This window comes from Colossoma macropomum, unplaced genomic scaffold (assembly GCF_904425465.1).
Source record: "Colossoma macropomum unplaced genomic scaffold, Colossoma_macropomum, whole genome shotgun sequence".
Classification (NCBI taxonomy): domain Eukaryota; kingdom Metazoa; phylum Chordata; class Actinopteri; order Characiformes; family Serrasalmidae; genus Colossoma; species Colossoma macropomum.
In genome coordinates, this window is record NW_023494792.1 from 39,567,673 (window position 1) to 39,711,851 (window position 144,179).

The 144,179-nt window shown below is 37.7% G+C and overlaps 1 protein-coding gene across 1 annotated transcript; it reads right to left on the reverse strand.

The window, feature by feature from the left end:
• Window positions 1-4,385: 4,385 nt before the first annotated feature.
• On the reverse strand, window positions 4,386-104,585 carry LOC118811195 (glutamate receptor ionotropic, kainate 2). The gene is made up of 17 exons (XM_036575359.1): window positions 104,525-104,585; window positions 77,023-77,190; window positions 72,781-73,038; window positions 66,273-66,278; window positions 55,272-55,453; window positions 53,381-53,434; window positions 49,304-49,477; window positions 32,121-32,264; window positions 31,029-31,136; window positions 29,215-29,328; window positions 27,079-27,285; window positions 21,874-22,097; window positions 16,254-16,372; window positions 12,480-12,697; window positions 9,516-9,741; window positions 5,896-6,146; window positions 4,386-4,683 (listed from the first exon to the last, which is right to left on the reverse strand). The coding sequence occupies exons 1-17, from the start codon at window positions 104,583-104,585 to the stop codon at window positions 4,519-4,521; spliced, it is 2,679 nt and encodes an 892-aa protein (XP_036431252.1). The 3' UTR covers window positions 4,386-4,518.
• Between the last annotated feature and the right edge of the window lie 39,594 nt (window positions 104,586-144,179).

The following is a 144,179-nucleotide window of genomic DNA, read 5'->3' on the forward strand; positions in this document are numbered from 1 at the left end:
TGTTTCCCTGAAACCATATTGAGCCACTCCTGCCTGTGTGTGCACTGTGTGGAGAGAGCGAAAGACACTGCTGCCAGAGGAGCTGCTGACTGAGATTGACGTTAATTTTACTGTGAGCAGCATGCATGGGAATAAATTACAATATTTCTTGCTTTCCCCCCTTCATCGCTTTTTAGAAATAGTCACTGAGTAAAAGAGGTCTCAAAAGCCACTAAGTCTAGCAACTCAGGCTGAGGCGGGGTATGTTTACCACAAACGATTTAGTGGTTGTATGAACCTATAATTCATATTAAATATTTTTGCAGTAAAAAGACTCGTGGCCCAATAGCCAGACCCAAGGTTTATACTTGACCCACTGTACACAGCGCGAGGCGGTGTGCTAAAAATGCGCTAAAAATGTGGCCGTACACCTCTGAATTTAAGTTGCCGTTCAATGTGTGTGGCGCTTCATTCATAATTAAAAAGTTAAAAATGGGGTCATTTCTGGGGACAGCTCCAGCTCATAGTATAAGGTGACCAGACATACCTGTTTTCTGTCTGGTCAGCCAATTCATTGTGTTTCAGGCTGGGGTTTGAAGCGTCCTCATTCTTTTGGTTTCTTAGATAAGAGGTCAGCACATCTCGTTCAGGCCCTTTGGGGATGCATCTGAGTGTTTAGTACACACTTGGGTGCATTAGGGTGTATTAATCATTCTCAGTTTCTCTTGATATTGTGCATTATAACTATCATATACAAAGGGTAATGACATCAAGAAAGTCAATGGGAAATAAGGAATGTACAGGAACATTTGTTTTCTTTAAAATGCTAGGGTTTTGGCAGTGTTTGTCATCCTAGGTCTTAAGATATTTAAGTGCAGTAAACAAAATATGCTCCAATTAGACTAAACACAACCAAATTCTCTGCTTTACTTTTTTAAATAAAAAATAAATGGTCATTAGCATCAATTAACCTGATGGATTTTGTCCCTTCCCAAAATGGCAATCACTCTGGCAGATGATTTAAACCCACTTTGAAAATATTTAATGGTTATCCGACAACAAATTCATGTTCTTGAGTTTTTTTTTTATGTTGCCACTTCAAAAAGTGATTCCATCTGCCTAAGACACATACATCCACAAAATACACTGGTAAAACAATAAAAATGATGATCAACGACTGAGAAACAGAGAATACCAGTCTCACTAGGCATTTAAACCACAGGCTTTAACGTGCATCATTGAGGCGTTAAAAAGAATACGTTACACATACAGTAGGCTACATCGGTCATCCGCACCAATAGAAATTACTACAAAATTGTCTCTGTACAAAAAATGCTATATTTTGTTAGAAATTATTTCTGTGAACACAGCCAAAATAATCAAGATGTTTCCTGCTACCCTTCTCAAACACATAAGGTAGATGCTAGTACAAAATGCTTTCTTGCGTTCTTACAATGACTTAACTTGATAAAGGCATTGGTAAACTACATGGTGAAAACAAACGAACAAAAAAAAAAAAACATGAAAAGTTGAATGAATTTAGCTAATGGGAGAGGACTTAAAGCCATTCAAAAGCAATGTACAATCTGGCACTTAAACCTTCACTTAGAGCCCAGAATGTGTAAATAAAATTATGTTTTTTTTTTTATTACAATCTGGTGGACTATGTCTCATTTGACCAACGGATGGTACACAGGAGCCTGCAGTGTAATGTAGTGATGTTGAGTAATGGTATGGCTGGCACCCAGACAGTATTAACTAAAAAGTTGATGGAAATAGCATGCTTTCACTTGAATTTGAGTGTGCACTATAGAAACATGATGTTTTTATGATTTATAGATTAGGGGCTGAATAATTGTAATGGTTCATTATACTATGTGTCAATGACTCATAATCTATTGTGATTATGGATGTGGAGAATACTATCACCAGAGCTGGAGGCTTAGCTAGCAAAGCAGTGAGCATGTTATTTGTGCCACCCCTAAACTAAACATTTCAGATCATTCTCCACTAACTCAGTGTTATCTTTATCCAAGTACAACATGTATTATATTGATATATGCAATTTTGCATTGATATATGCCATCTCACATAATATACCAAAAGAATAAAAAAAAACTGAATTACATAAACTGTCCAGGGCTGGGTTGCCCAACAGCATATTAGCACCAGGCTGATTCTTAAATGGTAGAGCATTCATTATACTGAACACTCTCTCTGCCAAATAAATGTTTTGGGGAAACAAGCAAAACGCAGGCTTGTCTTATTAAAATCTTACCAAGTAGCAAAAAAGAGTCACCCAAACTAACATGTTCACTAAGACTCAGACCCAAAAGAGAGGTTACTTAAAATCAACATAACTCAGAAATCATAACCAACTTCTACACTGTGATGTATTTCCAAAAAAGGTTAGCTTAGGGTAGGTTAATAATATTTTTCCCTGTCCACTGGTGCATGGATTTCACAAGATGTTTTAGAGGCAGCCAAAAGTCATCACATTACAATCAAAGATCACAGGGAAACAAGAATTTTGTTTTTTGAATGATAAAATGCTGAATATGTGGGACATGAATGATTAAGGTAAAAAAGGGCCATTTTGATTTAAGTTTGACTTAACTTATCTGAACTGATCATTCCATAAGGAGTAGTAGTAGGGTGGGGTAACCTTTTGTACTTTGACCTACATGTCACATCGTTTCATTCACTGTATTCCAGTTGTGAGGTATGGTGACAAAAATGAAAAGCACAAGCAGGATTGCTGGTAATGCAATGTCAACTTCTGATTATCTTCACACTTATACACTATATGGACAAAAGTATTGGAGTCTACAGGAGCTTTTATGACATCCCATTCTAAATCCATAGGCATTAATATGGAGCTGGTTTCCCCTTTGCAGTTAGAACGGATTCCACTCTTCTGGGAAGCCTTTCTACAAGATTTTGAATTGTGTCTATGGGAATTATTGCCCACTCATCCAGAAGAGCATTTATGAGGTCAGACACTGATGTTGGATGAAAGGGCCTAGCTCGCAATCTCTGTTCTAGTTCTTCCCAAGGGTGTGGGATGGGGTTGAGGTCAGGACTCTGTGTCAGACAGGTCACGTTCTCCAGGCATTCGCCAAACCCACATTCATCCATCAGACTGCCAGAGAAGTGTGATTAGTCACTCCACAGAATACATTTCTACTGCTCCAGAGTTCAGTGGCATATGTCCATGTAAGGTTTGGCCATGGAAACCCATGGTGTGCCTCAGCACTCGGCGACACCAATGTGATGTGGAATATAAGGGACAAAATTTCTGACTTGTTGCGATGGTGGCATCCAATTACAGAAAGACCCATTCTTTCACAAATGTTTGTAAAGGCAGAATGCATAGCTACACCTGTGGCAATGGGACTGAATGAAACACCTGAATTCAATGATTAAGAGGTGTGTCTCCATACTTTTGTCCATATTGTGTACTTGTCTAGCCATGACAATACCAAGGCATATTCACAAAGCTAGCCAGCAAAAGCCTTCGATGCCTTGGTGTAGCAACATCTGTTGGAACATTTTGGCCTTTTTGAAAAGTTTTAGACATAAACTTGAAAATGAGCTTGAACCTGCAAACTGTACTGTGCGGTAACTTGGCTAATGCATTAGTGGGTCACAGTATGAATGTGTGGACCTAATGTTTGTAGATGCAGTTTGCCAGACGGACATCGCTAAAATCAGTGTTTAGAGGTGGTGGTGATGTTTGGTGAAATGGCATTGGTCTAGGGCCAGAGGTTTCTATACACCAAATACCAAAAAATTGAAAAGTGTTTCTGTTTATGTTGCGGAAACAAACAATCTGATTCACTGAAATTTAGCCAAACTTTGCAGAAATCAGTTTAATTGAACTAGAATACAATATTTACTGTCATGATGTTTTATGTTAATAAAATTGTTAATAAAACATGCCTACTGCCTTTTGAAATTTTCATTTTGCACAGTTCTGGGGATGAATCTGGCATTAGATTAAGTTTAGCCAAGCAGTCAAATCTGATTTTTTTCACTTTTTTTTGTTTTTGTTTCACACCTAACTTGATTGGTTGTGGTTAAAAACTGACCCAAAACGTAATGAATTTGATCATTACAGGCTGCTTTCTAAATATTCCTGTTACACTGAATAAAGCAACTATGAAAAATTAAACAAGTGGTGACTTATGGCACTAATCTTCACCCTGTGAAGCTCTCTGTCCAGTTATGTGTTGACCGTCTGCTGGAATGGAGAAATGCATGATAAAAACGAGTAGTATAATCTCATTCTGTGTGAAAGAAACTCCATACATTGCTGAAGAAGCTTGATTGGCAAAAGAGCCTATGCACTTCAGTAAAGGTTTGCAGATCTATTATGCCCAGGTATCTGGATTTCCACAGGAAACATCTCTGGGACGAAAGCTGGAGCGTTCCAGGGTGGACCCAAAGGCATTGTGGGATGCACTTCTGTCCTAGACTCTCTTGCGCCCCTAACGGACTTATCCCATGAGGGAGAGAGAGGTGGGAAGGTGATGACCCTTAGGCCATTGTCTCTTTCCCTGGCAGTCTTCTGTCATTGAAGGTGTGCATGTTTATCACCTCCTCTGTTTTGACGATGGCGGGAGGCTGTGGTTTTTGTTTGAGGCGTCGCTGACACTTCAGAGACACAGTGAGCTCATCCACCATGGCGCTGCAGAATGACCGCTGCAGAGGAGGAGAGGGAAGAGGATGAAAAGGAAAGAAGAGGTGAGCGAGTGTGTGAATAACAATTTACCACAATAATAACCAGCCACCTAAGTTTCCATATAACTTTAGGCATTTTTAAAATGCCAAGGGACAGGTGATTGTTAGTTAATATCTGTTTAGAAATAAATGTTGATTAATTAATACCAAGAAAGTGGGTTCATTAGAAATTGATACTTAAAGTATTATAAAAAAGGGGTCCTAACAAAGTGTAATTTGAATGCCTATACTTATTATGATTGCTAAACCTCTATGTGGCTAAAAGCTTAACAACTATCTTTAGTTAGATGTAATCCCCTACTTTGTTCTGAAATGCAATTCTCTATCTCTTACCTCTCTAGATGACACTAGCTAGGTTTTCATCCAGCTGTCCAATTTAACTTGATCAAATAATAATAATAAATAAAATGTTGCAAAAACAAACAAACAAACAAATAAAACAGAAAAACACTACATTACACTACATTAGTTCTGTACCAGTGGCATAGCAAGTATTTTATTGTACGGATGCCTGGTTAGCCAAAATAACTGAAGATGGGTTTCTTGTGTAAAATATGTGTTAAACAAATCAAAAAAGGATTTTTTTTAGATTCCTTTAGACATTAGCCCCTCTTTGTCTTGATGTAGTTTTACACACTCTTGATCATTGTGTAAATCAGCTTCATGAGGAGCAACTCAAGAAGATACACATGCTGAGACCCTATTGTTGCCGAAAACCACTTGTTATAGGTTATTTTCAAAAAAAAAAATTCATTTTTTTGAATTTAAATTTTGGAAACAATTTTGTAGAGTTCCTTTTTACTTATTCCACATGTGCTTAAAGAACTGAAAAATGCCGGACACTGATTGATTTCCAACTCACAGGTACAGGATGTAGAGAGGAATCGAAGACACATCAGTTAAAGTTTGGAGATTCAGCTCATATTCAGGCATTAAGTATTCCTATTCACTGATTGCATATAGGGTCGCTGTGCAGCACTGTGTAGCACTATTATAAAGTTGGAATTATTTTCCTCTTTTTTAGTCTCTTCAGCTTTTGCTGATGTGCTCTGTTTCTGAGTGGTCTCTCTTCTCTTAGGAAGAATATACTTTACTAAACCAAATTCAAAACCCAATCAGTGCAGAGTCAATGCAGATTCAGTGCACAGACCTTCTTCAAGCATTCACTCTTACCTTCTCAATCTGTGCGTTCTGTTTGGACTTGTACAGCACTTCCCCTACAGCCACAAAAACAGAGAGGACCAGGCCCGCAGCCAGCACGATGAAGATGCCCCCAATGTTTTGCACTCCCAGTGCACTCGCCTCTTTGCTCTCCTCCTCTGGGCAGCCATTTCCTCTCCACCACTTCTCCTTCATCATATGCAGCTTCCCTTCCTCCTGCAACTGCAGAATCGCTATGGTGATCTTGTCTCGGTATGGAGAGCCTACAGGGACATGCAGAGATTTATTTATCACTTTCACATAGTAATATTACTCCTTTCTTCCCTATAATCATATTTCTTTTATTGGTCTGTTTCTGTTGTAGGACTTAAGGAGAATTTTTTTAGGATTTTTAAAAAAAAATGACTTCTGAAGGAGTGTAAGTTTCTGAAATTAGTAAACAGCTGTTGTACTGCAATGGCAGCAGCATTTTTTGGTTTGCATACATACACAGGGTGGGATATATGCAGAATTAGTGTTTGCAAACATACATTTTTAAGACTCTGCTGGTGCGGGTACATGTCACATTCACACAAAAGCACTCAAGTAGCTAATAGTTTTCCTTTGTGGAGAGTGAGTGAGTAAGAAGACAGGTTAACGAGGACCTTTGCATCTAAAAATGTACAGTGTATCTGAAAAAAATGGTAAGACCATGTTATATCCAATGATCGAAAAATTAACGTGTGCTTGTATGTTTGATTTTACATGAAACAGATGTTTCATATACAGTCAAAGCCAGTCATTTACTGAAGTGACTTAAATATAGAGTTACGGTGCTGAAAAATGAACTGAAGCTAACCATGACTTTTTTTCAAACAGATTTATCCATTCCATTCTACAATGATGTTATTCCTTCACAATGCCTGAAATGGAGATGTACATGAATCTAGAGTACATAGGCAACCATCAACAACAACAACAAAAAAACAACTATATGGCAAACTGAGCTCAAATGTCAGAAAAAATGATGTATGTTATGTTCTATTGTTATATTAAATGTCGATTATGGAGATGATTATGGAAACTTTTCATCCTCAAGTAAGTAATGGGACGTTTTTATGTATAGTAAAAGCAGTAGTAACTAGTTTAGATGTTGAGCTTATCAGATTTCAAACAGATTTTTTCAGATACAAAAAATAAGTTTTGTGCTCTTGTGCTTAAAATTTCATAGCAATAAAGTGAACCTCTTTGCCCTGCAGTACTGTTGATAATAATATGATGGTTGCCTGCCTGAGTTCTCCTCACATGGCTCACCTGAGATCTGAACCTGAATCCCAGCTGCTTAGTGCACCTTTATACTGCCAGGTAATGCTTTCATTGGGCACATCCAGTGATTTTTTTAAAGTAGTAAAGCAATAAATAGCAAACATTTAGGTAGATTGTGTATAAGACAATCCAAGATACCTATGATTGATCAAGACTCATTGAATATAAAAAAGTGCTCCTCCAAGACACACAGAAGACAGCTAATGTCTAATGTCAAAACTGTATGAAAATAATGATTTTAACTTGCAACTGCTACTCTGGATTCCACTATTTACTCTTTCTGGTCTGGAATACGAGTAAAACAAGACAAATTCACGTTAGTCATGGACTGGAATCCCACACTGCTAAGCAATGCTTTTATGGGTGCATCCTTGGTAAATCAATGTGCTAGATTTGCAATGCAAATATCCTTGAAGACAGCATAAGTCCTGTCAACCCACACAAAGTTATTAGTTTGAATACAATGTGTGTATGCCTGCTCACGTTATAACTTCTGATATCGCTAATATAGCATCTCTTCTTGGAGGTTTTTAAAGACCTTTTTAGCTTCTAAATAAAAAAAAAAATGTCTATGTGCATTACTTCTCTGTGTGTCTGTGAATTCATGGGCTGCTCTGTTCAGGCACAAGAGAGCCATAACTTAAAGAAACTGCTGTGTTGGCAGGTTTATGGTGTTGGTTATGGCCACCTGACTCATGAGGGTTGCCTGCTCTCCCACAGTAGTTTGGACTCTGGGCCCATCAAACACATGGTAGCTCAGATGTGCAGAAATGTATGTATTAGTTGAAGCAAATATTCAAACATTATGGCATAGAAATTTACTGGGGCTTTTCCTTTCCAATTTCCAAGAAAATATGAAAACGGTGTGATTATATAAATATATCTACCAGGGTGGTCTATGTGAGGGGTTCTCAACCTTTTCCACCCCAAGGCCCACCTGTGTATAACTATAAAGCATAGCGGTCCACAGGAAAACTAAAATCAACTTTTTTAAATACAACTTTATTTTTCTTAAATGCTTACACTGAAAATCTAACAATTATGTCCTGAAAAAGATCAGATTGGCCATTCTGGATGCCAGTAGGTTTGCAAAATTTGCAGGTATGTTAAAAAGCATGAAACGTTTAAAAAAACATGGTTGTAGTGGTATCCGAAAAGGGGAAAAAAGAAAAAAAAAAGAATAGAAATGTACAAGGTAGCTGTGATTTGGAGCTGCAGTCCATTGTCTTTTCACTGAAAATACACTGGCTTTTCCAAAAGAGGAATTGTTTGGTCTCAAGATATCTCATTTGAAATAAACCACACTTCATTCACTGGGCTTTTCAATTAGTGTCGTCCCAATCAACAATAATGATAAATCTTAGCTGATATTTGCTTCTTTGTCATTGGTTTATCAGTCTGAGTTTAACTACTCAGGTCGCTGACGCTCGACCAAACATACGCTCCGCAATCCATGAGTTGAAATCAAATGCTTATCTTCTCTATTATTTTATGGCTCGTCTATTGTTTTTAACAGTTGCTTGTGCTCGGTGTCTAAAGAGTCAGTCATTAAAACAGTCGTTATGCTGACTGTACGGCACCGACGTGCCTCTAGAAGAGAAGGAAAGCGAACTTTATTAATGAATTCCCTCGTTTGATCACAGAGCGTGTTTCCATCAGCAGGACTGAGTCCTGCACTTTCTGCGGGACCAGTTCACCTCTTTGCTGCAGACCCGAATACGAGTGAAGTGTCTCCTTGTTAAAAAGGAGTAAATTAAAGAAAGTGTGAAGTCCTCACCAAACAAAGCACCCTGAGAAACTTCATCTCTGGTTCGCTGTCTGCATTGCACGTCCGCAGCTGCGCTGTCTCAGACTGACGACATTTAATTAATAACATATAACTATATACACCGATCAGGCATAAATTATGACCACCTCCTTGTTTCTACACTCATTGTCCATTTTATCAGCTCCACTTACTGCATAGGTGCACTCTGTAGTTCTACAATTACAGACTGTAGTCCATCTGTTTCACTGCATACTTTGTTAGCCCCCTTTTACCCTGTTCTTCAGTGATCAGGACCCCCATAGATCCTACAGAACTACATAGAACTACAAAGTGCACCTATACAGTAAGTGGAGCTGATCAAATGGACAATGAGCTTGGTGGACCACAGCCAACAGGTTGAGAAACCCTTGTCTATGTTGATTAATTTGCCACTCTAAGATATAATGGAGGATGTTATGAGCCTGATTCTTATCAGTTGTACCCCACAATAAAAAGAAATAACACAATGTTTTACTTGCTTCAGTCAGATAGGAAAAACTCAGGCAAAATGAGTACTTACCCATTGGTGTTCCCACTCCATATGCCTTGGAGTCTATGAGTCCTCCAATCTGAGTGAGGTTGCAGTTGCGCTGGGTGACAAACTCAATGGTGGTGGACTCCATGAGGAATGCATAGTCCGACGTAAGCACTCTCTGGATTCCCTCCTCCACGCTCTTCACCATCACTGATTGCCTCCTGCTATTCATGAACTCCCACATCTTATCATAAGTGGAGATCTTTGTCTTCTACAGGGGTCAATACAAAAGAAGAATGAAGAAGATAGGTTTATTGTTTAATCATTTCTGGACAATTTTTCAGCCAGTGTTTTGGGCAGGCTTCAAATCCTGATCTGGGTTCTTGGTTTCACTACCATTCGCACAGGCACACGGCAATTAAGGTAATAGAGGCAGAACTAATATAAACAGCTTTCATTAAATAAAGCTATAGAAAATATGCCAAATATTTGCTCACATGATAGTAGACTGCAGTAAGTACTCCCTGGCCCTAACTGATCTATCCATGCACTGCTAACAAATGCATCCTTTCAGCTGTTGCAAGATGAGATGAATTTTGCAGTGTTTGCTAAAACAGCCTAACCAAACCTAAATTTAGAGTGCCTAATTTTATTTTTCAATGATTATTTTGTACTATGCAAAGTCACACTTTTAGAATACACTTTTTTATATACAGTATTTTTTATATACAGTACAGTACTGCTTAAAAGCCAGAGCCCACCTTTCATTTATTTAATGATAATTATTAATAATTATTTTAGTCTAAAAAGCCAGAAAAAGCAGAATTCATTTTTAACAGAAAATTACACAGAAGCCTCAACAACTCTACATAATATTACATTTTCAGTATTTAGTGTCCATCTTTTCCTTTGTGACAGCTTCCATTATTTTTGTGAGGCCTAATTTCAGTCTTTTTCAAATAAATCTGCAGGGATATTTTTCCACTTCTCCAAAGTTCAGTCTCAAAAGTTGGTTTGGAGACTCCTGTTTTTTAAAATCATTTCCTTTTACTTTTCCTCCCTTATGCAAATGAATTCTTGTATTTCATCTCCTCAAAATTTGCACAGCAGTTAAGAGTTTGAGTGGTTGCTTGTGTGAATGTTAGTGTTGGTCAAACTTTGAATCTGAAGGAAACCTCTGAAAATGAAGATAAGATAAGATAAGCATTCTAAGGAAATCAGAAATACAGTTACACACATGCACAATATAGGAAAAGGCTACAAAATAATATCCTCAAGTGTTTGGATATACCAGTGCGCACTGTTAGATTCATTGTGAGGAATTGTAAGCTGCATCACACCACCCAGGCACTTTTTCTGCAAATGTAGACAAGGCCATCTCTCAAAACTGAGCATCAGAGCAAGTAAGCCCAGATAGGCCAACAATCAATTTGAAGGAGCTACAGAGTTCAGTGGCTTGGACTGAAGTGAAAAAAAAACCACATAAAAGCAAGTCTGGAGTTTGCAAGAAAGCATCGGAGTGACCCAGCTGGGGATGTGGGAAGGATGTGGGTCATTAGATAAGACGGGTGACACAAAAATGGAGACTTTTGGCCAAAATTCAACATGTGACGCACACCTAACACTGCTCGTTCCTCAACAATTGCCATCCCATCAGTGAAGTATGGAGGTGCCAGCATCATGTTGTGGGGACGCTTTTCCTCAGCGGGCATTGGGCATCTTGTTAAAACTGATGGACAGATGGACGGTGCAAAATGCAGGGAGATACTGGATGATAGCCTGCTTCAGTCTGTTAAAAAAGTAAAACTTCTGGAAACTTCACCTTTCAGCAGGACAATGATTCAAAGCACAAAGCTATAGCAACACTAAAAGATGACTGTTCTACAATGCCTAAGTTAATGGCTGTATCTCAATCCAGTTGAGTTTATGGCACTGTTTGAAATGTGTAGTGCACAAGCGTCATCTAAACAATCTGGAGCAAATCTGTCAAGAAGAATGGCTGAAAATCACTCCTAAACAGTATACAAAGTAGGCAGAAGCTTACCCCTACAGACTTAAAGCTGTTATTGCAGTCAAAGGCAGTTCTACTAAGTACTAGTCTAAAGGGGTTGAATGCTTATGCAAGCAGCGTTTTTAAGTTTTTAATATATTGTTTAAAGATTTGCTGACAAATAATGAATTTAGACAAATTTTAAGAGCATTTATTGCAATAAAAATATTGGCATGAACAATGTATGTCATTTGTAATTCAGATGAATCTTATGACTTTTCAAGAGGTTTTAATACTTTTGCAAGGCACTATTCAGCCTGAATCTGGCTTGATCATCTCCTCACTTTGTAAACACTTTCTGTTGGTTATCATTTTTTTTCACTGGGATCCATAGATTTTCTGCTGGGCTCTTGTCACTGCTATCATCACGTTTTGGCAAACACAATGTTGTCAGCTATTCCTGACATTTAGCCATGCTACAGTTGCTAATGATGTAGAGCACATGTGTCAAGCTCCAGTCCTCCCAGGCCAAAATACTGCAGACTTCAGCACGCTGCCTCATTAAACACACCTGATTCAGCTCATCAGCCAATTTGCAAGGCCCTTACGAACTGAATTCAGAGCATTAGATGAGCGTAAATGCTAATCTCCACAGCACTTTGGCCCAGAAGGCCGCCAGTTTGACATGCCTGGTGTAGGGTAAAAATGTTAACTTAGCTGCCAGTGAACCTTCTGTTTAGCCTATTAATCAGATGTTAATTCTTGACAACTTTGATTACATACCAAGAACAACAAAAAATACACCCAAGTCATCCTAAGACTATGTCTTTCACATGCATACAAAATAAAATAAAATCTCATTTGAAATGAATAACACTAAATTTAGTTACTTTTACAGAACTGAGTTGTATTCCACAAATTCTCACTGAATGGGAAAACTTGTCCAACCTTGAAACAGTAGTATACGAAAGAATGCATTGGTAGGCAGAGTATGGAAAGATCAATTCTAGCTGTAGCACCTTGAAAAATGCCATAGTAGATCCATCCTCCACTACACCATAAGGAATCTTGGTCTGCTTGGCTAGGTCATCAGCTGAGTCAATGGGAGACTCCATCCTCTCCACAGTGAGGAAGGCAGCCAGGTTGGCCGTGTAAGAGGAGATGATGATCAGAGTGAAAAACCACCAGATACCTCCAACTATCCTGGTGGACAGAGCCTTGGGCATCAGCTCAGACCCTGTCAATAAGAGTAAAGTGCAGAGGAGAGCAGAAGATTGATACATAAAGAAAAGGGACAGGAAGGGGGGTTATTTCACCTGGTGAGCTCCACACAGGTCCCACATCATACACCACTTAAGACTGTACATCAGCCTTACCCAGTTGCTGTATGAAAGCAGTGGCAGTGGTTCTCAGCTTTTCTGATCAACGACCATGAAGGTTGGGGTTCTTGACCTTTCCTGTAGCATTCTAATTTCAATTTGCTCTGCAGTGTACTTCAGTTGTAAACTCAAACTACTTTGCTAGCTCTGCGTTAAATGGTGAGATTAAAGTGATCTACAAGTTTGCTGCATGTCACATTGCATGACATGCCACAAATAAAATCTTGGCCAAACTCAGACTGTTAGAAGCTGCAAATTTAGTTATGCTGCACATCAGATCATAAAATTAAGATTTTCTAGCGGCGATTATATGATGCAAGAAAATGACATTTTTTATGTGCCTTATTTTTTTGCTGAAAAAGACAGCCATACATGCATTACAGTGGCAATGCTTTGTCTGAAAAATAATTGAATAGAAATGACTAAGAACATAAGAGGAAAGTGGGGAAATGGCAACATACAATGCTCATTCTCCAAAGTGAAAGAGGTCAGTAGGCCAATTTTTCTGTCCACTTTGCAGTAGCTAGCTCTGCTATTTCACTGCAGGTTACTCTGTATGTGAACTGAGGGCTGGGCCACACTGATAAATAAGCTAGTATTCTTAAACTTGTGAGCAATAAAGTTTTTGGCTTAATTTATCATCTATCACGCACACATTCACATTATTCCATGCTGCTCTTTATTGGTTGCTTTTATACGTGTATCGCATAGATTTTCAACCACAATTTCTGACATTGCATACTTAATGTTCACTTATGTTAATTTTCACAAAAATGTAGCAAAATTAACTGCTAGGTTAGCAGCTTGGCCAATGGCTGCTGCCAAACATGCCAGTTAGAGGCTTCACTTATGTAGCCACTCTTTTAGGGTATAATGATAATGAATGAAAAAATCATCCACCAAAATATATCACAAAATATTGGTCTATACATTCCAACAAACATAATGTGCAGAGGTGGGTAGTATCTAGTTACATTTACTCAAGCGTATATTCTTAAGTAACTGATGTGTACTCCTGAGCATTTTCAACTCATAATACTTTTCCTTCAACTCATGTACATTAAGTAAGTAAAATGATCTGTTTATTTTTTCAGTTAAATTTTAGCCATTTATATTTAGTTACTAATTCATTTTTGTGTTTAATTGCATTATGTTTTGTTGGTGACCTCTGTACTGCTTTGTGATTGACTGACTTTGGAGCATTAGCATTTTATTTTAGACCAAAAGAATCTCAAAAAGAGAAGTTGTCATGCTTCCATAAGTATGAGAACTTAAGTAGTTTTGACATAATACTTCTGTATTTCTACTCCAGTACTTTTCATTTTATCATTATACTATTGATTTAGGCTACTCTACCCACCTCTGACCACGCAAACACCCAAGTTGAGAACTAGAGCACAGTGCACATTTTAGTGTTTTACTTAGTCCAACACACCTTAAGTAGCTGATGAACTCAGTAAGGTGTTTTGAGCACCAAAATGTGTTCTGCAGCAGTACTCTAAGAACATAAATGAGAAACACTGATGTACATAAACCCTTTACTGCTCTACATGAACATTTTACTGTCCATGCTCAAATACTCAAGCCTAATTCATGCTTCTGGAGAAAAATGTTCAGTTGGAAAAAGGAAACCAAAAGGAAAGTTATGAGGCAGGGCTGGCACCAAGCAGAGTAGGTGCCATCCTAATTTTCTTTTTGGTTCATTCCATTTCTAATAAAACATAAGCTTAAAATCACAGTCAGCATATCAACTATTTGGCTTTTATTTTCCAAGCCTTTAGCCATGCATTCTTGATATGGCATTTCGCAACCTATGATTGCTGTGCAGATGGCACACAATTTGAAAAACCATAATGTTACACTTGCCTGGCTCACAGCAGGGGAAACATGAAAGGGAGCCCACATGTGAACAACAATTAAGCAAAGATATTACATTCAAAAAAATGGCAGGGCCATGACAATAAGTACCAAAATGTCTGATATCTATATATCAGTACTATTTACTCAATAGTTAGTCACTTAAATACCTACACATCGCTCAACATTTTTCTCCAAAAGCAAAATTAGGCTTAGTAGAATAAAACAGAATAGAATTGAATAGAATAGAATTGGATTGTACTATCATGTACCCAAGGTAACTTCATACCCTGTCACCACCACCCACTGACCTCTATGGGGCAAACCACAGAGGCAAGGGACTCTGAAGAAGTGTTCACTCCCTATGGTACAGTGTGTTGTAAAGCAACATATCGCTGTTGTCGAAAGAAAACCTCGTATCTCCAAAATGGTAACTTTACAGGAGAAGGAAAAAACCTACTTTACTTTTAATGAAAGTCAATGGAACCAGACTTTTTTCTAAGTCATTTTGGGTCATTTCCTTTAGTCCATTCATCATGAAATTTACTTGCAACGTAAAGGGTAACAGGTATTTTCAAATTATGTCAAAAGCTCAAAAATGACAAAAATGGTGATATGAGTTTTTCTTCCGACAACAGCGATATATCTGTTAATTAAAACAACACTACTGCACTGTGATACAACCAAATGTCATATAGGAAGGATATCTTAACTGAAGTCTACTGACAGCATTATAGACCTTTCTAATCACATCTTATTCATTGCTTTATCAGAAAATTTCTGGTTTTGTTATTTTTCATTCCAGAATGTTCATTGTTTGTCAGGAATTTACTTTTATGTGGCTCAGCTGAAAACAAGCACACAGAGGTGCAACTATAATTCTGAAATGAGTGGCTAAACTTTGTCTTTTAGGCATTTAGTAAAATTAATTATCCTCAAGATCAAAGACAACTTTTAGAGTACATTTTAATATTAAAATATATTACACACTATTATTATATTATATGTACTATTATATTCAATTAATAATAGCTCTAATTGTTGCACTCTGGAATTTTAAGTTTATAGAGTACATTCACTGCCTGTGGTGCAACTTCTCAGTATTGTTCAGTCTGGATGGCCACAACAGTATGTTGTTCTTTGAACTGAGCTCTAAACTGAAACAGCTGTCTTTAAGAATGGAAAACTCTTAGGGTGTAGTGCTCCAGAGGAGGAAGTAAAGAATTCTGTGGAGTAAATAAGCACAAAATTATAGTATATAGTGCTAGTAAGTAAACAATTCTTCACTCTGTTCACACTGAACACTGGTGTTTTAACTTTTTAGATAACCTGGTGTTATGGATTTCATTCTGAGTATCACTCTGCCACAAGTGCTGTCAGATTTGTGGTATCAGTAAAGTAAGGTAATGTAAAGTAAACTGGTCTCAGTAACTTGTGCAGTACATAAACAGTCCCTTGTAGCCTGCAGTACCAGCACTAAAACAGAAGGGGGCCCCAAAAAGGCCTAGTGCGTGGTGGAGAGCCATTAAAGCGGGGCAGCCAGGCTGAAGTCTCTACCTTGTTGCATGAGAGCTCCAACTCCGAACCAGAAACTATTTAGTAGAGTGAAGTTATTCTCCACCATATCAGAATCTGGGTTACAGGGGTGAGGATTATACCACTCATACGGGCTGAACCTGATACAGAGAAAAAGAGAGATACATGAAGATTAAAGATTAGAGAAAGCGGAAAATTGCTATATATATATAGCAAATAATCACGTGGAGTGACACACATATACACACACACATGTGGACATATAAACACACTGTGTTGTCAACTTATACACCTACTTTGTAGCTTCCTTCTAGGCTATTGGGCCTAGCAGGCCTAGACCCACCCATTTTTATCATTGGCACACCCAAAATGATTGCTTAAGTTTACTTTCAGTATTAAAATATCTAAATATAAAACATAAATATGTGACATATTTCAAATAAATATTCAATTAATATTACAAATTAAATATCAATATTATTCCCTTAATTATTTCAATGACCAAAAGTTTAAGTAATAGCTGTAACTGTGAGGTTTTTGCTAAGCATTGCTCTCTCTTAAGCAAACACACTCCTAAACACTACAGTATAAATCAATCAGTTTCTCATCACACTGGCATGATGAGAAGTAAGAGCTCATAAAGTGGGATGCTGTCAGTCATTTTGGAGACAGATTAGGAAGAACTGTTACATAACTTTAAGGATTAGAAGCATATAAACACAAAACACAAAAATATTCAGATCATACCACATAGCATTAGACAAACAGCAACTGCAAACAGTTATGCAACTCTGAATGTGATACAATAATCATCCATTTGACTGAACACTAAATGTCAGAAATCACTGTATTAAAGTTATGTTGGTCTGCAAAGCATATTTAAAACATACATAAGCATACTGAGTTTTGCTTCCCTAAGAAAGAAATTTGTCTGCTCGTGAATTTGTTGTATCCTCCAAAACTGCAGTTCTTGGGCTGCCACTGATAGGGTGTTTACAGTTGCTGACTGTAGCCCACTGTAGAAACACTGATAGGTGTTTCTAATAAAATGGTCAATGGGTTTAAGTACAAGGTACAGGACCTAATAAACTACCATCTCAGTGTACGCTTTAGAATATTCTTGCATTACACAAAATATAAAGAGAAAGGGCTCTTAAAGTGTTGTCAGGGTCTTAAAAAAAAGATTTTATGTCTAGAGGGCATTACACTTCCAGTCATGATGAAAAGATCTATAAATTTCCATACTGCTTTGTAGAAGTTAACAGATTTGTTATACATGAGCAAAGATTCTATATTCTATATTCAAGATGTCCCTTGGAAATTCATGAGCTCAGTGGAAGCCCCCAAGGAGGCATATGATCTAAGCCAAATACCTTAAATGGCACAGCCAACAAGTCACTTGCTGCAATTAAGTATTTGAAAAAAATTAATTGTGTAAAGTTCCAACATACATTCACAGTAAAATGATCAGTGTAATAATCAGGGTAAAATCTGAGATATAAACTGAATAACATTCAGCGAATTCGTTAGCAGTGCAGATAAGTCAGTTCTAATGCACACGCTGCAAATATTGCATCTGCTTGGTAACTCTGTTCTGAGAGTGTCACAGAAGCAATTAGGTGCACATTACTCAGAGAGAGGGCACCAAGGACATTGTCTTTTAACTACTTCAGATGTTTTGAGGAGAGTCAATACAACATGATATTTATTCATCCATTTATTCAAATACGTTTATGTACATTTATTCATTAGTACAATGATTTGGAGAATTAATTAATGCTCATAATTGCACAATTTTAAGTCTGATGCATTAAGTCATGATTTTTTGTTATTTTTCTATTCTGATTTTTGTTTGTCTGTGTGTTTTCGTAATCATAATCTCAAAAAATCAAAATATGTCAGACCAATGTTCAGGCTACCGAGTTCAGTACATCTGAGCAATATATGCTAACTTTGGTAGCTAGGTTATCAGCTTGCCCACATCCTGCTTTTCTTGCTACACCACAGGCCCATATCTGTAAAAAATCTCAGTGCAGTCACAAATGGCAAGCCATTGTTAAATGTCTAAAAATATGGGGAAAAATTGGACTGGGCACCTTATTATGTACACTTCCATTGTATCAGTCATTGTGCACTATCAGGTCCATTTACATTTTAGGTGTATTTTATAATTCTACGATTACACATTGAATTTCTCTGTATAATGTGTTGTGATTTGGTGGCCAGGACCACCACAGTACCACTACAGAGCAGGTATTTTTTGGATTGTGGATCCTTCTCTGCACTGCAATGACACTGACATGGTGGTGACATGTTAGTGTTCGCTACATAAATTGGATCACACACAGCAGGGTTACTGACATTTCTAAACAGCTCAGTGACAACTGCCAACTGCAAAAGCTTCTGTGATCCACAAGAATATTTAACTGGCCCTATTGTTGGAAATGCAAAAAATTATAACAGAATAATATATGTAGCAAACTTCAGACTTTTTTTCAGACTTTTTTCAGATTCATCAGACTTTTTAATCACAAAACATAAATACCAAAAATCTGAAAATGTTCTGTATGTCAAAGACAACTTATCAAATGTTGAAATTGAGAAATTTTATTGTTTTTTGAAAAATATATGCCCATTTTGAATTTGATGCCAACAACGTGTACCAAAAAAGCTGGGATGGGGGAATGTTTACCACCATGTTTCATCACCTCTTCTTTTAACAAATCTCTGTAAGTGTTTGGGACCTGAGGAGACCGACTGCTGTAGTTTTAAAAGTGAAATGTTCTCACTCTTGTTTGATATAGGATTTCAGCTGCTCAACAGTTTGGGGTCTCCTTTGTCGTATTTTTCATTTCATACTGCGCCAAATGTTGTCAGTGGGTGACAGGTCTGGACCGCAGGCAGGTCAGTTTAGTGCCCGGACTCTTTTAATATGGAGCCATGCTGTTGAAATACATGCAGAATGTGGTTAGGCATAGTCTTGCTGAAATAAGCAAGGCCTTCCCTGAAAAAGACGTCGTCTGGATGGCAGCATATGTTGCCAAAACATGTATATATCATTCAGCATTAATGATGCCTTTACAAATGTGCATGTCAACAATGCCATGTGCACTAATGCACCCCTATACCATCATGGATGCTGGCTTTTGAACTGTGCACTGATATCAGGCTGAGTGGTCTTTAGCCCGGAGGACACAATGTCCATGATTTCCAAAAATAATTTCAAATGTTGATTTGTCGGGCCCAGAGAAGCTGGCAGCATTCCTGGATCCTGTTTATGTACAGTTTCTTCTTTGTGTTTTAGAGTTTTAACTTGCATTTGTGGATGCAGCGACGAACTGTTTTTACAGACAGTAGTTTTCAGAAGTGTTTCTGAGCCTTTGCAGTGATTTCCGCTACAGAATCATGTCTTTTTTGGCCTTGTCCCTTGCATACAGAGTTTTCTCCAGATTTTCTGAATATTTTAATGTTATTATGTGTCGTAGATGATGAAAAACAAAAAGTTCTTTGCTATTTTACGTTGGGAAACGTTATTCTTGAATTGTTGCAACTATTTGATCGGGCAGTCTTTTACAGAGTGGTGAACCCCTCCCCATCTTTACTTCTGAAAGCCTCTCTGTAATGCTTTTTTATACCCAATCATGTTACTTACCTGTTGCCAATCAACCACCAGGTCTTTTTTTTAGCACTACACAACTTTACCAACCTTTTGTTGACCCCGTCCCAACTTTTTTGGAACTTTATACTGTTTTCAATTAAAAATAAGGGGTTAAATGAAATGCACATCATTGCGTTTTGTTTTTATTTATATTTTTTACGACGTCCCAACTTTTTTGGAAATGGGGTTGCATATTAATAATATTTTAAAATAAAAATGGATCGCCAAAGGCCCCCTAACAGTACCATCATGGCCCACTGGAGGGCCACTACACATAGTTAGAAAAACGCTACATAGTTAGAATAACACAAACTGTGCTGCAACAAATAAGCTATTGTCTCTGACTTCACATCTACAAGGTGGAACAAAGTAGATGTTTCACATTAAGTGGACATTAAATGGAGTACACAAAAAGTGTACAGTACACAAAAAGTAGGTATGCCTTATAAGGTGGCCAGTGAGTGCACTGTATATTACACCACAAAAAAGATTATAATACAGTTTTATCCTTCAGTTTACTTACCTTTTTACCTTTTTAATAGATTCAGTACACAAAGCTACACAGAAAGTCTGATAACTACTGTATGCTATGATGGCCACAAATGTGCAAATATTGTCAGTTGCATCCTTATTGGCTATCTGCATGTCAAACTGGGTTTAATCAGTCTGATGGGAAACTTTTTCAAAAGATGGTGGCATTGCACACTGTGGCAACAATTACTCTGTACGAGCAAGATGACTGAAAAATGTCAAAGCATCCTGTGTTTAGAACTTCCTCAGTGCCAAATAGCTTGAAAAAGACACAACATCCTTTTGTGTTTGCTGATTTCACTTTTTTCTGTTTTTGTTGTAGCACAGTTTTAACACCTGCCTGCCCTCTACTAGTTATGTAAAAAGTGCTGTCTGTTATGGGTCATTTTTCATATCAAATAGCCCCCTTGTGTCAATGTGTTAAACACTGTATGAAAAGCTCATGTTCAATTAGAAGTAGATCAACCAAACAGAATATACCAATTTACATAATTTATCATAATAAAAGTAAAATATAACTAAAATATCATATACATAATATATTGTTAATGAACTCTTACTGTGAATGAAAAAAGTGTTAAAAGTGTTAAAAAAGTGTTTGATTTGGTTGGGTGATTTGGAAAAACAACTCCAGAAATCCCCAGAAAAAATGTGAAATGGAAAAATGGTTGTATGGGCTTATATATTTTCTAATTAATATAATCTGTTTAATATGAATGAAATCAGCAAAATGCAGAAGGTTCTGCTCTATGAGTTGAACAGCAAACTTACCCATCATTCCTCATCAGAATAAAGTACTTTTCTATGCATATTCTGAACCAACTTAGGTGACAATTGTGGCTTTTCTGTTTAAAGATCATAGTGCCAGTAACACTGAGAGTCAAACAGCTTTAACCACAATTCTTCTGAGGGTCTAAGAAACGACACACCACTCAAAAGTCTTGAGGTTAATGTGTGCTGTATTGATTACAATTCTTTCATTTGTGTGGTACTATGAAATGAGTGACATATACATAGACTAATATGCGATTCTGATTATTATTATCATTATTATTATTACTATTATTATTAGTAATAGTAGTAGTAGTATTATAAGTAGTATCAGTAGTAGTGGTAGTAACAGTAGTAACTGGAATAACTTGAAGGTAGGTAAGAATCACAGCAGACTCATTCCAGTTATTCCAGTTAAAGCGACAACGGAAGAATTTTAGAGGATCATGGAAGAAAGACTTGTGAAAAATAAAAAAGCAGAAAATGTAAATAAATAAATTTCAAATAAATAAGGTTCTGTGCTAAAGGAAGTGAAATAAATGGCTTTATATGCAGTATGTTGTAATCAGAGGTGATTTTCCTAGCAATTATATTGAAAACTGTAACACATCTTCACAACTCCAGAGCTTCATCTTGACAGTATATACAATACTTTTTGCTTTGCTAAACTTGTCATGTTACCTGGCTATGACAAACAGCACACAACTGACACCCAAGTAAGCCAGCAGAATATACATCCAGATATCGGGAGAGAGGGGGTTGAGGAATGAGAACACGCCAGGGTTGGTGCCGTTGGGCTTGCGGTACAGGATGCTGATGCCCAATGTCATGAAGGGCTTCGAGAAATCAATCACCTTCTCCCTCACGTATGTTATGGTCAAGGGAGCCACTGCCAAGTCTGCTTTCTGTCAAACACATCAAACAACAGTATAGGGAAAGCATTACTCAAAAGATGGATTCATGGATTCATCCGCTCTATACACTACAAAAAATGCTGGGTTTTGGCTGTTGCATCATTTTGTGTATTTTGGGTTTGGGTTATTTGCACTGTGCTGGGTAGTTTGTGTAGCCTAGCTGCTGAGGATTAGTGGCAGGGTCAATCTCAGCAACAGTACAGACAATGCAAACATCACAATGGTCCTTCCACCTTCCAGTACTGCCAGGTGTAGCTACCCAGCCGCTGAGTCACTTTAACCCAGCTGCTGATTTATCTGTGCAAGAAAAAGTTTGGTTCAGTTTGTTATGCTTTTTCCGCTTCGCTACAAGAAAGCAGACCTCAACCTGATCCAACAAAGGGGCAGATATAAAAGGTCAGCAACCACTTTTGTACCTAACTGTAACTTTATAAGTAACGTTAGTCACTTTATGCTGCATTCTTTGTATGTTTTTTTTTTATTTCACAATGTTTTTTATTGTACACTGACAAATGAAGCTGACTTTCAATGCCATACCCCACAATGATTAAAATGAATTACTGCTATTTATTTATTTTATATTTGAACCCAAAATAAAATAAATTGAGGGTTGAACACTTAATCTAGCTTGCTATTATAAATTACGAACCAATCTTAGATTAACCCGATAAGTGCTCTGTTTAATAATGACCCAACTATCAATTTTTAAAAAATAATCTCTGTAATTCAATTGTTGATATGTAACCAGTCTTTCAGAGAGGACTGATGTTAAACAGTAAATTGTAGGCAATTTTACCAACTCAGATTTCTTTACAGTGGTGCTGACAAGAGCCAGGAGTAAAGATATCTTCACAACCAGTGAACCTATACGTCTCCTGAGTTAAAATAAATAAATAGTTTGTGGACTATTTTGCCCAACAATGCCCTGCATGTACCTCTCCCCCATGAAAGCATTTAAAAATATATTTTTAAATAATATATTATAATATATATTAAATAATATATTTTTAGGCCCAAACCTTAAAAACTATCTCAAAAACACAGTGTCAAACTATTGCATTTTGTGAGATACCTTTTAACAACTTCAGATGTCTGGTTCCTATTACCACCACTGTGAACAACTCTGTCTCAATATGTTTCACTAGAACAGAGCATTTCACATGAAACCACTCTGAATTACTTTTTTGGAACTTAACAAGTTAACCCCTTTAAATCCTAGGCTTATTACATACTAAGGCTTATTATTCAGTAACTATAGTAACTGCAAACTGGTTAAGCTACTCTTAGGTTGTAGAAGTGTGAAATAAAACTTTAGTAACTGTAGTAATGGCACACTACAAATGTGTCAGCTAGACACTGAAAAATGATAGAGTATTCCTTTAATATCAGCACCACGTTTGTGATAATATCAGTTTATTGTGTACTTTATCAATTAGTTTACTGATTCTTGAAATTCACCGATTATCATGCTGGGATTGTTGAAATGTGTTTATAAAAATTACAAAATCTACACAGCATTAAACAACTAATAGTTTGATTAAAGCAATTTAAATCCCACACTAAGATGAAGAGTAAGTAATAGTGATCCTATATTATGAGGTATTTAACCAAGCCAATGAGATCAAAAAGAAATCGGCTGCTCTAACTAATCAACATTCAAATGATCACATACAGCTAATTTAAGGATTATATCATTCATTTGTGTAGTGGACCTCCCCAGCGTCGGGTTAGAGCTGCTCTTACACATGGACATGCTCTGACTGCAGTGTCTGTTAATAAGATCTCTGGAGAAAACCATGTTCCTATAACCCACCCTGCACTAATCCACCTCACACTGACATGAGCTCTCAGGTCAAAGACGATGTGCTGGTAATGAAATGAACATCAGTTTTTAGGATTATGCAGGGATGGATCATATGTTATCAGAATTATTCATTAATTTATGCATTTATTATCTGCTCTGATGTTATAATTTACATCTAATTTGTTATTACTTCTATTATAAATGTGTTTTGAGTTGGATTTTATGTTTTTTTTTTCTTCTGGATTTTCTGGCTTCTGCTCTTTTCTGTTCTGCATTAAACTCTTTACCACTGGTAATTCACTACACAACTATGCTACAAATGTGGCACATAGACATTAGGTTGAAAAATGCTTGGCATTGGTGTGTGATAAGACTCAGGCATGCATTTTGTGACAATGCCATTAACTGAAAATGACATTGACAATTGTTGATTTAGTTCTTGAGATGACAGTGGAATTATGGAAAGGAGCAGTGGACTGAAGCAGGTGATGAGAGCCAAAATAATGTTGAGGATTTTGGAACTTTATTTAAATAAGTGAACTGTTCACGAAACATAGTAACAGATGAACTGCATGAAGCAAACTGCTGACCCCTTGCAGCACAGAAAACTGTGAATTTTCCCATGTGCCTTATCGGGATGTACAGTGCCTTGCACAAATATTGACACCCCTGGTAAACATGCTGTAACAGGCTGTAAAAAATATTCTTTATTGCTTACACTTTTGATCCTTCATTCAAAATATTAATAACAAAAATCTAACCTTTACTTTAAGTATGTTAATTGGCAAAAAACTAAATGATATGAGGAAATAAACATTTTTCTCAAACTATGTGTGCCACAACTGTTGCCACCCCTTAATTTAATACCTTGAACACCCTCCCTTTGCAAAGATAACAGCTCCGTAATGCTTAATGAGACTGGAGAACACATGATCTGAGACCATTCCTCCATACAGAACCTCTTCAGATCCTTCAGATTCTGAGGTCCACACTGTGGACTCTCCTCTTCAGCTCATCCCACAGGTTTTCTATGGGGTTTAGGCCAGGGGACTGGGGTGGCCATGGCAAAACCTTAATTATGTGGTTAGTAAACCATTTTTGTGTTGTTTTTTGAGCCATGCTTTGGATCATTGTCCTGCTGAAAGATCCAAACTATGGCCCAGTTTAAGCTTTCTGGTTGAGGCTGTCAGCTTTTGAATTTATTTTTTATTGCTGGCACTAGGAGTGGATGGGGTCCTTCTCAATCCTTCTCAATGTGCATGGGGTCAGTATAGGCATACGTCCTCTTCCCGGCAAATTTTAACATCTCCAGTTGTTTTAAACTTCTTAATTATTGACCTGATGGTGGAAATGTGTATTTTCGATAACCTTTTATTGTACATCACTGCTGTATTCTCTGGTCGTTCTAATGTTCCCTAGTGAAACAGAAAAGCATGGCTGACCATTTAATTGTTCCTAATCGCTCTGGTGGACTTAACAACATAAAATATGAATGGGTACATTCTTGTGGCATACATAAATTTAAGAAAAATATTTATTTCATGACAAGATTCAGTTTTTTCCTTCAATCAATATGTCATTCATAGAATTTAGATTTTTGCTAATATTTTGATTTTTTTTTTTTTAAAGATCAACAGAATAAGTACTTGAGAATATTTTTTACATCTCATTTTGCTCATGATTAGCAGGAGTGCCAATATTTGTGGAAGGCACTGTATTCTAAATATACTGTAAGAGTACTCTGAATATGTTACCTTTTTATTTATTGTACTGGAATACAATACTGAATGCATTTAGAATGGTGTTTTCAGTATTCATCCATCATTACTTTTAAAGTATTTTGCCCAACACTGATAGTAGGTATAAGAGAAAAAAAAAAACACAATATTTTATAATACCGGAATATTCCGGGTTTACCAATGGTACTGATACGTGCAGGCCTAAGTATCAATATTTACTTTTTTAACATTTATAACATGTACTAATCCCATTAATTAAATCTACTAATTGATTAACCAACCAATTGAACCAACTAATTGACTAAACCAAAATTATTTTCTGTCTTAATGGTACTGCTCCTTTTATGGTGAGACCAAGGTTCCTGTTGGTGGAAATATTGTTAGAGGTGGTTGGGTTGCATAGTGAATATCATGACAATGTCATATAATGGGGCCTGTTGCAAACCATTAATTTCTAGGTCAGTTGTCACCAAGTCTGGGTCTGAAGATCTACCTTCCTGAGGAGACTAGTTCCATCCCCAACTACCATGCCAGCTAATGAACATCTTCAGAAGTTTCTGATGGGCTGTATCAGGTACATTAGTGTTAGCTAAGGTTGGGGCAGGTTGGAACTAAACTCTGCAGGAAAGCAGATCCTGGTGACCACTGATCTTCTCGCATAGTGTTTCAGTGTTTCAACAGCCAGTAGGCTCATATGTATTTATATCAACTATGTTACAAAGCATCTGCCCCAGTCCTTGACTGTAGAAGCTGCTGCCTACAAAAATAACTGGAAAATCTTCCTTAATTTTGCATAAAACGCATTTATACCAGAATTTTTCACGAGCCACTTACCAGTATAGCACATATTGCCAGAATGGGTCTGTGTTATGCTGATAAGAGACCACTGGAACAGACAAATTGTGCTGGATAAATGTAATATATTCAGAAATCATCAATATTTCCAGCAGCTTTCAAAGCTGCCAGTTCTTTCACAAGATGAAGAAGGAAACAGATGCCTTCACAACAGGCTAGGTCTAGTTATAGAGAAGCTATTTTAATAAAGACAGACAGAAGGAGCTCAGTGTGCTCAAACAGAAATATTGTTTTGTACAGATATGGCACAACACCACAACAGATATTCAATAAAACACCCACAACACAGCCCATATGAAACTAACACTAACTCACTGGTCCATGAATTCTCTGACCATGAAAAAGCATCAGTACATTAAAGCTTTTTTGTTTGCATCTCTATCTAAAGCCTCAGGTAGTGGATCATCTTGTAACAACTGTCATCTGCCCCTTTACAAGATTTAGATTTTTTCTTATAACAGTAAAAAATTGGCTGCCAGTCCTGATTTCCCATGACTGTCTGTTGGTTTATGCTTCATTTTCTCATCTTATATGATCTTACATCAACCCATATGAAACTGAGATGAACACTCACATGGTCCATTAGTTCTCGGACCATGCCATTCCACTGGCCTGTGCTTTCCTCTAGCGCGCCATACTTTCCATCCTCCACCAACTGGATCTCATAGCGGAATCCCAAAATGGCGGCCAGCTCTCGCAGCAAATCCACACAGTAGCCCTCGAAACGGTCATTTCCACACAGAGGCTTGTCTGACTTCTTGAACATCACATATGGTTCTTCCTGCAGACATGAGAGAGAAGACTGAAACCCTGAGAGAAACCAAATACAATACAAAGAGAGATAGTGAGGAATGAGCCTAGCTGCTGGTGGTGCTATAGTGTCATTACTTTTACAAATATGTACAATCTAGGGATGTAACAGTACATGGTACGTTATCGAACATTTGGTACGCCCGCAATGGTTCAATACTCACACATGAAAAGCAGTATTATGATATGCCTGTTATTTTCCTATAAATTCCAAAACTTTTCTATTGTGCTGCAGGCTACACACATTGTACATTCAGATCCACAAAGCATCTATGGAGGTTATCAGAATTTCCCTGGAGCCTATCAGTGCCTACAAGCTGAAGAAGAGTGGGAAAATGAAATAACTAATATTTTCTGAGCCCGACTGTGACAATGGTGAGCGCTAGCATCATAGAGAGAAGTCCACTGCACACCAGACACTCTGTGTCCCCAAATTCAAATCCTTTGTTTATAATGGAGGTACACATACCAGAGTCAAAAATCGAATTGACGTGCAGCGGTGCTTGTGACTCCAGCAGCCAGTCTTTTAGGTAAACAGACAAATGCTAAAGGTATGTTACCTCACCTAATCTTACTAGACTGCTGCACCATTTAAGGTGGAATGGGAAAATTTAAAAAAGAAGCTGTTGAATAAGAAATCGACTTCAGCTTCATAGTTTTAAAGCTGGGACTATTTTTTGATAAGGAGATTTAAGCTATCGACAAATCCTACCTGTAGGTTTATTGCTAGTAGCATTTTCTGACATGGTGATTTAGACACAGCTGATGTTTTGGAAAATATGAGCAAGAAGCTGGCGAATAAAAAGCTGACTTCGGTTTCATGTGATTCAGGCTCTCAAAAAATCCTACCTACAATTTTATGTAGAACTCTCCCTATATATGCTACAGTAGGCCATGTTGACAAAGTCGCACAATTCACTAGCAGCTATAGCAGCTCTGTGCCATGTGATGTTGCCTGTCCGGTGTGCAGGGGCCTTTACAATGTCCCTTCCTGCACACATTTCAGCAGTAAGGTAATTCCTGAACTCTATGAAACATCACAGGGAGAAACTAAAAAGAAATTGACAGACATCCTATCGAGCTTTCTTTAATCATTTAAAATAGTGAAGGCAAAGGACCTACAGGTTGTCAAAGCTAAACACTTTTAATTTTAATGTTTTTCTTCCCTTGATTTCATACAGTACAGAGAAAAAAACGTTTTTTCTGAATGGAAAGTTTTATTTGTCTATAATGTTACTGTGGCCCAAAAACCATGGTACTGTGAGCCTATTGTACTGTTGATTAGATGATTAGATTAGATGAAAAAGTAAAAGTTTAAAAACACTAGTTTCCAAAACTGGGGTTCAAGAAATTATTAAAAGATACAGAACCCACTATCCAAAAAGGATACAACAATACAACAATGTGCATATCATTTAAACCCTATACTTAATTGAAAATAGTACAAAGACAACATATCAAATGTTGAAACTGAGATATTTTCCATTTGATGCCAGCAGCATGTTTTTAAAAAAGCAGGGACAGGGGCAATAAAAGACTGGTAAAGTTGTTTAATGCTAAAAAAACAAAACAAAAAGTGGAACATCTCACAACTAATTAGGATAGAAGTAAAGATGGGGGGGTCACCACTCTGTGAAAGACTGAGAGGGTAAGTAGTGAGGGTAAATAGTGCAACAATTCAAGAATAATGTTTCTCAACACACGAATAGCAAAGAATGTCATCTACAGTGCATAATATCATTAAAGATTCAGAGAATACAGAGAAAACTCCAAAACCAATATTGGATGGCTGTAATCTCAATATTTGTGGCACTATTGTGTAGTGGAAATCACTGCATGGGCTCTGAAAACCTTTGTCTGTGAACACAGTTCGTCGCTGCATCCAGAAATGTATGTTTACCAGAATAGTGGCCACCCTTAGTGATTTGTTGGACAAGGAGTTTGTAACATTGGTCATTTTACTCTTGTGATGTTCCGTCATATTTAGACCATTCACAGGTTCCCATGTGCCAATCTAGGGATGAAAATAACAAGAAACATGTCTGAAACATGTGAATACAATACACATGCACACATAAAAAACATAAACATATATCTGTGTTACTGTTTTGATGGTACTGGCTCTCTTAGCACTGAACTATGTGTACTGCCACAAATCTTAGAAGCTGCTGACATAAGCATTGCGTAATTCGATATTAATTCATTCTCAAATGGTGAATTTAAATGATTAAAATGTTTTAATGATACATTGCATTAAATAAACAAAAATCAATGTAATGCTCATGGATAAAATATGCTATGACACAATTGCCATCATCTAGTTTACTTCATAAAGACAAAATTCTGCTGAGGTAACATATTATTCATGTGAAACTGTTTGAATCGTCATTTTTCAGTGTAGTCAATTGAAACAAGCAAAAAAATTCTGTATGGATTTTAAATGTTTAATTGATATCGTATTTGTGTTAGAGAGTACAAGAGGAGATATTTATTATTATTTGAATTTGATGAAAAGTTGTATGTATAGCCTTTAATTATATTTTTGCCATTTTTCTGTCATTTCTTGATGTCAAAACAGAAAAGGTGCTGATTCAAACATGCTAGTACAGAATGTAAATTTAATGAAATCATACTTCAATGTATAACTCATTGTGTAACTCATTGTGTTAAATGTGTAATTACTTTTGTACCGCATAATTAAAACACTAACTGTAGAGTTCTAAGATTTAACTGTCTGTCCTTTGTCCAGTACTTTTTGTATTTCCCAACCTTTTTATCATGTTATGTTATTAGCCTATATTTTGCTGGTGTATATAGTCAATCCATACAATCTGTAACAAAATCGCATTTCAAACTAACACAATAAAACAAATTTTAAAAAATTTTAATGCACCTTTAACATACAGAGACAAGGCAGTTATAGTGTGGTGTTATATCTGTGTGGCAAATGCAGTGTTTTTGGCATCCAGCCTGTTACAGAGCCTTGTTTTGGTGACTGTCAAGGCTGAAGACCAGAAAAGTTCTTCACTTGTCACTAGATAGTGATTACCTGACAGAAACCAACATTCCCTTAAAGCAACTTAAACTTCACACATGCAAGGGCAAACAGGGATGTGCAATAAGGCTAAAGGCCCCTGCTCACTGCTACATTGTAGTAGCCCAGTCGAAATATTCCTACAAACCCTCACTACCAACAATCTGGAGAATTGGCAGTTAGCATTCTATTCCAAGTGCATTCAGCTGTCCAGTAATGATGTGTTGTGGCAGTTTGAAAAGATGCAGTGGCTGGTTTACACGACTCAGAGGACGCATGTGCTAGCACAGTTTCAGACTCAAAACATGATGTGGTTTGGGTCAGGTTAGGTCAGGACAAAATGTAGCTGGGCTTTGGTTGCTTTCAGACACAAAATGTGATGCTGTTTGTCGGGTCTTATTCAGGTTACATTCAGGTTTGGACCAAAATGTTATGCCTAATAAAAGCTCTACAGTCCAGTGCCAAACAATCCATTGGCCGGTACTTGTCCATGGCGTGGTGCTTAGGAGGTCTACTGTTCCATCATGCATTTTGTATTTTTGTCATTTGTTATGAGTTTTGTGTTATATCATGCAGAACAGCAAAAACAGTTTTCTTTATGCTGTACTTTTATTATGACAATAATGGACAACTGAACTGAAATAAGTCCACACAATCACACACACACTTCCACAGAGTACCTTCTCCAGTCCATCCTCCTTCAGACTAATCACATCTAGATCAAAATCTGTTCTCAAGCCGTTTGTTTTGTTGAAGAGAACTCGCCCTGTCAGTCCATCCCAAGAAGCCTTTTAAAAAAAGACCATATACATTCAATTACACAATTGCAAATATGTTATAACAGAGGAATTAACATTCTATGAACACACATTCAACGAGGCTTTCTTTCTGTGATAATGAGAAGGGTGATCAAAAAGCACAAGCTGCTGGCATCTGGACACAGTGGAGCACTACAAAGAGACTGTCAGCTTTATTGTTCTTGAAGCTGGATGTTTCTGAAGTCTGACTTCAAAGCTTTCAGAGAGTAAAGTAGAGAGAAAGAGAGAGAGAGAGAGAGAGAGAGAGAGAGAGAGAGAGAGAGATTGAAGTATATGAGATAGAAAGAGTAACAAAGAAAAAAGTAGAATGTGCTATTTTCACCAATTACCTACAATGATGCTGCCTCAAAATCAGTAGAGGCACAACAAAGAAAGAAGAAATAAACAGCTGTGTGTAAATATGATCCAGTATATCTGTACAAGGAAAAGGTATGAACATATAGATGCAATTAGCACAGGCTTACACATCTAGATGTGACATTTAGTTCATACACGATGCAGAAGAAAGGGAAGAAAACTAAATATTAAATCATGTTGGGGGAAAAAAGGTCAGTTCATGGCTTTTCAGCAGTTTTAAAGACTTTCCTTTAAAATGACATCTTGATTTCACTTGTAAAACTGTCTTGGCTTTCACAGGTAATGATTTATTATGCAGCATACTTTGAATAAAATGGATAAAATAAAAATCCATTTAGGATAAGGCCTAGATAAAGCAGACCAAAAGTTGAATTAAGTCCCACACCTTGTCAGCGAAAATGAATGACTGGAGAGGCCTAGCAAGCCAAACGTAACTAAAAAAAACATCCATGAAATGCAGTGACTGGCTGATTTAAATAAACATTCTATGTTGCATCACCCCCAAAGCCACTAAAGGGCACTGTGACAGCTCTCAAAGGAAGGTCATTTAAGATCACATATAGAACTCACATACTGTGCGTGTATTGTTGTGTGTACCTCTTTAATAAGGCTAATGAACCTCGCTCCAAAGCGCCAGGGTTTGTGTCGGTTGCACTGAAGAGAGCTAACAGTGATCTGCTGGGACTGCTGCACTGCTACTGCTACAACATGCACCGCATCATACATCAGGGCTGCATCTGTCTGTGAACACACAAACATACAGAGAGATCAGTAGCATTTAATCATTTAAGAAAGTTAAAGCTCCACACTACAGGATCATAAGGCTGACTCTGTGCCTGATTTTGAGGCCGATTTGCCCCTCACGACAAACACAAAAGATGTTCCTTTCCAGGCAGGTTTCAATGTGGAAAAGGTTATGAGACTACCCAATAAGCAGTGACTGGTTAACAGCAGACCTCAGAACATCTGTGGTTTGGCCACACACTGCCTGCTATGTTTCTATAGGAGATGCTACACTACCCAGATTGATGCAGCACACATACTATAGGCTAACATATAATATAACTGATATAAATGTGAGAGTTTATGAGGGCAGTTATCAGATTATATTTCTTGGAGGTTTAAACTGCTGGGGTCAAATTGACCCCAAGGACAAAAGAAGTTAGTAAATTTGAAGATAACAAGAGGGCCTTTTATAACACACTTTTAATGTACACTTTTTCAGTAATCAGTGAGGACTGAGAGGCAAGCAGAGACAGAAAGAGAGGCAAAGAGAGGTAAATAAATAAAATCAATATAAAAGTATGAACTGATTTAGTATATGTAGTTTTCAACATGTTTTTTTTTCAGTCTAAATTGAATGGTTAATAAACAATTAAATAATTAATTAAGTTAAATTTACCATGCCAAACTGGAGTCAAATCAGAATATGGAACAGATACAGTAGTTTATGGAAGAAAGAAAGAAGGATAGTGAACAAATGAAGGGAAAGGTAGAAAACAATTAGGAATGGGTAGAAAAGGCTACAATGAATTGGTGAAAAAACTAAAGGTGACAGTTGGTGTAATACAAACATTTGGCTATTCAAGTCAAGTCCATTTAGGACATTCAGTTGATTAATGGTGCAAAATCATACCCGCACAACAATACTAAAAATAAAACAATGTCAATACACAAAATAACCCCATACACAAAGTATACAAAAACCATAAAGCTATCACAAAAAGTAACAAAACACCTTTGATCACAAAGTGTACACAATTAAACCTCCAAAACTTGGATGTTGAATATATTTATAGCAGCAGGAACAAAAGAGTGTTTGAACTATTTTGTTTTAATTCTGCAACATTCTACCCCTTTAACTAATTTTAAATTCTTATCTACAGGATGGGTGGAATCTTTGATAATGTATTGAAGCTTATTTAGAAGGTAAGTGAAGAGCTGAATAAGTAGCAATTGCAAATGTGCCACTGCAAGGTTGCAAATATGATGTAGGTCACTTTTCTGTAAAATGGACCTCACCAACATTTTAATCCTAGTTATGGCCCTGGGAGTCTATAATCTATAATGAAAAGAAAAATAATAATAATAATAATTTTATCCTTATGTATATTTTCATTCACGTTCTTTGACTCTTTCACTTTTACGCTGTTAAATTTAACACTGTAATCTGTGCATTGTTGTCATCTGCCATATTTGTTTTGATCTAAAGTCACGTTTGTTCGCAAGAAGTTTTGCGAGATCTCAGGTTCTGGACTGTTGACTGGTCAGCTAATTCATAAGCATCATCTGAAACTGTGTGGTGTTTGGTTCTGTAGAGTGGGGGCTCTCATGACTGCAGGACAACTAAAGATACAAGATCAGTGGAATGTGTTATCATTTGTTGAGTCTCTCGTGTTTTCATCATTGAATAGCTTTTTGAAAAATACAGGATAAACATAAAAGATACAACACTCACTTTTTTTCAGAACTCTGCAAATGTTTTGGTTTATAACTGGCCCCAAAGCGAAAGAGATTCAGAAAGACAGGAAAAGAGAGAGGTACAGAGAGGATGTGAGAATGAATGTGAAAAAGAGGGAACAGTAATGTTCTGCTAGACTTGATGAGGAATTTTTCTTGGCAGGGGTGGCAGCCATTGAGGGATGCCCAATTAGCATCACACCACCCTGCACACATACAGTGTTCAGGCAGAGGTAGGTCTTGCTTCACTGCTAATTACTTACTTACACACACACACACTCACATGCACACACACAAACACACAGAAACACACACACACACACACACACACACACAAATGTGGAAATGTTACAGCTCAATTATTTACAGTCATTCAAATTATAAAAGAATTGAATACTAGAAAAGCAGAAGAATTTCATTATTGAGTTGTTGCAGTTAACAGTTTAGCCATGAATGTATTTGACAGAGCACAAGAAAACAAAGAAATTCAGGCTAACTATGGCTAAGTGATGAGGCTTGACAGCATGTCTGCCAGCTGGCCAGTAATGGCCTGTTAATCCTCAGCCATCATGGTAAGACTCCTCTCAAACATAGTCTTGCTTTGAAAATGGAATAATGGAGATGTACTAAACCATCTCCTTCAAAAGCTAGTCGAGGGACAAGCAGTATTCATAGTGGAGACTGCTGGAGGTGCCTGCTCATGCAAATGCAGACTTGTTAGCATTTCTTTTTTGAGGGGGGATTTTTATTTCCATTGTACTAATTAAGCTAGATATACTGCTTAGACAGTGACAGTGACTGCATGAACCAAGTACTGCCTCAACTCTTTAGCTCTACAGCTGTTATCGGTAGGATATGACTAGGCATGTCACAATTTTAACATAATCACTGCAATTATTTATTTGAGCTGATCGAGTCATATGTTGCAATAAGCGAAATATAAACACAGGAAAGCCGAAAATGCATTTACTGAAACACATCATGGGCCTTACAAAAACATCAAAAGTTCAAACTTCTGGCTTAGAGTGACAGTTTATTTGTTATTTAGGTAGTATGTATTTGTTTACACAAAGAATGTTTTTGCACAAATTTAAAAGTGATCTTGAGAAGTTTTGCTTGGCTACACATTATTCTGGGTAACTGCTAGAAAGCTGTGTGGATTATCAGATTTAGTAATTTAGGCTTATACTTTAGGAGTTGAATGAAAAACTAAATTGTTAGTAACTAGGACTAAGACTGAGACTAGACTGAGACATCTTTCATTTTGCACTATATATCATTTCATTTTGCACTAGTATGTTGTATATACTATTTTATTGTGTCTATATTATGTCTTTTGCTTTATTTGTCTTTATTTCTTTTTGTTTATGTCTCTGCTGTCAATTCTAGAGCTGTTAAATGGTTTTTCCATTTTCTTTGTTTTTAACATTGACAATAAAGATCTATCTATCCATAGCTAGCTAGCTTAAAAGGCATCACTGGGGCTTGAATTCATGATCTCTTGTCCATTCAGTTAGACAGTTGTGCCACATGGAACTGTTGTTTATCTAAGCACAGGCAGCATTCACTGAGATAATTAACCTTTTTATTGTTTTTTTGGATCCAGTAGTTTAAGCAACTTTGTGGTTTATAGGCTCTAAGTGGCATAACTGTCTAACTGCCTAATCATCAAGAGATCATAGGTCTGATTCCTGGAGATACCTCAGCCCTCCTAGTTAGGCTGAGGGTACTGTCATAGGAGGATTTGTAGTCTGTGGGTGGAAATTAACAAAGATTAAATTGGTGGACTGAGTAAAAATCCACCCACAAAATTAAGCAATTAACGAAGCAACCACAGAGAAAGAGGCAACCACAGGAGAAATTTACACAGAGAAAGGCTATCAGACAGACAAATGCTTATTAAGCAGAAAATAGTCTTTACCTACAGCTAACATTACTAGCACAGTCTTTTTTGTCATCTCATAAATTTCAGCTTGAAAACAGTGAGTTTGTGAAAAGGTAGTAAACTAATGGCAAGCGTCATAAATTATATTGAAAGTTTAATTACATTCAATTTAAATGAGTAGAGTTTAAAAAGGAATTTAATATCTGTTTATAGGCACTCTCACTGCATGTAGTCTTTAGCAGCCTTCTGCTACGTGACACAATGCTGCGCGGTGCGTCCAGTGTGTGGTGGCTTACTCATACTGTGCTCCTCTGCAGCAGAGAAGATAATCTTTGACTCCAGGCATTTTTGAGCTGTACACAGCAGCCCAATTACAATACCTACTCCACGTTTTCAGCCCAGTCGCACCCCACATGGAGTCGGCCAATAAGAGTTTTCTCATTTGAAAATAGTATCAACAACCAGAAAACAGAAAACTCTTTCTTCACAGATGAGAAATTATAGGTTGAAACACACTATACATATGTTGAATTAAAGTGTTTTTTCCCCACACTTATCACATAGGTCTTTCAAACAGCACAGGGAAGTGTAATGCCATTGAATGCCATTGACATTTGTGCGACTTATGCTATGCAGCCGGCTTTTTGCAGTCCCACAAAAACTAGGCTTGCTAGTCTTGTTTTTTTCTTAAACTGTTTTGCTGACTAAGAACTTTTGACTACACCAAGTTGAGGAGTTTAAAAAATATGCAGAAGGTTGACTTTTGATTTAGTAAAAACTGTAATAACTGCCTTGTATTACAGATTTTATTTGTCTGAAGCAATCTAATATCTCAAAGGTCACTCTGTTCCAGTGACGTATGGTGTATCTAGATGGATACAGTTCTGACAAGGGAACATGCCTTGTCCACTCCATCAGTCATCAGGCTCACTGATGTGTGCAGCTATTCAGGCTTACAACACATATTCATTCTGTGGTGCAGGGACACTGACAGAACTATGATGAAGAAGAACGATGATGAGAGCTGCCTGCTTCAATCACTGGTCCCACAGGTGGGTGCCAACTGTGTGTGTGTAGCTCAGCTGTCAGTGTGTGTGTGTGTGTGTGTGTGTGTGTGTGTGTGTGTATGTGTGTGGATGTATTACCTAGTTAATAATGGCTTCTGGCTCCAAAGACAGTAATTGCAGACTGCAAACTATTCTAGCAGTAGGGATGACATTTCAGGGTGTGTGTGTGTATGTGTGTGATGGATTATGTGTGCATCATGTCAAAAATAGGAAAAGAGAAAAGCATTTCTCTTCAGCTCCATCTCCACTCTCTTTCATCTTTTCTCAGTCATGTTGTGTTCTCAGTCAGTGGTGTTGGTTTCACTTCCGATGTGTGTACCAGTGATGTGTTTTAGTAAAATCACAGCTGCTCATTGTATGATTGTGCTGCAGTTACAGCATTTACTGATTGAGGCTTTAATCTCTTTACTCTCTCAGTTGTCCACAGTGAAGCAGTGCTTCTGTGAAATATTTTGTTGTGTCAAAGGCAAATGAAGGACTGAATGAACACAAGTGTGAATTTGCCCAAAAATCATTGTAATCTGATGCATTTCCCTCTTTAAACCTGTAAAAGAATGTCCCATGTCCCAGTGGGCCATGTCTTGTGAGGGCCAGTTTGTCTTCACAATCCCAGTATTATATTGTCTATACATTGCGGCGGTGGAGAGGCAGAGTCGCTGTGTTTCCCACCAGTATTCGATGGGTGCTTATTCCCTAAACATGAATAGCTGATACTTGTTTAGGTATGAGCCCCAGCAAGCCACACGGAGAGAGAGTGAGAGAGCAAGAGAGAGATAATCCATAATAGCAGGTAGCAGCCTCAGGCGACAGAATTGTAAACACAGTTCACAGTTCAGAATAATCAGGATAATTTGATAGCCTCATCACTTTATCAGGGATAGAAGTAGTAATATTAAGCTGAGCCTGTACTGGATTCAAATTAAAAACACAATAAATTATTAGAACACCAAAGGTGCAGAGAAGTGCAGCAAAAAAATGAAAAAGGCTTTGCCGGCTGAAGACGATTTATTTAAGCAGTCTGCAGGTGATGAGGACAGGCTTTTAAGTCAAATTGGGTGTCAGGTGATCATTACAATTCAACTTTCAATTTTTACTTTTTGTTCACAAAACTAAAACTAGTTTTATCATTTTACATATTAGCTTAACAGAAACAATTTTTTTAAATTAATGAGTTGTTGGTTGACAGACATGTTTTGTTAGTTCAAATTTGGTGTGTCAAATTGGGGCCACTTGACAGGATATTCCTGGGATGCTTTTGGTTGCCAGTCAACCCCTTTGCATGCCTATTCAAGTCAATGGGGTGAAAAGTGATACAGTTCCTGTCTGCATTAGTCTTGCATCATCCACTTTACCCTGCCTGCAGAAAGACCCAGCAGCTGGCTGAACAAACCCAAAACAATTTTTTTCTTAAAATCAGCTCAGAAATCAGAAAATGTGAGCTTAGATCCAAAATAGTCAAAAGACCCTAGCAATCACTAAAACGACCACAAGTTTACTATAGCTGTAATCAACCATTAAGTTACAACATAAAGGGCAGAATGTCCCGATGTTGTGAATAGGACTTGGGTCTCTGTTGTCTGTGTAAAAGGAGAATGAGTCACCCTTCACTCTCACCAAAACTACCTGACCATGTTCCCAGAAATAGTTTAATATGATCATGGACTCTCCTTGTGTGTACCTGCCTGCCTTGACTACAAGTATTGGAAGTCCCTAAATAAAGATGCTCAGCATATGCATCCTGCTAACACCTACTTAATAAATAAAATAATAAATGATAAATTATATGGCCAAAGGTATGTGGACACCTGACCATCACATCTATAACAACAACAACAACATTTATTTGTATAGCGCTTTTTACAACTAGAGTTGTCTCAAAGCTGCTTTACAGAAAATCAGTTTATGGAAGGATCAAAAGAATAAAAAAGAAAATAAAAAGAAAGTAAAAGAAAATTATAGAAAATAAAAAAGGAGTCCATGTATAGACGTAAGGAACTGAATCCGGGTCCAAGCCCTCCATGAGCAAGCCAGAGGCGACAGTGGCAAGGCAAAAATTCCCTTGAAGTAAGAGGAAGAAACCTCGAGAGGAACCCAGGCTCAAGGGAGGAACCCATCCTCCTCTGGTCGACCCCAGAAGAAAGAATAGCTAATGAGATTTTAAGACAAGATTCAACAAAGAAGCTTAGTGCTTGAACATCTTTCAGAATTATTCGGATTAATCCAGGAGGAAGTAATGTAAAGTTTGAACCATTTCATAGGTGAGAGATTCAGTGAGTTCAGTGTGTCTGTGGGAGTCTGTGACCATTCAGTCAAAAGAGCATTTGTGAGGTCAAGCACTGATGTTGGATGAGAAGGCCTCGCTCACAATCATTCTAATTCATCCCAAAGGTGTCCAGTGTGGTTTTTGAGGTCAGGGCTCTGTTCAGGCCACTAGAGCTCCTCTACACCAAACTCGTCAAAACAAATCTTTATGGGTCTTGCTTTGTGTACAAGGGGACAGCCATGCTAGAACAGGAAATGGCTTTCACTAACCTTTTGCAATACAATTGGAAGCATGTAACTGATTAAAATTAAATTTAAAAATGAAAATTAATGCCCCAGCCCATTATTCCTCCACCACCAAACTTTGCTGCTGGCACTGTTGACACTTCGGTATATAGCGTTCTCCTGGCATCTGCAAAACCTAACATTCATCCGTCAGACTGCCAGACAGAGAAGCATGATTCATCACTCCAGAGAACACATTTCCACTGCTCCAGAGTCCAGTGGCAGCGAGCTTTACACTACTCCAGCTGACATTGTGCATTGTAACCTTAGGCTTGTGTACAGCTGCTTGGCCATGGAAACCCATTTCATGAAACTGCTGATGCAAAGTTCTTGTGCTGATATTGCTTCCAGAGACAGTCTGAAACTCTGTAGTGATTGATACAACAGACAACAGGTGATTTTTACACACTACACACTTCTATTTTCCTGCATGGTTTAGTTCCACCTGCTTCCAGACCTGTAAATTTGTGCATCATTCTGTAGTCAGTGTTATGCCTGTATTTCAAACTGTGGGTCTAAGCAGATTTTCTATATGGGAAAAATGAATGGCACTTTCAAAAAATCACAGCTATTGCACCCTATGCTAAACAGAAAAGTGATAAACCTGATAAGATTTGTTATGTGTTGAGTTTCACCCCCAAGTCTCACTGAACCCTTTGAATTATGATGTGTTTTAGCAGTCAAAATGCAACTAATGCTACATACATGCTACAAGCAAGACAACACTGCCTGTGCAGCAGTATTGTCTTGCTTCTAGCATGTATGTAGCATTAGTTGCATGATGTTGCTTGAAAACAAGTCTACTACTATGCTTCAACACCATTATATATCAACACCAGTTACTCAAACCGTAGGCTACTACTGCCCAGCAGTGTAAGCTTGCATGTAGCAATATTCATATTTTAACTCCTTAACGACTTTGTAATTCAAAAGATCTAGTGACATTCTGAGGAAAATGTTCACAGGACAAAATCTATCAGCTATAAAACATTTTTTTCTTACCACAGGGTGAGATAGCAGCACTGAGCGCAATTCCCTTTCCCATAGGGAATCAGCTTAGATCCAGAGTTCCTAATATGGGCATGATGCCAACTAAAAATGATGTTACTACTTCAGAGGTCTAGGCAACTGATCCAGCCAATCAAGAAGTTAATTAGCCAGAGCAGGTGTGGCAGATTGTGGTTGAAATTACATTCTGCAGGAAAGTAGATCTCCAGGATCAGAGTTGGTGTTTACCGTTCTGTGACATCATTTTACTAGTTTTAATGTATTTCAATGTGTATTTTCACAGATAAACATTTATACACATTATTACTCAGTCCTGTTCTCTTCCTCTGAGAATTCTGATTTCTGTACACTTTATCATGTAATGTTCATGACACACACACTTCAAACACATCAGCAATATTGTTAAATCCTCCCACTCACAGTATTTTCCGCATGTTGCAAAACCCGCAAACCCAATTATTTCAGTCAATTTTTCTAATGTTTTCCATGACTAAATTACAGACATCCCTTTTAGTCTCTGTCTATCTCTCTCTCATGCAGTTGCTCCTAGACAGCAATAAATCACAGGACACTGACGAATGGGCTGAAATTGCCGTGGCAACCCTCATCCCACCAAAGCCCTACTACCATACGGCAGCAACTTAGCACTGCTATGTCAGCACCGGTTTCCACGGCAACCCTGCCTCTCCGGTAGCAACCACTGTAGAGATGATTGGTTAGGGCTGAATGAACAAGAGAAGAGGCTGCCACGCTGCCAGCAGTCATGATTGTGCCAGACCAATATGTGTGTGTGTGTGTGTCTGGGCAGATCAGGTTCTGTGTCAATGTCTATGTGTGTTTGTGTGTATGTGTTGTGTTTGTACATTTTCAGAACTTATAACATATGTAATATTATTACTTTTGCATAGGCCATATTTTATGTTTTACTCCCCGCAATATGTTTGATTCAGCAAATAATGATTCAGCAAATGTTTCCTGTAACTGTTGATCAGTCCCACACATCGACTTGGAGGGTCATAGTCCTGCAGCAAGACCCACTTTCTGTACAGCTTCAGTTCACAGAAGGGCACCCTGAGATTCTCCTGTAGAATTTGCACATCAAATGATGGCAAGCTGTTCTGGTCCTATGTTCCGTTTTCATCAAACATAAAGTTATCATTTAAGCCAAAAAGATCTATTTTTGTCTTGTCAGTCCACAAAACATTCCTTCAGTGCTTATCTGGCTCTTGTAGGTGGCCTTTAGGTAACTTTAAACAGGCAGCAATCTTCTTCTTGGCGAGTACTGGACTGATGGTGGACTCACTCAGGAACATTGCCATTAGCCAGTGCAAGGGAGGTCTGCAGATCTTTAGATGTTACCCCTTGGAGTATGTGACCATACTTTAATAGTGAAGACTCAGGTTGATGTTTTACAAATGGGGCAGGGCCTCCTAAAGTCAAACTTGATTGTTAACAAAATGATTAAACTTCCTGACCCTAATTATACACTATACTGAAGTAATAATTCTAAATGTTCACACTTTTGCCAACAAAGACATTTCATATTGGACGACTTTTTTAAACAAAAGTCAGGTCAGATTTACATGGAAATTCAGAGAACTCTAAAGGTTTACAAACTTTTTAGCACTATTGTATATAATACATTTGGGTCAAACTACATATAGGTACTTACATATATGTAACTTATATATGGGTCATACTATTATTACATATATGTACTTACATATTCATAATACATGACACATACAATACTCTAAAATAGTCATAGACACCTAAGCACATCTTTTTAAACCATTTATCCTGGCAATAAATGTGCTTGTAAAATGTCTTGTTTTCAAAATCAAGTAGTTGATATCTTGTGAGCTAGTTTGAAGAATGAAGATAAGTTCTAGACATCTCCTTAAAGCCTCCAGCCAGCACTTGGATTTCTTAAATTCCGTCACCAACACACTTGATTTAATATAATGAAGTACTGATTAGCAAATAACTACAATTAACTTTGTCATTGTACATTCTACAATTAATATTTCGCTTTCATGATGGTTTGGGAATGGTTAAACAATAACATTGACATATGTAAAATGACTGCATTGTATTCATGTGATTTGGTTGTTGCAATAACGCCGTTTTTCTAAGCAAACAAACATCTACTGACTAGACAAATACCTTTTAAAGTATAATATTCTCAGGTACCCAGTGCTACATGCCTGACATTATATAATGTGTGTGTGTGTGTCTGTGTCTGTGTGTGTGTGTGTGTGTGTGTGTGTGTGGTAAAGGTGGCTGGTCTGTTATTTCACACTCAGCAGGAGGAGCAGAACATGGCCAGATCCTTCACCCTCTTCTTCTCTCATTTTCTGTCTCTCTCTCATCCCTCATTTAGCACAGGATAAACACACTGGAGCTGACATGGATAACAGGCTAACACTGAGAGAACATTTGTCTTGCTGTGAACGCCTTGGATGTGCTAGTGAATCTCTCTTTCCTTCAATCATACACACAGGTGTATACATGTAATGCATCAAACACTGAAGTATTTGCCATTAAAATGCTTAAATGAATGAGGAATGATCATCAAAAAAAGCTTGACATGTATTAGTCTAGTATGCTTCACACTGTCATAAACACTAAGCATAAAATAATTTAAACAATTAGTACAGTCTCTGATTCTCAAAAATAAATAAGTACAAAAATGAAAAATATAAAATATGCTTACAGATTCTAATGCAATTGCTGTTGTCAGAAGCAGGAACACTCAAAATAAATCATCTTACAGAAATGCTTCCTGCTTTGCTGAAAGTTATACAGCACATGCCTCTGTATTTTTGTTTCAAACCACCAGGGGTGGTGCAAGCACTGTGAGTATTCATCTCACGAATGCGGGTAGATCGAGATATAATATCAATAATAGATATACATACATAGAAGCCGCGTTGGGTCTAGTCTGGCACATCAACGACGGCGGCATTTTGTGGCAGTCAACATGGCTCCTGGACCGCATTCAGTACAATTAGAGAGAGATCATTTAAGAAGGTACTGTGCAAAATTATACTATTTCAAGAATATTGCACTCAGAAAGTGGGACAGGGTTATATAATGGCGAGAACGCAACAGTCCATGCTTGTGTTCATGTGATATTTATATGTGGATTTGACCATGTGGTTGGTGATGGTGTTTTTTCTCTCCCTTTATATTAAGCTTATTTTTTTCAATAGTCTATACAGAGAATCTTAACTTGATGTACTAGTTATATTCACTTATTTACAATGATTGTTAATGGAGTAAGTATTGTAGATAAGTTACAGCATTCCTAATTCCATATAGATATTCACAACCAGCATCTTCTTACAGGAAACTTAAGTCTGTGTCTTATTTGCCAGCTTCTTGTTAAAATTTTCTCGTTGGGCATGATCGCATTACACAGCGAGGTGAACACCACAGATGCTTCCTGTGTACAAGCAGATGTTTGTACCTTGTGTTCCACAAGCTCATCATTCCACAAGCTTTCCTTAAGGATGCTAGACAGCTTTGACCACCAAAACAGCCCAGAAGCCTGCCTTGGTTGAGGTGGCGTCTGAAACAGGCATAAGGGAGAGGTGGGCCAGTGCTCACCAATTGTATCACATCAGCAAGCTCAGGCTAAGAGCAGTTCTCTTAACCTTGAAAGGCTTTGCATCATCCATACAGGGCAAACACATTCTTGTTCGAACAGACAAAACATCTACTGTGTTCTACATTTAGAAGGCACAAGGTTGATGCCGTATCTCTGGTGGTATCTCTGGCTGTTAACATAGGCCTATCCATTAGCTTTACTCCATGTGGTTCACCTGCCCGGTCACCAAAATCAAGCACCTAATACACTTTCCACCATCAGATTTCTTTGGGAAACTGGATATTAAATCCAGAGACAGTTCAGATGATATGGGATATGTAAGGCAGAGCTGAGGTGGACCTGTTCACAAATGCTCATTCAACACACCACCTTCTCTAGTTTGGCCAAGCAGACTGCAGCACCCCGTTGGGCCAGGATGCCCTTGGCACACAGTTGGCCCAATCATCTGTTATGTGCTGTTCCTCCGCCTCCACTCCTCTGGCCAACACTACACAGGTTCCAACAATAGCAGCATTGAGTGCTGTTGATTGCCCCCATTGGCCAGCGAGACCCTGGTTTACACCTCAAATATCACAGCTATCAAGGAAGCCTCTTCCCTTCCCAAACAGGGTGACACAGTGCTAAACCCCTGGCCAGGCCATCTACAGCTGATGAGGCCAGAGCACAATTTATGGATTGCACATCGAGCATGAGACACATGCTGCTGAATGCCAGTGCACCTACCACTCGTGTCATGTATTCGTATAGGTGGAGATTATATTTCACAGTGGCATTATATTCAAGCTACAGACCCAATCAAAGATCCATTACTCACGGTTCTGGATTACTTACAGAGCTAGCTGGATAAGGGTCTTTCTCCTCGGTCTTTCTCTCAACAGTAAAAGTATATTTGGCAGCAATATCTGGCCATCATGTACAAGTACATGGTTGCACCTCAGGTTCACATGAGTTTGTTACATCTTTCCTCAAGAGTACCAGATGTCTATACCCACAGAAACAACCCGCTAGCCCACCTTGGGACCTGCTTCTGGTGTTAGCCTCTTTGTACAAAGCTCCTTTTGCTCTGGCCAGTGGTGCAAATTAAAGTGGCTATCACTTAAACAGCCTTTCTAGCAATTACAACAGCTAAATAAGTCTGTGAATTATGTTCTCTCTGCATCAGCCCCCCATGCATGAGATGGTACCCTGAGGACAAGAGTCTGACATTTTGGCCCAGCCCTACATCTATTCCAAGAGTTCTATCTTCTCAGTTTGTCAATCAGCCTATCACATTGCCTGCTTTTACTATTACTATGCCCAGTTCAGGCGCTGAGACTCTACCTGTACCTGTCTGCCACTGCAGCCTTTTGCCAGTCAGACCAGCTATTTGTCTGCTGTCATCAGGCATGCTTACAAGTCTATGCACCAATATGCGATCAGTGATCAGCTGATATTTATCTAACTAAGCTGATCCTGAGAGCTGATTAGTGACGCTAGGTTGCAGGAGTTTATCCCAGTACTCGTTGGGCGTAAGGCAGGAAACACCCTGGACAGGTCACTAGGCCATCACAGGGCAAACACACAGACATACACAGTCACACCTAAGGGCAATAGGGGTGCTGCACTTCAACTAACATCTTACCTACACATACAACTGAATTATTATGCTTTTTTTGCCATGTACTGACATGCTCCACTTCCTCTCAGTCAAGCACAATGACACATTATTTTGTAATTTCATTGACTATTTTAACCAAGAAAGAAGGCTGACAGCATTTCTTTGGACTGTGAGAGGAAACCAGAGCACCCAAAGACAACATGAAAACTCCACACAGAAAGGACCCTTGTTGCCCAGCCAGGAAATCAAACCCAGACCCTTCGTGCTGTGAGGCAACAGCACTACCCACTGCGCCACTGTGCCACCCTGAAAATGAACACGTGTATAAATGCTGTCTTTCATATCGACTTTGAAACTGACATTACTTAAATTTTTAATCGGAGTCTTCTCCATTTTCTTCATTGTATGGATGCCTCAGGTTCTGTCCACATTACTTGTAGCACCACTAGTGGTCTTCAGTCACAGAACAATGGTTACATACATAACCAGAGATTTATAAAAAAGCATAAAAAAGACAACTGTATGTGCACTGGGACTAAATATATCAGAAATTAAACCATTATAAAGATGTATTGTCAATGGTACAAAACATAAATGCTTTTGTTATGTAAAAAATATCTGTTTTGGGTGCTATTTTTAATGAAAGCCAAGTTTGTTTTGCCACAAAAACGGTTATTAGGAAAATTATTTGTATGGTACTGATGACTATTCTTAATAACGCATCGATGTTACGTGCTTTGGATTTTAGATGTGGCAGAAAAGATTTATTTCTGTGCCAGAAATGCCACTATTTTGATCATTTATTGGTTATTGCATTAGTCTTGTAGATCTTAGTTTCTGTTCACATGGTTTCAGCAAATTGACAATTGTCAATGCAAAGGTGGTGTTAGAGCGTGAGATATGTGTCTCTGGGGGTTATATATAAACACTTTAATGAAACACTATCAGTCCTCTGCTCAACCTTTGCACAACTTATTTGTTATTTAACAAAGTCCCTCATGTTCTGAGATACGTTACAATAGTTAAAGAGGCCTACATTTCTTTTGGTATTTGTTTTTTTCTCTGAGGCCCACTAATGACATCTGTGTACATACTGTGCAAAAGCTTTAGGCACCTGAGAAAATTAGATTTAAAATGTTGTTCAGAAAGAAACACTAATATTACAATAAATACACACTCAACCTATCTAAGCTGCTTATCCTCTTGGGTCGCAGGGGGTGCTGGAGCCCATACCAGCAGTCATTGGGCAGAAGGCAGGAAACAACCTGAACAGGTCACTAGTCCATCACAGGGCAGACACACAGCCATATACATTCACACCTAGGGGCAATAGGGGTCCTGCACTTCAACTAACATGTTACCTACACATATATCCATTAATTATTATGTTTTTGTGCCATTTACTGACATGCTCCACTTACTCTTAGTCAAGTACAATGACATAATACTTGATTAATTTCATTGACTACTTAACCAAGAAAAATACTACAAGAAACATCATAATACAAGTAATCAGAAGTCTGTGATTGGTATTGTTTCAGAAATGTGGATGGCAATTCAAGCATTCTCACAATGACAGCAGCTAAAATTATTATTTCTTCCAACAAAGAGAGACATTATGAAATATTAAGCATAATGGGACAAAGATTATGAAACATGTGGTTTATGATTTACTAATTGCATTACCTAACTGGGCAAATAACTCACTGTTTTTCAAAAATATATGACCGTCTCTTTTATTGACAAATTCTCCATTATTTATTTTTTGAAACAGGGGAGCACTTTTTTCATTGCCATGTCTTGCAAATCAAAGATTTCCTGAAATACTACCTTTCCTCTGATTGTTTGCTTCTTTACCATTTGTTTTTTATTTTCTTGCGGTCATTGTGCTTTTCTGATTTGTTTTCTTGCTTTGTATTTTGCCACAAACACACAGTCAGCCTGTGCAAAAGTATAAAATCCATTTAGCAATCTGAGACAGCTAAACTGGTTTCTAAGAATGCCGTGCTTGTCATCTTTGCTTTGTTTCTTTGGTTGTTTGCATTTGGATTACAAATAGACTAGTATAGTCTAATTAAGAAAAGTTTAATAACAGTTCTTTGTATCTGAAATCAAACCGCTATTAAAACCAGCTGCACACCTGTATTTGAGTATGCTGTTTTGCTTGTGAGTGATCCAACCACCATACTGAATAAACCAAGATTGACAAACATTTAATTCTCAAGCCTGGAGACAGACAGCCTCAATAATAGTTTAGACTAAACTCAGAAAGATGCAATTATACCTGAGCTGCTCCACATATTATGCCCTTCTGAGTGGGCCTTAAATCAAATCAAGCAACATGCCACTGCAAACCACAACCTTTCAAAAAGAAGGAAAGAACACAGGAGTAATGATCCTCTAGGGCTGTCATAACTACTCAATTAAAAAAAATGGGGAAAAATCTATTTACATGATTATAATGCATATTTTAGATCCTCCTACTGGATTCTGTTTTGCACACCCATTTGCATGTATAATCACAAAGTGTTTCATTGTTCTATTTTTTAAGTTTTTAAGTTTCTTTTTTGATATCTTTGAAAGGCTAAGCATGATTGTTATTTTTCCATAGATTACTCCATTACTATTATAATTGATGGTGATATCCTAATATGCTCCATAATGTCTTTACTTACCTCATTTACTGCATGAAGGAAGAGTGAAAAGACAGGCTGGCTTTTCTGAAAGCACCTTAGTAGAAAAATTCTTGCAAGGCAGCAGAGACAGTCTGACTTGTGAAGTTTTTTTTTCTCCTAACAGTTACGAATATCTGAATCCTTTGAGTGCTTATATGGAAGCGGGTATAGAGTCTGTCTCTGTCTATATGGTTTGCTGAAACTGGCTTGTGAAAGCACACTAACTGAATTAGAAAATAAAGACCTTGAACGTGACCATTGCTGGCATGCCACCTCACTCTATTGGCTTCACTCTAAAATCACCTTATCACACACTCCTTGGGAAGGTACTGTGAAAAGCCTTTATTTATATTCAATTCTCTCTCTCTCTCCCTTCTCCCTCCCTCCCTCGACAGGTCCTCATGCTTTTGGCAGGGAGGCTTTTTTTCAAGAGTGAGAGAGTGGGAGGCAATGACGATAAACGGTCATTACCGCTAACACCATGTGGAGACTTTGGCCAAAGGATTGGCTGCCTGTAGAGGCTGGGTGTTGAGTGTGTTAACACAGCCAAATTGTGCATGTATAAGATGGTGAGTCTGTGTGTGGGTTAGGTTGTGTGCCTGTCTATTCAGATGTATCACAAAAAATGTTTTATTGTTTGGATGAGCTGAAAAAGTTGGTTCATCAATAAAGGAGAAATGCAAATAATGGTGATGGAAACAGATTTTTCAAGTAATTTATGACTACCTGTTTAGTCAAGCCTTTGGTAATACGTTTTTCCTGTTAGATAAAAGGTGCAGATCTGGGGGTTCATGGACCTAGAGTATTCTGGTAAACTAGGATTGTTGGTGCTGTCCTCCCGCTGCTCTCACGAGTTCACCCAAATCTGTTGACAGTGGAGGCACAGGCTTAACCACACCTACCTTTTTTTATGTTTTCAGTCGCTTACCGTCATAAATCCATCCAGCAGTCCTGAGTCGGGCTTAGGAGGAGCCTGCAGTCTCTCCATGGACCATTTCTCTACAATAGAGGACACCTGAGCACTCTCTGTGTTTAGGATTCGAAAACCAGTCATGTTTACACCGCTGTAGCGATACGGCTCCATGTCCAATGCAAAAAGGTCCTGAGATAATATACAAAAAGATAACTGAGATAGCATACAAAAACATATAATAATAACATATAATAATAATATACATTATCAGAGCACAAATCACCACAATTAGTATTTGCAATATTAAAGGTATAGTTTGGCACAACTGATCAGCCGAGACTGGAGATATGATGCTAATGTAGTTCACAGGTAATAGCACTATGCAAAGTGCATGCCTAAATCATCACACGATTGCTCTGATGCTGTATGACATTCTGTTATCTATAAATTGGAGAAAAGTGTCTATAAAATACAGAAAAGCCTGAATTTTTATTGATAACAGAATTGGTGTGTTCCAATCAGGAGGCAGCTGTCTAAGTAGGCAGCATTTTAAGGCAGCATTTGCGCACTCCCGAGACAAAGCCTGTCCCATTTGAAAGGTAGCATAAGGCAGCTGCCTTCTAAGGTGCCTTATTTTGACCAAATCTGAAGAAAGCATCGTGGGTATCCTTCTCAGCGAAGGCAATCCCACAATACTGTTCACCTGTTCATCGGCCAAGAGCTCCACCGCTTCAGTTGGATAAACATGGTGGACAAAGCCCCCATTTTTTGCTGACTGAGGAGTCAAATGTAAGTTATTTTTTGACTTCTGTCTTTACTATTTTGATTGATTGTTGTATTTGTATAAAGTATTGAACATATTTGTGTTTGTAGATCTCTAGAAATTGGCTGCATTTGTAACTCGGTAGGTGAAGCCAATGTTAGTTAGCTTAGCTAGCGGGCTAGCTATGTAAACGCGCTGGCTACTCAAAACAAGAGAGAGTCCAGTTTAAAATATTGGTTGTTCACTGTTTAGTAGCATGTTTTGTATGTAAATAATTATCAATTCGATTCTATACTCAGGGAGTTTTTCTGTAAACGTTACTAACGTTACAGAAGCAGAGAGGCACTCGCTGAGGGGCTGAGGAAGAGGAACGGTTATGGAGAGAAAACTGCGCTGAACGGCTGAAAGCAGCTCACTTGCCGAGCGTATGTGGGAGGAAACACGGCAGAACCAGTGCTGTAGACTGACGTTCTCCCTGAAAGATAAAAAATACTGTAACTTACTGGATGATGTAGACGTTCAGAAATAAAATGTTTTTAAAATAAATACCACAAATGCTAATTTTTGTCTGCTCTGCTTGTATTGTATTGCTGTGCTTACCACAGTCACATTAGGTAAATGTTGACAGCTAAATTTCAGACTAGGAGCTCATAAATCAGATGAAAATGCATATAATAAAATGCATATTAGCCAGCTTAACAGATTGTGTGCGCTCCTTTTTTCTGAGGGCATATTGTACAAAATTATATGCATTATTTATACTTTGTGTGTTAGAAATAAAGCAGGTTCGTTAAGGTGGATGAGGACAGTGAATGAATTGAAATGACTCACAAACTAGTAGTCACAATTTTCTGTATTTATCTGGGGCCCAGAGTCAAGTATATAACGACAGTTCTGTTCGCCATGCACAAATTTCCACAACAATGTCAACGTAGGAAAACAGCTGCTGCAGGTTCGGGAGCCATCCTTATGCACTGAGGAGAGTGTAAGTTAACCAGTAACTGCGAGTAAACAGGTATAAACGTCTATAGTGCAGTGAAAGTTATGACGTTTGACGGTTCTGAAGCACTGACCCAAATGAGATGCCAGCTAAGGTTCCTTTTTGGTTAAAATGCTGCCCAACAAGAGAGGTGCCTTTGAAGGCAGTGACTAGTTAGCAGCTGCCTCTAGAATGAAAGCACTATATATCTTAGAGTGTCAGAAACCACACAAATGAGTCTACTAACGATTACTTAACACATAACATGGTTTGAAGCAAGAGTGATGATTTAGGTATGCAGTTTGCACAATAATAACTGGTGTGCGTAAACAGGGACTTATGAGCCAATGTTGATACCCAATATTCTTCATGCACATATCAGCCTACGGCAATGCATAAATATTTATAACGTGTAGAAACTGGGATAGACCTGCTTAGAATAGCATTACAAAGAAATGTAACAATGCCAGTCACCCGACCCACAAGTACTGACAACGGGTGCAAGAGAGGGCGGGAAAGCATTAGGAGGACGTCTACTGCGAGAGATGGCAGGAGTGCGACGACAGCCATGAGAAGCATGAAGGTGGCACACAAGTCCTGAACCCTGCCTCCCGGGCCCGGGCTGGACTGTGCCTCATGTTCGATCAGGGCACAGGAGGTGGGGCCCGGGAGGCGGGGTTTGGGACTCATGCATGCTTCACGTAGCTGTTATCGTACTCCTACATGATATGTGATAATATATATTTTTTCTGACATCTGATAAATTGGAAAAGAAATACCAACAAAACACTATCAAGACTTCTGAAAACAATTATTTATGTTTAATGTTTCATATACAATGCTGCACAAAATCCAATAAAACAGCACTAATTGTGCTCTCTTTGTAATCAAATGTAGTTGGGAAGTGTTTTTAAGTATTGACAATATCCACAACATTCTCTTCTTGTAAATAAAACTTACTGTGGCATATTGTGATAATTTATCACAATAATAATAATTACTGTCAGATTGCCTAGCCCTACTTTCAGCTACATTAGTTTAGCTACATTAGTCTTGTAGTTCCAGTGCAAAACTACAGAAGCAAACTTTGGACCCAAATTACGTTTTGGTGAAAGGGGAAAATCATTTTGGCAACGAGTCATTTTGATTTGATTTTTTGAAGAACTATATCTCAAATGTCAAACTAACAAGTCAGCATAGTAATTCCTTTGTTAAATATCAAAACAAATTAAACATACCACTTTCATTTTGGAAATAATATATGTTGTATGTGGGTTGTATATGTCATGGTGTAGCCTTCATTTGAGCATTAACGGTTATCCTGTTTCTCCTCTATAGTGTGAAATGTGCAACTGCAGAGAGTTGTTTTATACAGAGCTGTGTGTTCCATAAAACTCTGACTGTGTCTGTACACAGAGAGAGTATGCGTGTAGTCTGTCAGCTTAAGACAGCTGGCATGACTGCCGAATGTCCTCCAAGATTGTGTGTGCGCATCATTTCTCACAGACAGAAACAATGTTCGAGGGAGCATCCAGGGGCCCAGCACACACAAATATATCCAAATCCAACCACACATACAGTGACAACCAAAGACTAAATACTGTACAGTGGACAAGGCTGTTACTTAAGTTGGCTTCATATGTCCTTTCATGTGCAGCAATTATGGATAAGCACACAGTCCATTCTATTTATTTATTTATTTTTTTTTGTTATACACAAGTATACTTAAAGGTTTGATTCCTTTGTATGGAAGCTGGGAACAGACTACCACAAAAGGATATATATGCATAGGCTACATATAGCTATAACCACCACGTCTCTTAAACCTTCCTGCACGTCCCAGTATTAAAACCTGGTATCAGATTGGTTCCACCACTAATTAAACGTTTTGAATCCACATTCCAATATCTTGATACTACTACTACTATGAATAATAATAATAATAATAATAATAATAATAATAATAATAAACATTAACAAAATGTTTGAAAAAGCTAGAGTTAATAAATACAGTTCATCAAAACAGGTTAACAGTTGCTAGATCAAAACTCTTACTCAGATGTTTGATACATAATACTCATGCTCCAAGCTCTCCGAGAAAGACAGCTTTTTCATTCATTCAGTATATATCTACTCTCTACAGTCAGCTGCATCAAAAAAAAAGAAGTATAAATGAGAGCAGTTTTCAGCAGAGAGAGCTTTTTTGTAAAGTTGAAGATGAGATACATATAAAGTTCTGCTTTTAAAACTCTTTGTGTATAATGGAATAGTGGTGTATAACATTAGACAGCATACAGAACAAAGCAAGTCAAGCATAGTATATCAGTCAAATATGTGTTGTGTATCTTACCAGTGTTGTGAAGATGTAGTGATAATACTCTGTCATCATCCCCATAGATAGAGCCTATAGACCATAATACAAAATACCAGAATATGATGAGTAAATACACTTTACCTGAAAGCAACTTCCTAGACAAAATCCTAGAACTGGAATTACACAGTGCATTGTCTTTAGATGATCATGCTGGGGCAAAGTGAAAATAACCCCTCTAAGCATAGGTTTTATGGTTGACAAATTTAGATTTAGTCTCCCTCAGCAGCAAGCATGGTCTTATTGATGTGACTGTATTTAATCATATCATCTGTAATTTCTCCTCCTAATGCCCTCTGGGCAAATTGTCTGATTTAATTATATCCCTGTTTCCAAACAAATTGGGACGCTGTGCAAAACATACATAAAAAACAGGATGTTTGTTGAAATAGAATTTTTATTGTTTGAAAAATATATGCCCATTTTTAATTTGATGCCAACAACACGTTTAAAGAAAAGGGGCAACAAAAGACTGGTAAAATTGTGTAATGCTAATAAAAACACCTGGTGGAACATCTCCCAACTATTTATGTTAATTGTCAACAGGTCAGTTACATGATTGGGTATAAAAAGAGCATCCCACAGAGTCTTTCAGAAGTAAAGACGGGGACAGCTTCACTATTCTGTGAAAGAATGCATGAGCAACAATTCAAGAATAATGTTTCTCAACATAAAATAGCAAAGAACTTGGGGTTTCATTATCTGTGGTACATAATATCATTAAAACTTTCTAAGAATCCAGAAAAATCTCTGTATCTCTGCATGTAAGGGCATTGGCTGAAAACCAATACTGGATGGCCGTAATCTTCAGGCCCTCAAGTGGCACTGCAATAAAAACAGACATGATTCTGTAGTGGAAATCACTGCATGGGAAAAATGGTAAAACATTTTACTTTCAAAACTGCAACAACTAGTCTCCTCACTTTCCAAACGCTTACAGAGTGTTGTTGAAAGAAGAGGTGATGCAACACAGTGGTAAACATGTCCCTGTCCCAACTTTTTTGAAATGTGCTGCTGGCATCAAATTTAAAATGGGAATTTTTAAAAAAAAATACAATAAAATTTCTTTGTTTGATATGTTGTCTTTGTACTATTGTCTTTGTATAGCGTCCCATCTTTGGAAACGGGGCTGTATATTCACATTTTGGGATGCTGCTCTCATAATGATAGATTGCTAATAGATTCTAACATGTGGAACAGGACTGGACAGCTAGAGGACTCAGCAAATGTATTAAAACAGTGAAGTCAGAGTTATTCATTTTGCTGTTTGTTCAAACAGTTAGAATTAAGGGCAAAACGACAAACTAAAGTCAAAAATATAAAATGCAGCTTTTCGAAGCACATGCAAATATATTTATTCTAGGTTCCAAAAAGTTTCCCTAAAATAACAAAATGAATGCAAAGAATCTTTCTCAGTGTAATTATCCTTCTCTATAATGTACAAGCTAAAGATTAGTGTTCCTTTCAGAGTAACTTCACAGAAGTGCTACAAAAACAGAATTGTTCCAATGTAGTTTCCGTAATTGTGTCTAGGTGTATGTATCATCATTCTTTACATGCTAAACTTAAGCATAGATATGGTTTACCTTTACAGTAAATAGGCGCTGTCCTTAATTTTTCCTTTTAATTATCTTTTTCCTTTTTTCAATATATTGTAAATTGATAACTCTGTAATGTAAGCATTTTGTGCAAGTGTTCTGCACAGAAATCTTGTTCTGCACAGAAGTATTTGAACTAGTTACACATTAGTGACAAAAAAATTCAGCTTCATAGGAAGACCAAAAAACATTGGAGAATGAGTAAGTGAAAGAGAACATAGAGAGAGAGAGAAAGAAAGAGCAGAGTGGTAAATCTGAGGGACTGGAGAAACCTGTTTGAGTATCCAGGCAGCCATCTCATGGCCACAGTCAAAGATGACATGGAATTCTTTTGCTTTTTTCATTTCCTTAAGGAGTGGTTTGGCGTCCTTGGTCTCTGCAGGCAGCTGGCGAATCTTTAGCCGGATGTTGTATCTGGAGGGAGCCTTAATCAGCTCCTGTAGACGAATCAACCCTAAAGACAGAAAGAGAGAGAGGTGGAGAGAAAGAGAGAGGGGAAAAGAGAGAAAGAGATTTTAGAGAGATACACATTCACACACTGGCCTACTGAGTAATATTCCAAAGCAATACAAACAAGTACAGTAAGAACAGTGTCTTTCTACTAATATGTAATAAGGATGGTAAATATACACAAATAAACCATTATAGTATCACTTACATAGGGCAGCATATCAATGTATGCTATGGAAATTCAGTTCATAGCAACAGCTGCTACACTTGCTTTACAGAACACTGGCAAAATCATGTTCAATCTAACAATGACATTTTGTGAAAATACCTACACTTAGAGTGTTTTTTATGCACTATGTATTTTGTGGCTGTAAAAGGTCTAACTGTTAGAATACATCAAGGATAACTGGGATTGTGGCCAACATTCGGTAAAGCTTTTCCAACAAACACTGGTTCTGAAAGAATGCATTTGTGTTTAGGTCAATTCCAAATTAACTGAATTAAAATTTATGGAATGTTACATGTATTTTACACTGTAAATTTAATTAAAAAATAAGTAATGCATTGACGAAAAATTACCGGCATATTTTCCATAAACCTTTGTAATTTTTCTTACAGCTAAATGTGATTCAGAAATTTCCTCCCACCCACTATCAGTGAATCGTGTGACGCTCCACTGCTGTTGTTTATACGCATTTAGAAGTGCTTTGAGCTTCTCAGTATTTCACTGTAACAGTGAAATGTGTATGCAGAACGTGATGGGTTAACCTCTTCTGTATGTAGTTAGTGTGGTCTATGAGGGTGCAAAGCATCTTAATCTCTCCAAACTTTGCAAAGGGCAACTAGGTCATATCATTAAACTGACATGTTGGTGGCGTCTGCATACCACCACACTAAATAGCATGTTAAAATAGTACACTACTATTAGTAGTGAATATAGAAGTAGAGACTGGCAAAGAAATCATATCACATTACTTTATATTTTACAATACACTATTTGTGTCACAATATTTTGACCCACAGACACAGTAAACTAAAAGTGCCACGTTTAAAAACTGCCATTAAAACTCTGGGTATCCGAAACTCTTTTCACATACTGTACTGCACAAATTCTAATTAAACAGGATTAACTATGCTCTATTTGACAAAACATGTAGTTGGTCAGTGGTCTCAAAGTATAGATAATATCTATGATATGCTCATAAAGGCATACTGTTTATCATGATAACAAAAATTATCACAATAACAATAATACATAATTAATATTTTATAAATAATACCTAAATTAAGCTATACAAATAAAAAAGTTTAATACTAACCCTAACCCTAGAATAAAAGTATTGTCTCTCTCTACTCTCTTTTTAAAGTAAGAAGAGAGACTATTCAAATCCTCACAACAAAACTAACAATGTCTGTTACAGTAAGCCAGGTGATAGACTACAAACAATATGTTTCTTGCTTAAATTAGCAAGATCTCAAATTTTAGGACAACATTTCCTTAAAACTATCATGATACTATTACTTATGCACATTACTGTCCGCATAAGCCGTAGAACCCAATATTTTAAAGATTCCCCAATAATGTAATAACCCCAGAAATTTGCACTTAACTTGCACTTAATTTCCACTTATTAAAAAATGTAATAAGACACAATAATGTAATAACTTGCACAATCATGTAATACAATGTCTCGTGATAATGTAACAATATTATAATGTAATATTTATGTAATACACACCCAAAAGACATGGTTTTTCAAAGTAAATTTAGTAAAGACCATGGTTTTAGAACTATGAGTTCTGTATACAACCCCATTTCAAAAAAAGTTGGGATGCTGTGCAAAATGTATATAAAAACAAAGTGCAATGATGTGCTAATCATTTAAACCCAATATGACATTGAAAATAGTACAATAACAACATTTTAAATGTTGAAACTGAGAAATTTTATTGTTTTTTGAAAAATATTTGCCCATTTTGAATTTAATGCCAACAACATGTTCCAAAAAAGTTGGGACAGGGGCAACATAAGGCTGGTAAAGTTGTGTAATGCTAAAAAAACAACTGGTGGTTGATTAACAGTAACATGATTGGGTATAAAAAAGTATCCCAGAGAGGCTGAGTCTTTCAGAAGTAAAGATCAGGAGGGGTTCACCACTCTGTGAAAGACTGCACGAGCAAATAGTGCAACAATTCAAGAATAACGTTTCTCAACGTGAAACAGCAAAGAACTTTTGCTTTTCATCATCAACAGTACATAATAAAATTAAAAGATTCAGAAACTCTGTATGTAGAATCTCTGTATGCAAGGGACAAGGCCAAAAACCAGTATTTTCTAGCTGTGATCTTTGGGTACCTAAGGCGGTACTACATTAAAAACAGACATGATTCTGTAGTGGAAATCATTGCATGGACTGAGGAACACCACTGTTTGTGAAAACAGTTCAGCACTGCATTCACAAATGCTAATTAAAACTCTAAAACACAAAAACAAAACCAAATATAAACAGGATCCAGGAATGCTGCCACCTTTTCCGGGCCAGAGCTCATTTAAAATGGACTGAGGGGAAGTGGAAAAGCGTCCTGTGGTCCAAGAAATCAACATCTGAAATTCTTTTGGAAATCATGGACGCTGTGTCCTCCAGGCTAATTAAAACTCTAAAAGCAAAGAAGAAAACATATATAAACAGGATCCAGGAATGCTGCCACCTTTTCTGGGCCAGAGCTCATTAAAAATGGACTGAGGGGAAGTGGACAAGTGTCCTGTGGTCCAACAAATCAACATTTGATATTCTTTTGGAAATCATGGACGCTGTGTCCTCCGGGCTAATGACCACTCAGCTTGTTATCAGTGCACAGTTCAAAAGCCAGTATTCATGATGGTATAGGGGTGCATTAGTGCACATGGCATGGGTGACCTGCACATCTGTGAAGGCACCATTAATGCTGCACGATATATGCATGTTTTGGCAACATATGCTGCCATCCAGACGACGTCTTCTTCAGGGAAGGCCTTGTTTATTTCAGCAAGACAATGCTAAACCACATTCTGCCTGTATTACAACAGCATTGCCCTGTATTAAAAGAGTCCAGGTGCTAAATTGGCCTGCCTGCAGTCCAGACCTGTCACCACTGAAAATATTTGGTGCATTATGAAATGAAAAATATAACAAAGGAGACCCTGAACTGTTGAGCAGCTGAAATCCTATCACTTTTAAAACTACAGCAGTCGGTCTCCTCAGTTCCCAAATGGTTACAGAGTGTTGTTAAAAGAAAGGGTAATGAAACACTCTGGTAAACATGCCCCTGTCCCAACTTTTCTGGAATGTGTTGTTGGCATCAAATTCAAAATGGGAATTTGTTTTTCAAAAAACAATAAAATTTCTCAGTTTCAACATTTGATATGTTGTCTTTGTATTATTTTCTTTTAAAAATATGGTTTACATGAATTGCATATGGTCTCCCATAATACTTTTGTGGTGTACACCCAGCTTGAAACAAGGTGAGCATCAATGAAGCAATATACTTTTCAGAAAGAGCCTCCACTTTCAAGGCTTCTTGTAAGACTGGCTCTGCTTACAACTGTAACTGTCCTAGCCTGGGCAAAGTAATAAATTCCTATGAAAATCAAATGAACAAAATTATATTTATGGTAGAGAAAAACAGTAGTAATCAGTCAGATGTGACCAGAACACAACCAGGAAAGACGGTGGTACCTTCAGGTCTTCACAATAATGTAATAAGCTATTACATTATCTGTACAAATCTTATATTTTATTACATTTTTAAAAAAGTTAAGTGTAAAATTTTATTATATTTCTGCTGGTTATTACTTTATTGGGAAATTATAACATTACTGGGTTCTACATGAGCTGCTCCAGGAAAACTGCACCTGAGCAAGTGATGTAATGATAAATCATAAGTTCATTGAAACTAACATGAAATAAGTGTATCAAGAAAGTCCTGATTTCTAAGGCCCTTGAAAAAAATTTAAACAGGAATTCTATTTTCAAAATTTTAGTTTAATTAGATTTTATTCTATATCAGTTCGTAAGATACATTCTCAGCATTGGCATGTGATTGTGATGTGAAAGACAGCTTTCACAAATCTGTAATATAATGCCTGTAACACTCTGGCACTGCAGTTCAAATGTCAGGTTGAAAACAATCACCTACACATATTTTTATGTCAAATTCACATTTTATGAATCACTACTTAAACGTGCTTAGATCAACATTACATCTAAAATGGTTCACTGGTCCTTATCGACAATAAATAAAACGGCTATATTTTTTGTTGTAGACATTGCCCTTGGTTAGTCAGTAAGTTTCTTTGCAATGAACCATTTCACATAAAACCACTGTGAATGACTTTGCTTATATCTCAATGACTCAAATATGCAGAAATTATGAAAAATAAGTGGAGTTTCCCTTTAGGAATAAAGACCATTTTGAAAGAGCAAGAGTGAAAACCTTATCTCTGGTAACATCTCACAACAACTACAGTGTTATGGTAAATTACAACAATATAATATTACAGCAACTCCAAAACTATGCCTGGTACAGAGTTTAACTTCACTCCCCCAGGGGGTGTGATGGATAATTAATAAATTTAGAGGGGTAACAGTGTGATGCCTGGTAAAAGTGTGATGCCTGGTATTTTTCAGACACACAAAACCACAAACTTGCATCCACTGAGATTAAGACTGTATTATGTAATTTGTAAATAAAAATAAAAAAATTTAATCTAGTATAAATTACAGAATGATGTTTGCGAATTGAGGAATACAATAAATTGCCCCCAGTCTTACGAGGTAATGAAGAGTAATTAAGAAAGAATAGAAAGCAATTTTTTTATCTTTAATTAATGCAATGCTATTTAATCACTGAACTTCATTTGCAGAAAACATGTACTTGCATCCCTGTGAACAAATTACTTGCAGAGGATACAGATAGACAATATGTTTCCGTTTTGCAACTATATCAGTCAAACCTTTTTTTCTTAAGGCGTAATGGTCATCAACATCAACATTTTCATTCACACCCATCATCCTAAAAAATAGGGCCAGGCAATATGACAAAATGTCATTGTTATATAAATTAATTACATCATGATATGCCTTTTTGAGTGCAAACCTCAATTCCAAAAATGACAGTATGTGAAATGCAAATGAAAACAGAAAGCAGTGATTTGTAAATCCACTTTGAATTGTATTTAAACAAAACCGGTACAAAGACAAAGTACATAATGTTTTACCTTATCAACTTCACCGTTTTTCACAAATACATGCTCATTCTGAAACTGAGGCCACATTATTTAAAAAGTTGGTAGAGAATTAAGACTAGGAACATTTTGAAATGTTCAGAAAGCATCTACAACCCCAATTCCAAAAAAGTTGTGTAAAATGTAAATAAATGTAAATAAAAACAGAATGCAATGATTTGCAGATCTCATAAACCCATATGTTATGCAAAATAGAACATAGAACACATATCCGATGTTGAAAGTGAGATATTTTACAATTTCATGAAAAACACTGACTCATTTAGAACTTGGGTCCTGGGTCTTCTTTGCCGGATTTTTCATTTCATGAGGTGCCAAATGTTTTCTATTGGTGAAAGGTCTGGACTGCAGGCAGGCCAGTTCAGCACCCAGAGTCTTCTTCAGTGAAGCCATGCTGTTGTGAAGGATGCAGTATGTGGTTTAACATTGTCTTGCTGAAATATGCAAGGCCTTCCCTGAAAGAGACATTGTCTGGATATGTTGTTCTAAAACCTCTATATCCTGCTCAGCATTGATAGTGCCTTTCCAGATGAGCAAGCTGCCCACGCCATAGGCCCTAAGGCAACCCCATATCATCAGAGACGCAGGCCTTTGAACTGTGCGCTGATAAGCTAATTGGTCCCTCTCCTCTTGAGTCCACAGGACTGCGTCCGTGGTTTCCAAAAAGAATTTCAAATTTTGATTAATATGACCACAGAACAGTTTTCCTTTTTGCCTTAGTCCATTTTGAATGAGCTTTGGCCCAAAGAAGATGGCAGTGTTTCTTGTCTTGACCTTCTTGATCGTCTTCTTTGCATGATACAGCTTTAACTTTAACAGCATTTGTGGATTACACAGCGAAATGTGTGCGCAGACAATGATTTCTGGAAGTGTTACTGAGCCCATGCAGTAATTTCCAGTACAGAATTATGGCTGTTTTAAATGCAGTGTCGCCAGAGGGCCCGAAGATCTCAAGCATCCAATATTGATCGTCAGCCTTGTCACTTGCGTACAGGGATTTCTCCAGATTCTCTAAATATTTTGATGATATTATGTACTATAGATGGTGGGATATCCAAAGTCTTTGCTATTTTATGTTGAGGAACATTTTTCTGAAATTGTTTCCCAAATTTTAGATGCAGTTTTTTGCAGATTGGTGAAGCTCTCCTCATCTTTGCTTCCGAGAGACTCTGCCTCTCTAAAATGCTCTTTTTATACCCAGTCATGTAAGTTAATTGCAAATTGCTCCTCCAGCTGTTTTTATTAGTACAACTTACTGTTCTAGCCTTTTGTTGCTCCAACTTTTATGAGATGCGTTGCTGCCATCAAGTTCTAAATTAGTTAATGTTTTTCATAAAATGGTAAAATGTCTCACTTTCAACATCTGATTTGTGTTCCATGTTATATTGTGAATAAAATATGGGTCTATGAAATTTGCAAATCTTTGAATTCTGTTTTTATTTATTTTTATCTACATTTTACACAGCATCCTAACTTTTTTGGATTTGGGGTTAGGGTTAGGGTTAGAGTTAGAAGCTTTGAGGCTTTGACGAGCATCAGCGAATAATCCATTAATTTAGAAACAATGTTCCTTAACAAGCATTTGCAAGGATTCTGGGTATTCCACCCTTTGAAAACCACAATTGAATGCCCATGACCTTGAATTCCTCAGATGGCACTGCATTAAAAACAGACATTGTTATAGTCATTGTTGATACCACTGCATGTTCTGAGGAATACTTTGACAAAATGTTGTCAACAAACACATTTGTTGCTGCATCCACAAAAGCAAGTTAAGACTGTATTATGCACAGTGTAAAACATGTCTACAACATCCAGAAACGCTGCCGACCTCTGTGGGCTTGAGCTCATATGAAATGGTCTGATGCACATGGTCTGATGAAAAATGTGGTCTGACAGGTGAATCTTTCAGATTGTTTATGGAAGTAATGGACTTTATCTTTGTAAAGTATGGGAGGTGTTTGCAGAGGTAGCAAGTAATGAAGTAAAAAAAAACTGCATCATATAAGCACCGGAACTATTACATCCAAGTGTGTATCCGTCGTAATTTAGGGGTTAAACCAGCAGCCCCCCTAAAGTATTACAGCTCTGATTGGTTGATTGTATATGAGACAGAGGATGGAGCTTAGATGAAGCTGAAGATAGCTTTAGTTCCTGTTCCACTTTAAATGATGTAGCAGTTAAGTTCAGATGCCTGGACGAATAATAGAATGCAGCTGCAGGATTTTTAAAGTGCAAAGGAAAATTGAATAAGCTGACTTCAGCCTTGAGAGATTAGCGCATGACTGTGTGAATCTGGCCACAATATTATCCAATCTGCCGCTGGCTGACAAAACAGGCAGCTCTACTGAGTTTATTATATTTGCTTAAATCCCTTAGTTTGTTATCAGAGTGTAAATGTTTGAATGTCAAGCTCCAGTTCTGTTAAAAGATTTACAGTTTTTCTTCTTGTCCAAAGCTGAAAACAAATGTACTTGCTGTTGTTGGTTTTCTGTAAATTTGGTAATTAGAGTGCTGTTTTACCACAATCCCATTTCCAAAAAAGTTGGGATGCTGTGCAGAATGTAAATAAGAATAGAATGCAATGATATGCAAATCATGTAAACCACATTGTTAAAGAAACATACTACAAAGACAACATATCAATTTTATTGTATTTTGAAAAATATATGCCATTTTGAATTTGATGCCAACAACACGTTCCAAAAAAGTTGGGACAGGGGCATGTTGAGCACTGTGTGTCATCACCTCTTCTTTTAACACTCTGTAAGCGTTTGGGAACTGAGGAAACCAATTGCTGTACTTTTGAAAGTGAAATGTAAAACCTATATTTATCGTTCAGCATTAATGGTGCCTTCACAGATGTGAAGGTCACCCATGCCATGTGCACTAAAGCACCTCTATACCATCATGAATGCTGGCTTTTGAACTGTGCACTGATAACAAGCTGAGTGGTCTTTAGTCCGGAGGACACAGTGTCCATGATTTCCAAAAAGAATTTCAAATTTTGATTTGTCAGACCACAGTACACTTTTCCACTTTCCCTCTGTCCATTTTAAATGAGCTCTGGCCCAGAGAAGGTGGATCCTGTTCATGTACAGTTTCTTCTTTGTGTTTTTGAGTTTTAACTTGCATTTGTGGATGCAGTGTTGAACTGTGTTCACAGACAGTGGTTTTCAGAAGTGTTTCTGAGCCCATACAATGATTTCCACTACAGAATGTGTTTAATTCAGTGCTGCCTGAGGGCCCAAAGATCATGGCCAGCAAATAGTGCTTTTTGGTCTTGTCTCTTGCATACAAAGATTTCTCCAGATTCTCTGAATCTGTTAATATTATTATGCACCATAGATGATGAAAAGCAAAAGCTATTTTACGTTGAGAAATGTTATTCTTGAATTGTTGTACTATTTGCTTGTGCACAAGCTCATCTTTACTCCTGAAAGACTCAACCTCTCTGGGATGATCTTTTTTTACCCAATCATGTTACTGGCCTGTTGCCAATCAACCACCAAGTGTTTTTTTTAGCATTACACAACTTTACCAGCCTTTTGTTGCCCCCGTCTCAACTTTTTTGGAACATGTTGTTGGCATCAAGTTCAAAATGAGCAAATATAAAAAAAAATAATAATATATATATATATATATATATATATATATATATATAATTTCTCAGTTTCAACATTCGATATGCTGTCTTTTTTCAATGAAACATAGGGTTTAAATGATTTGCACATCATTGCATTTTGTTTTTAGTTACATTTTGCACAGCGTCCCAACTTTCTTGGAAATGGGGTTGTACATAAGCTGTCATTGGCTTTGTGACAATACCAAAGCAAATATCTAACAATACTTCAGTGCATCAAGTCATCACAGGTAAGACCATGAACAGACCATAAACCTGTTTTATGCCCGCTGTGGCAATATGCTTATGTCTACAATAGTTAGGCTAGGGCAGAAGTCTTTCCTACTGACTTCACCACCAATGGACAAGCCCTAGCCAGCTGCATGTCCGCCACCATTGGGCCCGTGCCACTGGTTGTACGGCCAGCAGTTCTGTCATCTTCTCCATCCATGCCACTGACCATGCCAACTTTCTCACCAACATCAATTCCAGGGCCTCAGGCAAGTTGCGTGGGTGGGCCAACTGTATGTGGACACACAGCTCAGTTGAAGACAGTGCCATGATGAACTGGTATTGTGCTATCTCACACTATACAGGAGGCGGCATGTGAGTCACAAGCCCATCTAGCCATCTAGTTGGCTATCTTTGATGGTTACACAGTTCAAACCAAAGGAGCTTGGGCCAGAAACATTGCCTGAAACGCCTCTGAAGCACCCAGACCAAAGCACTGTAATCAGCTCTCTCACTGAGGTCTAGCAATAGCAGGCAAGCTATCATCTGGCAAACAAAGCAGGAGATGCAGGGCTATTTGTTCATCAGACAACTCAGACACCATTTGGGTACCAATTCAAAGTGCTCACCACTATTAAAAGATGCACAGCTCAGGGACAAGTTGTAGTGCTGTATTATCCAGCTATTGTTGGCCACAGCTACAGCATAGATAAGCAAAGTTTTCTCTTTACTAACAGCTCGTTCACTACTCAGCTCACGTCTGACATGCTCAGCTCCCAGCTCACAACTGACTCCCTCACATATAAACCCAGGTGGAACCAGCCCTGGCTTCACAATAAGAGTCCTTCTAAAGAACAAATTCTAAAGAACAAATAACCAACATGCAAACGTTTCTTGATGTTACAACAGATTTATTAAGTAAAACAACAAATATCATGTTTTTGCACTTTTTAAAATTTAATACAGAATTTACTAATCACTGCCTTTTGTTTTTATTAATGTAGGAGATGCATATTTTAGTGTGAATATGGGAGTCACATGTAATAGGGGTCTTACAGTAGTCTACAAGACAGTGGTGGTAAAATTCCATTAAGGCAGCGCATTTTGTTTGAGGGAAATGCTGGAAACTGAGACTGTAGTCTCGAGATTAAAGAATTGTAAAGTACAGCTTAAGCTGGCTGTTTCAGTCCTTATACACAAATGTGACTGACCGATGAACGTTTTTAAATGTTTGTTATAGCCTCCTTGATGTAAATGCTGGTTATCCTGCACATGATCTGCTGTGATTAGGTACATGGGTATGTGTGCCTTCATGCTTTGTTTATTAATGTCTACCTCTTAAAATATTTAGATAGCTAATGTAAATAGCTTAATTTATATGTCTTTGGATGTCACAGATTGTGATTTTAAATAGGCTACATGTCTAAGGAGCAGTAGATGTGACTTTTCCCTTTATGTGTATGATATGTACATGTTTTTATAAGAACACACAAGCTTAAAGTGGTATTATACCCTGGTGGTGGAAGTTGATTACTGATTTAGAGATTGTTCTTTTTTTGTATATATTTGCAGGGTATTTCCTATGTCACTGCTTAGTATATACTTAAAATTAGTGTTTTTTCTGTAGCAAATGGCAACCACACTAGTAATTTGTTCTGGCTGGAATTAATTTTTTGAAGGTTGAACCTGATCCTATACATTACAGATCCAGCTGTGTTCACTGTATTCACTGTACTTTGGGATCCTTATTAATAAGGGGAACTTAAACACAAGTAGACTTTACATTAGCATTTCACATACTTTTTTGGAGGTTTGTATATCATGGCTATTGTCAGTACTTGTCAGTACAACAACTGAATATATCATAAAGCAAAACTAATTTAGACCAACTATAGAGAACCCTTTTAATAAAGCTGTTAAAAACTAAATGGATGATCTTGATGTTATGTGTGTGATTGAGAGAATGTAAACAGCAATAACTGTATAGTAAGGCACAGTAAGGGAAGGTTCACACTATGTAGAGAAACAAATGGCACACTGCACGCCCTTTTTGGGGTATGGGGAGAGGGATCGTACTTGTTTTTTTAAAACTGTTTTTGGTTGTGTGTTTCCCTGATTCTGAGCAAAAATTGCATCATAACTGTCAATTAGCTGTGTCAGCTAGCTACCTGACACTCACCCATTTAAAAAGTGATCTACTATTTACCAAGTGTGCTGCTGCTAGCAATAACAAGCCACACATGCACACAACACAAACAACATCCAGCACTTGGAAACCAGTGTTTTAATAGATAGGTATTTCTTAGATAATAAAACTTGTGATGTTACTGTGATGTGTGTGATCTTAAGTATGTGTACGTGAACATTTTGTAATTCACCACTCATTTGACAGCTGAAGAATCTCACACATTCACATGTTCTGGATGTGCTGCTGCCCTTGTGAGTAAAAAGGCAGAAAATTTTTAGTAACACTTCACAATACTGTTTTGTAGTTTGTAAGTAACTAATCAGGAATTAAGCACGAATGCAGTGTTTCATTAACACTAAAGTACCTACTATTAACTACCAGGAACTACTAGTTAACTACTCAGTAGATAATAGTGATCTAATGATTAGGGTAGTTCAGTATTAACTAAACATTAACTACTGAGTCTCATAAAGAATTACTAAGTAACTATGGTTTCTTAGAATAACTACTCATAAATTACTGATTAATTCAACATTAATTGCTCAACTCATTGAGTCTTACAAGGTTCCTGGTGAACTGTTAACTGATGTAATGTATTCCAACACTTCTAACAGTAGTGAAATACACTACACAGTGTGCAGTCTCTACAACATAATGGATCATATCCTCCATTTCTATTCACAGAAACAGGTGTCCTCAGAGAAGTCTGGGGGCATCGCACCACACTGTACTGACTGGTGTCTCTCATGTGCTTGTTTTGATTAGAAACCTCAAAAGGCTAATGTACATCTTCATATTTGGCAGTGTGAACCAATTTGTACATTAGCCTACAAATGGGACAACTGCTAAAATACTATAGTATTCAGTAGACCAGTCTGCTTACCTCTCATCTTTAGAAAAGAAAACACCATTCTTTTCTGCAGGAGCACAGGTTCCAGTGTGGTTTCTTCAGAACAGTACTCCTTTAAAGTCCTCTTGAGGGCAGGGTCCTCTTGACTGTGTATGTGTCCTGCCTTCAAATTCACTTGCTTCTGAATATTACCAAGTGATTATGTAATTACTGTCTGCTAGATAATGAATGAGGTGTTGCTCTTCTTTATTTGGAGCTAATGATGATCAGGAACAATATAAAGTAAAACACATGGTAACTCATTACTAATGAACAAGGTGTTACTGTGTTCTTTATTAGGAGTTAATGATGATCAGGAACAGTATTATAAAGTGAAACACATGGTAACTCATTACTAATGAACTAGGAGTTAATGGTGATCTGGAACAGTATTATAAAGTGAAACACATGGTAACTCATTACTAATGAACTAGGAGTTAATGATGATCAGGAACAGTATTTTAAAGTGAAACACATGGTAACTCATTACTAATGAACTAGACGTTAATCATGATCAGGAACAGTATTATAAAGTGAAACACATGGTAACTCATTACTTATGAACTAGGAGTTAATAATGATCTGGAACAGTACTATAAAGTGAAACACATGGTAACTCATTACTAATGAACTAGGAGTTAATGATGATCAGGAACAGTATTTTAAAGTGAAACACATGGTAACTCATTACTAATGAACTAGACGTTAATGGTGATCAGGAACAGTGTTATAAGGTGAAACACATGGTATCTCATTACAAATGAACCAGGAGTTAATCATGATCAGGGAGAATATTATAAAGTGAAACACATGGTAACTCATCATTAATGAGTTCATGATGACCTGATACAGTATTATATAGTTAAACACATGGTAATCCATTATTAATGAACTAGGAGTTAATGATGATCTGGAACAGTATTATAAAGTGAAACACATGGTAACTCATCATTAATGAGTTCATGATGACCTGGAACAGTATTATATAGTTAAACACATGGTAATCCATTATTAATGAACTAGGAGTTAATGATGATCTGGAACAGTATTATAAAGTGAAACACATGGTAACTCATTAATAATGAACCAGGAGTTAATGGTGATCTGGAACAGTATTGTAAAGTTACTACTGAGAGTCTAAGTCTGAGAGCTGAAAGTCTGAGAACATTAATTACACATCTTTCTGTTTCATATCTGAGGCACAAAGTTTTACTGCCTATTAGCTCACATTAGCTAAATTTATTAACTAGCTAGCATGCAGTTGTAACAGAACATAAGCAGCAGCTTTAGGTTAAAAAAAACACTAACATGTGCTTATAAATCTAAAACAACACGGTAAAAGTTTCCGCTTAGTTTCCGGTTCTGGTGCACCATAGAATGGCCGCACTGGTGAGAGCTCCGGGTAAACTCTCTTTTCAGTATTATTATTATATCATACTGTTATATCATATTACTGCTATGGACAATAATACAGTCACTGAGTCACTTAAGTCACTTTAAAATGTAAATATTCTTCACAGATTATCCGTCATTTAATATAAATATATTTGTACATAGCAAAGTGGTTTTTGTTTTTTTTTCTTACATAAGTACGCCCTGTCTCTATATTTTGTGTATATTTAATATATTTCAGTTTCAGTATTTTCTTGTATTTTTATTTTTACTTTGTTTACTTTCTGTAGAGTGATTAACTGAGCCTCACCACAAGCATTTCAATGCATGAATGTCCTGACATGTTGTGTAAATGACAAATAAACAAAGAAACTAAAACAGGCATTGTACAAGAAGACCTACGTACCTACTTAGCTCAGATTAGTTAGCAAGACAGCTAAATATGTCTCTACATAAGTGAATAAAACCTTTATCTGAATCAAAAGTCTCACATTAGTGGCCCTGGGGTCTGCCATGGGCCTGATTCACTCATCAAACATCAGGAGATACAGCGAGTCAGAATTAAAAAATGAACAGAATTATCAAACTAATCCACTGAGAATGCAGGATTAACAGCTCTCCACTACCAGCATTGCAAAAACCTCACAGGCACTCAATAGAATCACCAAAGCTATCATAATAGGAGTCCTGTGCAACTCTATTGTTAAATGTAAGTTTAGTTAATTCAATAGAACTCTAAAATGTTTATTATTTTAAATGTCAGACTCTGTATATTTATACTACTACTATAAAAAAAAAAACAATAACAAGAGTGGTGAGACCAAGACAAGACTGAGACTGAAACAAGATTTTTCAGAATTTAAAAAAAAAGAAAGAAGAGAAAAACCACTGAAACCACTAAAATGTTTTATTATCATTCATTGTACATTATATAGATTGATTAATATTATGTTTATAACATATTTTGTAAAACTAAACATTAAAGAATATATAGTCTGAAAATATTGTGAAATATTACAATATTATAATCTTGTCCAATTCTGCATTATAACTTTGATGGTAGATTATTTCCTGTCCCTTCTTCTCTAAAAACTATTTGGAATCACTACCTAAAGTCAACTAAAAATAAACTAAACAACATACATCCATTTTTATTATTAAATGAAAACATTCTGATCTGCCCAGTTAAGTCATCATGGAAAGATCAATTAGACTTTATTTGAAATAAAATATAAAATACAGGGTTTTAAAAGTCTGTGGGCTTTTGTGTAAATTGTCTGTGGGCCAAGGTGGTCTTCTCCAAAAAGGCCTGGTAGAAAAAAAATGTAGGGAAAAATGTTCTATATTTTTGAAGTACTTCAAATATGCACTCATTTAAGTACATCTTAGTCAGTGCTTATTAGCAAGTCTTCTATAACCACAATCCACTACTACTACTACTACTACTACTGATGATGATGCTGATGATGATTTTTTTTATTATTATTATTATTATTATTATTATTATTATTGTAGTAGTAGTATAAATACATAGAGTTTTTGACATTTAAAATAAACATTTTAGTGCTCTGTTGATTTGAATAAACTTACATTTGACTATATAATTGCAGGGAACTCTTACTATGAAAGCATTGACGTTTCTGTTAAGCTCCAAGTATCAGAATATACTCAGCACTAATGTAGAGACACAGTTAGCTGACTCACTAATCTGCTGCTTATATTCTGTTATGAGTGCCTGCTGGCTAGCTAGTTAATTTAACTAATGTGAGCTAATAGGCTGTAAAACTTTGTGCCTCAGATATGAAATAGAAAGATGTGTAATTAATGTACCAGCAGAATACACTGTGATCGGCTTAGACTAGACTTTCTCCTTCAGTAGTAATGACAGATTTTGAATTAATTTTGTATGGATGTGTTATTTTCAATGATATAGCTAGCTAACTCAGAAATGTTTTCACATTTGGACTGTTTACAAATAACAAAGGACTCAATAAACAACTTGTCTACTCTTACTTTTTCAAAATTTCTTTATTAACATTTTATGTACTACAGTATATCATTTCTTTGGGGATTTTTATTTCTAATGTATTTCACTTTATAATACTGTTCTAAATCATTATTAACTCCTTGTTCATTAGTAATGAGTTACCATGTGTTTCACTTCACAATACTGTTTCAGATCATCATTAACTCCTAGTTCACTGATGATGAGTTACCATGTGTTTCACTTTATAATACTGTTCCAGATCATGATTAACTCCTAGTTCATTAGTAGTGTTACGATGTATTTTACTTTATAGTACTGTTCCAGATCATTATTAACTCCTAGTTCATAAGTAATGAGTTACCATGTGTGTCACTTTATACTGTTCCAGATCACAATTAACTCCTAGTTCATTAGTAATGAGTTACCATGTGTGTCACTTTATACTGTTCCAGATCACCATTAACTCCTAGTTCATTAGTAATGAGTTACCATGTATTTCACTTTATATTGTTCCTGATCATCATTAGCTCGGAATAAAGAAGAGCAACACCTAATTCATTATCTAGCAGACAGTAATTACATAATCACTTGATAATATTTAGAAGCAAGTGAATTTGAAGGCAGGATACATACACTGTCAGATATTTCCATGAGCTCTCTCTTCAACTGACCCTGCCCTCAAGAGGACTTTAAAGGAGAACTACTGTTCAGAAGAAACAACATTGGCACATGTGCTCCTGCAGAAAAGAATGGTGTTTTCTTTTCTAAAGATGAGAGGTAAGCAGACTGGTCTACTGAATACTATAGTATTTTAGCAGTTGTCCCATTTGTAGGCTAATGTACAAATTGGTTCACACTGCCAAATATGAAGATGTACATTAGCCTTTTGAGGTTTCTAATCAAAACAAGCACATGAGAGACACCAGTCAGTACAGTGTGGTGCGATGCCCCCAGACTTCTCTGAGGACACCTGTTTCTGTGAATAGAAATGGAGGATATGATCCATTATGTTGTAGAGACTGCACACTGTGTAGTGTATTTCACTACTGTTAGAAGTGTTGGAATACATTACATCAGTTAACAGTTCACCAGGAACCTTGTAAGACTCAATGAGTTGAGCAATTAATGTTGAATTAATCAGTAATTTATGAGTAGTTATTCTAAGAAACCATAGTTACTTAGTAATTCTCTATGAGACTCAGTAGTTATTGTTTAGTTAATACTGAACTGCCCTAATCATTAGTTCACTATTATCTACTGAGTAGTTAACTAGTAGTTCCTGGTAGTTAATAGTAGGTACTTTAGTGTTAATGAAGCACTACATTCCTGCTTAGTTCCTGATTAGATACTTACAAACTACAAAACATTATTGTAAAGTGTTACCAAAAATTCTCTCCCATGTATCTCTCTGCTCTTACCAATACTTTGGAGAGAAACACTAAGTAATACAGAAGCAAACCTAACATTTACTTGGTGTTATTAAATTTTTAGGTAAACATTAAAAAAGTCTGTTGTATGTCTGTCGTGAACACACTGTAAACATGTTTGTTATATTTAGGGTTGATTTACAAGTGTCATACATATGCAATTTTGGCAGTATACACATGTGTGTGCATGTTTAAAGAGCGAGGGGGAGGTACACAAAAAGGAGGTTTAATGTTTAAGGGGAGTACAGGAAAGTTTGGGAACCAACATCATAGCCTATTGAGTTTTTGGCTCATCTGTCTGTGCTACTCACCTGTGCTGTCGTCATACACCACGGTGACCGTCTCCCACTTGAAGAAGTGAACGAGGTCTAGGATGGCGCGACTAAGAGAAGAGAAGTCCGGATACAGGCTGACGTAGTACGAGTCACGGTTATCTGAAACCTGATGCTTCCACCTGGTCTGGATGTGTGGTACACCCAAGGCATTGGAGATGGACTGCACGGCATTGGCTGAAGAGCTGTGGGAGGGTCCGAATATGGCTGCTACGCCTAAAGAGAGCTGTTCGCAAGCTGTAGATTGGAAGGAAGGAACTGTCAATTATGAAAAAAGAAAACCAGTGGTCTAATTACAAGTAAGTGAGGCCTTTAAGTAAAGCCCCCTACAACTGTGCCTGATGTTTTTCAGTTCCTCTATCTGTTCTGAGAAAAAAACAGTGCCATTAACCTCTTAAAGCCATAATTTCTCTACTTTTTTTCCACACTCTGCTTAGCCCTTGAAATGAAACAGGCTGTTTTTCTTACTGTGCCTTTAATACTGACATACGGCACTGTGCAAAAGTCAGACATCACTCTTCTTTAATTTAATTTCTAATAAAAACAGCTAATAAATACAAGTTATTTTTCAATGTCAAACACATTTTACAGAAAGTTACACAGAAGCCTCAAAATCTAAACATACTGTCGAATTTTTCAGTTTTCAGTGTGTCTCTTGCTACCTCATCTGCATCCCCTGCCTGATTTGCACTGTGCATGCCCAAAACTGTCAATCATGTGTACAAAGAGAAACCACTGAAGTCATGTTGTCATTCTGTAGTCAACGCCATGCTCTTATGCTTATATAAGGAGCTACGGGTCTGAAAGCAATTTCGCTATGAGTAAAATATATGGAGTTTTTGAAAATTGCCTCTGTTGCATCCTGTGGTAAACAAAAATGTTCCAAAGCTGATAAGTTTTGTCCTTTGAACATTTTTCTCTAGAACAACACTGGATCCTCAGAATTATGCACAAAAACACAGAAAACAAAAGAAACAATTTTCCCTGTTATGATGCAGTTATCTGTTCTTCATCCAATACTCACTGAAACTTGATGGGCCTTTCCCTTCTGTTCATAGCTTGCTTTGACAAGCTCTACTTACACTAATTCAGTACAGACTCAGCTTAATATTACTGCTTATCCCCTTATAAGGCTACCAAAGTATCCTAATTATTATTTGCTACCTATACTACCTAATAGGCTACCAAAGTATCCTAATTATTATTTTAATGCTAGTAACATTTTATGGATGTTCAAACAAGCAGCTGGCAAAAAAGAAGCTGACTTCAGCTACCGTAAAAGTTGAAAGGCACAAAAAGTGATTAGGAGGTTTCTGTTTCTGCTTGACTGGTGGGTAACATTAATTTATTTTTTTGTTGAAAGAACCAACACAACTGCTATTTAACACTTTTTAAGATGGAACAGGAAAACTCAAACAAGAAGTAACAAGAAAAAAGCTAACTTCAGCCTCATAGTTTAACGCTGGTAGTATTTTTGATTAGGAGATTTATGCTAACAAATTATCTTTTTTTTCCAGGATTGTCCAATAGCAATGTTCCTCATTTATTTTCTGGTGGTGGTGGGGGTGGGTTTAATAGTTTAAATGAAAACATACAAATATGATAAGAAAGCATAAATCAAAAGACACTAACAATGAAATAAAACTAAAAATAAAAACAAAATATGAACCTACAATTAACAGCCAGGGGATTTAAAAACAAACAGATGTCACTTAATACTAAAATATCAAAAGATCTACATAATTTCAGTGTTTTGACAGCTTTCTTATTGTTGTAACTAGTACCTGTTTTCAAATATTCTTTGGCTTCATTAACAAATACAATTAAAAGGGGCTTTTAAATTTTAATATTTACATTTATGAATATAGCATTTAGCTAGCCATAAAATAAGATTGATTATATACTACATATCTGCTTTGTTTGGGGAGATCTTTATAGAACAACACTAAATTCAGCTTCCTATTTGTGAAATTCTTATTCAAATTTACCTGTTCCAGCTTAAATAGCACCAGAATGTAACTGTAAACTGTACTGCCCACCACTGGAGAACCATTGTGCGACAGATTGGATGGATCGCAGCCAGCACATATGAACTCAAGATGAAGTTCATCTCAAGTTCAGTGCAAAAATAAAAAATATAAAGCTTTTAGTGATTTGGTTCTGTGTTTAAGTTTGGTGAGGCTATAAATGGTTTCATATTTGCTAGCTTCTTATTCAAATTTTCTGTTCCACCTTAAATGGCGCAGCAGTCACAGGCACCAGAATGCAACTGCGGCACCATTTAAGGCGTAATGGGAAATATCTGGCACATAAAAAGCTAAGTTCAACTTCATTTAAGTGCAGTAATGGAAAGATTCTGAATGCCAGTGTAGAAAGGTTTTTTTGCACTTGCAGCCTCAGTGCCCACGAGCAGGTTAAAGCATCCCTGCATACCTGTATATTCTTCATTTTACATAGTAAATTAACTGAACATGTGTTGTTTCTCATACATTAGCCCATCATAAATACTTTGGCAATCTAAACAACTCATGAATCTCCAAGATTTAACTTATCTTGCTAAAGTAGGCTTGTTAATGTTATTTTCTGCATTCATGATAGAACTTCCATTGTTTTATACCAGAAACATAAGCTGAAGCAGGACAACGTGGCAGACATTTAATTAAATGGCAAGCCAGCAAATATCCAAACTGTTATTTTTTCCCATTGATTTACTTATTATTTCACAATCCTCAGATGATAAAGAGTATGTTCCCATTACACAACAGCTTGTAACAGACAGTATCAAAGGCAGTAACCCAGAAAAGAATCTCTAATAGTGTCTCAAGTTTAGCTACAGCAGCAGGAAAAACACTCTGTTGTAGTATCTGCAGGACTAAACAGTTGTAAGTTATAACCATCAATATTTTAGTGTATTATAATAGCAATGATAAGTAATGATTTTGTCAAAACTGACTTTTGTAAAGTGCTAACATTAATAATTTGGTGCTGCATTTGTGACCTGTTTTGCTGAAGAGAACTGTTGTAACACTTAGAAGTGCGTCACTGGCATCAAGGTCAGATATGATTGGCATACAATACACAAGGTCTGATTTGATTGGCCATGCTGGGTGTTATGCTTTTTTCCACAATGCCAAACAGCAGAGGATTGCCATCTCCCCTTATTTTGGGATGTGTCTCCCTAGTTCAGTAGTCAGGGTACTGCCTAGGGAGTCAACCATTTTATAGGGTGTCTGATTGTAAAAATCATTCCAATACACTGAAACTTTAGTTTCCTGAAAGTTTCCACAATGCATCACAAAAACTTTGACTGTTCACTATGCTCCCTGAAAATAGTGTCACACCTGCAGCTCGACTTTCGGAAACTTTTAAAATGGAAGATGAAACCTGGATGTTATCTCACTTGCTTTTTCACCTGCAAAAACATATTAAATGTGGATTTTTTACACTTGTGAATAAAACCTACCAACAATAAGGGTTTGGGTCTAGCAAAACACTATCACAGTTTATCTTTTATTATCAGTTTTCTACTAACTGAATTTTTCTTAGCATCCTGTTAGCTATTTAGCTAACCAGTTGAATTGGTCCTGATTTAACTTTACTCACATGCATTGATGTTACTGAAGTTTGACACTAACTACCTATACTACCTACAAAATAATTTCACATGCTATGTTTATCTTAAGAACATAACAGAATATTTTTTTATTTTCCTTTTTTTTTTAGGTCAGACCCAATGGCCACTGGGATAGCCTGTAGCACTCCACATGACCCCAGAGGATAAGTGGCTTAGAAAATAAAAGAATGAATATTTACCTCCACAATGTAAATTTAAAATGAAATTTAAAATCCGAACGGAAAAAAGATATACTCTACGTTCTATATAGAACCATCTATAGCACATTCATACACATTCTCCATCAGTCTGAAGAAACTTTCATGATGCAAAGAACACTTTTAACAAGCAAAGGGTTCTTTGAGTGTTCATGGTTCTATATAGAACCACTTTCTTTACTAAAAAAAATTTTTTTTAGAGTGTAGGGCATTCAAGTGCACAACATAGGAAAATCCAAAAACAACCCTGCTCCCCAACCCTCAAGGGCATTTTAGGAGCATGCATGAGGTCATATATTTATGTGCACTCCAGGAGCAAAATAGCTTTGTGGTTTTACATGTAAATGAGCTCCACAGCCACAAAAGCTACCTCTCTCTACAATAACTTACCTTTCCTCGAGGCCTCAAAGCTGTCAAAGACGTTAATCCTCTGGATGTCATAGGTTAGCGTGGTGTTCGGCAGCAGTGTTCTGTTCCTGTTGATGGTGTTCAGTGCAAATTTGAAGGCTAGCTCCTCAGCTCCAGAAGGGCCACTTTCGATGGACTCAAAAATTCCTCCTGTGGAAGTAAAAAGCATTGTTATTAAAGATTTGTATGCTGTAATTTCTGAATAAATCTGGAGAAATGTGTGTGGCATTTAGACATTAAAAGTATACATACAAAATACAGACCCAGTAGACAGAGCACAGACATAGTATGCTGTAAAAATCTGATGCAAATTTTAAGTGGAGACAGTACAGTATTTTACTACACTACTCAAAAAACAGCAGATTTCTGTAAATCATACTGAATTCTGGGAGATGCCAGTTTGTCAAAGAAGTTGAAATAGTTTGTTATTTGCAAAGCATGTTAAGTTACCAGTATTTGTAGTGATATGGGTGGAGTTTCACAGCTTACATTCAGAAGCATTTTACATGCATTTTATGTTTTGGTATTCCAACCACAGTGGTGTTTCGTGTGTCGGTTTAGTTTATCCCATGATGTCATAACAGATTGCTATAAGTGCATGTAACTGCTGTAATGTCATGTTCAGTTCATGGTGGGATATATATAGATAGCAAAAACAGCGTAGCCATGAAGCAGTAGACCACAAACCGAGTGCTGAAGCGCACAGTGCCTATCCTCTGTTGAGTCACTCACTAAAGAGTTCCAAATTGCCTCTGGAAGCAGCATCAGTAAAAGAACCATGCATTAGGATCTTCATGAAATGGACTTTCATGGCTGAGCAGCTACACCCAAGCCTATGATCAAAATGCACAATGCCAAGCATCAGGGGGAGCGGTGTAAAGCACGACACCACTGCACTCTGAAGCAATAAAAACTTGTATGGAGTGATGAATCACGCTTCTCTACCTGGCAGTCTGATGGACGAGTCTGGGTTTGATGAATGCAAGGAGAACATTATCTGCCCTGCTGCACTGTGCCAAGTGTAAAGTTTTGTGAAGAAGGGATAATGCTATGAGGTTGTTTTTCAGGGGCTGGCCTAGGCCCCTTAGTTCCAGTGAAGGGAAATCTTAATGCTTCAGCATATGAAGATATTTTGGACAACTGTATGCTTCCAACTTTGTGGGAACAGTTTGGGGAAGGCCCTTTTCTGTTCCAGGATGAATGTGCCCCAATGCACAAAGCAAGGTCCATATATATGTGTGCGTGTAGACACACACACACACACACACACACACACACACACATATCATATGGGCATAGGACTTTGTCAAGTCTCCCCGAGATATTCTGTGGGGAGGTCCACCGAGAGTATGGGTTGCAGGGGCCACTACTTTGGGCCATTCAGTCTCTGTACATCCTGAGTGAGAGCCGTGTCCGTATACTCAGCATTATGCCAAGCTCATTCAATGTGAGCGTTGAACGCCAAGTTAGTGCCTTGCCTCCACTCCTGTTCATCATATTCATGGACAGGGTGTCAAGACGTGCCTAAGGACAGGAGGGCATTACAAATGGAGGCCGGAAGGTGGCGTCTGTTTTTTTCGGGTGATGTTGTCCTTTTGGCTACTTCACATGAATGCCTCCAGCTCTCACTGGAGCACTTTGTAGCTGAGTGTGAAAAGTTGGTATGCAAATCAGCACCTCCAAGTATGATTACATGGTCCTAGCCTGGAAAAGGATGGCATGCCCCAGAGGACCTGCCCCAGGTCGAGGACTTTAAGTATGTTGGGGTGTTGTTAACAAGTAATGGGAAGAGGGATTGTGAGATCGGCCTCAGGCTGGGACAGGCGGCAGCAGTAATGTGGTCGCTGTACCAGACTGCAGTGGTAAAGAGGGAGCTGAGCCATTAGGCAAAGCTCTCTTTTTACCAGTCGGTCTTCATCCCAAACCTCACCTATGGTCATGAACTTTGGACCATGATCAAAAGTACAAGACTGCAGATACAAGTGACGGAAATTAGCTTTCTTCGCAGGGTGGGGGCTACACTCTACTTGAAAGCATTAGGAGTCTGGTCACCCAGGGGGAGCTCAAAGTAGAACTGCTACTCCTCCACTTTGAGAGGAGCCAGTTGAGGTGGTTTGGGCATCTGATTAGGATGCCCCTTGGCTGCCTCCCGTTGGAGGTTTACTTGTCACAGCTGACTGGGACAAGACCCTGAGATTGTCCTAGGAAGGATTATACCTCCATGCTGGCCTGGGAGTGGCTTGGGATCCCTCTAAATGAGCTGGAGGAAGTTGGGGGGGGACAGGGTCTGGGATTGCTTGCTTTTTGTACCGGTACCGCGACCCTAGCAGGATCAAGTGGTCTAAGAAGATGAATGAATGAATGAATGTAAGTATATATCAAGCAGAGAATCACAGACGACCCTAAACATATTAATATATTTAATAAGAACATCCCTGATAGATGGTAATATTTCTTAACTGTAATACTCAAATCTCTCTGTTCTCTGTCTGTCTGTTTCTCTCTCTCTCACACACACCTTAATACCCAGTAATGCACTGTTGTTTTTCTCTTAATCAAATCATGATAGACGGTTCAAGATTTGGCAAACGAACTGCTCAGTGCCTCAGAAAGGGCAGCTGACTTATCAAATGAGTTCAGCAGAATGGCATTAAATGTGCTAATGTGCCTGTGCTCTTCCCACAGTGTAAAAGTGCTATCGATGTGGTGTAAAAAGAGCAAATTGAGTTGCATTTCTGTGTGAATAAGAGACTCTCCCTCCCTTTTTTTCTCAGTGTCACACTCATTTCAACCCATCTCTGAACTTCCCATTCTCTGCCTCTCTGTGTCTTCTGCTTAAGTGTAGGAGGACATGTTTTGTGGGCCTATGAAAAGCTCTCTGGCATGTTGTTCAGTGTCCATGTTTAGAGGGAGAAGAAGGATTGTTGTCTTTATGTTCGTTCATTTTCTTTTCTGGTCATCTGTACAGGTCCACTTCTACAGCTGGGTCATGCTGTTTTTTTTCAACAAAGCTACGTGGATAACTGAATAACAAAAAAGGACATTTTATTCCAAAGCCTCCTGCATTATGTTTAAATGAAAATTGCATCCATTTTTATTTCGGCATAATTCCATGGTTGAAATGTTAACAACATCATTTAATCTGGTTTGTGAAGTATGAAGCTGTTCATTGTAGAGAAACTTACCAATTCAAATTTCCTTACGATGGTGGTGATGGGAACTAGCTTTTTTAATATCTACAAGACAAATAAAGCCATTTTATTTATCTCAAATAACTTTTTTATGTATAATGCTGATAATAGTAAAATAGTGGTAAATCAGGAAAAAAAACAGTTTACTGCTTTGCTTTACAATGCTCTACAAGTACTTCTCTGCCATGAAGCTTTTAATATTACATTTTAAAAAAGCATCTCAAAACAATCATAAAAATGTCTCGGGCATCAGGCAGCATTTGTAACCGTTTCATGTAATAGATTTCAAAAGAGTAGATTTTAGATGCATTAAACTCTTTGGACATCTGGTTCCTATTAGTACGCTATGAACAATTTTGACTTGGTAAATTTCCCTAGAATGGAACACATTTCACATCAAACCATACTAAATGACTTTGTTTAAATCGTAACAATTACAGTAAGCAGAAATTAAAAAAAAATAGATGAAGTCTCCTTTAAGCACATCATTCAAATGTTTCTTAGCAAACAGTTCATACTAAGACTTTATTGTATCAGTGAAAGTCGGGAATTGGCTAAGAGTAGCATAAACCAAAACTAAGTAAAAGTATTATCACTTCCATTAAATAGTGACTGAGGTTGAAGTAAAAGCACCCTAGAAAAAAATAACACAAGTAAATTGAAAAAAAAAAAATAAAAAAATCAGAAATATGCAGTAGAAATCCTTAGTATTTTCTGTTCAGCATCTAATATAGATTGCTGATAGCTGAAGAATATTAGATATTAATATTCTTTTCGTTTTGGTCTGTTACTTTGAAAGTGCTAGAGCTCAACAGCACAGCAGCTCAGGTGCTAAACCAACAGAACTGAATGAAGTTAATCCCAAAAAGAGAATTAGTAACTCAACACGAAGGGATAATGCACAAAAGATAAACCACTTAAATAAATCTGCTTGAGTAGAAGAAAAATAATGTTAGCATTTGAAAATAAGTACAAATCTTCAAATAGGGCAACTTTTAATAAGGCTGCAATGTCACTCTGCATATTAACTCCTTAAACCAACACCATATACATAGTAGTTTCAAAAAAGTCACTGAATATTTTTTTTTAAGTTTTAAGATTAATAACTGAATAATAAGCCTAGGGTCTGAGGAGTTAAGGAATCTCCTTTACTTATTTTACAATCTCGGGATGGTTTCACCATGCTTACAGAAGGCCAGTACTGTAACTACTGTAGGGGTACAGGGGTGAAATTACCCTGCAGCCCATGGCCTGAGGAGGGGCCCACAGTGGCCAGACTTTTTAAAATTCTTTTGTGAGTGCCTCATATAGATACTGACACAATTGTACGCCCATGACTCACAGAAAGAGACAAACAACATACCTCACCAGTTAGCTTCCATCAGCACTACACAGACAGTACTAACCTCTATTTATCTCCCTCTAATTCTTAATGAATCTCATCCATGATAGCTGTATTCAAACCAATTCTTCACAACCTCCATTATTTAGAGTTTTACAATCTTAAAAAGATCAAAATGACTCCACCTTCAAATCACATATAAAAATCTGTATTTTAACAATTCAAACAGGTAGCGTAACGTAACATTTAGGTTAACGTTAGATGCTAGTGGGTGAGTGACATACCTTGAGAGAATCAAAGTGTTTGCTAGATAACAATAGTGAGTAAACAAGCAAATTACATTGTCTGTTTTTTTTCCTTCATTTAATTTTTTTTCCACTGTGGTTCATAAGATCGTAGGTATGCCACTGCAACAGACTATAACACTAGTGCTCTTGACTCCTCTAATGCTGCTGTGTGATAAGAGAGATGATTTCAAACTGTATATAGAAATTAAAGTCTGCAAATTTTTTTGAGTGTTTTGGACATTTCAGGGGGTTTCTCTACATCTCTCTGTGTTTTTTCTTAAGTAATTGCAGTCTGAAGTGTTTTCACTGCTCTGTCACCCAAATTAAGGCCTCAATAAAGCAAACCGAAGACCAATCATCCACTGATCAAAAAAGTTTAGACGGCTTATGCTAAATATTTAGATATACTTTAAAGACTTGCAACTTGATAGAGAAATTATATGAGTTAAGGCAGGGCCGCTGGAACCATGGTGGTCAGCGTGCGTTTGACCCATCACTTTTTGGGTACTAGGGTGATGCCCCACTGCTTTTTGAGTTCAGGACACACAGATGAAAACCTCTGCTTTCACTAAACTGCATTAGGCGCTGATCAGCACAAACAGACAGAGTAAAACTCTACAGCAGAGCCGATCAGAATCTCCATTTTCCGTGGATGGTGCCAACCTGTCCAACTTCTTCTTTAGTTTGGTTCAGACATGCGACTCCACCTGAATTCAGGCAGCACCAAACAACTGAACCACGTTAATTCGCGAGGGAACTCAACACGCTTTTTCCAGAGCAGTTTTTTGCTGTACTGTCTGCACAATCTGCTGCTTTAACATTTCACTCTTTACAAACGCTCATTTCCTTCCAATATTGTGAGCTGCTGTAAAAAAGCAATAAAATAAAGATATGCATTAGATTTTGGCACATGGACTGTGGAGGATATTTTTTCCAAGTATCAGTGACATGATAGTTTAAATTTAAATTGGTATTCACAAAGATGATACGCGTCTCTATTTTCTGTTTTTCTGCTTTCATGGTGGTGAATGTGAGAGTAACAGAGTGCTGGCATCCCTGCAAAACTTCTTATCAATAAACATGTGTGTAATTTAGTCCACTTCAGCCCTTGCAGTCCACAATCCAAACAAAGTGAAAGAGATACAATATCGCAAAAATAAATAAATAAATAAAGCAAAAAACAACACACTCCTTAGAGAATGAACTGGGCATGAAAATAGCCTGATTTTCTTCAGACATGTTAGCTAACAAATACTGCTATCTGAGGCTGCACCTACTGAAGCAGCATCAAAACAAACATTGACTCTCTTCATGATCAGGTTCAGAGGTGGGTAGAGGACCCTATATCAGTACTCAAGTAAAAGTATTGATACTTGCATAAAATAATTACACAAGTACAAAAGTACCTTCCCCCAGACAAGTCATAGAAATTCAAAAGTAGCAGGTCGACAATCTACTTTACTGTACAGAGTACTGCAGTGGAACTTCTTACTACATCTAGCATTTATCAGCATAGGAAATAAAAAAAAAATGTGCAGTCTTCTCTTTTGGGATTTTTTGTTCTAAAATTAAAAGCTTCAAAGCCAGAGATGTAACCAATCACAAAGCAGTACAAATATGGCCACCATCAAAACAAACTGAAATTTAACAACAAAAAAAAAGAATTATTATTTAAATACGAATGACTAAAATGTAATGGATTTTTATTCACTCTAGTAGAAGTAATATGATTTGAAAATACTCAGGAGAATAAATATCAATCAATATGGATTTTCGGAGTACATGTACTTAAGTAATTATACCTAGTTACTATCCATTTCTAAATAGGTTTAAAAAGACTTGTCATTAGCATGACATGAAAGGCAGTTTAGTCAGTTGCCTAATTGCATTTCGTCACTCAGCCAGCCCTTTTGAAACAGTATGTTTTGCCCCACCACTTTTGGAGGTGTGGCACCACCACCTGGGTTGAGGTCAGGTCCTACAGAGAATATATTTTGCAAAATGATTTAGTACAGATTTATTCAATTTAGGTTAACTCACACACTGTGTGTGTTATTCAAGTAAAATATATGAATTTGAAACATAAAACATACATTTCAAAATTATGAATCTGAATGATCAGTATTTGACTAAATTGGATGTGAAGCTAATTAAGATTAATAAAAAAAATTCAAGAAAAAATCTAATTTTCAAACAAAAATCTTACAGTTCTTTTATCAAAGTTGTCTGTTTCCATTTTAAAAAATTCAGATTCAAAAGCGAGGACAAAATACGGTTCTGATTCCCCAAAATCTTGCGGGAGTTTCTCGGAAACTAACGTGACTTTAGATCTAAACAAACACAGCGGCTGACAGCGAGGCTATTGCTACGCTGGCAGTGTGTGCTTTCTGCTCAGAAAAAAGCCAAGCGAAAGAAAAAAAATGTTGATGAATCCAGGTCTGTAACTAGGATTAGATTTTTTGTAGAAATGTGACCTACATCTCAGAGTGAATGAAATAACTGCCAAATATAAGTGTTACACCAACTGTAAGTTTCTCGTTTATTTTTTTTTAAACAAAATCATTGCTCCTTTTTACCCATCCATAACTGTTATGCACCTTTTCCTTTCATTTGTCCCTTCTCCAACCCTCAATTCTTCCATGAACTGCTATTACTGTTCAATGAACTGATTTAACTCCTACCCTGTTTGTTTATTTAATTATTAGGTTAACTATTTATTTATATGTTTATTTTCAGCTAAAAATATACACTGAAACCTACAGTAAGTCAGATGGTAGTTTCATATTGATTTTACTTCATTTACCTCTCTCTCTCTGAAAAAAATTACTAAAAAAACGCACACATTAAACATATGTTATAAAGGCTGTCTGTACCAAACCCCAGCTAATGGGAAAGGCAGCCACTCATACAGTTAATGAGACATTATACAGTCTAATGTACCTTCTAATTTCTTAATAATGTTAGCTGCATGATACTATATCATCAATATGCTGGTTAACAGACAACTGCTGGGCCTGAACGCCTCCCTCTGTAACTGGGTCCTGGATTTCCTGACTAAGAGACCTTAGTTAGTCAGGATAGGTAATAACATCTCCAGCACCACCACACTGAGCACCAGCGCCCCTCAGGGCTGTGTGCTCAGTCCGCTGCCATTTACCCTGCTGACTCATGACCGTACTGCAAAGTACAGCTCAAATCACATCATCAAGTTTGCTGATGACACGACTGTGGTGGGTCTGATCAGCAAGAATGATGAGTCAGCGTACAGAGAGGAGGTGCAGCGGCTAACAGACTGGTGCGGAATCAACAACCTGTCTCTGAATGTAGACAAAACTAAGGAGATGGTTGTTGACTTCCGAAGAGTGCGGGGTGACCACGCCCCACTGAACATCACTGGCTCTGCTGTGGAAATCGTCCAGAGCACCAAGTTCCTCGGTGTCCACATCACAGAGAACCTCACCTGGTCCCTCAACACCAACTCCATAGCCAAGAGAGCCCAGCAGCGCCTCTACTTCCTACAGAGACTGAAGAAAGTTCATCTCCCCCCTCCCATCCTCACCATGTTCTACAGGGGGACTGTGGAGAGCATTCTGAGCAGCTGCATCATCGCCTTGTTTGGGAATTGCACCGCCTCCAACTTCAAGACCCTACAGTGCATAGTGAGGACAGCTGAGAAGATCATCGGGGGTCTCTCTCCCCTCCATCATGGACATCTACACCACACGCTGCATCTGCAAAGCCACCAGCATCGTGAATGACCCCATCCATCCCTCAAACAGACTTTTTTCACTGCTGCCGTCTGGCAGAAGGTACCGGAGCATCCATGCCATCACTGCCAGGCTCTGCAACAGCTTTGTCCCTCAAGCAATCAGGTTTTTAAACTCACAAGGACTGAACTAAATCCCCCCCTACACACCCATACACACCTCTTTTGATGCTCTACTTGCACTTGCATCTGTCTGGAACATTGTTGCTAATACTGTGTTTTAACCACCTCAGTAACTGTCTTACTACCTCAGTAACTGCTGTGTATATGTATGTTATCTGACGTAACTTACAGATCACATCATGTTAAATATGTCTGCACCTTATTCCACTACCTCATGTCCAGAAATCTGTGCTGTGTCGGTGCTACACTGTCCGGTCTGTTTACTGTGTCTAATGTCTGTTTAATTTATCATATTTATTGTATTGTTTCTAGCTTAATTTTTGTTTGCACACTGTCTGCACGTTCGCACTTTGTAATTTTGTACTTTTGTACTTTTTGTTCCTTGTTGCACCTTGTTCCTGGAGGAACGTAATTTCGCTCCACTGTGTACTTAGATGGAATGACAAAAAAGCCTTTTGTCTCGACTTGACTTGACTTTCTCATGCCAGTTGTAGTATATTATGTGTAGAAAACAAAAAAACACTGCTTAGTAATTGTTGCTGTCTGCAATTGCTTCAGTACGCGTTATGACACAGAGGTACTTGAAAGCTTCTAAAGGGCTTTAGGAGGTCCAATGTGGAAAAAGTGATGAAACTACACAGTTAGCAGTAAGAGGTTCTCAGCTGACCTTGGAACAGCTGTGGTTCGGCCCTAGATGTAACTCCCCGCTCTGTTTATCTCTGTATGAAATGCTACACTGCCCTACATATTTACACTATGTACATTATGCTCATAAACTCCTTCTTTTTTACCATAGCGATGTTATATCTTAGCTTATAGCATGTGTGCTGTGTACCTGAACATCTCAAGAAGTCACATTACAAGCCTCATTGCTTAAATCAGATTTTTTGCTCAATCTGATCTCTCTGACACGATTCAAATCTGTCATTAATGTAAACGAACCCGCATCCTGAAATGACCTGTATGCACACATCATACTCAGTAACATCACGTGAAAGAATCAAGCAGAACAAGCCTTCGCTGCGAAGTTCATTAACTCTGAACAGCTCACAGCGGTCTACCCTACAGCACATTTCCTGTTTGCATTACAGCACCGCTGTTCCCGCCCTTACCGTTGCCTCACAAAACGCCACTCTTGTCAAGTTATTTTAAAGTTCTTGAAAGACAGAGCCAGAAACTTTAATTTTAGTTGTCTCATTTATTAGAGCTGGAAACGCTTCTTTTTGTCAGCTCCATGCTCCCTAAAACAAAATATCATGAGTCCTTTTGCGATAGTTGGGTGGAGCAGATTGGCCTTACAATCGGCCTGATTATCCTGTAGTGTGGGCCAGGAAAATAAGATATTTAGGAAGCAATGTAACTTGCTTCTAGACGGTCAAAAAACCTCTCTAGACTACAGCAGGGCAGTCAGTTGCAACATCTACAATGTAGCCTATTACACCAGTGTTTCCCAACCCAGTCACTGGGGAGCCCCTAAACTGTCCACATTGTTGCTCTATTCCAGCTCCTGACACACCTCTGAAGAGCTGGGATTGTGCTGGGAGCTGGAGAGAACAAAAATGTGAAATCTCTGGGTGTGCCAGAAGATTGGGAACCCTGGCATACACATCAAGATAAAAAAAAATCAAAAGGGTGCATTACTAATATTTAATAATTTTATTTAATAAACAGTCAGAAAAAGTTAAATTGTCCAGATAAATGTTAAGTCTTCAAAGGTGCCAACAATACAAATGTACCCTCAAAGGTATATGGTCTTTCAAACACACACACATACACACACACACACACACACACACACACACATTTTCTAAGCTGCTTATCCTTCTGCATAACAGGGGGAGCTGAACCCTATCCCAGCAGTCATTGGGCGAAAGGCAGGATACACCCTAGACTGATCCCAATCCATCGCAGGACAGACAGACAGACATATACATTCACACCTAGGGGCAACTGTATGTCTTTGGACTGTGGGAGGAAACTAGAGTACCTGGAGGAAACCCACACAGACACGGGGAGAACATAAACACTCCACACAGAAAGGACCCTATTTGCCCAGTCAGGAATCGAACCCAGGACTTCTTGCTGTGAGGCGACAGAGCTACTTCATTAAGATCAAACTGTATACTTTAAATAAGTTCACTTTCCCACAGGAAATGTTTTATTTAGATAAATTTATTTAAATTAATTCTATTTAAATAAAAAACAAAATAAAAAGCCTGCAGTCAAGGCAGGGTATATGGAGCCAATGTGACTTAAAAATGTATAAGTGCAACAGAATATGGTACAATTACAGTAGTGTGCAAAAGTCTTAGGTAAATAAGCATTTAGGTTGGTAATAAGTATGTTTTTACTTCACCATATAATCCAAATAAACACGAATACAGCAAACATATCAAGAATAGGGCTGCAACAAATGACTAATTTGGTAGTCGAATAATCTACCGATTACTGAAACGAATAATCGATTGTTCTGATTATGAATCATTACATTACCAAATAACTATTACTATAATAACTATAAAAGCTATTAGCTTGAGGTTTTTTATGCATTTCTAACAATGAAGGCGATAAAGATGAATAACATTCAAGAATTCACTCCTTGTATTTTTCTCCAATGTATTTTTCCTGTCAAAATTTAAAATCAAGGATCTGCAAAGTAGCAGCAATAAAGTATAACAAAACTACATCAGTTTTCCTTTAATCATGTAAATAAAAAATCTATCTAAATTTAAATGCTAAATTTAAACAGTGCATTCTGCTGTATGTCTACACTCTGTTGAAACTAAATTCTACAATCACAGGTCTTTACTGAAACAGAGAAAAGTCGGCGTCTCTCCGATCTCATCTGAGAGCGGACATATTCAACATTACTAGTGAGCACAAGAAAGACGTGTAATTACGTCACCAACTAATTTGGTCATCGATTTTAGTTGACTAAGTCGAATAATTGTTGCACCCCTAATCAAGAATGTCTTTTTTCAAAAAGTAGCTAATATCTTGTAAGCCAGTTTGAAGTTTAGTTCTCCTCACTGCCCATAGCCATCACATAGATTTGTTGAATTCCATCACCAGCACACCTGATTTAATTTAATGAAGCACTGATTAGGTAAACGAGGTATTTCTGAACAAATAAATGCTTACTTGACAGTTAAATAGCTTTATATTGTCATTTCAGCTATATACAAGTGCACAGTGACACAAAAGAACATTCCTCCAGGACCTAGGGGCATCAAACAAACATGAGTGCAAAACAATATACACAGTGCAGACAATGCACATTGCAGTGCAATAAGTATGAAAGACTTATAGTAAACACAGAATGGTACCAACGGACATAGAACAGACATATGGTACTGAAGTATGTAGAATGAGGTTGTGTGAAAAAAAAGATGTAACATTCTATGACATATAAGCATTAGTTACAACTTACAACTTATTAGCCTAGCATAAATGAACATAGCAGAGGTAGCAGCCATAACAACAGTGGCGGAATACAGTACTTGGTAAACATAGTATTCTAGCAGCAGATATGAAAAAAAATGTGCAAGAAAGTGTGACAAAAAAGAATTATATTGTTAATTGTTATGTGCTTTATTGGTCCTACAAGGGAAATTTGTCATTTTGCTGCCTAACTATGCCCAATCTGGGAGCAGCACTGTTATTAAGTGCAGTATGTCAGTATAAAGTACAATAATTATATTTAAATACAGTGCCTTAAACATTAATTGGAATTGCAGAAAGCGGGGAACAAGATGTCGTCATTTACTTTCTGTGTGTGTATGAAGGTGTCATTCAAGTCTCTGGGAGGTAAGAAGTCTGTTGCACAGTCTGGCTGTGAGCACCACAGGTACCGCTGTAGCAGCAGTGAGAGAGACTTAAATGTTGCTGATGTTAAGTTTAAGAGGTGTAACAATGTTGCATGTGCTGTGTTATGTTTTGTTGTGCATATATATATATATATATATATATATATATATATATGTATACACTATTTAAAGGGCAACAGGTATTTTCAAAGTATGTCAAAAACTTCACATAAAATCACAAACAAAGACACAAGGTTTTGTTCAGACAGCAGCAATACATATACACACATATATGTTTTTTTCCATAATGCAACAACAGTCTTAGCATAATCCTCTTTCTTTTCTGCTAAAATTGTTCAGCGTTTCTGCCGTATTTAGCTCTTAGCTTAAAGGTCAAGCCTCTGTAGAGTTACAGCCTTTCATCCATCTGGAGATGAGTGTCCACAGCACCGTCAGAAAGAAAATCAGCTTATTGAGCAGGAGTAGATAACTATCAGAGATTAACAGGCTCCGTTTCTGCAGCAAGCCTCAGATGATTTACAGAAAGGACATAACTCTCTAAGAAGGGACTGTTGCATCTCCACAGCTTAGTCTGAAGGCTACACGCAGAGAGATGCTGTGAGGAACAGCATAGGAAGGAAGAGGCAAACACTCTGATACTGTAGCCCGTTGCTACTTATGTTGAACACTGGGTGAAAAGGCTACCATGTGTTTTTGATATACAAGTCAACCAACATATCAGATACCTGTTGAGACAATCTCCTCTACCAGAAAGGGTTTTGATTCCCCACAGATCCTTTCAGTCGATGGGTCGCTGTGTAAATCAATGAGTGCGGAAAACCTTTTCAGAGATCTTCCACATGATGTAAAAGTTCTATACCAATTAAGGCCCAATGAATATTACAGTTCCTTGCTTGATTACTGATAGGGTAAAATTACATTTATACAGTAGATAGAGCATGGGCATCATCTAATTAATTATGCATCCTGCATAATTTGTTTTAAAAAACAAAAAATATATATATCCTTGGGGTGATGTTAGAATTGAAGTGTTTAATTTATCATGAAGACACTATAGAGAAAGGAATTTACTGAACAGATTGTTGGAATCTCATTGTTTTACTGGTTAAGCAAGAATATACTATGCACTGTTATTAAAATGTTGAAGTGAAAATTTAGCATAAACTCAACCACTAGCCAGAAATCCTTCTATAATATCCTTTAGAATAGGGCTCAGCAAATATGAAAGTTTATGAAAGCAGGTTAGAATGTTAGAAGCTGGAATGTTTGGTTCTGTTTATAGAGTAAAAAGTCAGCCTCCAAACTATAATACCCAATGAGATCTCAGAAAACATGCACTGTGAAAATGTTCTGGTTATTACAGAGAAAATAAATATATTTTGATATGGTAGTTATTTATTAGTAGTAATATTTTCAGTGATGTATGACACAGATCAAAGCCTTAAGATCTAATTTGCTAACATTTGCAAAAATGCAGTTAGACACAGGTGGACATGAAAGGGACAAAACACACTGGAATAAACATATTTTGGTTGTACTTTAGCTTTATTCATGATTGGAGCTTAAGAAATGACATGTTATAGATGTAACTTATCCAGAATACTAACACAAAGGGATGTGGCCAAGTGCATCATTTCTGTTTTGCCTTAAAGGTTGCTTCTAGAACTGTATGGCCAAGCCAAGAAGCATTTAGGAACCTTTATGTTTAAGGTTATACTAGTCTACAAATTCAACCACAAACCTGTTGATTTCTTGAGGCAAATTTGAGAATGTTTTTCAATCATGGTAAATCTCTTTGATTTATCTTCTATTCAGTACAACAAAACTCCCTTTTACTGAATGAAACATCACTGTGAATTACTCTTGTAAAATTATGCAAATATTTCTTTCATCCTAATGTGTTATCTGTACAATCCTGTATTTTTGTTTGAGGTTTAGCCACTGTGCCACATTATTGTAATATTGATTAAAAGTGATATTTAATACACTTCTACAGGGCAGTGTGGGGCTTTCAAGCTAATTCCATTTTAGTATGCTGTTATCCGTACATCTCAGAATCATAAATCTCACAGAAACTATGGACCTTCAAGCAGAGGCCTTTGAGCATGACCTACTGAATTCATGAATCTCTCTCTCTCTCTCTCACCCCCTCCCTCAACCCTTCCCTCCAGCTGTTGTGAGTGATGCATGCTAATATCTAATACGTCTCTTTGTTACCTCAAAGCTATTGTTAGCAGTGAGAGGTTCCACTGTAGTTCCATGTTTCTGCATGCTAGTGGTAAAGAACCTACATCTGTGTACTGTTTTAATAAGAGCAGAAAACGAACTACACCTAAATTAAGTCTTTCATATTGCTGCAGGTAGAGCAGATTATGTTTTAAACTATTTAAGTCTAAACTATTCTTCCACAAGTTTAGCCCCCCATCCCCTCCCCCCCATGCCAGGGTTTCTTCTCATTATACAGAGAAAGTTCTATTTAAAAAAAGAAAACTTCAGGCTCTAAATGACATTGGTATTTATATATAAAATCAATCAATTAATTTAAAAATCTGCAGTGGGTGGAATTGTGGATGTGGTTAAAAATTGAGCTAACAGAGAACAAATACAGCTATGTCAGGGATTTACAGAAGACTGAGAAGTGATGGTGGTTCTTAAGGCAGAGGTGGTGAGGAGAGGTGTGAAAAAAAAACAAAAACAAGAAAGAGTTCTCAACACCAAAGATGTCAAACAATAGTTATTATCTGATTTTGGCAGTTACCAGATTAGAAGCCAATATGAGATTCCAAGACATATGGTATAACAAGGAATACCATAAAGACATCTTTATTTTAGCCCATAAAGTGGGTTATTCCTGTACCATTATTCTAATATAGTTAATTATCCTACATCTAAGCATGCACACAAACAAAAACAGATGGAAAAGGGCTACCCTGGAAGCAGTAAAAAAGCTAGAAGAAGGACAGCACCATGTGCAATTTGCAGTAATAACTCAATGATTGACAAGAGTCCATTGCTGTTCTTAAAATCTCCCGAGAAGGACTGTCACCTGTCTGATGATATAAGCAAACAAATTGCCATATCTCAACAACAAAATCTTGTATAGAAAATAAAAAAAACTGAGTAACTGTATTGTAACTGTAACTAAGCAACTGAATATAGATGCTTAGTGTTTGTATTCTGAAAATATATTCCCAATACTTGCATTACATCCCAATCATGTTTTTCTGTAATTTGCTATTAAATAATTGAATTTTGCATCAAAACAACTTCAGTGAATTTATTGAGGAGTTGTAACAGCTGTAAAGGTGCATACACCATTGATTTAGAAAGAAAGCTGGTTATTGACAAACTCAAACCCATTGTTTTCCTACCATCACATTAACATATAAACATACTGGATTAATTAAGATCTATTTTTTTCTTTTGCTGTTATTAGACTATGTCACATATATTAACAGGCTCAGTGACTGCAAACCCAAACCAGCTGAGAAATCATGTACGACTTCTGGCACAAGATGCTTGACTAGCATGAAAATGTGTTTGAACCACTCATTAGATCAATGGTCTTGGTTGTAAGGATACTACTCAGGCAGCTTGAATCACATAGATAAGCAGAACATAAAATGGATATCTTAATCTCTTTCAGCCTGAGAGTAAGATACTGCACCTGTATGAATACGGCCTTTGCAGTCCATGTAACACAAACTGAATATAGATACTTAATGTTTTTATGCTGAATACATATTTCCATTGATTTAATTCCAACCCTGTTTTCCAGTAATTTGCCAGTAGAGTAAGCTACTTATATGCATCCATGTACTGCTATGCAAAAATAAAATACTATAAAACTATGAAATCAACTATAGAACAGGTTAACGCTCAGCTCAAATCTTGATAAACGCTGTCATACGTTGAAATGTAAGTAGTTGTCTCCATACCTAGCAGTAATCACACAATTCTAGGTAAAGAAAAAAAAACAGTTGTTTTTTAAGCGATGAAGTGAGAGAGTGCAAAGTTGTGCACAGCACAGTCATGTGCAAAAGTTTGAACACCCCCTGGCAATTTGTAACAATTAAATCTTGTATGTGAAAATAACATAACCTATACAGAGAATAAACAAACACAGCATTTTTCTACAAATTGTTGCACACAGTTTCTATTTCTCACCTGCTAGCAGGTTTGGGAGGGTTACTTTAAAAATGTATTCCGTTACAGATTACTGATTACCTGTTGAAATGCATTTGTAACTCAATCCAAAGGATTACCTTATAAGGTATTATACAACAGTTAGTTCTGACCTTACAGTCTGATGAGAAGAGTTCCAACCATTCTGATATTTGTGTTAACAGCATGGCCTTTTCACACCAAAACTGTATCACAAGGCTAAAGTCAGCTTGTCATTTGTCAGCTTCTTGCCTGAATTTTCCCGTTGCACCTTAAATGGTGCCTTAGGCGCCAGAATGTAGTTAACTTCTGCACCATTTAAGGTGGAACGGGAAAATTCAAACAAAAAAACTGACTTTAGCTTCACTTTTTAGTGTTTTACAGTTTCTTGTTGCAGATCAAACATATCAGGAAACCAGCTTAGTGCTTATAAATGTAAATTTAAAATGACAAACTTAAATGTAAAATTAAAAGTCCATTCGTCTCCACATTATTGATGTTCCTCTGGCTGGTGTGGTCCCAAATGTTTCATCTTTAATTTCTGCTCTAATGGCAGGGTACCAAATGTAATTTTTATTATGTTTTCGACTTGACTCATTATATTGTCTTGCTATTATGAGTGGCTACCACAACTGATGAGGAACAATGGCTAGCGGCATAGCAACACCCACACCGTAAACAACGCTACTAAACATCTGGACATATGTAAATTTATTATATTTTATTGGCTGCTCTCAGCATGGGTCCAACGTGATCATGCCCCACAGCTGATTATTGAACACGTGCTGAAGAAGCACAGAGTGTTTTGTAACTTCTCACGTGGTTAGACAAATGCTGAGGGGTTGGCCCCATGCTCACCAAATGGACTGCTAGGAGAAATAGGTAGGCTGCTGGCATTTACACAACAGATACAGGAAGATATCTGGAATGTATCGGACAGCCCTACAACAATGCAAAAATGTTAGTTACGAAAAAAAAGCGACAAGTGGCAATCTTCAGAGTTAAAGGGTGAATTAGCAGTTATGCATTAACTCCAAAATTTAAGACCATTAAAAAACTGTGTTAGAACAATCAGCCGAGCTTTATTTTGCTGCAAAGGAGGATTTGTTTATTTTTACCTAAAAATCTAGTTCTGCTTTAGGGCAGCAACAGGGCAGTAAAAGAGTCGTCTTGCTGACCCTGGGCTAGCAAATTATTACCACTGCATAACAATAACTCATTTGTTGTGAACCTACTTTTTGGTGGGAGATATTGTCAGTATTGAAGTATATTCAGTTTAAATTTCAGGACTTCTTTGATTTATTTTGCTTCTTTATTTTATAAAAACCCACACCAAACAAAAAACTACACTATTTTATGAAACAGAATGATAGATTACAGGTGACTGAAATATTTCCACTTACATAAATGTATGTGGATATAGACCTAATCAGAATGTTTGTAAACATAATGGTTGGCTATACTTCTGGGTGAATAAGTTGTATCCAGTCAGCATGGAAGCAGCTCAATTTACAGCACAATTTACAATAAATTCAAACACAACAGGTTGTAATGTCAAATGTAAAGGATTTTACTTGTATTTTTCCCATTTTCATGTTGACCTGCTATAAATATTATTAAAAATCCTCTGTATTTGCTAAAACTTGCAGCTGAAGCTAACGACAATTTTAGATGTTGCGCAGGGTCTTGCTATCTTTTTTAGTGTTTGAGTTGATTGATCCCTGGCTTGGAACTGAGTGAAAACTCACTATTACACACTTAATTTTTTGGGAATGCAATAATGATTGTTGGCACACTCAGTTTTTTGTGCATTTTTCTGTAAACTTTATAATAAATCATGAAGCTAATCAGGTACACAGCGTCAGTGACCAATTAGATGTCTCACATCGCCTTTTTTCTCTCAGTGAATCAGCATCAGCGCAGTAAACTGCTGCACCAACCCAGAGAGTTAACCTGGTTGGACACACTAGGTACATGTGTAACTGCAATAAGTGTTATTTGATGTAAATCTGTGTACTTAAAATTAAAAGAACAAATAACTTATGTGGTTTGAGCCAACTAAAAAGGCCAAATGTAGTCTGGGCCTTATTTACAAAGAGAGGATAAAAAATCCAAGGAAGTTTTTCATAAGTATTGATCTATTAAGCTTCATAAAACATTCCAAAGATTATCAACATAGATGGCAAAAATGCATGACTAATGGTGAAATTTTTGATATAATTGTGTTTGCAAAAAGGTTTAACTGTTTGATATGCTTGCCATAATGAGGCCCAGGGGACCCATAGGGGGCCTTTTTGCCAATTGATAGTGGGTCACTAAGCAGGACAGGACATTAGGTGTGATGTGGATAGGAACATGTGGTCAAATATTGCACCCCAGGTAAACTAAGCAGTTGCAGTAGCTGTCACTTTTTTGCCAGATAATGTAGAGTACTGGCTTTTTTCTGTTTCCGCTACTTCATTTGTTCCTAAACAATACAGATATACCATCCTGTTTTTAATATTTCTCTGACGTAATGATTGTTTTTTTATTCACAATAAAAGAAATGTTTTAACCTTAAAACATTTAATATGGTAAGAAGCAATTTAAGAATTTTCCATTAACCCAAAAAAAATTAGGTTATAAAAACCAAAAAAATGTTATGTTATGGTATGGTATGTTGTGTATATTTTACATCAATTCAGATCTGTTATATCAATCACTCTATAACTTACCTTTTGCTATTCTTGGAAATCAGAAAGATAATAAACATAATTTAGCAGTAAAATGTGTTTTGCCATATTTTCCTATGTTCCACATGCTATCATGTATAGGCTCTGGTTTTGTCCTGTCCTGATAGCTAATCTGATTGGCCTGCTTCCTCTCGAAGGATCTTATATGAGCTCTGATGGGAGCTCTCTGTATAGTTGTCCCGGCATTTTGCCTGTACCGACTACAGTTTAAACATTACACTATTAGAAAAATGTGTGCATATCTTTATAGCCAGCATTTTTCACATGTAAGCAAAAACATTTCAGATGTAAATACAAAAACGAATGCAGTTTCTCGCTAGGGATTGATGAAATTAACGTTTTCAAGGCTTGGCCCACAGCCTATTTAGCAAATTCTTTACTCTTCCAGGTGAGGTCAAATTCACCAAGCACTATTACTTGATCAATAAGTGCACCAGAATGTAACCTAAGATGACATTTTGATCTGCTATTTTCACTTTGTTTTATTCTACACAACATCCTGTGTAAAAGGAAATGACCTGAAACTAGAACTGTAAATTCAGTTGGGTCAGTTCTTGTTTTACAATGTGGTGCAAGTTTGTGATTATATGACAAAAATTAACTATATAAACTCACACTTACTGTCTTCCAATATCTTGGTTAATAAGTTTCAGTATTAGTCCAAAATCTTGTAGCAGGGCAGCACTACCTGTGTTATCCACCCAGATGTAAGTTCTGTGCTGTTGTGATGTAACCCTGATTTGTCCTATAGAAAGCATATTCCATTTGCACTTGTGCTGAATGTGGTTGAGATCCATCTCATTACCTCCTAATGTGCTTTGAGCGATCACATTGTAATCCGATTACAACGCATCCTGAATGTTTTAAACCTGATTTTTCGTGTAGACAACTGAAATCCAAAATGAATGCTCTTTCATTGAACAGGCAGCAGCAGAGAAGAACCGTTGCTCAGCACTGCTGAAATGGCTGAGACAACAGGCAGGCAGTAGCCACATGATCTTTGTCCATGGTGCACACATAGACCCTCCATTTCCCCAAAGCTCAACAAAATTACACACAAAAAACACAAAAACACCTCAGACCAACAGCAGCAACTACTGAAATATTTAAGTCTCTTCTACTGCAATGGCACTCCCTGTGAGTCTGTGTGTGTAGTTGCGCAAGCCAGTAGCAGGATGCCACAGTATAAACAGCCTCAATTTTTGGTTATCATTTTACAATGCCCATCTACTATGGTTTAATCCTGGTTATGTTGAATTCTTTATATCCTTTAAATATTTTACTCTGGTACCTTTTTAACTTTCACCATGTGTCTGTCACCAGGTGATCATGAGCAGACAAATTAATTTGAGTCAAGGTTAGACTCTACCCACTTAGCCAGTTGTCACTCTATATATCATCTGTGTGTAAAAGAAAACCTAGCTACATATCATGTTTAGGCTAACATGCACATTCTGTAGTACGGCTGTCACTCTTGATTCTATTAATAGTTGAGTAATCTACTGATTGCTTTAACAAGTAATCGAGTAATTAATAAAACAATAAAAATTGATCTAACTATGCATGGCCTTACAGAAATCCCAAATTACTGCATTGGAGGAGGCCATTAAAACAACAAAAAATGCAGTGGATTTTCGTCCAGTCAACTATCATGGCAGCCCAACCGTTGGCTGATTTGCTCTTATAACATATACATAATACATCACCACCTCTTCACTCCAATAGATCAGGTCAGTGGCATAACTAGGATCTTACAGGCCCCAGTGCAAAAACAGTTAATATTTGCCCCCATACGAAAATGACTTTTAATTAATATAAAAATGCCCACATTAATAGCTTTACACAGCATTTTCTCAGAAGCCTAAGACATTTGCAATTACAATAAGAAATTATTTCAAACTTTTAAACGGTACATTTGTATCATGTGATATCAAGTAGCCTATCTAACTATGATACTCATTCATGAAGTAGAGTGAGGGAGGGAGTTGTTGAAGTCGTAATGGATGTGGCTGCACAGTGCTCTAGTTTAGTTCATCTTGAATGCAACTGACAGGTCAGGGAACCAGCTGGAAAATCATTTGGTTCGCCTGATGTTCTCCAGTCCGAGCCTGGAAGGGCCCAGTGCCCTTGCCTCCTCTTGCCACTGGAGTTATGCCACTGGATTAAGTAACGCAATACACGCTCCTCTACTGTCAACCTGTCTACAGATGCTCAGATTTGTTTCCTCTTTCACCTCCCTTAAGTACTGACTGTTTAAACCACCACACTATCATAAGAACACAGGTTAAATTTCTACAGAAGGACTGCGTATTTTAATGCACTGGCCAGGCATTTTCATTTGTATTTGCATACTTGCACTGAGTGTATTTCTGACCTAAGAGTGTGCCCAGAGATGCCACAACGAACTGTGGCTGGGTGTCCAAGAGAGCATGTACTAGCACTTACACTCACAGCTGAGGTGGTGGCAGCAGTTACTATGCACAATGGGGGCCTTAGTCTAAAAACTTGGAGAATTTTGATAGTTTGCTGATCTAGGGAGTTCAAGCAAGTAAGTGGGAATTGGTCATGACAAAAACGGCATATGAAAAGTTAAGGATGTTACTGTAATTGAATATACAGAAGTAAACTATTATTTAACCATTTTCTGGCAACTTTTCAGCCAGACCTACTGTATACCAGCTTATCACATTTACAGGCAAGGCAAAGCAAGTTCATTTATATAGCAGATTTCTTACACAAAGTTAATGAAATGTGCTTTACATAAAAAAGCATAAAGAACATCAGAAAGAAAAAAGACAAAGTGCTTCAGAGTGGAAAAACAATAAAAATAAAATAGGCAGTCATTTCCAGCATCCTAAGTGAGGAAGATCGCCACATATTAAGTTGTGCTTTATTAATCCCATAACGGTGAAATTCACCTCCGCATTTAACCCATCTATGCCGTGACACACCCACATACACACTAGTGAATGTGAACACACATGCCCAGGGCAATGGGCAGTGCCTAGGGAGCAGTTGGGGTTAGGTGCCTTGCTCAAGGGCATCTCAGTTACGTCCTGTCAGCCCTGGGGATCGAACAGGCACCCTTCCGGTCACAAGGCTGGTTCCCTAACCTTCAGCCCATGACTTTAAGTTTAAATATGTAATGTATCAGTCAGTTCATGGGATAACAGTGTTAGCATTTGACCCCTTAAAACCCCCGATGGGCCCAAAGTTTTATTACACATTTCTATAACCTAAAAATAGTTCAAACAGTTTGCATTGAAGTCCCTGTAGTTACTCAGTAATAAGCCTTACTATGTAATAAGCCTGGGATTTTAAGGAGTTAATCTCTAGGAGACATTTTTTCCAGCATTCTGAGTAAGGAAGATCCCGGAGTTACCGCCTTTCACTGGATGAACGGCAGACGTAACAAGGTTATACTTTGAAGTAATACACAAAACCTCCAAGATATTAATCAACCTTTGGGATAACAGTGTTTGCATTTAACCCCTAAGAAAGTCTTCTGATATTTTATACTTGTTAAACTTTAGCTACCTTTTACTGTTTTTTATAGGATGTTTTTTAACACTGTTGGTTATGCATGTGTGTTTGCAAAAAGAAAAGATAAAACACTTAAAGCACGCTGCTGAAGTTGCTTTTACAAATGCATGTTTATAGAGAATCAGTACAGTCAGTTGAAACCTAACTGGCCCACCGGGAAAACTCCTGGCTATCCTGATTTGCCACTAAGGCATTTTGGAACTCTTCACACTCAGCAACAGCTCATCTCAGGAACACCCCGCTGGGAAGCCTAAGAAAGCACACAGAGCAGCCAGAGCAAAGCCAGCAGTATTCAGATAATGAAAGAATACCTGCACCAACCTTACAAGCACCATGTAATTCTCCACAAGTTCCTTCTTGTTCTAATCAAAGCAAAGTTTACAAGTTCAAGAAATGTAAAACAAATGTGTTGGTTGAGCTTCACCACTACATGAGCCTGAAAGGGAATCATTTAAGGAAAGCCAATTCAGGAAAATGTACAGCACTGCTACTGTTATGCTAGATGTTTCAGATATTTACTAAGCTACATCATTAGCCATTAAGGATGTCATTAAAATTGTTTTACTGTAGGATTCTGATAATACAAACAAATATTAAAACAGGGCACTGTAATTCTTTCCATGTAATTCTCCTCATACTTTTCTAACGGTGTATGACAACTTCCTGAAATGTGACCACAATTCAGATCAACAAGGTGTGGCGCACCACTCCTCATGCATGTGCATGGCAGCTATATAATCTGAAGAATGAGAGTCTAAGCTAGCCAGACTTTATTCTATTACTTTAGAAACAGTTTAGGTGGCTTGGCAGAGATTCTGGGAGCAAGCCCATTTTAACAGGAGATAAGAAATACATCAGTAATTCTACCTAGCTTTCCTTTAAAATACTACAGTCCCATGTGATTTCCTTCCAGTAATCCAGTATGAATGTGTATTGTGCTTGGTTTTTACAAGTCTGACAGTAATAACTCTTCTGAAGTTAATTTGCTAAATACAGAGCTTCCTTATAGCAATCCTGTTCAGGTCCACCCATTCCTAATAATTTAACAAAACCTGCTAATAGCCACAGCCATGGAGTGTTGTTATTGTTATTGAGCGTAGTGCTTATGGAACACAAATGTAGATTTGGGATATGATGTTTCAGTCCCATCTATCCTGGGGTAAGACTGAGTCTAAAGGAGGGTGAAACCAAGTCAAGACCAAGACCCAAAAAGTTGAGTCCTCTTTGATGCCAAACATTAACCAGTAGTGTTGCAGTCAAGACCACTTGAGGTACAGAGTCTATACCTCACTATAATTCTAGAATATTAGGCAGAACCACGACCAAAGAAATTTGGAATATTTTTTAAAGTGCTACTTTATTAATAAATAGCTATTTTATGATGTGATTCATAGAATATTTAATTAGCTCCTCTCTTTGTTGATATTATATCTTTTTTCGCTTACGTTTCCCAATTGCCATTTTGGGATTTTTAAATGATGCAGAGCAGTCAGGTGGGAAGGTAAACTGTTTAGAAAGTAATTATTTACATTACATCTCTAAAATGAGGGAAAACCACATAAGGGTTAGCATGCTAACTACACAGAGAAACTTAATAAGGTGCTTAAGCTGGTCCAGACACCACAGTAGTTTGTGTGGCTTTGACATTTTGTTCTGGGACTTAATATTCCCACTATGAGTTTCATGGTCCTTCTGCTGTCATACTAGTTGTATTTCGAAGTCAAGGTTGCATTCAAAGTTGAGATTTTGTTAGCAATTCCAATCCAAATTCAGCATTCAAAGGCTTGCTCTTGCATTATAAAGAGAGATTATGGCTTACTGATGTAAGCAATGTGACACATTTAATTTATTATTAGTCATATTCAATTCCTCCTGCTAGTTAGTCTATACCCATCACACAGTGCTACCAAGCTAACAGGGTGAAAGCTAGCATGTGCATTCTCTGAGACGCATAAAGTGCCACCGCATCTTTTTGGACTACCGGACAGCTCAAAGAACTTTGCTAACTTCGAACACTGTTATGTCAGCTAACAGACACCCACGGTGGCTAGCATTACATTCAGTAATGGAGGGAGATGGAGGGCCATTCTAACCAACCAGAGAGAGGCCAAGCAATTTCTCTTGGACTCCTGGCCACAGATGGCTGTGGTATTGTTAGTGTTCAAACTTACAGTCTCTTGGCAATACAGCCAATGCTTGGATGGTTGTGCCACACAGTAGGCCACATTTCTAAATTTACAAAAACTTTTTAAACTTTCACAATCTTTCAAGTGGTTTAACATTGTGCATGAAGGATTGTGGATGATTGAAGTTTACATCAGCTAGGACAGGATTCGTAGGGTCCTTCTGTGATGTAACGGCCAGGAAATACAGCCTGTCACAGCTTCATCCTTAGCTTTAAGACACATCAAAACATTTAGCTCCTCATCAGGGCATTCTGGAAAGGCTGGGAGTTACACAGTCTTTGCAAACAGGGAAATAATCTGAAGAACAAACCACACAGGGAAGAATTTCTACAAGGAAAAGTCTCTTCTGTACAAGTGAATAAATGCAAGTGAAAGCAAAAACTTTCAGTTGTTTCTTTACAGTGACATAGTGATGCTTAGCTCTCCTCTCAGCTCGCTGACACAAGAACAAACATTTCTCTGTGTAGCAATGCTGTGCAGCATACAGTTTGAACGGGTGTATAGAGACACGAAACGAAAACAATCAAGCTTGGTCCCATTATTCAGATTAGCTGAAATGGCCACCAGATATTATCGAGTCAGTTTCCCAGGCAGTGATTAAGGCTAGCCATGGTCTATATCTTCCTTTTAATGGAGAATTTCTGTGTAGTATTATTTAATTTTTTATTGTACCGCTATTGTGAGGTGACCTTCGTTTCAGAACTGCACTAGTTTTCGCACAAGTTAGTGCTTACGTAATTTTTGTAAAATATCCTTTTTAATCTTCCCTGCACACACGTTTGAATCAGTGCCTTCAACACTTGCTAATTAGCTGATGAGTTGAGTAAGTTGTGATAAAGCAAGAAATATGTGAAACTGCAATGCATTTCAACTCCAGTTAACCTGGAGAGAAGCTCTATAGATAGTGTTCCCCAACTATAATCCTGTGGTCTGACTGCAAAGCACAGTTTGTTTTACCACCATGTGTCATACAATCAAATTATTGTCATGTATTGACATCTTTCTTGAGTTAAATCATTTGTTTTAGAGCAGAACAAAGCAAAACTGTAAAGTACAAGAGGCAACTAAGACTGTGGTTAAGATAACTTATACACAGGTGGACAAAACTGTTGGTACCCTTCCGTTAAAGAAAGAAAAACCCACAATGGTCACTGAAATAACTTGAAACTCATAAAAGTAATAATGAATAAAAATGTACATTGCTTTTGAAACGGGGGCGGCACGGTGGCGCAGTGGGTAGCGCTGTCACCTCACAGCAAGAAGGGCCTGGGTTCGATTCCTGGCCGGGTGACCAGGGTCATTTCTGTGTGGAGTTTGTATGTTCTCCCCGTGTCTGCGTGGGTTTCCTCCCACAGTCCAAAGACATGCAGTCAGGCTAAATTGCCCCTAGGTGTGAGTGTGTATGTCTGTCTGTCTGCCCTGCGATGGACTGGCGACCCATCCAGGGTGTATCCTGCCTTCCGCCCAATGACAGCTGGGATAGGCTCCAGCACCCCACCGCGACCCAGAAGGATAAGCGGTTTAGATGATGGATGGATGGACTAATGAAATGGCCTGGACAAAAATCATGGTACCCTTATCTTAATATTTTGTTGCACAACCTTTTGAGGCGATCAATGCAATCAAGTGATTTCTGTAACTCTCAATTAGACTTCTGCACCTGTCCACAGGTATTTTGGCCCATTCCTCATGAGCAAACTGCTCTAGCTGTCTCAAGTTTGAAGGGTGCCTTCTCCAGACTGCATGTTTCAGCTCCTTCCACAGATGTTCAATAGGATTTAGATCAGAGCTCACAGAAGGCCACTTCAGAACAGTCCAATGCTTTGCTCTTAGCCATTCTTAGATGTTTTAACTATGTGTTTTGGGTCATTATCCTGTTGGAGGACCCATGACCTGAGACTGAAACCAAGCTTTCTGACACTGGGCAGCACGTTTTGCTCCAGAATGCCTTGACAGTCTTGAGATTTCATTGTACCCTGGACAGATTCAAAACACCCTGTGCCAGATGCAGCAAAGCAGCCCCAAAACATAACTGAGCCTCCTCCATGTTTCACAGTAGGTACAATGTTCTTTTCTTTGTATGCTTCATTTTTGCGTCTGTGGACATAGAGCTGATGTGACTTGCCAAAAAGCTCCAGTTTTGTCTCATCTGTCCAAAGGACATTCTCCCAGAAGCTTTTTGGCTTCTCAATATGCATTTTGGCAAATTCCAGTCTCGCTTTTTTATGATTTGCTTTTAACAGTGGTTTCCTTCTCGGTCGTCTTCCATTAAGTTCACTTTGGTTAAAACGGCAATGGATGGTGCGATCTGACACTGATGTACCTTGACCTTGGAGTTCACCTCTAATCTCTTTGGAAGTTGTTCTGGGCTCTTTGGTTACCATTCGTATTATCCGTCTCTTCAATTTGTCATCAGTTTTCCTCTTGCGGCCACGTCCAGGGAGGTTGGCTACAGTCCCATAGACCTAAACTTCTGAATAATATTTGCAACTGTAGTAATAGGAACATCAAGCTGCTTGGAGAGTCTTATAGCCTTTACCTTTAACATGTTTGTCTATAATTTTCTTTCTAATCTCCTGAGACAACTCTCTCCTTAGCTTTCTGTGGTCCACGTTCAGTGCGGTACACACCATGATACCAAACAGCACAGTAACTACTTTTCACCCTTTAAATAGGCAGACTGACTGATTACAAGTTTGAAGACACCTGTGATGCTAATTACAGGACACAACTTAGTTTAACATGTCCCTATAGTCAAATTATTTTCAATCTTTTCATTTTTGTCCATGCCAGTTATTTTTAAATTATTCTATTGAAGCACAATTCAAAAGCAATGTCTGATTTTCATTAGTTGATTTTCAGTAAATTTTTATTCATTATTACTTTCATGAGTTTCAAGTTATTTTAGTGACCATTGTAGGTTTTTCTTTCTTTAACGGAAGGGTACCAACAATTTTGTCCACGTGTGTAATTCCCACTATAATCATGCCAAAAAGAGTTGTCTGGAGTGACGCCATAGACTCTTATCAAAAAGCATTCTGTGACTTGTAACTATACCACAACCCTTTTAAAGGTGGTTAAAAGAATCACATTAAGCAGCTTTATAGAGAGAAGCCATTTAATCATGCAAGGATTAAGGATTTCAATCATTTATTGAGTTATCCACGTTCTGTATATAAGCATTGTCTTTACTAAGGAGCTCATTAAGAAATTCTTTTCTAAGGGTATATAAGGACCCCTTTTGTTTCCCTGAAAGACCTTTCCATGGACTGTCCTTTAAAAAAAAAGCAATTAAGTAAATAAGATAATCCTTTGTTAGTCCCACAAGGGGGAAATTCGCAATGAGATGTGCGAGTGTGAAGACCCTTTCTAAAGTTTAAAGAACCACCACATATTGTAAAGGTTTAATACCAGTTAAAGGTTTTCAGTAGAATCGTACGTCTAAGCCAAGGAGCTATTTAGGAATGTTTATTTTGAAGAGCCTAGGCCCTCCCTATTGCGTCGCCTAAACTGAGCCGTTGTCCGTGGTGCTGAAACGGACGGCCTCTGCTTGCAGACAAAACAAACGTAGAACGAACGGAAGACGACATAAGGACGTTTTAGCTCTATAGCCAGTGGGGAATACCTCTCGTGAATCATCGCATCCCGCCTGATTTGTAGTACACGAGTTGTCTGGTCGTTTCCCGAGTGCACATGAAAAGAAACTGGTGTAGCATGGAAGCAAGGGCGATCGACTGTATGAATGCATCCCCCCACTTCCACAGTGGCAACATGCACACGCGCTCTGACTCCCAAACAGGGCATTCAGGTCCCTCATATGGCCAATTTTGTGTTGACAGCGGTCACTAACCATCTTACACTGACTGAACTGCCACGTTCTAATTACCAGGGCAGTGGATTAACTCATGCTAGTGGGTTGTAGGTTTGCATAACAGTATTTCTTTGGTTGGCGGCTGGAGCTTCTATTTAAAATCCACATCAAGACGGGAAACATTAGGCATACACTATGTTCTCAGTTTGTAGATCTCACTCAGAAACAGAGCTAATAAGCATACGGTTGGATCACTTGAGAGAGAGAGAAAGAATTGCAATCGTTCAAGGCTTGTTAGATCTGTGTCACAAGCCTCTGGGGTGAAGTAATTTATCTTAACGTTAGTTTTTGACAGATCTTCGATCATGTAGGGCCTCCTGCTGATCTCATGGGTTTTATATTCTAATACGAACCACAATAGCTTTCCTCGCGGCAATAAAACATCTTTTAAATACAATAAACTGTTAATGACCCCTTGAGGCAACCATATAATCCAATCTTGCCCCCAACCCCCGACACACACATATACATTCGCACACGGCCAAAGTAAGGAACCTACATTTTTCGCGATGTTGCTTAGTTAGATGCTGCCACCTATTTGTATGTGTATTTGAATGCGTTCTCTGAAAAGCCATGTCATGTTCTTTAGGTTCTTCAAGGTTCTTTTCAGCCTTTAGGTTCTTGATCGAAAACTTACTAAAGGACGTACACCGAAGACACCCAAACGCAAATGCTTCCATTGCAAAAGCAAGAAGAACTTGTATTTCCTACCGAATCTTAGAACGTGAGGCATCCCGAGAGAACAGCCTAGGAGAAGCGTGAAAGGCAGCAACAGCAGCCACGGCAAGATGCCCGGCATCGGTGCCGTTAACCAGGGAGGACTGCTGCTCATCTTGCTCGCTTCCCTGAAACGAGCGTGTGTGACGGCGATTTCTCCACTAGCGCTCGTCAGGGATGAAGAGAAAGCATCCACGGCATGGTCAACTTCTTTTCCACACCGAAAACATCAGCACTCGTCCTCTCCTCGCTTCTGTTCGTGTCTTCAGCGTTTTTACTGCGCCAAGGAGTCCTTCTCCCGCTCAGGGGCTGCACGAGCCCTCCATCGCTGACGGAGGAGATCCGGGAACGCGTGCTGCAAAACAGGAGGAGGGGGCGCGAGAGGACGAACCGTCGGTGACAGAAGATGCTGAGAGAACCGCGAGCTGAGTACAAACGTGGAGCCAGTTACTGCTGCACTGCTGCACCGCTACTGACGTCGAGCCAAGGTGAATGTGAGTGCGCGCACAAAGAGGAAAGGGCGATGAGACTTGAGAGAGAGAGAGAGAAAGAGAGAGAGAGAGAGAGAGAGAGAGAGAGAGAGAGAGATAGAGAGAGAGAGATTGATTGAGAGAAATAATTAAAGAGAGAGAAAATGGAGAGAGAAAGTGTGACAATGAGAAAAAGAGAGCGAGAATAAGAGTGTATAAGAGGACGGATGAGAGAGATGAGCGAAAAAGAATCAGAGAGCGAGAGACAAAGAGTGAAAGAGAGATAATGGGAAAGAGAGAAACTAAAAGATAGATAATATAAGAGAGAGAATTATTAATTAACTAATTATTAATCAATTATTTTCTTGCAGCCATTGAATTTTATTTGTTTATTTTTCGCTTTAATACGGCTCTCAGAGTCTTCATGTTGGACTGTGGTAAAGAGATTCCAATGGTAGAAATCAAAAATAGAAGATGACTGATCTGGTTTGTTTGATGCAGTGATTGTGTGCAGAACTTCAGTTATTCTTGAATTTGTTTCAGGTTCGTTCATCTGAATATGCTCAACTGGCAGCATGTGTCATTACATAGTGATGGTGTATTTTCACATTTTAGCTCCAGGGTCATTTCATACCAATTCATCTTCTGTCTGGTCAAGTCACTGATTGCCATGAAAGAATCAAAGCAAAAGTTGTGTACTAGTAAATAGTTTTCAGTAATGAAATGAAATGTTTGCAAAATGTCCATATATAGGGATAAAAAAGTGGATCTAGTGCAGGCAGACAAATAGCATGGATGATAGAGGTTATCTCTCTAATCTGGTGAGAACTGGTCTGAATCTGAGTCAGAGAACTGTTGCAAAGGGATGAATGAAGAGGATCAAAATCAACCACTGAAACACAAAACCCAAAGGAGCTTATTCAAAAATGAAGAGCTGCTGCTCAAACCTAGGTCAAACTGGCAAAGCTCAGACATAGGCCCAATCCCATTTCTTCTTTGTACCCCTACCCCTTGTTTTCGAGTGTCACCCTAAACCATTGGAACTGAGTTACAAGGGGTAGTGGTTGAAATCTTCCCCTACGAAATGGGACAACCTAACACTCAAATAAAAAAAAAAAGCACTGCTTCATTAACAAGCTACTAGCAGTACTCTGCAGGTGACCTGGCCCATCTTCAGTGATAGCAGAGAAGGGAAAAGTTCAGCAACCTCGCTGCTGGGTTTTAGCGTTACATTTAGTGCATCATATGCTTTCAAAGAGGGGGTATAAGGCAATTATTTATTATCGTCCACCTCTAATTCTTTGGTGATATGAAGCTGAAGTCAGCTATTCGCCAGCTTCTTGTTCAAATTTTCCCATTCCACCTTAAATGGTGCAGCAGTTACATTCTGGCGCTTCAGGCATAAATACTGCTGGACTATTTAAGGTGTTATGAAGGAAACAACCATAATACATTGAAGCGACATTAAACCAAGACAATACAATGGTTATCATAATGTTTTTTGCGGAGAAAATTATGTAATTATGTAAACTATGTAACTAATGTGTATGTTACATAAGTAACCTTGGAAAGGTTCTGAGAGTGAGGAACTGAAGTGTGGGCTTTATACAGGCCCTTAGAATTCAAGAGGTTAAACCTATGCCTCCTGTGCCATTCAGACTGGGATTGCAAGAACAGGAATTGGCATTCCGTCCACTGTCAAGTGAAGGAAAACCTCCAGCAAAACTGCTCAGAACAAACCTCCAGTAAGAATGCTGGTGGCAGTAAAATAGTCAGAGTAATTATGCTTAGAGATGTGACAAGGTTTTGCCAAGGAAATTGAATTGAGATACACTTTATCTCTTTATACTTGATACTCTAGAGCAGGGGTGTCCAATCTTATCCGCAAAGGGCCAGTGTGGATGCAGGTTTTCATTCCAAACGAGAAGAGCACACCTGATTTCACTCATTTAATTAGTCATTCTCAGTCCTTGAACACGTATGTGTGCTTCTGCTCTTTTGGGATGAAAACCTGCAGCCACACTGGCCCTTTGCGGATAAGATTGGGCATGCCTGATCTAGAGGCTGGAGCTGTTTTGTTTAATTCCTGAAGCTGAAAAAGTTTTGGATTAAACTTTGTGGAAGAGGAAACTTACAATTCAGTGTCAAAACTATTAACAGACAGACTTAAGATGATATCTAAAGATAAATAATAGATAACATTACAGAATTAAAAACATTGTGTGAATAGTAATGCCCTTGTATGTATGTCATAACTTCTATTGTTTCATTAAAGCTTGCTGGAAGATATGCGAAAGACAAGCCCTTCTTAGCCCAGACTACCTCCTCAGCATCTAATGTTGCTCTGGCTAACTCCAGTGTTAGCTTTAGCATTAGCTCATCTAAAGGGGTGGCTTTCTTACCCCTGATTTCCTTGATTTGATTAATCTAAACATCGCTGCCAGAATCTTTCTCTTTTCTGTTTTAAATTGCCCAGTGTTTACAGTGAATCCTCAAACAGATGTTTTCAGTGAACGTCCTGTCAAGTTTTGCATGAAAAATGTTTCAAATGTACTCCTCTGTGCGCTTCTAAAGTAATCTTTTGTGTTACTGAGCTTTTTAGTCTGTTTAACACCAGGTAGCCTGAGCTGAAAAATGATCGATAAAGCAACAGTAACTGAAGGAAGCAGGACACACACATTTGCAAATTTTGTTTGAATAATCATGAGAAGGCTACTCAGCTGTGCTTTGGACCTGCCTGAACATAAATGAACTAGCATCAAAATTTTAGTGAGTTCCATTTTCCCAAAAGTGACCATAGAGGGAAAGCTAGATTTGCTGAAAGGTTGTTTGCTGTCCAAGGTACACTCAAAAGTCTTCACTAACACCAAAGTTCAAAAACATCAGTATTTTTGCTGTCCCACCTTTTTATTGTCCCACTTTTACATAATAAAGAACGTGAGAAATAAGCAAAGACTAGACAATTCTCTCAACATGTCCTCAAAAGGAATATTAAAGGAATTAACCATGAATCTAACGTAAACTTTGTTCCATGCAGTCGGTTTTCATTACCATAACTTCCCTGTACTTAGAAAAGAAAACTCATTGAGTTCTTGTACATTTTTTTTTTTTACATATTTGCACTTTTCTGCCCATTGGCTTCTATTATAAGTGTGTTTTGATAGTCAACACATTTTCTGTTCTTTTCAGTCTCAGAATTATTGCCTGTTGTAATTGTAAGCTACAGATGTGGCAAAAGGAGATTAGGCTGAAAATGCTGGAATATTATGCTGGAGTTTTTAAACACCTCAGTGTCATTGCTGGACTGAGGATAATCCATCAACCAAAAATATCCAGCCACTAGCATCCTGTGACCCCTGATGGAGGACTAGAGGTTGACTAACACAAACTGTGCACCAAGAGATGAGCTATTGTCTCTGACTTTACGTTTACAAGGTGAATCAACAAGGTAGGGGTGTCTAATAGATGGACACAGTCTGATCCACTCATACCAGTGCAACACACACTAACACACCACCACAACATCAGTGTCATTGCAGTGCTGACAATGATCTACCACTCAAATAATACTTATTTTTGTGGTCCTGTAGGGGTCCTGACCATTGAAGAACAGGGTAAAAGAGGATCTTACAAATTATCACTTTAATGTTCTGCTCAACCATTTGGTACAGCACATTTTGAGTCACTATATATGCCACAAAGTGCCATCTCAACCACTTGGTAGACATGAATATTTTAAAAACTGTGGGGTCAAAAAAACGAAAAAAAAAAAACACAAACTGTTTTTATTACTGCCTCAAACAAATATAAAATACAAATACTACAACTTTTTTCTTAGAGAAACAGTTAACTGCAGTGTGTAATTGTAGAACTATATAGTGCACCTGTATGATAAGGGGACTTGAAAAAATGGCCAATGAATGTAAATACAAGGTAGGTGTACTTAAAGAAGTGTCTGGTCAGTGTTCAGCTTCTTTGTCTTTTGACTGTAGAAAGAAAATAATTTGGATTGTTTTATCATACCGGTATTGTATTTATGAACACTTATTCAATACTAAAACCTCTAGATGCTGTATTCCAGGGTGCATTAGGTTTAATATATGTTTTAGGGAGTGACAAATTTCTCATTTATCACTGTTATATGAAACTGAGCTGGCCATTACCAGCACTGTGGAGAAGGCTACAATGCAGCTTACATCACTGAGCCTTATTAAACATGATTATCGCTAATAACAGCTCCCTCATATCACGGGAAGACTGTCCAATTAACAGCATGATTCAAAAAACGTACCAACATCAAAGTGGGGTCTGCTTCAGCAATTATTGATAGGCCTTAATAAATCTCAACATCTTCATGCTCCACAGTGAAATTCAGGCTTCTATCCTTTTACCTTGGTCATTGTCACATGTACATTTTAAGTGCAAATGTATTAATTGGTACCCCCTTTTTACTACCGCAAAAGGCAGAATATTTAAATGGAATTTAAAGAAATGTAGCCTTACGGCTGATGTCTTGTTTCAAGATCCAGAACACAGTATTATTAATAAAATAAATGACAAAAATAATGAGAGATACAAAAATAGTACTTTTTATGTATTTTTAAAAGCTTGCTTTAATTAATCTGTCATCTTTTGTACATTTGGTTTGTCTTTGAGGGGAAAATGGATTTATACTGTAATTATAACAGCAGCCACCTCACTGGTCTGTATTTATGAGAAAATAATAACTGTAATAGGATTTCATCCACCAAGGAAGTATTTTAAGTTAAATTGTTAGTTATTCACAGCTAATATGAACATTCAGCTAATGCAAAGATTCAATGCATAATCAGCAATTTTTTGGTCATATCAAAATGCCAGGTGTATTTATCTCAAAAGTATCATGTTCTTATGAGAGAACACTGAAATATTCTACTGCTTGTTCTGCTAAACATTTGCACTGCAGGCTTACTAGTTCCCCTCAAAAGCAAAGAGCAGTATGGGGGCTTTAACACACTCTTTAAACGTGTCCAGGCAGGCTGAAGTGTGAATGACTCACACTGATGTAATAGACAGTGATACACTGTGAATAGGGAAAAGAGCTGAAAGGAGGCTTTGATTTAGTCTTGCATTTGGCTCAGAAGAATCAACAGAATCTTTGTGGGACTGAAAAAGTGACGGAAGTAAAAGAGTGTGTGTGTGTGTGTGTGTGTGTGTGTGTGTGTGTGTGTGTGTGTGTGTGTGTGTGTGTGCAACAGAGAAATAAGGTGAAAAATGAGAGACACGTGCTATGAGATTAACATAAAGAGATATTATGAGAAATTATAATAAAACCTAGAAACAAACCCTTACCCAAGGTCAACACTGTATGAATTTAAACATAACCAAAACCAAAATCAAAATCAAAACCTAACTTTATTCAAAGGCACCCAAACACACATGAAGTCTTATGCAAAGGCTGTGGTACCCTTGGTCAAAGGACATGTTCTGTTGAATTTCTTATTGCAAATATCCTGTATCTGGTACATAATTATGGCATATTTCTGCAAAGTTTAGGGTACAATTCCAATTTCTTTGCTGAATTTCCAGCCAGTACCCTAAATTTAGCAAATAAATAGTAATTGTGCACTAAACCTTTCAACATTGTGCTCCCTGTAGAGGATGTGTTAACTTATGTCCTCTTTAGTTACAAAACGTGTAATTTGACCAGGGGTGCCCAAACTTTTGTAAGTTAAATATAGGCAACTGTGCAAACGGCATTTTAATTTAAATTGTCTACCTTAGCGGTAAAAACACCATGTATAATATAATTAAATGCAAAAAAAAATAAAATAAAATACACTCACCAACGACTTTATTAGGAACACCTGCATACCTACTCATTTATGTAATTATCTAATCAGCCAGTTGTGTGGCCGCAGTGCAGTGCAAAAAAATCATGCAGATATAGGATAGCAGCTTTAGGTAATGTTCACACATTTGAGTATTTCTCAAACTGTTGATCTCCTGGGATTTTCACATACAACAGTCTCTAGAGTTTACTCAAAATGGTGCAGCAAAGAAAAAATATACCATGAGCAGCAGTTCATGGACAGAATTGCCTTGGTGATGACAGAGGTGAACATAGAATAGTCAGATTGGTTTAAGCTGTTGAAAACGGTCTGATAACTCACATAACCACTCTGTACAGTTGTGGTGAGCAGAAAAAAAATCTCAGAATGCATTACACGTTGAACTTTTAGGCGGATGGACTACAACAGCAATAGACCACATCAGTTCCACTTCTGTCAGCCAAGAATAGCGAGCTGAGGCTGCACTGGGAACAGGTTCATCAAAACTGGACAGTTGAAGATTGGATAAATGTAGACTGGTCTGATAAATCTTGATTTCTTTTGAGGCACACAGATTGTAGGGTCAGAATTTGGCGCCAACAGGATGAATCCATGGACCCAAACTGCCTTATGTCAACAGTCCAGGTTGTTGGAGGTGGTGTAATGGTGTGGGGAATGTTTTCTTGGCACACTGTGGGCCCATTAACACCAATCATTCATTAATGGTCAAATGCCACAGCCTATTTGAGCATTGGTGCTGACCATGCGCATCCCTTCATGGCCACCATTTACCCATTATCTTACTTAAAGAAACATTCTGCATGTGTTACAACACATGGCTATATAATGAAGAGTATGGATACTGGACTGGCCTTCCTGTGTTCTGTGGTGCTTTTTGAACCCTATACACATCAGCTGAAGATTATATATATATATATAAACAATAAAGGCTCATTAGGTAAAATATAATTTTTTATTTAATACAGCTCAAACAGGATGTTTTCTATTTTTTTTATAATTTCATTAACATAATTATGGAAATAAGCTGTGAGAGCATGTTACTGACAGACTGTGCCTTTTCCCACTACTTACAATTCAAACACACACACACAACACCTGCATATGCATGTGTAGGCATGTCCATTCATGCATAGCTTTCAGCTCCATTATTGTATTTCATAATATTGGATACGTGAGGCTCACTTTAGGGTTCCCCAGCTAGCCACACTGGCAGAAACCTTTTGAAATTTGGGGTTCTCTGAAGGACCTAAGATTAATTCTAACCTGGAGATGAAGCATGATGCTTCATGGAACCCATGGAAGCAGAGTTTCCTGCAAGAACTTTTAGATTTTTTAAGGTTCTTCAGGTAACCTCATTATGTAGGAAGGTTTTTTTTAATAGTATTACTAATTTCTTTGAGTACAAAATAGGATCCTCAAGGCAACATAAGGTTTTACAACGGTGCAATAACATCATTACTAACAAATTGTGATTCAGGGAGTCCAATAACATAGACATGGGTGCAGGCAGTTTAATAGAAAGACAGGTAATGCTTTCTGAAAGACAAAATCCAAAATACAATCTGAAAAAAATCAGAAACAGAACAGATACAAAATTCAGTGATATAAGAAAAAGTAAAAATTCTGTAAGGCTCAGGAATGTTCAAGATGGTGGGCAGTGCGGTTATTAATATAGCAGATAAGCTGCGCACCTAGCATTTTTTATAAATGGGGGTGTGTCAGTCTGAAAGATAGCTAGACCCGATCCTCTGGATGCAATAATTGAATAACATTATTTTCAACCCTGCTTTTGAACTGACCATGAAAATTACATGATGAATACAGTTTTTGGCTTTCATAACTGACATCCAGTGAGAGAAACATATTCCAATCCTCTACAACCATAGCCATTTTGTTCTCATACCACTATATTTTTTATCCTTAATAGGGATATAAAGACATAGAGTTATGGAGTTATAGGGATAGAGTTTTTATACCATTTTAAGATTTCTTTCCTGCTCTCTTAAACAGGAGGTTTTTTAAGGATTCTTTGATAAGGCAATGGTTAAATATAGAACAATAACATCTTAAGGAACCATTTGAATGCTTAAATAGTTCTTTGTAGATTAGATGATGGTTCTGTGTGTGTGTGCTATTCAAATTAAGCTACAGTTGCCTCTGTAAGGTTATGATGGTCAGTTATTATACTCTTGAATGTGTCAATTATTGTGTTCTGTAAAGAACCTTTTAAAATGCTGTTTATAACACCAAAACAATATACATTTTACAAGCAATATAATCTTTTTCTGGTATTTTATGGAATCATTGAGGTGTAGAACTGTATGTTCAAGCCAAGAAATGTAGTTATGTTGTAACTGAAGTTTGAGGGGAGGAGCATGGCTGAAACTCCTCCTTCTTTCAATCTAACGCCCTATAAGTTCACATCCTCACCTTCCGTTCCCGTGATGACGTGTTCGCAATCAGTTGTGTGACGCTGGTGCAGCTGCAAGCCACTCTGGCACAGACCTCTATTCTCTCTTGTGAGTTTCCTTCGGCCGTCAGCCTGCTCCTTACGCAGATACAGACCAGTCCGCATCCCAAAGAACCTATTTTCATCGTACCCGCTGCTCCGGCTGGCGAGCCTCCGATCTCGGATCTCGTTTCCCCGCCTCGCGCGGTCTCCAGGCCCGGCTCCGGCGCTTCCAACGCAAATGCGGCGCTTGAAGCCTCGACGGCCCGCGTTCCTCCGCTCCTGCCCTCGGCCTCCACGAGCTTCATTCAAACTGCACCCTTCGCATATTCTACATGACGTCACCCCTTCACGCCATTCCAACCCGTTCCACTAGCCACCAGTTCTCCTCTGTCTTGCCCTTGTCTTTCCACCTCCCTTGTATTCCCCTCTTTTCTCTCTAGCGTGAGGCCAAACTTCCTGTCCCTTATCACGCCTTGCATCTACTCAGCTGGACGCAATGCTTTATTTTGTTAAGATAACTTTTTCACTGTTTGTATGTCTGTTTTCCTGCTTCCTGCACAGTTTTATTCTGCTGTGTATGTTCTCAATTGGGACTCACTCATGCAATCCTATCGCGTTGTCCTCACTGCCCCGTAATGTAATGTGGATAGAGCCACTTAATTTCCTTACCTTCTATTCCATGTAGTGTTACGTTTTTTAATGTTACATGCTCAAACTACTGATCCAAGCACCTCCCCCTTTCTATAGGATTTTTATCCATCTCACTTCCACCCGTTTTCGTCCCTTGCCGTTTTCATCCTTTGCCTTTATCATCCCTCCTCCTTCCTTTATCGTCCCTCCCCTTCCCTCATCATCCCAGCCTCTCTCTCTCACACACACACAGACTTTCACCCATTCACCCCCCCCCCACCCCTTTCATGCCCCTATCTCAAGCCTCCATCCAATCTCGGCTACATCTCAGTCCGATCCATCCTGGATCAGCTCCTGCAACTCCCTTCTGAGTCCACATGGCTCCATCTCCACCCAGCTCCATCTCAGATCAGCACCTGCAACCCAGCTTTGCAACTCCTTTCTGACTCTACACGGCTCCATCTCAGCCCACTCCATCTTGGATTGGCTCCCGCAACCCGGCTCTGTAACTCCCTTCTCATCTCAAGTTCAACTCCTTCCTGGTTCAGCTCTGATGTGTCTCAGCTTTGCGACTAGTCTCTCCCCTCGGCTCCATCTGGGATCGGCTCTGTCTCGGTTCAGCTCCAGCATCCCAGCTCTGCAACTGCTTTCTGACTCTACATGGCTCTATCTCGGATCGGCTACTACCCAGCTCGGCAACTCCTTTCTGACTCTTCATGGCTCCATCTCATCCTGGCTTCAACTCAAGTTCAACTGCTTGTTCAGCTCCAGTGTGTCTTGACTCTGCAACTCCTCACTCCATCTCGGATCGGCTCCAGCACAACTCTGCTCTGCAGCTTATTTCTATCTCGACTTTGCTCCATCTTGGATTAGTTCCCATATAGTCAGCTTTGCAACTTGTTTTGGATTCCACTTGGCTCCATCTCAAATCAGCTCCTATGCAGCTCAGTCCTGCATCTTGTCTGAGGCTTCACTCAACTCCATCTCAGATCAACTCCAACTAGGTTCGCTTCCAACACAGTCAGCCCCATGGCTCATCGCTGTCTTACCTCGGCTTCACCTCAGATCAGCTCCGTCTTGGATGAGCCTTATATTGCCTCCGTTCCATTTCTTTATTTTTCTGTCTGACTGGACTATTATTGGTTTGTTCGAAAATGCTGCCTGTATCCTGCTGCTCTCCTAGTCTCTTTGACCGTTCTTCGGCCACCTCTGATTTGACTCCTCTCGTGCTGTTGCCTTTACTCTCAGCTCGTTCAGCTCTCAGTCCTGGGAGCCATGTCCTTTCACCATTGTCGGTTTTTGGGGGCTTAAACTCCAAACAAGCAATCAAGTGATTCTCATCCAATGTTATAATTAAACAACCGTGCTGTTGCCAACAAGATCTTCCATGCCAAACAACCTCCCACAGTGGCCGGAGAATCATCCATTTGCCTCATTCATCAAGCCCATCAACCCTCGTATGGACCAGCTACCTCTAACAGCCATTCCTGCTTCATGTTAATTTCCTTCAGGATGTAATCTGCTTTATTCCCATTCCAACCCATTTGCCTGCCATATTTAACACAATCTTCTCAATCCGGTGTCGACCAGAGGAGGATGGGTTCCCCTGTTGAGCCTTGGTTCCTCTCAAGGTTTCTTCCTCACTGCGAGTTTTTCCTTGCCACTGTCGCCCTTAGCTCACTCATCAGGGGTTCAGACCCGGACCTCTTTTCTGCCTTGGCTAAACTTCTCTACCTAACCATACCATGCCTCAGATACCCAAATGCTAGACTGTCTGACCAATCTCATTCTGAATCCAGCTCCTTCATATTCCGCTGGCATACAGTCTTACCAAGTTTTCTACCCAAGCTAGACATCAACAGCTTTTGAGTTCATCCTGGAGCCTTTTGGGGATCTGGCCTTCTAGCTACAGGCAGAAGCTGCCCAGAACTCCAGCCCAAATTCTCAGAGTTCTCCCCCCTCCCTCAATCAATTCGTCCTCATACTACCACCACATGTTGATGGCATGGTCTGAACTCACAAAATGTAGTTATGTTGTAACTGAAGTTTGAGGGGTGGAGCATGGCTGAAACTCCTCCTTCTTTCAATCTAACGCCCTATAAATTCACATCCTCACCTTCTGTTCCCGTGATGACATGTTCGCAATCCCCACCTTCACCCCATCTCCTCCCCATTCCTCAGTCCTGCATCAGGCCTACTACAGCTATGAGGGGGGATCTGGCCTTCTAGCTACAGGCAGTAGCTGGCCAGAACTCTAGCCCAAGTTCTCAGAGTTCTCCCCCCCTCCCTCAATCAATTCTTCCTCATACTACCACCACATGTTGAAGGTCTGAACTCACAAACAACAATTTAGGCACCTTTTATTAAGAGTGTGTGTGTGCGCTCCTGATTCAGATGCTCCATCTGCAGGCGTGATTGAGGATGGTGGACAGAAAAGTACAGCTTATTACCGCACATATAAAAATGAGAAGTGCCTCAGCAGAAATTGAGGACAGACCAGGCTATGTTTTATCAAGTTTTTAACTGCCAGACAAATGGCTGATTACATAATTGCATGAAAAAAATAGGTGTACAGTTGTTCCTAATAAAGTGCTCGGTGAGTGTACACCACTGACGTGGTGGTGGTATGTTAGTGTGTGTCATGTGGGAACGAGTGGATCAGACACAGCAGTGCTGCTGGAGTTTTTGAATTGCACACTGGGCATTATGATAAGTTTGTTTGATAACAGTATTTTCAGTGACTGAATTTTCTAAAATAATCTCTACAATATGTAGGTCTACTAATATATTATAGAACTGCAGAACTATAATTTCTGTCATGTCAGCTTGTGCTTTTGGCTTTTTGATCACCAGTAAATGCTAAATTAGCATTTTTACAGAGCATTATTTTCATTAGTAATGATAAAACATTAATAGCACTCACAAACATCGATCAATTTTATGTAAAGGACCCACTTCTCATTTCTTATAAACGGGCCGTTCATCCCGCAAAGTGTTTCTTGTCATGAAATTTGTCATAGTCATAGATTTACATATCCATAAACATTCAGAGCTACATGTTCAAATCCACCAAGGAAAAGAAGCAAGTGACAGTGTATTTTGACTGCATGGTATAGTAAAATGTAACATTTGTGCCTCATACATTTAATTATTTTTTAAATAATTATTTGGCGTAGTTTAATCAAAGAGAAATTCTGATATTTTGGCAAATCTTATTTTACTTGTTTATGTAAGCTGTTATTTGATAAGAGAATGTATTGAAAGAGACTGTTTTGTGATGTATACTCTAAAAAGTGCTAAGAGGAAAACAATCCAACCACACAGCTGAGTCGCTACTGGACAGTATTAATGTTAATGTAACCCAGCACGAAGAGTTGGTTATTTAAAATATAGGCTGGGTTAACCATTCAGTATTATTTAAATGCATGTGGCTTACACAAATAATGCAGGTATGCCCACCTCTAAATATATTCAAAGTGTCGTAATGCAAAGCAAACATCTATGCAATAATAATCATATCTTAAATACAGTGGACAGAATGGACAGAGGGACCTGACCATCACACCCATATGAGCTTGTTGAACATCACATTCCAAAACCATGGGTATTTATGCTGTTGGAGTTCCTCCACACCAAACTTGTCAGACCATGTCTCACTTTTTGCACAGGGGCATGATGATGCTTAAACAGAAAATTGGCACAAAGTTAGAAGCATATAATTGTTTAAAATGTCTTTGTATGCTGTAGCATTAACATTACACTTCACTGGAACTAAGTGGCTGAGCCCAAACCCTGAAAAAATGTCCTAGACACTTATTCCTCCTCCACCTAACTTTACTCTTGGCACTTTGCATTCTGGTAGGTACCATTGTCCTGGCATCCGCCAAACCCAGATGTATCTATCAGACTGCCAGAAAATGAAGTGTGATTCATCATTCCAGACAACACATTTCCAATCCTCCAGAGTGTAGTGACGGCATGCTTTACTCCAGTCCAGTTGACACTTGCATTTTACAATGTAATCTGCGTTCCCGTATGGAAAAAAATATATTCCAAATGTATTTATTAAATGTGTTTTTGCAATATATGAAATTGGCTAAAAATGTATTTGTTGAATATATTTTTAAATGCATTTATTTGTATTTGTTATTATATTTTTTCATTTGTATGTAGTTTTAACTTGTGTTACACATGTTACTAAATGGTACTGACTTGTGTGTATTGCATCGTACTTTGCATTAACCATGTACGTATGCAGTAAGACAGCACTCACACAAAATGTATTTCAACTAAACAGGATATTAAATCATAAAGAAGATATCAAATCATAACTGCATTTTTATAGTGTATCAGTACTTTCAACATTTCCTTTTGCCATGGTAAAACTTCATTTGCTAATATTTAAAATTAAGATAATGAAATACAAATTCATTCCAAAAGGTATTCCAAACAGTAAAATGCATTAGAGAAGTATTTTAGCTCTTTTCATACATTTCCAAATGTATCTGATAAATACATTTGCATACATTAATAGTTTCTATGGTACACTTCTACGTGTAATATTTTCCGCTACATTTTAAAATACATATATTAACATTTTAAAATGTATTTGGTTAATATGGCAATATATTCTGAAATACTTTTTAGTGTTTGGAATGTTTTTTGGCATGGATTGCAATGCATTTGACATGTATTTCAAATATATAAAAACGTCCATTTTTTTCTTTTGGGTACAGCTGCCCATGGAAATCCATTTCATGAAGCTCCTGATGTACAGTTTTGTGCTGATTTTGCTTTCAGAGGCAGTTTGGAACTCTGTAGCGAGTGATACAAGAGACATTAGGTGATTTTTTTTAGGTGATTTTTTTTACCCAATATGCAATTCAGCATACTTTGTGAGTTTGCATGGTATACCGCTTTGTGGCTGAGCTGGTGTTGTACAAAGATATGTTCTTTTTACAATAATAATAGCACTCACATTTGACCAAGGCAGATCTAGCAGAATGGAAATTTCACAAACTGACTTGTGGCAAAGGTGACATCCTATTACAGAGGCACATTTAAAGTCATCAGGCTCTCCAGTATGACCCATTCTACTGCCAGTGTTTGGAGATTGCATGATCATGTGCTAGATTTGTACACCTGTTAGCAATGGGTGTGGTTGAAACACTTCCGTAATTAACAGGGGTGTCCACATACATTTGTACATTTTAGACCAAAAACAGGAAGATTACTTCATTTTAACAGAATGTAGGGGAATAGCATTGGAATCTCAGCCTTTTGGAGGTACTCCAGCATGTTCATTCCAACTTAAAAATGAAAAGACTGATGGTTAAAACTGCCATTTATCTGAATTTGAGGTTTATAAAAGCTTTAGCAGCTATCAGATATTGAGTTGGGGCTGAACATTAAAACAAAGTTTGATGTAATGATATATAAACCTTAATGTAATAAATATATATTTTTCATTTACATTTACAGCATTTAGCAGATGCTTTGTTGACCACTCAGAGAATATATTCTAGCTGCTTCAAATAGGTTGGGACAGAGAAGAGTCCTGATGCTTGTACTTAAAGCTCGAAGTGCTCAAGGTACTGATCAAGTTTTGACTATTGCCATCAGGTAGGGAGGGGGTGGTCTATTTTTTGTCTTTGTAGGCAAGCATCAGGGTTTTAAATCTGATACAAGTAGCTACAGGAAGCCAGTGAAGGGAATACACCAGTGGAGTGACATGAGTGAAAAATTGAATTTTGGAAGACTAGCCATGCTTCTGCATTCTGGATCGGCTGCAAGGGCCTGACGGCCTGCACAGGAAGACCAGCCAGAACCAAGTTGCAGTAATCAAGCCTCGGGATGACAAGAGAGTGAATGAGCACCTGATTGGCCTTCCTAAAGAGAAATGCAGAAATCCTCCAGATGTCAGAGAGAAGAAACTTTCATGACTCAGTCAGAACTGAGAATGATAACTGGTCATTCAGAGTCACACCAAGTCTTCCTGCATCTTCAGATTGAATTACCATTGTGTGCGTGAATGAAATAGCAAGATCATAATGAGGACCTGTAGTTCATTGGATGAGTAGCAGCTCAGTCTTGCCAGAAGTGAGCTTCAGGTGGTGAACTGCCATCCATGAAGAGATGCCAGCCAGCCATACCTAGATGCAACTGGAAACTTGAGTGTCAGAAGGTCGGAAGCAAGCCATGAGAGGATATTACATCAACACCAAGAGAACGAGTGCAAAGTGAAAAGAGTTGGAGGACACAGCACCAAGCTTTAAGGGATACCAGTGGAGAGCCTGAATGGGGCAGATATCGACCCTCATCATGTTACCTGATAACAGTGTACTTCCATATAAGATTTGAACCACGTCAAGGTTTTTCCTCTGAATGTTACTGGATCATCTGAATTATGTGGTCATTAAGGAGCCGATATATGAACATTACTATATCCGTGCAGTAGCATGCTACCACCGCTGCACAATAAAAAAGATGTTGCATTGAAGTAAGTCTACTGTGCAACTTTTGTAATCAGATACTCCAAATGTACTCAACTACTGCCAAAACAACTTGCTTGCTGTTTTGTTTGAGGTATTTTGGTGAGGTTGCCCGTCTTATGACATCACTTCAGCGTTCAGTACTGTAGGTTCACTTGTACAACCCTTTTTCCAAAAAAGACAACATATCAAATGTTGAAACTGTAAAATTTTATTGATTTTTGAAAAATATATGCCCATTTTGAATTTGATGCCAACAACACATTCCAAAAAAGTTGGGACGGGGACAACAGAAGGCTGATAAAGTTGTGTAAGGCTAAAAAAAAACACCTGGTGGTAGATTGACAACAGGTTAGTAACATGATTGGGTACAAAAAAGCATCCCAGAGAGGCTGAGTCTTTCAGAAGTAAAGATGTGGAGGGGTTCACCACTCTGTGAAAGACTGCACAACCAAATAGTGCAACAATACAAGAATAACGTTTCTCAAAATAAAATAGCGAAAAACTTTTGCTTTTTATCATGTACGGTACATAGTACCATTAAAAGATTCACAGAATCTGGAGAAATCTCTGTATGCAAGGGACAAGGCCAAAAACCAGAATTTGCTAGCCATGATCTTTGGGCTCGCAGGCAACACTTCTGAAAACCACTGTCTATGAAAACACTTAGTCACTGCATCCACAAATGCAAGTTAAAACTCTAAAACATAAAGAAGAAACTCCCTGGAATGTTGCTAAGTTGCCAAAAGGTAGTTAAAATACCATCTGACAACCTTACTGAATAATGAGGTTGTGACAACGTTGTGACAACCTTGTTCAGACAATGTAAACGGCACCACTTTTCTGAAAACCACAGTCTGTGAAAACAGCATCCACAAATGCAAGTTAAAACATCTCTGGGCTAAAGACCACTCAGCTTGTTATCAGTGCACAGTTCAAAAGCCAGTATTCATGATGGTATAGGAGTGCATTTGTGCACATGGTATGGGTGACATGCACATTTGTGAAGGTAACATTAATGCTGAACGATATATACATGTTTTGGCAACATATCGCTGTTGTCGGAAGAAAACCTCGTATCTCATTTTTTCAGTTTTTGACATAGCTTGAAATGCCTGTTGGCCTTTACATTGTGTTTAAATTTCATGAAGAATGGACCAAAAGAAACGGCCCAATATTGCTTGGAAAAAAGTCTGGTTCCATTGACTTACAAGTAAAGTAAAGTATGTTTTTTCCTTCTCCTGTAAAGTTACCATTTTGGAGATACGAGGTTTTCTTCCGACAACAGCGATATGCTGCCATCCAGATGATGTCTTTTTCAGGGAAGGCCTTGCTTATTTCAGCAAGACTATGCCTAACCACATTCTGCATGTATTACAACAGCATTGCTCCGTGTTAGTCCTTGTGCTAAGATGGCCTGCCTGCAGTCCAGACCTGTCACCCTCTGCTAACATTTGGTGCATTATGAAATGAAAAATACGATAAAGGAGACCCTATCAACGTCCCAACTTTTTTTTGGAAATGGGGTTGTAGAAAAGTTCATATTTTGACTCATTACCAATGTCAGAATTCAGATGAACCAGTGACATTCAGAAGAAAAACTGTACATATGTCAATACGTGTCTGTTTTTTTATTTACCAAAAAGTGCCACTTTTCAAGAAAGAGTGCCACTTTTCAGTTTTCATTTTTGCCATAGAGAAATCAGCTTTAATTCAGAGTTTGTAATATGGGCATGATGCCAACTACAGAATTGCACAACTTCTATTGTCTCCACTAACACTGAGATTGGCCACTAACCCAGCAGCAAGGATACACAAAACTCCCAAGCACTGTGCAAATAACCCAACAAAATGACCCAAAAGGCTAAACCAGTGTAGAAAAAAAAAACAAAACAACATTTTTTACAGTGCAGAATGTTCCCAACAAGCTGTAGCCCTGGTGTTGGGTTAAGATTAAAAATCAATAAGGCACCCCCAACAGACAGAGAGAAAGAGAGAGAGAGAGAGAGAGAGAATGAGTTAGCTTAGGGCCAGGGGGTTCCACAGGGCTACTAAATGTGAACAAAACAGCTTGGCCTGCTCTCAAATGAGCTAACCACTAACCGCTAACAGCTTAGAGAAACATGAGCTGGCAGAAGCCACATCACAGCTAGTCAGATCACAGCAGGGCAAATCCTGTTCCGAGTAGTACACAAATATGTTTCAGTCATTCTCTCTTATTCTTACCGTGTAAAATCACTGGGGATCAACTCCCATCACACACTCTGGAATCACTGCATAAGGAGATATAAATTATCATCCTCGTTTGAAATTTCTTTTAATGAACTGTTCAAAAAATGTAAATCTGCTACATCCAAAGTCAACCTTTTTATGTTCAGAGGCCTTTTGATTCCTTTAAATAATTTCCTAACTATTGGTTGGAGTTGGCCTATTCTTAGCCATAGTCTTCAAAGAATTCAAAAACAGTGCAAACAGATAAAGGATTTTAACATTAAGGTGTTGTGGCCATCACTGTTATACCGAAGGCCTACAGGGTGACACAAATGTGAAAATGACACTTTTTCTAATGGTTGCCAGCTTACAGTTGATGCTGAAACATACAGATCGCTTTTGCGAGGTGGTGAGTAAAATGACTGCAAAACTGCAGCTGTGTTGTAGAGCCCCCATGACATCAGCCAATATTGACAACCTGTGGCTTTATTAGTCTCAGCAAAAACATTGCAACTAATGGACCAACTTGGAGCACTAGCAGGATCACAATCTCCTAATAACAGGATGAGACCAATATGAGCTACTTTTTTGTGAATATATGCTTATTCAAAATTTGAGGCCTGTAACACTTAATCATTTTTTTTGCCATTTTCCATTTTTTGGGCTTCATAATGTGAAACACTTTTTCACTGGGAGATCTGCTTTTTCACTGGACTACAGGCAGACCAGCCTGCCACCTGCACTGTCTGATTATGCAGCCATGCTGTTGCAACATGTGTAGAATGTGGGTTGCTGTTGTCATGTTGAAATAAGCAGTTTCTAGAAGGCAGCATATGTATATCCATATAAAATGGATATATATCTTTCAAGTGAAGTCATTCTGGCTAGTTCAAAGGTAAACATACTGGGCAACTACAGCTGTTCTGAGGTCTGAGCTTTATTTTAAGAAGTTTGCATTTCAGCAGATCTAAAGTATACTCAGAGTCCTGATCTGAATCTCACTGTTAAGATTTTGTGTGTGTGTGTATTTTATTTCAGTGCAGAAGCAGCTATGTTCTTATATTCTCTCTCACAAACAGACCACATTGTCCAAAAACAGGGCAAACTTTTGTACACTGACTCTGTGAGTGAATATGTGTCAGCATTGTGAGCATCGTGATTAAACACACACAGATACATTATGTCATCCCTCTCTCCATCATCTCTAATACCCACCATGTTCAATCACTCATCCCTCCATTCTTTCATTGTCAAACTTTGAGTCATCCACATAGAATAGATTTACTGTTACACTCATTCAGCAGATTTGGGCTTGGTCACATGGAATATCCTGCCTGTTTACTGACCTTTCTCTTTCACAAACAACACTATTCTCTCACTCTCTCTTTCTCACTTACACACCCACACACACCAACACACTTCTTCCACTTACTCTCATTCAGTCTCTCAAATTCTGATATTCAGACATTCCTTTTTTTCATTTGCATCTTCCTTCATGCCACACAATCTGTTCATTTTATCTCCTGTACCCTTTTTCTACAGCCTTCTTTCTTACAGTAAAATGGTTCTATATAGTACCAAAAAAAGTCCTTTGACTTTTAACAATAGTGGAAACTTTTATTCTTGCTGTACAGTTGTTTAAAGATGATGTTCAGCAGTTTTCAATCATAGAGAAGAACTATTTAACCAAATGACCATTTATGTATTCAAAGGGTTCTTTGAGTGTTCATGGTTCTGTTTTGAACCATTGCCTTTACTGAAGAGCCCTTGAAGAATCATTTTTATGGGTGTAGATCATGGTTACAATCTAAAAACAGCCAGGGTGCACGACTAGTGAGTATTTAGTGGGTACTTATTTAAATCAGTTGTAATCACCCAAAATGTACCCAGAATCACTTAGTTTGACCCAATACAGTTTACCCTTTCCACTATATTATTTTCAAACTAGCAGCTGTGCTATGAATGCATAATGAATGTTTGACAAATAAAAAGGGAAATTGGGTAAAAATCCAGCTCAGTGCCTTCTAGGCTACTAAAAATGCATGTTTTTTTAGTTTATTTTTGCTCGTGCTAAGTTTATTTTTATGCATGCTTGCTCTAGTTAAACGGTTCTAGTTAAAATCTGAAGTAATTGTAGAAATACTCTTATTTCATTGTTATGTTTTGGTTGGAAACAAAGGTGTTAGCCTTGAAGTACACAACAGAAAATTCTACAATCAATATTTTTACTCAAGGTTTTCTAGGTAGATACAGACAAGTGAGATCTCCCATTGATTAGGTCTTCAGTAGCTGGAGAAACCATCATTTTGATAAAACTAATTTCATTTTGTTCAACCAATGCAAAGTTGATGCTATGACATCCCCGCATGCGACTGGGGCTTTCTTTTTTCTATTTTTAACCTAAATGGAGTGAAATTCCAGCTAAACTACATCCCCTGGTAAAGGTAAGAGATTACTTTTAGAAATTCCATGTTTTACGTGCTTTATAATATAGTGCTGGTTTTACTTACAAAATTCAATATTAACTGTAGGTAGCTTTACCTTTGTTAGTTAATGTCTGATGGCTATCGCAATGTCAGGTAGTTAAGCTGTCTGGCTAGCCTAATGTTTAACCTTATTTTCATTTACTGTCCTTTTTTTCACTGTTAAAATTTTGGAACAATTTTTTTCCAACATTTTTTCATATACTTAAAGTAACGAAGTTATGGAACTGGATCTTTTAGCTTGTTTGCAGTTGCCTAGCTAGCTAGCATAGTTAGACAATTGCAGTTTAAGGAAAATCATGCCTAACATTTTTTGGGGACATCATATAGGATAGTTCTGGAACTGATCTTTTAGCCTTTTCACCACAGTAAGTTAAGTGACCCTTATTAGTCCCACAACGGGCAAATTTCACCTCCGCGTTTAATTTTATTCATTTATGTTAGCCCAGGAGCAGTACATTTAATAATAACAGTAGCAGAAAAGTTCTGGAACTTGTTTTGTAGTTTTCTCACCACAATAAGCTAATTTGTATATTTTGCAGTCCCAGGAACATCATCCAGTCTTGACCTGGGGACATCATACAGTTGTGTTCACCCTGGGATTTTATTATTTTTCCTTCTCCCAGGAGCAGCATATTTAATAATAACAGTAGTAGGAAAGTTCTAAAACTGATCTTTTAGCTTTCTTACCACAGTAAGCTACTTAGTATATTATGCAGTCCCAGGAACATCATCCAGTCTTGACCTGGTGACATCATACAGTCTTGACCCAAGGATTTTATTCTGTTGTGTTAATCTGAGAGCAGTACATTTAATAATAACAGCTGTAGAAAAGCAGATTTACATAGCTTTAGCTTTATCATTTTGACTATACAGGCACAGGAACATTGTTGGAATAGTCTGAATAATTTTATTGTTGATATTCTGAGAACATCATCTTGAGATCCCATGCCTCTAGACACATACACGTAGATACATGAATAAATAAATGAATAATGAATCTCACTATTCAACAGGAGGAATGAAGGGCATTTAATCATAGCAGTAAAATTATAGTACTGGATCTTTCATCTTGTAACATTGAGTACATGTGATTAGTAAATAAGCTTTAGGGGTACTGGTAAATTTCACTTAGCCTTGTTAGCTTCGTTCTGTGTGTCTGTGCAGAGATGACATTTTTCTATGGAGAAAAGAAAAAAAGGTATGTGCACATTAAATTTATTACTGTATTCCCCTAGATTAAATGTGCAGGGATGGTAAAATGTGCCTTATATATTTTAAATATACTTTTATATTAAGCTTTTGATGCGGCCTCACCGTGCATTCATTGGCCAAATTAGATGACGAACAGTGGCTGGATGATGTTGTACTAGACATTCAGTTCAGGTAATCGTGTATATATATGCAAATATTTATACATATTCAGGACCGGAGTGGGACTTGTTTTCAAATTGGGTGTTACATGATGCAAATCAGCCCACCCCAAACTGTAAGTGTATTTCTCCTGCTACACACACAATGACACAGACACTTTGACTTTTTCCAAAATTACTTTTTCTAAAATCTGCACACGTTCATGGTGTTCATTTTTTACTCTATTTTAAAATGTATATGCTACACCAAGATAACCACGGTGGCTAATTACATAATTGTGACAGTCTATATGATATAAACTAATGCTATCTAAGTAAGTTAAGGTCAGTAGTTCTCAATGCTCTGCTCGGATATGTTCTCCTCCTCCTTAAGTAGCTTTTTCATTCTTGTGTTCTTGGTGCCACCTTGGTTTTTGGCAGAGAATTTATTCATTAGCTCACAGTAACCAGCCCACTGAGAATTTTCCCCCTTTCCCAACAGTAGAGGAACAAAGACCCCTAAAAGTTGACATACCCCTCCCCGAGGTAGAACAAAGCACAAACATGTTTGTAGAACAAAGCACAAACATGTTTGATATCTCTAGTTTGTGAAATGGATGGTTGTATAAAAATATCTTGCTACAAAAATGTATTAGGCTTACTAGGCATTATTAGAAATTCATTATGCCACATTTAGGCCTCACTTAAAAGAAGAGTGCCTGTATTATCCCTTATATTTCGGAGAGTGAAAATCAGAATGTGGCTAACTTAAAACTGACTGTGCACAAACATATACACTATGTCATGAAAATAGACCACTGCCAAAATAATATCTGGTCTTTTGTGGGTCTAGGATTCATTGATGTTTTTGGCAGTGAACAGCTTGGTAGGAAGTGCTTGATAAAAGTTAATGCTATTTGGCCAAAAGTATGTGTACATCTCTTCTAATTTTTTGGTTTGCTGACAGAGGGCACAAATCAATGCATAGACAAACAGTGGCAGTGGAATAGGTCGTACTGGAGAGCTGAGTAACTTAAAATGTCCCTGTCAAAAGATGCCTTTCCAAAGTCAGTCTGTCTATTTTCTAAAACAATTCAAAGTGCCAACTTTAAAGTTTGGTGGAGGAGGAGTTATTGTGAAGTCAAGTCAAGTCAAAGTTTATTTATATAGAGCTTTTTACAACCAGCATTGTCACAAAGCAGCTCTACAGAAAAATGTGTCCATCCTCCTCTGGTCAAACAACGTTAGTATAAAATATTAAAACACAGAAACGGGGAAACACAGGTGATGCAATAGTTATAATTAAATAGTTTGAATCTGTGCAGCAGCAGCAGCAGTACCAAAAGAAAGGTCAGTTCATACAGTTGAGGTTTGCACAGCGCTGTACAATGAGAAGCTCCATGGTGGTCAAACCAGTCCAGAAGGCAGTGGGCACCTGATCAAGGCAGAAGAAGCAACAGCATCAGATCACACAGGATGTGCAGTTGTTTAACTTAGCTGTTCAAGAAAACACACAGAGAGTTATTTCTGTAAAGAGTGACTGATCACAGTTTATAGTGTTAACAGAGTGCAGCAGAGACCCCAGCAGGTCTAGTTATTATACCCTAACTAAGAGGGAGAGCCAGAAAGGTAACCGAGACATGAGGGCTTCCTGAGATGTCAGCGCCCCTCTGCTCCACCATAAGCAAACTTGAATGAAAGTGTGAGAGCAGCAGGATGACAACACCAACACTCTTAGTTTACTCTATGTCCATGAACCCCCAGATCTGCACATTTTATCTAACAGGGAAAACTAATTACCAAAGGCTCGACTAAACAAGTAGGTTTTTAGCCTAGACTTAAAGACTGAGGCTGTGTCTGAGTATCGAACACTGACTGGAAGATTATTCCAGAGCTGGGGGGTTATGTAAAGGCTCTACCCCCTGATGTAACTTTATTAATTCTAGGTACTAGTAGTAAGCCAGAACCTTGTGATCTAAGTAGGCATGATGGTTCATTATAAGAGAGAAGTTCACTATTGTCTGGAGTTTTTTTCATGGTTTGAGAAATTTCAATCCTATAGCAGAAAATCCAATTCTAGGGAAATGGTTTGCTTCCAGCTTTGGGAAACACTTTTTTTGTTTCAGGAGGACAACAGCTCCACACACAAAGCAAGCTTAATAAAGAAATGGTTTGGTGAGTTTTGGGTGGAAGAACTTGATTGGCCTGGTAGCCTGACTGTATTGCTGTCAGTACCTGACTTTACTAATACTAATGCTTTAGTGGCTGAATGGAGGCAAATCTCTGCATCCATGATCCAAAATCTGTAATCACTTCCAAGAAGAGTAGAGGCTGTAACTGTGGCAAAATGGGAGCAAACTTTCCCTGGTTTTGAAAAGAGACATTCAACAAGTGCTTAGAAATGTGATGTTTGGGTGTCCACATATTTTTAACCATGTAGTGGAGGTATTCATAATTCAATTTTTTTGTCTTGCCCCCTTTGTTTCTCCTTTTTATCTTGTTCCCGTTTGTTTGGTTCACAACAGTGCCTGCCCTGTAATCAGTGTTCCCAAGTGTGTCTAATCACTTTTCTGTGCATTTATATTCCTTTGCTAGCTATTAATAATTTGATCGCAGACAGCAGATCCACAATTTATTTCCTCCTGATTAAACATTCCATCATGTTAATAATCTATTGTTTATTATTCAGAAATTATTCTATTGTTTTACTGGTATTATGGAGGCTACATAAAAGTAGTTGTTGTCAGTAGATAGATTTAATAATTAAGGTATAGTTTTTGTCATGACAATCAAAGATCATTAAACCATATATGAACAGTTATAGACTAAAGTCTGTTAGTTTTATATATCCAGATGGTTGTCCATATCAGCCCAGAAGTGTAAGAGATCAGAAGTGTAATATATAGAGGCATCACTAACAAAGGTTCATTTCTGTGACAAAGGTTAACATAATGAGCAAATTGAAGACTGCATTTATTAAAATCACCTAACAAAAAGAGCATCTCTCTAGGAAATCCACATTCAGCAATGCGCTCTGCTGTACCTTCAAAAATAATCTTACTTGGATTTGTTTCAGATTTCTTAGTCTGCACTTGTGCCAAAACAGGCCGCGGTAGCAGAAATAAGCAAGCAGCATTGCTGCGAGATAGCAGCACTTTTGGAGCGACACTGAAACCAACTACATGCTTGACAAAATGAAGGATTTAATTAATCTTTATCGTCTAGATGATGTATGTTCATATTTTAAGGTAAAGTGATTTAAAAAAAAAGCTGCGGCATGAAGTTTGAGTTTTACATTATGTTTGCGCCACATCTTCTGTGAGTTTATTGGCCGGTTGCAAAGCAGAAATCTGATTATTGTCTGATTCATGTAAACCCAGAATTTCCCCATTATCCAATTACTCAACTGCACGTGTTGATCGGATTACTGACAAAATACGATTTTTTGCAGTTATTGGATTATTATATGCATGTAAACACAAACACTGAGTGCAGTGTGGCAGGGTGCCAGTGTGGTGAATACTGTCACTATTAAGGGGTGAACCTGGTCCGCAACAATGTTTAGGTGTGTAGCACCTGACGTACAGTACTTCTGTGTTTTCCAGTGGAACAATGCCCAGAGCATCACGATTCCTCTACTAGCTTGTCTTTTCCCCACAGTGCATCCCTGTGCCATCACTTCCTCAGGTAAAAGGGGTAAGCACACTTACCTGGCCGTCCATGGACGTAAAAGAAAACGAGACTCATCAGAGAAGGTGACCTTTTTTCTTCACTCCAAGGTCCAGTTCTGAAGCTTGCATGTCCATTGTAGGAGCTGATGGTGACAGGGGCAGCAGGGGCACTCTGACTCATCTGCGGCTACGCAGCCCCATACACAGCAGGGTGAGATGCATGTGATCTGTGTTGTGACACATTCCTTAGGTAACCGTCATAAAAAAAAATCTGTGACTTGTGCCACAGTAGCCCCAGTAGCCAGTAGCCTTAGTTGCCCATGGGCATCAGTGAGCCTTGGGCTTCCAACACCCCGTCACAGATTTGTGGTTTGTACCTCCTTGGTCCACTTTCGATAGCACCACACAAGTCTGGTCATTTCAGAGATGCTCCGACCCAGTCGCCTGGCCATATTATTTTGGCAATTATCAAAGTCACTCAGGTCTGCTGTTTGTCCATTTCTCACATATCCAACATGTTGACTATGAGTATCGACTGTTTAATAACCAGCTAATATTGACATGAACCGTTGTTATGAGATAATCAACCTTATTCACTTGATCTGTGAGTGGTGATAATATAAAGTAGCTTAACACATTTACAAATTAAACGATAAATACATAAGAACTACAAAAAAACAACTTTGGGCTGATGTTTGGTATTTTTCTGGGTCAGGGCAGGTTGGTTCTAAAGAAATTAGGTGTATAATCCAAAAAAACTTAATATAATTTGCTGTTATGATCAGAAACCAAGGTCTAGCACAAAATGAAACACTTTTTTGATGTCTGGCATAATTATTGTATTAATGGTGCAAACGTATGCATTACAGTTTTGATATATAATTTTTGAGTCAGCTTCTGCCTATGGCAAACGTTTAAGGACCTGAATTTGAAAAACAGACAAAGATATCAGTATTATCTTTATGATATAGAGTATATGTTTGTGCACAGTCACTCTAAAATTGGCCACATTCTAATTTTTACTCTCTGAAATACAAAGGATAATGCAGACAGGCTTTCTTTAAGCCAGCTTTTGCACATTTTCCAGTTTTGGGGGGCATCCAAATATAAATGGATTGCACTTTTTCAGTAAGATATTTTTATGCAACAGACATATCAAAGATATATATAAACATGTTTGTGATTTGTTTTACCTTGGGGAGAGGCATGTCAACTTTTAGGGGCCTTTATCCCTCTATTGTTCGGGAAAGGGTGGAGAATTCTCAGTGCGGCGGTAACTGTAAGCTAATGAATAAATTCACTGCCAAAAACCAAGATGGCACCAAGAACACAAGAATGAAAAAGCTACTTAAGGAGGAGGAGAACATATCCGAGCAGGGCATTGAGAACTACTGACCTTAACTTAGCTAGCATTAGAGTAATAAATAAACACCATGAAAATGTGCAGATTTTAGAAAAAGTTAATTTGGAAAAAGGCAATGCTGTGTCTGTGTGTTTGTGTGTGTGTAGCTGGAGAAATACAGTTACAGTTTGGAGTGGGCTGATTTGCATCATGTAACTCCCAGTCCCACTCCGGTCCTGCATTTATACATAAATATATATATACATGTACACAATTACCTGAACTGCATGTCCAGTACAACATCACCCAGCCACTGTTTATCATCTAAAAACAGAGCTACATTCCTTAACAAAGTGGGTCCCTCAAGGTTTGATCCTCGGACCAGTATTATTTAATATTTATATAAATTACATTGCCACCTCAATTGTTGACTGCAAAGTACACTTATATGATGATAACACTAACTTGTACTGCTTGACTGACTATATTGATATTGCAGTAGATAAACTACATCATTCTTTAAATGTCCTAGAGTCAGCTTTTTACAACCATAAACTAGTTTTAAATGTTGAGAAAACTAAACTTATGCCATTTTCCAGAGCTTCTAACATTGATTTTAGCACTTTTAAAATCACAACCCTGAAGGGATCCGACATTGAAAAAGTCAATGAGTACAAATACCTTGGCGTATGGCTAGATGACAAATGCACTTTTAAACCGCATGTTAACAAACTTACATGTAAACTGAGACAAAAACTTGGCTCCCTGTATCATAACAAAGTATGTTTCCCAAAGCACACAAGGAAAAAGATTGTTGAAGCTACCCTATTGGCTGTTCTGGATTATAGTGACGTGTTATACAGATATGCACCTGTAACTACTTTGAAATCTCTAGACTTTCTTTACTACGCTGCCTTAAGATTCATTACTGGTGACCCCTACAACACCCATCATTGTATACTATATGAAAAGGTTGGCTGGTAATCTCTTTCTGTGCGTCAGGAGACACATTGGCTTTTTTTTTTTATCTATAAAGCGCTTACTGGCCATATGCCATCATACATCACAGAAATGCTCAATGCAAATAATGCAGTTTATCAGACTCATTTCAGTGATTGGATTACCCTTCAGGTGCTGAGAGCTTTTACAGAGCTAGGAATATTTGCTTTTAGCTACAGTTGACCATCGAGCTGGAATTAATTACAGGAAACTCTAAAACTTTGCTCTCTGGTGTCACATGAACATTTTGAACTAACCACCTCCACACAGCCTGCAACTGCTTTATTTGATTTTACTTAACTTTTAATATGATTTTTGGTATGTCTTAGCTAATGTTTTACTTTTTACTTTAACTTTTTTTACTTCTGTACTTTTTATTTCTTTACTTTTTATCATTCTTTTTATTATTATTACTTTTTTAATTTCTTTTATTAGTATTCTTTTTGTTTATTTTATTGTTGTCAATTTATTGTCTTACATCTTCTATTTCTTTTATTTAATTAAGTTATGTTTTTATTTATTTTATCCTTATCTGATCTGTTACTTGATAAATTACTATATTGTAATTTTAATTGTTTATTGATTTAATGGATTGTTGGTACCTTCTTATTATTAAATTTTACTATTATTATTTTCATTATAATATTTGATTTATTTTTTACTGTACAACTTCTCAATCCCTGATTTCTATATTGCTCGGCTGCATTGTAAATGAGGGTCTCCCTCAGTGTATTCCGAGTTTAAATAAAGGTTGATTGATTGATTGATTGATTGATTGAATTTGGCCAGTGAGTGCACAGTGAGTAAGCATTTATCAAAAGCTTTGTATAAAAATAAATTTAAAAATGTACTAGATAGGGCACACTTCAGCATCCCCACACATTCAATTTAGGAGAACACAGTAATCATTTTAATGTGCACATACCGGTTTTCTTTCTCCATAGAAGAATGTTGTTTCTGCAAATAAAAAGATGACAGAATTAATCTAACAAGCCTATGTGAAATTTACCAATACCTATACAAGCTTATTTACTTATCACATGTACTCAATGTTATCCCCAGTTTTATTCATTGATCATTCAGAATGGCAATGAAGGTCAGTTTTATTTACAAGATGAAAGATCCAGTACTATAATTTTACTGCTATGATTAAATGCCCTCCATTCATTATTCATTTATTTATTTACGTATATGTATGTGTCTAGAGGCACGGGAGGTCTCAAGATGATGTTCTCAGAATAACAAAGTCTAATAATATCAACAATAAAATTATTTAAATCATTGTTGGAAGATGATTGTTAACATGTTATTGTGCCAGTATGGTCAAAATGCTAACGCTAAAGCTACACAAATCTGCTTTTCTTCAGCTGTTATTATTGAATGTACTGCTCTCAGGTTAACATAACAGAATAAAATCCCTGGGTCAGGGCAGCTGTATGATGTCCCCAGGTCAAGACCGACTATATTGACTATATGTTTCTAAGTAACTTCGCTACTGCTGTCATTATTTAATGTACTGCTCCTTGTTTAACATAAAATAATAAAATCCCTGGGTCAACATAACTGTATGATGTCCCTGGATCAAGACTGGATGATGTTTCTGGGACTGCACAATATACTAATTAGCTCACTGTGGTGAGAAAGTTAAAAAAAAATGAGGCAATTAAATGAGTACTCAAGGTTAGGCTAGCCTGACAGCTTAAATACCTAGCAATGTGATAGCTATCAGACATTACCTAACCAAGCTAAGGCTACTTACAGTAAATATTGCAATGTGTAAATAAAACCAGCACTATATTATTATGCATGTAAAACAATGAATTTCTAAAAGTAATCTCTTACCTTCAGTTTAGCTGGAGCTTCACTCCATTCAGGTTAAAAATAGAAAAAAAGAGCCACGTCTCACTCTACAATATCAGGACGTGCCTGTGGTACACAATTTCAAATATAAAATCAAACACTTTTTATAAAAGTAGTTTAAAAAGACAATCTTGAGGTTTGTAACAGACATTATTGTATTTTTTACGTTTGTATGTTTATAATAGTTTTATAGTACAGAACACTAGCAGAGAGCTGCCACCGCTGTTTTGTAGCAACTGACTGAAGCCTCTGGTTAGACTATGCCTCATATTCAGTCAGTGATGTATCTAGGACTTTGGCCCCACTCCCTCTAAATCAAAATTGATTAGTTGAGTCCTCTGTTACTTGCTATTTATATTAGTAGTTAAACTAATGTGTAAGGCCTCCAGCTCACAGAGAAAAAAAAATTCTGATTGTATAATTTTCTGTTGTGAACTTCATTACTTCATGACTAACCCTTTGTGGCTTTTTCTCATCTGGGGGCATTTGACCAAGTTTTGACATTTATAGCACGAACTGAGCACCCAGCTCTAATATTCACAATTAAACCATGTGAACAGCTTATGCACTCAGCTTTGACCTGTTTGATCTGACAACAGAGTACTGTGTAAAAAAGCCTGTGCAAAAAAGGACTAAATGATATAAATTCTCTGGTTTCACTGTAGAGTTGAATTTATTCCGTGATCTGTTTTTTCATCTTACATTGAAATTAACCCAAATCTCAATGACATAACTGGAGTGAACAGGCATTCTTTTATTTTATTGTATTTTTTGGAAATTCATTACCAACCTGCAACTTTTTACACAATCTATGTGTGCCTGCTTTTGTCAGAGCCTCATAGAAGAAGCAACTAAAGTCCTAATTAACTATAACAGAAGCATTAGTCAGAACTGGCTCAAATAGTGGCATTCACTGCACTGCCACATGCGCTTATTACTATAGTGTCATTGAAATTTGTGCTTTTGGCGACTAGGCATTTTATAAGTCCATGGTACCATATTAAACATTACAGTAATACAGTTGAAGCATATGGTACAGGACAAATGTCAACTATAACATTTCCAGAGTACACACATATTAAACAGCAAAAAACAAATTAAGGGCTTTAGTTAAATGGACTGATATGACAGAGCTTTGTGGTTAAACATAGTACAAACTTCTTCCCTCTACTTCTTAATCAAATGTTTTTCGGGGAGAATTAAACTGACTTTTCAAACATTCTGCAGTATTCAGTCATTGAGATGTAAATAAAGTCATTCAGAGTTGTCTGATGTGAAATAAATATTGTTGAGAAACTAACCAACTCAGATTTCTCTACCATGGTGGTAATATAACCAGGGGTCGCATTGTCTACAACGTAAATGTGTGATAATAAATTTTCTTCATTATCCAAAATGACTAGTGAACTTATGTGTGCCTTATTAGTTTTTATATGTAATATAAATAGGGGTTAAATAGTGGTAATATGCTGCTTGGCATAACAGTGGTCTACAACGGTACCTCAAAACATTTATAAAACATTGTCTCAGGCATCAGCCAGTGTATTCTTTACAATTTCATGTAATCACTTTCTGTGAGGGACCTTTTAGGGGCACTGAATGCTTCGGATGTATGCTTCCTATCATCACCACTGTGAACAGTTCTGACTGTAATTTCTCTAGAATGGTGCATTTCACGTCAATCCACTCCAGATGACTTTGTTTGCATTTTCATGATTAAATAATGCCAAAATTTTTAATTTAAAAAACAGTATATACTACTGAAAGCAGACACTTGGAAACAACAACACTGAAAAAAGTGCTGCGTTGAATTTACTTCCAATGTGTCACTCATTTCTGCATGAACTAAATGCATTACATTAACACAGTTTTGTCCATCAGTTTTCTTACTTTTGGCAATAATTGTGCTGATGTAATGATCACATGGAAACCATATATACTTTTGAATCAAGTAAATTCAATACATCACTTCTGTCAGAGAACAACTATTCCAGCAAAGGAAGACAACTACCCCATACTCCAAAGCTGCAGACAATTTTTCTGCTCTTGGGGGTGCTTAAAGTCCAGTGGCTCTACACTCAGTGTGGCTGCTTCCATGTTCAGAGAAAAGGGTGAGACTCAGGCGGAAGATCCAGAAGCAGCAGCGTTACAGGTGTGACTCAGCAGCAGTAATGAACCAGCATGGTTGCCATGCCTCCAGATATTACCACAAAGAGGGCGCTGGACCGCAACTGGTAGGCGGTGCCAGCCGGAGCAGTGGTGGTGTTCATTGGGCCGACGTATGTGCTTGTTGCCATAGTGCCGTTGATGTTTGTATTACTTGTCTGGTTGCTCATCGGTGACATGATTGAGTATGCAGACAATGTGGTCTGAGAAACCACCTACACAGATATAATAGATAATAACATATGACAAAGTTATGCTTACACTTAAAAAAAAAAAAAACAGAACAAGCATCAATGTATGTCAAAAGGTACATCAGTCTCAAAACAGAATAGCAGTTAAGTGATTAAGAGCCTGCACAAAAAAATGATAATCAAGTATGTTGAAATATTATTTTACCTAATTACAATAAGCACACCTGCTCTACAGTCTAAGGACTTGACAAGGGGTGTCAAACTGGGTTCCTTCTGGGTCACAGCTCTGCAGATATAGGTGTTTTAACGACACCTAATTCAACTGCTCAGCTCCTCCTAAATCTCAGTTTGTAGTATTTATGTTGGACTGAGGGCCAAAAGAACAAAACACAAGGCAAGCAACAAACAAGGCTTGTGTATTCACATGTTGCCAGCCTATTAAGTAATGAAAAGTATAAATATATGTGCTTGTAAATGTGTTTGTTTCATTGGCTTAAACAGTGAGGGATTAGACAACTTTCTGGCAGTTTGTGGTAATCAAGGATATCGCTGCTGTCTGAATAAAACCTTGTATCTCCAATTTTGTTGTTTTTCAGTTTTTGGCATTATTTATTATTATGTGTGTAAATTTCATGAAGAATGGACCAAAAGAAATGGCGCAAAATTACTTGGAAAAAAAGTCTGGTTCCATTGACTTACATTAAAAGTAAAGTAGGTTTTTTCCTTTTTCTGTAAAGTTACCATTTTGGAGAAACGAGGTTTTCTTCCGACAACAGCGATATGCTACAGATATGGAGATAGAGATTGGGTTGAAAAATGCTTGTGTATTCCTCTAGCCTGTTAATTGGCCACTACCTGCTCATCTGTCCAAACATCTATTGCACACTTCTGTAACTTAAGAATAATAGTTTACATTGTAGTCCGTGTAGTTTCTGAATACTAAGCCTAAGGGTTTAAGGGGTTAAATAACTATTTTTATTAAATTATTCAAAGGTTATTTAGAGCACGTTTAGGGACCCTTTTGGGAGTCTTCTAGCCACATCTTCAAGTAAAAAAAAAAAACACAGAAAAGGAGGAGAGTAGAGAAGAGATGAGGTAACAGGGTGCAAACTGTACTACTGGGACAACCTTGTCACCTTCAGTTTATGTTTAACTAGAGTTCATTCTGGCAGGCTTTTTGTGAGATACATAAGCTAATCCACCCTTTAACTTGATATTCACATAGAATTCATATGTTTAACTTGCTGTTGCCATCATGTCTATAATTGTTTAGAGAGGGAGGCATGTACATTATGAGGAAATTGGGTACCTTTCAAATGCAACTGTCAAGCAAAAATGTCACTCAAAAATGCAGTTCTCTCCTAACAGAATACACTAAGATATTCCTCAAAACACCTCCATTAGCCTTTTTTTCATCCATCTACTTAAATTCCAGGACAGGATTGTGCATGGCAGATTAGCAGATATTTTTGGGTCATGAAAAATACACTTATACGGTGTTTCCATTTGTCACATTTAGAATGTAAAATGCTTTGGATTAAACAGGAAAAGAGGTGAGGATGGAGTAAAGAATGTCACCTTTTATTTTGGAGCTTTTAAACTCTTAAAATTAAAGATGCCAAAAGAATTTGTTGCATTGATGTTAAAGAGGGACCTCAATTGGTTTCTTTTTAGTAGATGGTTCTTTAAAGCAATACTCCAGTGATTTTCAGCTTAGTCTCTATATGCTGCATTTGTAGTGTATCTTTGATTATTTTGGGCAATCATTTAGATACATTTGCCTTTACAGAAAAATAAATGTCATAACACATTTATAACAAAAACCCATGGGCAGTGTGTTGTGAGTCAACAGATTCCCCCTTTTTTTTTACAAAGTTCAGGGAAATGTACCTACATGATTTTCCATGGGACTTGACCATATGCCACCAATGTGTATCTATGCAGATGGAGATTATATTGAAAAAAGGCTAGAGTATTCCTTTAAAGAATATTGAAAGATGGTTCTCCTATAGCTTCATCTTTATTTTTAAGACTCTACAGTACTGTGCAATAGTCAGAGATCATCCTTCATTCATTTAAATTCCAGGCTAAATGGCCATTAAGTACAACTTATTCATATTTTTAGGATCAGGAAAAAAACAGAGAGCCTATATCAACAACCAAAAATAATACATATTTTTTCAGTATTTAATGTGTCCAGCTTTTGCGTTCATTTACAGCTTCCATTATTTTCAGGAGATTTGCTTTTAGTTTTTCGAAGAAATCTGAGATATTTTTCCATACCTCCAAAGTTCAGTCTTAAAGTTGGTTGCACTTTGCATCTGATCCCAATTATCGAATTTGTTCCCAATTACAAATCTTGACTTATCAGTCCACAAAACCTTACTATACATCTCAGATGTGTAGTTTTAGTGTTCTAGTGTAAAATTTCTTCTCTTTTGTTGATTTTCTTTTCTTAGTAAGGGCTTCCTGAAAACCTTACTATGCATCCTTTCAGGCCTATAGCATTGACCTGTCTTTTCACAGTGGAAGGATGGACAAAAACACCTGTGGATTCTTTTCAGATTTGAAGCAAATATGGAGCTTGTTTTTTTATCATCTTACAAAGATGAAAGCTTTAAGGACTGTTTATCTAAGGGTGACAATTGTAGTCATCCACCAGGTCCTGCGCGGTTGTTGGTCCCTTTTTCTTAATATATTTTAATCATTATCATTGTCAAACTATTGTTTTTTCCACTTATTTCCCTTCTAATGCAAGCAGAATATTTTATATCTAATCTCCCCAAAAATATCTCCTTTATTTAGATGCACATGAGGAAGAACTTTGTTAGGCAGCTAAAGTGTGTATGGGTAATTGATTGTATGAATGTCAGTGTCTCTTTGAAGGGGAACACAATGTCAGTGACAGCTTTGGGAACAGTTTTTGTTGGGAGGACTCAGCTGTAACAAGTTGGTTTTCAGATTGGAAGAAGGAAGTGTTAAAGTGGCAGTAGGGTGCACAAAAGTAAAAAAGTGGACAATTTAAATATTGATTAGGTTGATATTAAAATTAACTTTCAATGACTTTCATTATTCTATTTTGACTTGAAATAAAATAAATGAAATAGTGGTCTTGGTCTTTTGCACAGTACTGTATGTAATCTGAATTTTACTCTGGTACTTTTGTGTTAAGACTCCTGTATTCAGGACATGCACACTTGGACAAATCAGAGTACATTAAAACAGCATGAAAGTAAGTATTTAAATCTTTAAACCCATTGACTCCATCCATTGATTCATTGATTTCTTAATGTAATATGTAATCTTATGTAATCTTAATCTACACTGTGAAGCGTCTGAATTGCAATGCGGAGTATTCTTTTTTCCAACTTTTGAATAATACATAATATGTAAACTTTGTTATTGACAATAACATTAAATAACAGTGTTCAAAAGTGTGGACGTAAGCATGTGTGCGTATATATATCAGCCCTCCCCCTGTTCCTGCCCCAAAACTGACACGGCATTGAAACAACGTGTGCCGCGTTAGTGCTAAAAGATAAAAGAAAACTGAAGCATCAGGTTTCTGCAAGGCGTCATGTTCAGAGACACTCGATATCCAGCTGAGACACAGATAGGCAGCCTTAATCATTTATTTACTAATGTTTAAAAGACGAGCATGAAAGTAAAAGTAGAAGCCTGATTTTTATTAACGTCTTTTTCCCCAAAAGTAACTATCACACACCTACAGTAATGCAAGTCTACAATAAATACATATCGATATTTTACAGCGTGTATTTGAAGTCAACAAAAGCTTACCTAGCACTTACCATCTGCTAAAGAAGCTTATCTCACAGAATAGAGTGTAAATAAACCATTTTGAAGTTTTTAATAATCACCAAAAAAAAAACTCAAATGTCACTTAATGCCATCGTTAGGTGAGACAGTTGTCAAAGAGAGAGAAAAAAAAGTTAACGTGAATAAACTGAATGCACCATACCTGCGCTGTTAAACAGGTTAGAAGGAAGATTGTTGCGAGATGCACTGTCGTAATTTGAGGCATTATGTGATGAATAAATAAACGTCTTTTCTGTAGAGTTCTTGCGCTGAGGAAGACTGCTGCGGATAAAATGCTCTCTTTTATACAGCACTGAGGACCAGCAGGTGTGACGTGCAGTAGGCTGAGCCTCATCTGCCATGTTTAACACTACGCAGAGGATTACTAGTTAAATTAAACTATTCGCGTGAAAAGGTTGCGCATCGCCATCGTTTTCATGCTGAACAGAAGATAATGCCAGTATCCATCCATATGATGCCGGTATCGCCGCGTCTCACTGCTAGTAGAGTATCCTCGATCGTTCTGGCCATATCGTTCAAGTTTATATGGTTTTGTGATCGTTCTGGTCATCCCAGCAAACACACAACGTTGTCACAACGTTGTCTACTTTCTTACAACGTTGTTACAACGTTGCCAAAAAGTGGTGCTGTTTACGTTGTCTGACCAAGGTTGTCACAACGTTGTCACAACCTCATTATTCAGTAAGGTTGTCAGATGGTATTATAACTACCTTTTGGCAACTTAGCAATATTCCAGGGAGTTTCTTCTTTATGTTTTAGAGTTTTAACTTGCATTTGTGGATGCAGTGACTAAGTGTTTTCATAGACAGTGGTTTTCAGAAGTGTTTCTGAGCCCATGCAGTGATTTCCACTACAGAATCATGTCTGTTTTTAATGCAGTGCTGCCTTAGGGCCCAAAGTTCACAGCCAGCAAATACTGGTTTTTGGCCTCATCCCTTGCATACAGAGATTTCTCCAGATTCTGTGAATCTTTTAATGTTATTATGTACCGTAGATGATGAAAAGCAAAAGTTCTTTGCTATTTTATGTTGAGAAACGTTAGTCTTGAATTGTTGCACTATTTGCTCATGCAGTCTTTCACAGAGTGGTGAACCCCTCCTCATCTTTACTTCTGAAACACTCTGGGACGCTTTTTTATACCCAATCCTGTTACTGACCTGTTGCCAACCAACCACCAGGTGTTTTTTAGCATTACACAACTTTACCAGCCTTTTGTTGCCTCTGTCCCAAATGTTTTGGAATGTGTTGTTGGCATAAAATTCAAAATGGGCATATATTTATTAAAGAACAATAACATTTCTCGTTTTAAACATTTGATATATTGTCTTCGTACTATTTTCAAATAAATATAGTGTTTAAATGATTTGTACATCATTGCATTCTGTTTTTATTTACATTTTATAT

Coding starts and splice junctions, on each gene's coding strand:
- LOC118811195 (XM_036575359.1), bottom strand. CDS start 104,585: ATGGTAACCAAAGAGCCCAGAACAACTTCCAAAGAGATTAGAGGTGAA. Junction 12,698..16,253: donor TGGAGCTCTCATGCAACAAG/GTAGAGACTTCA, acceptor TCTTATTGACAG/GGTCTGAGCTGATGCCCAAG. Junction 4,684..5,895: donor AGAACGCACAGATTGAGAAG/GTAAGAGTGAAT, acceptor CCTCCTCTGCAG/CGGTCATTCTGCAGCGCCAT.